Below are 142,712 nucleotides of genomic sequence, written 5' to 3'. Positions count from 1 at the left end.
AGAACACCGCTCCAGACCCGGAATGAGAAACGCCAACCGATGGTCCAAGGCAGCCGGGGCCGCGGCCTCTCAGGCTCCGCGGTGCGGCTATGTGTGGGTCTGCTCTGCTCCGGGGAAACATTTTCATCTTGTGTGTTCCAGCCCCAGCCGCAGGAAACAGGCTTCCGTGGGAAGGAGCATGCTCTCCAAACCTCAGGGAAGCTGGCTGACAGAGACAGAGTCCCAGTCTCTGGTCCCCGGCAGGTCCATCCTTATGCAAATGAGGACTCCAAATCCTTGAAGTCTGATTGGCCCAAAAGGCACTATCCTGATTGGTCTGAATGAAGCTGCTCTGATTGGACAGGGAAAGCCTCAGTCCTATTGATTGAAATACAATCCCCAAAGTTCAGTTCAGTGTGGGACGCAGGCTGCTTAGGGCAGGATTCTGCCTAAAATGGGGTTTGAATGAGAGGCCCCTGTGTAGAAATGGCTGCTAGGCTCCGCTTTTTAAAACTTGAGCCCAATTAGCCACCAGCAGCCATGCTCTATAGCAGGGGTCCTCAAACTTTTTAAACAGGGGGCCAGTTCACTGTCCCTCAGACCGTTGGAGGGCCGGACGATAGTTTAAAAAAAACTATGAACAAATTCCTATGCACACTGCACATATCTTATTTTGAAGTAAAAAAACAAAACGGCAAAAACACCCGCATGTGGCCCGCGGGCCGTAGTTTAAGGACGCCTGCTCTATAGGTATCTTCTCCTCAAGATTCACAGAAACAAGGAACAGAAACATTCTACCCACCAGTCTGAGAAGTGACAAGGACGCCGGTCATCGCTGTGGACTTTGGGGAAGAAAAAAGTAAATACTAGAAATCAGAAGCCCAGGCCAGCATATTAGTGAGTGCAAATTCACACGGCCTGCCTGCACAGGGGCCTCGGGCCACGATGGCAATGTACAAAATAGTTCAGCACTAAAATAAGCGCATGTCGTCCCCACACCCAGGGAGCTCATCCAGTGTGGCTCATCCCATAAATATATGAGCCACATTGAAGAAACAGCAAACTGCGTGAGCAAATGAATGGCCGCGAGGGAAAATTACAGATGCAATAAATGGGGAAAGTTGCACATGAAAATTCCAGAGATAATAGGACAATAAAAAGAAGATACTAAACATGTTCAAAGATATAAAAATATATGTTTATAAACTGTGAGAAGAGAATGAAAATAAAGTGGGGATATTGCCAAAGAACCACATGGGAGTTTGAGAAAGGAAGCGTAAACTTTCTGTAGGAAAAGGCGGTTGATGGATTTGTCGCAGATGAGGAGAGGATTCGTGAGCTGGAAGATTCGAGGCCATTCCCAACACGCCTACAAACAGAGAGACAGGAGCTTGAGAGAGAGGTTCGAAAACATAGACATCTGAATGGAAGCACCAACATGCACCTCAGAGGAAGCCAATGCAGAAATGAAAGACTATGCACACCCTCCATGTTTAAATACCTGGACAATATTCAAGAGGGAACGGCTAAGCAGTCTTCCACAGTGAGGTCAGATTAGAACCCTCAGTCAAAGAAGTGTACAAAATCTGAGAATGATCATTGAAATAAGTGCGTGCCGCCCAGCTGGCGCGGCTCAGTGGTTGTGCGTCAACCTATGAACCAGGAGGTCACCGTTCGATTCCTGGTCAGGGCACACGCCCGCGTCGTGGGCTCCATCCCCTTTTACTCTCATCCTAACTTTGTCCTTGCATTTGACGTGTGCTCACTGCAAGATAGATTCTCTCTTGCCATTAAGGTTTCTATCTCTCTCTCCCTCTCCCTTCCTCTCTGAAATCAATAAAAATATATTTAAAAAACAAAACGTGGCTCATCTCAACAGAGATGTGCTGTGAGTGTGAAATACACACTGGACTTTGAACACTTATAAAGCAAAAGAAGAATATTACATTAATAATTGTTATTGATCACGTTGATAATATTGATATGATGATATTTTAGATTTTTTAGTTAAATCGGATATTATTTCAAATGATTTTACCTGCTTTTCTTACTCTTTAAATAAAGCCACTGGATAATTTTAAATTACATATGAGCATATATTATATTTATGTTGGACAGTGCTGTAACATAGACATAATATCTTAAGACTGGCTTCATAGGAGAGATGGGACATAGTCAAAGGTCTAATATATGTATAATTAGAGTCAAGAAAAAGAGGATAAAGACTTAAGGGCAGAAGCAATATTTAAAGAGATAATGGCCAAGAACTGTCTAATACTGATGAAAGACATCAACTCATTGATCCAAAGTCTCAGTGAACCCAAAGAAGATAAGAAGAAAAATGCACCAAGACACATCTGAATTGAACAACTGAAGATCAAAGACAAAGAGAAAACCTTAGAGGCATCTAGGGGAAAAAATGCACATAACTTTCAATGCAGCAAGAGTCAGACTATTGACTTTTTCGCCAGAAACCGTGAAAGCCACAAAATAGTGCAATGACATATTTAAACTGCTGGAATAAAAAAACTATCCAACAAGATCTCTGTATCTCCCCCAAGGTCCTTCAGATATGAAGGCAAAATGAAAAATTTCAGGGAAAAGCAAACAAACAAGCAAACCTGAGCCAACACATCCTGTGAGAAGCGCCACGTGAAACACGAAAGCACATGTCTTCGAGTAAAGGGAAATGTTCCCAGATGGAAGCACAGAACTTCAGGGAGGAACAAGCTGCCCAGCAAAGAACTGTGTGGACTAGAGACAAGATGGTTTTCTGTGTGAAGCCCAAACAATAATAATGTCTTCTCAGCTTTACCCCATAAATCAAGGTAACATCACACAGCAGCATCCCCACGTGTGGGTGGCATCAACTCAAACTGTTGTAAGGTTGCTGCATCATCATTTAGGAGGTAGAAGTATTGTACCAATCGGAGGTCAAAGGGGAATGTCCGGGATGCATCATGAAATCTTAGGGCAACCACTCACACAAAAGCAAACAATGAGAAGACAGAGTACGAAAACACATGATTAATTCTCAGCTGTGACTATTGACTTATCTCTCCCTTTAATTCTGTTACTTTCTATTGTGAAATGATGTGATTAGGTGTACACAAATTTCAGATTCTTGGGTTTTCTTGTTGAATGAATAACCTGGTCTCATAATGAAACACCTCCTTCACTCTCTAGTAATAGTTTTTGCCTTCGAGTGTCGTCTGAGACTAAGACAGCTGCCCAGATGTATTTTTGCTAGTATTGCAAGGTTTAACGTTTTCGTCCTTTTATTCTCATCCTAACTTTGTCCTTGCATTTGAAGTGTGCTCGCTGCAAACAGTATATACCTGGGTCTCAGTTCTCTGTGTTCAGTCCGTCTACTTCATTCTCTTAATTGGAGTGCTTTGTGTTTATATTTCACGTAATTACCGATAGAGCTGCAGGAAATCCTTCCATGCTGCTATTTATTTTCTATTTGTTCCATCTGTCCTATTCCCTGGTTCCTCGTTTTCTGCCTTTCTGAGGATTAATCATGTATTTTTCTATTCCATGTTCTCACCTATTAGCCTTTTGATAATACTTTTTACATGTGTATATTCTTATATATATTGCATATGTATACATAGGTACACACAGACACATGTACTTGTACCCTTTAGATTTATGCTGTTTGTGTACCCTTAAGTTTTTTGCACACGTTACTAGCAATAAAAAGTGTAACAAATATTTTAGCAAACAGAATTCATCGGCAGGTGAAAATGGTAATGTACACCATGGCCGAATGGGCTCATCCCCAGAATGCACGGCTGGTTCGGCACCAGGAAGTCCTCTTCACGCTAAGAAAAGCCAACGCCGTCACCTCTACGCACGCGCACACAGAATCCGTCAGCATGTCACAATTCCTTCTTGATTTTTCAAAGCCAACAACTTCGTAATAGACAGACACCTTTAAACCATAACCAAGCATTGGTTCTTAAACATACGGAAAAATATGCTGTGTCCCTCATCAGAAATACACAGATTAAAACCCTGCTGGCTTTGAAAAACGTTGTCAGCAGAAGTTTGAAAGCGAACTGTTGGGCGAGCCTCAGAGACACGGGCACCGTCTCCTCCATTGCCGCTGGGAGTGTAGGCTGCCCGCCCCCTGCAGAGGGCAACTGGCGACATCTGCCCCGTTAGGGACGCCTCTGCCCGTTGCCTCAGCAGCCCCACTCCCAGGAGGTCACCTCTGCATAACCATCACCACGTGCGACGGGAGCCATTCACAGCAGCGCTGTTTGAAAGCAAAAGACAGCAAACAGCCCTAGCTGGTTTGGCTCAATGGATAGAGCACTGGCCTGTGGACTGAAGCATCTCGGGTTCGATTCCGGCCAGGGGCACATGCCTGGGTTGCGGGCTCGATCCCCAGTAAGGGGCATGCAGGAGTGCAGGAAGCCGCCCATTGTCTTCACTAGCAGAGAGGTGTGGACAAGGAACCCGGAAGGCTGGTGAACCTTGAGCTCTGGCAAAGGTCGGGGCTGTACACCCACTGTTTAGTCGAGACAATGGTAGCTGAAGCAACTTCCCCACCAGACAGTCATATATATCCTTACTGATAAGATAGTCTGCCTGTTACTAGAATTGCCTGCCTAAGGGCTGTAGGTGTGTCCCAAACTGAATAAAAGGATGGCGAGGCCCGTGCCCAAGCAGAGTCCTTCCTTGGGTTTCCGCCTGGCCCCCAATTTCCAAATTATTATCTCGTCTGTCTCTTTCATTTGCGTGTGGCCTCCTCCAGAGCCTGAACCCAAACCCTGAACCTGAACCCTGAACCACATGGGATGTGGGACACTCGCACAGGAGGCAGCCGATCAGTGATCCTCTCTCATCATTAATGTTTCTATCTCTCTCTCCCTCTCCCTTCCTCTCTAAAATCAATAAAATATTTTTTTAAAAGAAGTTTACTGTTGTAAACAGGTAGAATTAAAAAAAAAAAAAAAAGACAGCAAACAGCTTCGATGCCCCTCCACCGGGGCTGCTGCCTGCGTTCTGTCCAGGGAGCGGCAGTGAAGACTGGTGACGCGTCCGCGTGCCTTGGGGGCCGGCCCTCGCAGGGGCCGCTGGCTGAGAACCACGAGGTCAGAGCGGGTGCGTGTGCCCTCAAGCAAGCAGAACAAGAGTTGGGAGTGGGGGGGGTGGGGGGGAGGCATGTTCAATTTGCCTGTATGTGCCAACACCAAAAGGAAAACTCTCTCCAGAAAGATAAACAACACATGAGTGACTGCGGCCACCTTTGGGGGTGCGGGTAAGAACGGAGCAGACGGGAAAAGACGCTTCCCACCATTTATTGTCAGCGCTTGGGCGGGATGCTGGAGTAACCTACTCAGACTGTTAAACACGTGGCGATGAGCAGGAACGGAGGGCAAGGCCCCCTCTCGCCGTCTCCGGCCCCAGAGCGGCCTGGCCCCCGCTGGGCTGGGCGAGGCGTGAGCGCAGCGGGTTGTCTCGGTTTCGGAGCCGGGGCTGTGCAGGCCGAGTCCCCGCCGCTCAGGGACTTGTTCAGACCTGTCCCAAGGCCAAGGGCCTCCTAGAGCTGGAGCCAGCGGGGGAGAGGCAGTGATGGGTCCTTGACTTCAGGTGGGGCCCGGCCCCCAGGGGAGAAGGCGGCTGCTGGCCGCCGGCCAGTTCCCCTCTGCAAAGGGCGCCGAGCGGCACGGCCCCTGGGCTCCTGAACTGACTTCATCTAATGCCGCTGCCCCTGCTCACCGCGGGCCTGGCGAGAGGCCTCGGGCAGGGCTGCAAGCAAGGCGGGCCAGCGGCCAGGAGAGGGGCCTGGCCTCCCCAGATGCAGCTGCCCAGGCCCTGGCCCAGAGCCCGGGTGGGTGTCAGTAGGATGAGGCGGAGGCTGCACACCTGACTCATGCTGTCATTTCCCGGGGCCACGTGCCGGTGGCAGCCAGCGTGGCTGGGGCTTCCTCCGAGGCTGCGATCACCTGTCCCCGGGGGGGAGGGGGGGAGGGGGGGACCGTCCACCACAGCCGGGCCCAGCGGAGGCGCCGCCCGGGCTGAGGCCCCGGCCCGAGAGGAGACTCAGGCAGCCCCGAAGCTCTGCTGCTCGAGGTCAGGCGCCCCCTCAGCCCTGAAAGTCACTGAGCACCATCCTGGGGGTGCCCCTGGTTCCCCGCGCTCCCCGGTCCCGCCGGCAGGGCCCCTCGCAGTCCAGCACGTGTGAGAGACGGGCTGGCATTGCTCACTAACGGCTTTTGCATGAACTTTGCTCCCCGCGAGACGGAGGCCCTGGAAGCGTGGTGTGTGTCCTGTGTCCTCGTGGGCCCCAGAGCCCCAGCACACGCGTGAGCACAGCGAGGCTTCAGTGAGAGCTGGCTGGGTGCCGCCAGCGTCCCAGCGCCAAGGAGTCACGGGACGGCGAGGTGAGACCCAAGGTGGGTCCTCAGCGGTGCCGCCCAATGCCACCGGGAACGCCAGTCCTCACGGCCACCCTCAAGGCCCTACCAGCCCCGCCGACCCCTGCCCCCACCTCCACCTGCCAGCAGACCTTGACCTCATCCCCATCACCCTGCCTGCCCGCCCCCCTCACCCCCACCTCCGGGGAGGGCCACAGTCCCGTCGCAGGCCCATCCTCCTGGCTGGCGCCCACACCAGGAATGCTCTGCCCCCGGAAACCCAGGGGTCTCACCCCTCCCCTCGCCTCCGTGTGAGCTGGGCTCAGAGGCCCCCTTCTCCTCGCTCCACCCAGAACCACGCCCCGTCCCTGCCTTCGTTCTCTCCAGATCACCCCCCACCTGAAACACTGCGTGTTTCCTATTCGATCGTCTGTCCCCCACGGCAACGGGGCTCCCCCGAGCAGGCCTGCTGTGTTTGGCTCAGGCTGAGTCTCAGTGCCTGGCACACAGTAGGAGCTCAGCAGATCAGTACTGACTGTGTGCTGATTGAGTACCTCAGCCACAGGCTTTTCCCCAAGTTAATTCAGCCGAAAGGCCTGGATGAAGTCCTGTTCACAGCACAGGTCGGAAAACACTCGCATGTTTCTTCACCGTTTCACAGAGGACTTGGTTTCATTTCCGTGGCAGGAAGTGTTCTCACTGCGGCTCTACGGACGCGGAACCTAAGACGCGGGGAAGCCGGGAGACGGCGCTGAGCTCAGAGGCTTCGGGCGCCTTTCCGGACCCTTCAGCGGGTCACGAGGCCTCCGGTGCCCCCTGGCCCGGAGCTCAGGAGGCTCACGCGGCTCAGCCTGGGACTGGGGGCGCCACCCTCCCTCCCTTCAGTTCCAGTGCCTCTGGAAGCTTCTGCCTCTCCTTTAAAAAGGAAACCCTGCGTCTCCCGTCCCCTTCTCTCCCCCAGCAGATAGCCCCGCGCCACGTGGGAGCCCTTGGCAGGGGCCTCCCGGGCAGGGGCCTCCCGGGCAGGGGCCTCCCGGGCATGAGCCTCCCGGGCATGAGCCTCCCGGGCAGGGGCCTCCCGGGCATGAGCCTCCCGGGCAGGGGCCTCCCGGGCATGAGCCTCCCGGGCAGGGGCCTCCCGGGCATGAGCCTCCCGGGCAGGGGCCTCCCGGGCAGGGGCCTCCCGGGCATGAGCCTCCCGGGCAGGGGCCTCCCGGGCATGAGCCTCCCGGGCATGAGCCTCCCGGGCAGGGGCCTCCCGGGCAGGGGCCTCCCGGGCATGAGCCTCCCGGGCAGGGGCCTCCCGGGCATGAGCCTCCCGGGCACGAGCCTCCCGGGCAGGGGCCTCCCGGGCATGAGCCTCCCGGGCACGAGCCTCCCGGGCAGGGGCCTCCCGGGCATGAGCCTCCCGGGCACGAGCCTCCCGGGCAGGGGCCTCCCGGGCAGGCCGCGCTCTCAGCCTTGGCCCACGTTCACTGGGCTCTTTCATACCCGAGGAGCAGAAACGGGCCTGGATCCCCTGAAATCATGGGGATTTATTGCAATTTTTCACGTGGGCTCAGAACGATAAGGATCTGGTAACAGAGCCCAGCTTCGTGGAAGCGCAGCGCCTGCCGGCCGGCACTGGCAGGGACCCAGGCTCCTGGGCCTGGCCAGCTCCTAGCTCCCCTCCTCCCCGCACCCGCGCCCTCCTCCCCTCACCTCTCCTCCCTCACCCGCCCCCTCCTCCCCTCCCCGCCCCGCCCCAACCCTCGCGCCCTCCGGATGCGCCCAGAATGTTGGGGCATCTCTGCACCAGGCACCGCTCCTATGGCCTCGGGTTTGGGTGCTGGCCGGGCCCCTCTGCACCGGGCGACGTAGACAGCTAACCCTGCGTCCTGTGGGACCCCGCGGCCCGGCTAAGAGGGCTCCGGGTTGAGGGGGGCGGATCTAACAGGTGCCCAGGTCATTCATTCTCTGGGCACCTAGAGTCGCCAAGCCCAGGGCAGGAGCTGGGGGGTGGTGGTTTACAACACACCCCAAAGTCAAGTCCCCGGGGGCGGGGAATGTCACCGTAGCTGTCCCCCACTCCCCACCCCACCCCCATAATCATACAGGTGTCCCCAGCTTTCCTTTGATTTGTTTTCTCTCAGGATGGCGGAGAGAACCTGCGTCCGGCAGGTGGCGGGAGCAGGAGGGCGGGGAGCTGGGTTTGGTGGGTTTGGTGGGTTTGATGGCCCGGGTGCGGGATGCAGAGCGGGTGCCGCCAGGGGCCGCCGCAGCCGCTGCCAGAGTGGAATTTTCCACCGGCCGCCCAGCGTCTGGTTGGCGGAGCCAGGGTGCCTGTCCCCCGCGTGGGATGCAGATTAGATTAGCCGGTGGCCCGGAGTGTTCCAGCTAATGAATCAGCGGGCAGGGCGGGGGCTGGGGAGGGGGCCACGTCTGTTTCAAACCCCGCTGGCCCGGCCTTTGTCTGTCCCCTCCCCGCACAGAAGGCGCCCAGTGAGCGGGGAAGCCCAGGGCAGAGTTAGCATTTGCCGCCACAGAGCAAACTTGCCCTGGGAGCCCCTGGAGAACAGATTCCAGCCGCAGTCCTGCTCCCTCCCCATCTGCGCTCCCTGCGGGGAGCCAGCCAGGCCACCCTCTGCCCCTGGCCCGGCAGGGAACCCTGGGAGTCCACAGACTTCCACAGACGCCCGTCCAAGCAGAACTTCAGAACCAAACCTGGCCCCCTCCCTCGGGGTCCATGGAGGGATTCGGACAGTGAAGGAGTTAGAGATGGGAGACTGGACCCCTGTGTCTGTTGGACACACAGGCGGATCCCGCCCCCACGGATCCCGCCCCACACGGATCCCGCCCCCACGGATCCCGCCCCCACGGATCCCGCCCCACACGGATCCCGCCCCACACGGATCCCGCCCCACACAGATCCCGCCCCCACGGATCCCGCCCCACACGGATCCCGCCCCCACGGATCCCGCCCCACACGGATCCCGAAGTGTATGGCGAGGCGTGGGAACCGCTCTGGCTGGACGGACGGGCGCAGTGGAATGCATGTGGGAGGCCGCGCGTGGACTGATGGTCTAACAGGCTCCGTGTTGTTTTCTCCTGCAGTTTCTGGGCTTAGAAAGCTGCTTTCTGAGAGTCTGTTACATCCCCCCCCCCTTCCCCCGGGGCCAGCTCGGCCTCGTGGACACTGGGGGAGGGAGGGACGGGTGGTCCCTGCGGGCAGGCCCTCGGTGACAGCTCAGGCCGGAGCTGACGGAGCGCCCTGTGAGCTCAGGTGGCCCGAGAGGCACCTCTGTCCCGGCTGGTCCGTGGGGCTTGGACACTTTGGGGCTCAGATTCCTTGTGTTTTTTGTGTGCGTTGTTGTGTGTGTGTGTGTGTGTGTGTGTGTGTGTGTGTGTGTGTGTGTTTAATGGGCTAAATGGCTCCTCACAACGTTAGAGACTTAGCACACAGCCAGCCACTTCCCGCCGAGGCACACGCCCGGGAGAGCTGGAAACCGGCACTTGAATGAGATACTCGCACCCGATGCTCAGGCGGCACTATCACCGCAGCCAAAGGGTAAAGCCGCCGAGCGGCCATCCGTGGGCGGTGGACGCACCCCACAGGGCCCCTCCGCACGGTGGAAGGTTCCTCAGCCGCGAAGGGGCGAAGGCTGGCACCTGCTTCGGCATGAACGGACTTGGGAACGTGGTGCCAGTGAGAGGAGCCCCCCCCCGAGGCCGCCGAGGACACGATGCCGTTCCCCTCCGTCCCCGCTGGCGGGTCCGGGAGGCAGAGGCGGGCGGCGGCTGCGGGGCCGGGCAGGGGGGGACACTGCGTGGTGAGACGGGCTTTCTTCGGGGAGTGGGGAGTGTCTGAGAACCAAATGGAAATGGTGGCTGCATGGCACTGTGCGTACCAAAGGCCACCAAAACGTTCCTTCCCAGGTGCTTCGTTTATGTCCCATGAATTTCACCCCCAAAAGCCAAGTGCAGGGCCTGTGGCACCTCAGAGGGAGGCAGGGGCGGGCGGGTGGGAAGAGATCAGCCAAGGGACTTGTGTGCATATAGCTGGTGTGCATGGCCCTGGGCGCAGACAATGGGGTGGTGAGGATGGGGGGGGGGGGAGTGGGCTGGAAGAGGTTAATGGGGGAAGGAGGGCCTGTCATACTTTCAACAATAAGGATTTTTAAAAACTCGAATGGGGCTCATGATAAAAATGCCTGAGTGAGGACTGCGGGTAGAGCTTCTGAGCCAGTGAGGCGCCCTAGTCCTCGCTCCCTGGGCACGGGATGGGGAGAGCGGGGGCCTGCGGACGGGGGCGGAAGCCCCGCCCCAGAGGGTCGGCCGTGGCCTGTCCCACAGGCAGAGGGACCAGAGAGCCGCCAGAACCCGCGTGGAGGATGGAGGAAGTCAGCATCCTGCTAAGGCTCTCGAGGACACAGCGCAGGGCAGTGTGGGGAGCCGGGGGGGGGGGGGGGGGGGCGGGGGCTGCTCCAGGCTCCCACATGTGGGGCTCCGGCGAGGGCTCTGGCCGCGTCACCTTCCTCGCCTGCACGAAGGGGCTGACGGGTGCCCCTCCCGGCACAGGCTGCTGCAGAGGAGAGCTTGCCCAGCACGTGCTGCCGCGGGTGTCACTCAGGACGAGGTGAGTGATAAGGAAGAAACACGGGAGGTTTGTGCTCCGGGGGAGGGGGCTGGAGGGGGCAGAAGACCCTTAGAGCGTGGAAGGCAAAAGGGGGCACGTTGAAGTCGGTTTTGAAGTTGCTTTAAGCCAGTGCAGCACCACAGGCGGGAGGGGCGGGGAGAGATGGGGGGGTCGTGGGTACTAGGAGGGGGGGGAAGGATTCGGGTCTCCTCGGGCACAGAGGGCCTTCCTCGGTTGGGACATTTTGTCCTGCCGCAGGGCACCGGGACATCCGCTCCCAAAGCAGCATCCACCGTGCCAAGTGGGCCCCGAGGAAAACCCACGAGCGCACTCAGCGCGGGAGCGGCCCCTGCGCGGCCTCCTGTCCCCCGAGCTGGCAGGCCCAGCAGGACAGCACCCTCCTGCGTGCCAGCGTGGAGCCAGCAGCCTTTGCAGCAGGGAGGCTCTGGGCGCCGAATCTAATGGGAGTGAGGACCCTGGGCCATTTTCTAGGGGGACCCTGACGCCGCTTCTGTAACAGCAACCATCGTCCCATCATCCCATCATCCCATCATCCCAACCATCGTCCCATCACCCCATTCGTCCCATCACCCCATCCATCATCCCATCATCCTATTCTTCCCATTATCTTATCATCCCATCATCCCATCATCCCACTCGTCCCATCACCCCATTCGTCCTATCATCCCATCCATCGTCCCATCATCCCATCACCTGACTCGTCCCATCATCCCATCGTCCCATCATCCCATCCATCATCCCATCCATCATCCTATCATCCCATCATCCCATCCGTCCCATAATCCCATCCGTCCCATCATCCAATTCGTCCCATCATCCCATTCGTCCCGTCATCCAATTCGTCCCATCATCCCATTCGTCCCATCATCCCATTCGTCCCATCATCCCATTCGTCCCATCATCCCATCGTCCCATCATCCCATTCGTCCCATCATCCCATCCGTCCCATCATCCCATCATCCCATCGTCCCATCGTCCCATCATCCCATCCGTCCCATCATCCCATCACCCGACTCGTCCCATCATCCCATCGTCCCATCATCCCATCCATCATCCCATCCATCATCCTATCATCCCATCATCCCATCCGTCCCATAATCCCATCCGTCCCATCATCCAATTCGTCCCATCATCCCATTCGTCCCGTCATCCAATTCGTCCCATCATCCCATTCGTCCCATCATCCCATTCGTCCCATCATCCCATCATCCCATCGTCCCATCGTCCCATCATCCCATCCGTCCCATCATCCCATCCATCATCCCATTCGGACCGTCATCCCATTCGTCCCATAATCCCATTCATCCCATTCGTCCCATCATCCCATCGTCCCATCATCCCATTCGTCCCATCATCCCATCATCCCATCTGTCCCATCATCCCATTCGTCCTGTCGTCCTGTTCCCACCCTGGAAGTGGAGACCCCGGCCACTCCCAGCAACGCTTCAGTGTGAACACCAGGGGAGCCCCCAATGAATCGCACCCCCTCCCCCCGCCACAGGGCACGGAGCCCAGGGAGCCGGAACTCCAGAGGGAACAGGTCACCAGCCCCAGAGGACGCACTGTCCCCAGGCCCTTCCGCCTCCCTCTCGCCCAGAGACAGATGAAGAGAGATAACAAGTGCACCCCGCCAACGCCCTGTCCCCCTAACACAGTGCGCGCTGGCAGCCCTGCCCAGGAGAGCTGGGGGAAGAAACGGGACACACACGGTTACCTGTTATCAGCACACGGTTACCTGTTGACAGCACACGGTTACCTGTTAACAGCACACGGTTACCTGTTGACAGCACACGGTTACCTGTTAACAGCACACGGTTACCTGTTGACAGCACACGGTTACCTGTTGACAGCACACGGTTACCTGTTAACAGCGTGTAGATACTGAGAGTCTAGAAGGACCGGATGTTACGAGAGGGGAGGTGTCTCCTACTGAAAAACCATTTCTCCTGGAACTAATTTGAAACCACAGTTCTACACGGCGGTTTATGCCTATGGTATGTCCCCCCACACACACACACACACTGTCCCCTCCCTCCGGTCTCCCCAGCTGGGCACGGGCCAACATCTTGGGTGGCAGGAAGCCCCCGTTAAAGGCTCTGAGCGGCTACATTACGTGTATCAGCTGTCGGAGCCCTAACCAATTCCAGGTGCATGTTAGCGCCCTATTACAAGTCACACGTGCTTACTGTGGACGTTTTAAACACAATGCAGCAAGAGCATCTTTTTAAAACCTTCAGGCAGCCCATCTTACACGTTCAGAAATCACTGCTATTCGGTGATTAAGTTCCAGTTTGCATTGCTCCAAGAATGCTCACACGCATGCGCATGTGTACCCAGGGTACCGGGGAGCAGCTGAGACTGATGAACGGGGGCGGGGGCACCCAGGAGCTCCTCTGGGGTGAAGGGAGCTGTGCGGTCGGGTGCGTGGAGGCCTGGGTCAGGCAGGGCTGGAGACACGAGGACGCACGGACGCTGGCCCGGCCTCCGGTCCCCGCCTGGCCCCACCCCGGTCCTCTTCCTCATTCTCTGCAGAAATTAGCACAACCCACCCTGGGCCAGCAGCAGGGTCCGGGCTGGGGTCTGTCCTCTGCAGGTGACAGACACGAAGCCAGACAGACAACCCGAGGGGCCGGGTCCGACAGGTGGGCCTGCAGCACAACCCTCCCCGGGGCAGGAGTCCCTGCTACCCCAGGAGCCACCGCCCCCCCTGCAGAGCGGTCAGCGCCCAGCACTGCCTAGTCCCGGAGCAGCCAGGAGACAGACCCGCTTCTCCGTTCAGCAGCCCCCAGCCCCCAGCCCCCAGCCCTCAGCCCTCAGCCCTCAGCCCCCAGCCCTCAGCCCTCAGCCCCCAGCCCCCAACCCCCAGCCCCCAGCCCCCAGCCCTCAGCCCTCAGCTCTCAGCCCTCAGCCTTGGCTGCACGTTGGAAGCATCCACCTGAGAAGATATATATATATATTTTTAATATATTTTTATTGGTTCCAGAGAGGAAGGGAGAGGGAGAGGAAAATAGAAACATCCATGATGAGAGAGAACCATGGATCGGCTGCCTCCTGCACGCCCCCCACTGGGGATGGAGCCTGCAACCCGGGCCTGTGGCCTGATGGGAATCAAAGCCTGACCTCCTGGTTCACAGGTTGACACTCAAACCCTGAGCCACACCGGCCCGGCCTGAGAAGATACTTAAAATGTTGCCCAGGCCCCGTCCCCGGGGGACTCTATTTCATTGATCTGGCGTAGGGCTAGGCATCTGTATTTTTTAGGTGACTCCCATCTGAATCCATATTTTTAAAGGCGGCCGAAGTGCACCTCGTGCAGTCAGACCCCTCTACCAGCTGGAAATGGAGGGGCGCAGGCAGGAAGCCACCGGCTCTATAGGCAGCGGGTGCTGTCCCGTGATGTCACCACGACATCAGGGCCGGCCGGCAGGACACCTCCGCGGAGACAAAGCGGCCAGGCACCGCCAGGGCCGTCAGGCTTGGGGCGGCATCGATCCTGAGGGGTCACGGCTGCCAAGCCCAGGACAGCGGCCCGGCTCGCTCCCCAGCAAAGAACCAGCCGGGACCGGGCGTGACCTCTCTCCAAGGTCAAGGCGCATGAAGGGATCTGCGTGGTTTCTCCGCTTCCTCCTCGCTCCAGGGCCCTCTGCCCAGCGCATCGGAGCCGCTCGAACCCGCCTCCGTGAGAACCGCCTGGCCCGTCCCGCCCGCCTGCGGGGCCGAGGCCGCGGGAAAGAGCCACCCTCTGCACGGGTGAGAACAGACCCACTGTGCGCCGTGGCGGGAAGCCGGAGCCGGGTCCGCGTTCGGGGAAACGCCTTTTCCTGTCTGCCCCGCACAGCACCCCTCACGGCGCAGCCCGACTCAGACTGGCGAGAGGCAGGCTCCCCGTGAGGATGAGAGCCGCTTCTGTCCCCTCGGCGAAGCCAACGCGTCCCCTTCCACAGCCCGAGGACCCGCTCCTGTGGAGCCACCCGCCCCATCCTTGGGGTGCGCCCCAAGGCCCCGAGTGGCCGCCTGAAGCCACAGACAGCTCGAACCCCACGCATCTGCCGCGTCTCCCTTCCACGGGGCGTCCGCCGCCTTCCCCTTCGCGGGAGCACTCCCCGGCTGCTCCGGGGCATCCGAGTTTCTGCCGCCGCGCTCGCTCCTTCAGCCATTTCAGGAAAACCAGTCACTTGGACACAAACCCTGCGCCAGCCCACGTGGGTCTGATCCCCCCGGCGGCCGCTAAGCCCCAAAACCCCCTCCGGGGGCCAGTCCCACTCACACTAACAGGAACCACCACGGCGCTCAGAGGCAGCGCTGACCTTCGGAGAGCCCCCTGGCTGGAGCCGGCAGCCACGCCAAGGCCTCGCCGGCGATCGGAAGGTTCCCTCCTCTCCGGGGCTGCCTCAACGCCTCGTCATAAGATGAGGAGAACAGAGACAGCGTGTACCAGCCTGTCCATGGCACGCACAGCCAAGGGCAGGCGTTATTCTGAAGGCAAAGACTGCTTTTCACGGCTCCCTTTGCCCTTGGCGTTTAACATGCATCATTATTTTGGGCAAAAGAGGCTGTTGGGCGTAGGAAATAAGGAGGAAGAAGAGAGGCATCAATATCACGAGAGAAAAACTGATCCATCACCACAGACTATTAGTCTGGCTCCGGCCTTCTTGGCACGCCCTCACTCTGGAATCGGTGGGCCAGGACCTGGGGCGGGGCCACATCCCAGCTACTCGCCCGTGTGCCTTCTCTCCTCTAGTGAAATTGCCCCTTTATTCTCCCAGCGGGTCTGGGGGCCCCCACCTACCGCGGATCCTGATGGGGGAGGGGCTGTGGTCCGCCGATGGACATGGTTCACATTATAGCTTGGTGTTGGATGAGCACGAAACCTAATACTTCGGAACCTGATACCATCACCCACCGTCAAGCAAAATATTTTCCATCTAGAAGTCAAGTTGGGAAAACGTCTCTCACAGCTGGTGTGGGCTTCAAAAGCACAGTGATGGCTCCCAGATGGCCTGCTCGCCCAGGTGAGGCGGGAGCTAACGGACACCTCCCTGCAGTCTTGGTGCCTCTTCCAGAGCCCGGGGAGCATGTGGCCGGGGTCAGAGCACCTTCTGGCAGTCAGAACGGCCTCCCGGTGAGAGAGAACCCAGGCGGCCCCGCGGGGAAGTCGGCGCTGGGCTGGCCCCGAGGCTGCTGGGCCGGCACGGGGCCCCTCACCCAGGGTGACAGACCTGGGGTTTGGCAAACCCCGGGGCGCCGGCTGCCAAGGCCGGCTGCCTCCTGGTTCCCCGGCCCGGTGTATTTCAAGGGAAATTAAACCCACATGTTTCTGATTTGCTGACACTCACAGCTCATCTGACGGTGGTTTTGCAAGAGTGGTTTGGACCCAAGGAGCCGCGAGGAACTTTAATGATGATTATTTTTCATTTGGAAACACAGACCGGTCCTCTTACATAAGGAATGCCATGCCCCCGCAGTCCAGCCCAGCTCTGCCTGCCCCGGACCCCGCAGAGCCGGAGAGCTGAGGTCAAGCCGAGAAGGCAAGCAGCGGCCTGAGCATCCCCAGGACGCCGGCTGGGAAACAGCCCGCCAAGCGCCCCTCCGATTGGCAGCACCGAGGACGGAGCTGGGGTGCAGACGTGTGTGCAGGCCCCTCCTGCCCACCCCCCGCGGGGACCGAGCCCGCAACCCGGCCTGCGCCCTGACCGGGAATGGACCGTGACCTCCCGGTTCCTAGGTCAACGCTCAACCACGGAGCCCTGCCGGCCGGGTGGATTGAGCCTATTGGTTATTGATCTCTATTTCCTCAGACCCCTGGCTCAGGGGCGAAGCCCGAATTCAAGCTGGTGCCCAGGGCTGGCCCAGGACCCAGGTCCGAGGTGCGGGACGTGGGCCTCGAGGGAGCGGCCCTCACAGAGGAGCTGCAGCAGGTTCTGGAAGGTCTGCGTGCCCCTGGGAAGCCGGCAGCAGCCCCGCCCGCCCGGGGCCCCGCGGCCGGCGCTCGGCAGGAAGGCCGGGCTTCCCCCGCGTGGCCGCCCCAGGCCGGTCCCCTGGAAACCCCGCCAGAGACCGGGACCAAAGGGCCCTCTTCTCACCAGGGATGCACTTTCCGAGCCTCCCATCCCCCCCTCCCCCCCCCCCCCCCCCGCAGCCTCAGCCGGGGGCTTTCCCTCAGGAGGAAGTGGGGCCCTGTGCTCCGTGGCTCACACCCCCTTTCCCAGCCCTGGGCCCTCAGCTGCTTGATTGGCATTTGCATCCCAAGGGTCGGCCACTGGAACCCGCCTCCCAGCTCGGGCCTGGCCCACAGTCAGTGCGCTTCACCCCCGGGATGAAGGAGGCCCTGAGGCCGAGAAAGGGCTGGAACCCCTCACCCCTCCCCACCCCCATTCTCTGCCTCCTGTGGAGGCCTGTGCACTCCTGGCCCCGCCCAGTGCGCCCCGCCCCGTTACCCAGGTGGCCCTTGCTTATCGGGTCCTCATCCTCCCCACGCCCGGTACAGAGTCACAGGGAACCGTCAGGTGCCAGGCCAGCGCCCTGCCCCCCTTCCCACCACACTGCTGGCCCCTGGACCCCGGGAACCACCTCTGACCCCCCCCCCTTCTCCCTGGAACGGAGGAGGGGTACCTGGTCATGGGCCCCCTCCCAACCCCTCCCCCCCCCCCCTCCGCGCACAATGGCTCCTTCCTGGGAACCTGGGGCCACGGGAACCTGGGCAGTGAGTGTTCAGCCGCTCTGGGGCCAGCACCCTCATGACCTCATTGGCTGTTGCTGCCATACAAACCCCACAGGTGGACAAGGCTTAAAACCATAGAAACGGTTCGCTCACCGTCCGGGGGCGGAGGTCCGAGGTCAGGGTGTCTGTGGGCTGGTTCCTCCTGAGGCTGGGAGGAAGGATCCGGAAGGATCCGGAAGGATCCGGAAGGCTCTGCTCCCGGCTTCTCACTGAGCGAGCCTCGGCCACTTGGCTTGCCGAAGCATCACCCCCGTCTCCGCCTCCATCATCACTGAGCACTGTGGTCCCTGTGTGCACGGCGGTGCCCGAATGCCCTGGTGTTTGAGGACGCCAGTCACCTTGGCTGGGGCCACCGTGCTGACCTCAAATGAACTTCATCATCTGCAAGGACGCTCCTTCCAACACGGTCACGGCCCAGCTCCCGGGGGCTGGGACTGGGCACCTCTGAGGGGACCCGGCTCAGCCGGCACTGCCGCCCTCGCAGTACATTCTTAAAGGCACTTAAAACCAGCACTGAAACACAGCAGCCACTTAATGCACAGTCCGAATGGAGACAGAATGAAGGGAGGCACCGTTACTACCTCTGCAGGGACAGCGGGCATAGACGAGGACCGCCCGGCAGGCCACGGGACGGAGGTGTGCCCCCCCACACACACACCCCCCCCCCAGCAGGCTCACTGCCCCGCCTCCCCACGCAGGGCAGCTGCACCCCCACCCCATCCCTCTTTGCTTGTGTTCCCCGCGGGCCGGGCCGTTTTATACACAGTCCCAGCTGAGCCCGAGGATGAGCTGTATCCCGGCTGCAGGTCATTCACCGTTTCCCGCGCCCAGGTGCAAGCCCGAGCCCGCGATTACCGTGCCAGATTGAGCCGGCCCCTCGCACCTGCTCCGGGCTAATGAGGTGCTGGTCTTCCCCGGAGTTGGAGGCCCCGGCCTGGCCCCTGAGCCTTACCTAAGGCCAGCCCAGCCCCGGCCTGGAATTCGGCCCTGAGAACTATGGTCACCCCCGCGTGGCTGGGGTACGATCCCCCTTGGCGCAGGCTTCCTCCCACCCTCTCCCCAAAGGGCCCGTCCCCAGGGGTGCTGCCTGCTGAGGTCCCGGGGCACAGAGGGCGCGGGGGCTGCACATCTAACGAACCGTCTGTTGTGACGGATCAGGATAACGGGGTGGGGAGCAAAGACGTGCGTTTTGATCCCCCTTCCTGACACTTTGGCCTCTTTCCTTCCTTTTGGAGGGTGACCCACCGTCAATGAGAACAGGCACTTATTGTCGGGGTGCGAATGGAGGGTGACCGACAGCGCCAATGAAGCCTCCGCCCCCTTGGTGTGCGGAGCCATTGGCCAGGCCGTGTCGGTTACCTCATCCCACGGGGCTGCCAGCTCGCTCCAAACCAGCGTGGGCACCGCGACAGCCCGTGTGCACAGAGCCGACGCGGACGGGTGCGGGGCACCCCCACAGGAGGCCTGGCTGCAGCAGGAGGTCTGAGAGCGGGTGAGCCCGTGGTCGGCAGACTGCGGCTCGCGAGCCACAGGCGGCTCTCTGGCCCCTTGAGTGTGGCTCTTCCACAAAATACCACGGCCTGGGAGAGTCTATTTTGAAGAAGTGGCGTTAGAAGAAGTTTAAGTTTAAAAAATGTGGCTCTCCAAAGAAATTCCAATCGTTGTGCTGTTGATATTTGGCTCTGTTGGCTAATGAGTTTGCCGACCACTGGGTAAGCGGTCACACCCGGCCAGGACCGCCCCCAGCCCGGGCCGCCCAAGCACACGGGGTTCCTTAAAGGGCCACGTTGGGTGGGGCCGGCTCACCTCCTACTCCGTCTCCGAGGTCACCATGAGGTCAGCTGTCCCCCGGGGCAGAAAAGGGACAAAGCGACACGAAATGGGTCTGTCCCGGGCCGGGTCGAAGGGCAGCCCGACGCGAGGGGCGAGGGCGGGGCCGGGACAGCAGTTCCCGAACTCGTGGCCCGTGCTGCCTGCCGTCCGTCCTCTCCCGCGTCACGGGGGCCCTGACCCTCTCCCCGCCCACCCACCTCTCCCTGCTCACAACCCCCTCAACTCTGTCTCCGCGGACGCTGGTGTTAACCGACACCGAACCCACGTTCCCCGATTCCCCGACTCCCACTCCCCTGTCCGCTCCTGCCAGCGGGCTCAGCATCCCGCCTCCCTCCTGGGCAGCGCGGCCTCGGAATAGGGATGGACACAGGCCAGCATCGCGTCTGAGAGGAAACCTGTGTGACTCGTTGGTTCTTTATAAATGAAACCAGCACTGGGCACGATCGGCACTCCCTTTTCTTCCCGGGACGCTGTTTCTGAGGTCCGGGCGCATCTTGGGGGGCAGATTTTAAGGACAAAGACCATCTTCTTTCAAGCCTCAGATTTATATTATGGATTTTTATAAGATAAAGTGACAATATCATCGGGCAATTGGCTGCCTTGTGAACGTGAATCCCAGCGTCTGTTGCTCATGCTTCGAGTCTGTAACAAACGATCGTCGGGCTGCGGACTGAAGACACGAGGCTGAGAAGACAGGCCACGCGGAGCTGCGTGACCCCACACGCGGCGGGGGTCCAGCTCGGTCCGGTCCGGAGGCCCACCCACGCGCGTGCCCAGTGGAGCAGCCCCCGCCCCCGCCGCCTGCGTGCGGACACCCTCGGGGATGGGGAGTCGGTCTCAAAGAGAAGGGAATACATTCTGAAAACCTTGGTGTCATTACCGTGTCCCACAAGATGCACAGCACAGACACTGGAATGACAAGCCCCCCAATACCTTGCCCGGCTCAGTTATCAAGGTGAAGGTTAAACACGTTTTATCGTTTCAAACATTGTCAACAGGATCCTTTTGCTCCTACAGACGGGAAACCCGGGAGCTTTTTGGACGCCCTGGGGCCGGCGCCCGTGGCTCTGGGTCACTGGCCTGGCTCAGCCCTCCCTCTGCGGGGACGGCCGCGGCTCCCTCCTCTCTGGCTCGCTCCCATCTCGCAGCGCACGCAGCGGCTCGGCTAGGATTTCAGCGGGTGACATCCCAGCCCGGCTACGGATGGAATTTTCCATCAAGGAGCCGCCGGGAGCCGAGGAAACGGCCGAGCAGAGGCTCCCGCGCTCTCCCCTGCGCGCCCGGGCAGCCAGCATCTGGACGAAAAGTGGAGAGAACCGGACAATGGAGCGATTGTTCTCGCTCCACAGCAGCCCTCCCCTCCCCTCCAGGCCGGGCACAGGCAGACCGGGCTCGGTTCCTCCTCACGTGGACGCGCCCAGAGGCCGAGGGGAAGGGGGCACCCCATCCGTGGCAGCTGCCAGGACCTTTCTCAGAAACAAAGGCGCAGCGTACCTTGTCTCGTGTCCACGGGAACCTGAGCCAGCGCCGCGATCAGCTTTCCCGCTCCCCTCCGGCCGCTCGCCGGTTCCGCTGGAAAAGCAACCCGGGCCTGCCAAGCCCGGCTCTCAGAGCCACGGCGGCCCGGCCCGGCCAGGGTCCCGGCCCGGGGGCTGCTGGTGCCGCTACAAGAAAAGCCTCTGGGTGCGAGGCAGGGGTCCGGGCGAGGCCACACTTCGGAGCCAGAGGGAAGTCTATGTTTGACACCAGCTGTTGAGCTTTCAAATAACAGCGCCCAGGAAGCAAACCTCGGCTGGATGCCGACCCCAACTTCACTCCGTCCTAAGGCTTTTGGGGCCTCCTCCTCTTCTGCCCTCACACACACACACACACACACACACACACACACGCACACACGCACACCCACACGCACGCACACACATACTCAAACACACACACGCACACACACTCAAACACACACGCACACACATGCGCACGCGCGCACACACACGCACGCGTGCGCATGCACACACACGCACACACACAAACACACACGCGCGCACACGCGCGCACGCGCACACACGCACACACACTCAAGCACACACACACATACACACGCGCACACACGTGCGCACACACGCGCGCGCACACACACACGTGCGCGCACACACACACACGCGCGCGCGCGCGCTCTATTTCCTTGGCCGGTGTGAGCTGAAGTTCTGCAGCCGGCTGCGGGGTTAGAGGAGTGACCGTGGAGGGCTGATGGCTTCGTTCAGACGGAGCGCGGCTCAGGCCGGCCCGGCGGTCAGTACAGTCGGTCACTCAGCAGGAGCCGGGCCCCAGTCGGTGGGGAAGTGGCCGGGACGGAGCAGGCGGGCAGGACAGGCGCGCACAGCCGCTCGGGAGTGGGGTGGGTTGTGTGAGCCGAGACCCAGCACCCACCCCCGCGGAAGGCAGAGCTCAGACGGCAGTTCCCCGCGGGCTCCCAAAAACAAGCAGAACCGTACGGCCCGGGACAACTAACCACCCGTTCGCACGCGCAGGAGAACGGCTTCTCCCCGCGGGGCCTGGCCTGGAGGGGACGCCAAGAACGTTCCGGTTTCTTAGAGAGAAACGTTCATTTCTAACGCCAGGAGCGCAGCGCCCTGCAGCGGCTCCGGGTGCCGTTCGGTCAGAAAAGAAAGCCCCGGCGTCCGGCTCCGGGGACGCCCAGCACGAGGGGAGGGGGCTGTGCAGCCCTCACTCCGCTCATTTCAAAGACAAAGAAGACGGTGGCTCCTGTTGTTCATCCGAGGAAAACAAAACTGCAAAACAAGCAGCTTCCGCTGGCCACATGGCTCAGGGGTTGAGCGTGGACCTCTGAACCAGGAGGTCACGGTTCGATTCCTGGTCAGGGCACAGGCCTGGGTTGCAGGCTCGATCCCCAGTAGGGGGCGTGCAGGAGGCAGCCGATCAGTGATTCTCTTTCATCATGGATGTTTCTATCCCTCTCTCTCTCTCACTTCCTCTCTGAAATCAATAAAAAGCTCTTTAAAAAGAAGAAAGAAAGAGAGAGAGGAAGGAAGGGAGGGAGGGAGGGAGGGAGGGAGGGAGGGAGGGAGGGAGGAAGTCGCTTCCCCCGCCATCCTCGCCTCTGTGTTAGGGGTCACCACCTTCTCTGAGTGCCCCAGGGTCGGTGGACAGGCACCCACATCACCCCTCTGGCTCTTCAGGAGCGGCCCCCTCCCGCGCAGCCCCCTCGACCGGCCAGCGCAGCCCCCGCACCAGTGCAGGCGGAGCTGAGTCAGCGCTGCTGAGCGCATGCAGCAGTGAGCGTGAGCCTGAGTCACACCTGCCCGTGACCTTCTCTGGTGGAAGCAGGAGAGAGGAAGCGGAAGAAAACGCACGTCACAGTGTAGGCGGAGGTAAACTTCACCAGGCGTGGACACAGTTATAAATACTAAACTACAAGGACGCTGAGTGAGACGCTGCTGTCGGTGACCGGCTGTGCCCGGGTCTCAGGGCTGAGCTGCCCACATCTGGGAGACCCACCCCCCCGGCCCTGGGCGGACCTGGGACAGCTGCTCACCCTGCAGCCTAGCGACGAGGCGCAGCGACCACATGCAGATGTTGGCTGAGTTAGAAACTGGCAGGTCTGAGAGGGCTCATCTCAGACCACGATGCACCTGTGCCGCCCCGTGAGGCCTCATCCCAGCCCCCCCACCCCCCCACTCGTCACACAGGGCGGCTTTCTTCTGGGTCCCCACTCGCCTCGTTCCCTCTGCTCAGTGTGAGCTCTGTGTGGTCCGGGGGGTCACCGAGCCGGTGCTCACTGTAGGCCCGGAACGTTCCCTGGCAAACAGGACGTCCGAGGCTGCATCCTCCCTCCCTCCCTCCCTCCCTCCCTCCTTCCTTCCTCCCTTCCTTCCTTCCTTCCTAGAACCCGCTCCCAGGTCACACGCCTCGGACGGCAGTGCCGAGCTCCTGGCTCGGAGGCAGGCGCCCACAGCTCAGGTCTCTGGATCTGGGTGTGTCTCGGTCAATGGCGCCTTCCTTTCAGGAGCCATTCGCCAAGTGGCCGTCATGACATCACTGCTGTCGCCTGGGCCCGCCCACCGGTTTGGTGGTAGCTGTCCATGCTGTCCTCACTGCGGGGGGTGGGGGGGTACACACATCCAGGAGTGTAACCTGCAAGCTTATTTTTATACTAGAGGCCTGGCACACGAAATCCACGCGCGGGTACAGCCCCTAGGCCTGGCCTGCGATCAGGGCCATCTTCCCCGGCTGCCCGCAGCCGGCCCGCCCCCCGCCACCACCCACCCCCGGTTCCCTGTTCGCCATTGGGCGATCGGAGCCTGCCGGCCGGGGAAAGGGACAAGAGGGGGTCAGTGCGCCTCCTAGTGACTGGCCCAGCCGTCGTTCTGCCGTTAAGGTCCATTTGCATGTTACCCTTTTATTATACAGGATAGAGGCCGGTGTATGGGTGGGGGCCGGCCGGCCTGCCCTGATGGGGGCCCCAGATTGCCCTCGATCCCCACTGGGGGGCGGGGTGGGCCAGGGAAAGAGGCTGTGGTCATTCTGGTCTCTGGTCATTCTGATCGTTCTGCCATTTCAGTCGCTGGGCTTTTATTATATAGGATTTTTATTGATTTCAGAGAGGAAGGGAGGAGAGAGGTAGAATCATCAATGATGAGAGAATCACTAATTGGCTGCCTCCTGCACGCCCCACACTGGGGATCGAGCCTGCAACCTGGGCCTGTGCCCTGACCGGGAATCAAACGGTGACCTCCTGGTTCATAGGTCAATGCTCAACCCCTGAGCCGCGTCGGCCGTCTCACCTGCAAGCTGAATGGCCATTTAGAAATGTCCTCAGAACAGTTTCCCGTGACTCTGCACGGGAGTCACGCGCTGCAGGGCCCGCAGCAGGACGTGCATGTGGCGTGAGGGGAACATGTCACACAGGCGTGACCACCAGTCCACACTTCCTTGCAGAGGAACAGCCACGGGCCCGAGGAAGCTCAGCAGGAAGATGCCCACGAAGTCAGGCCAGCGGCGGGGCCTCCACCGCGGGGATTCCCGTCTCTCCGACCCCCTCGGGGGAGGAAGGCTGACTTCAAAGGGGTCTGATGTGGCCGCCGTCTAAGGCCCCGCTCACAGCCTGTTGGCAGTGTTTTCCTTCCTTTTGTCCAAAATAACGGCGGCTCTTGCAATCCAGGGCCTGTCAGACTTCCCGTCATGAAACCCGGCATTAGCCTTTCCCAGTCCTTTATTCGGGTCTAAGCAGCAGCTCTCCGGGACCACCACGGATTTTGCTGGTCCACGAGGGTCAGTCAGCGCAGCGTCTCCTCAGTCTATACAGCTTCCCCGGCCCTCTGGTGCCCGCGTTACCGACCGGCCCCTGCTGCCGGCTGCTCCTGGGGCGGGCTCTCTGGTTCCCATGCCAACTTCCGTTTCAGTCTCTGTGGACTTCCCACGGTGCCCCTTACGCGGAGTACCGCGCTGTGCATGCCCAGCTCTGCCCCTCCCCCAGGGTGAGCCCACTGCAGAATCTCATCACTATCCCAGCACGGCACCCACCGAGCCTGTCTGCAGGGCCTGAGAGTCTCAAACACGGGTCCAATGAGGACTCTTGTGGACAGTCAGTGGGTCCCATCTCTAGTGACAACAGCGGATGCTGCCAGAGAAAGGGACCGCGTATTCCGCTGCATCCGCTCTACAGGAGGAAGGCTGGAGATGCTCAGAAACAGAGCGGGCACCTCAGCACGAGACAGAACTTGGTGGTCCAACCACAGAAGCACCGTTAGGAGGGTCGTTAGAAAGAGCCCAGCCCTGACCGGTGTGGCTCAGTGGATAGAGCGTCGGCCTGCGGACTGAAGGGTCCCAGGTTCGATTCCGGTCAAGGGCATGTACCTTGGTTGCGGGCACGTCCCCAGTGGGGGGTGTGCAGGAGGCAGCTGATCGATGTTTCTCTCTCATCGATGTTTCTAACTCTCTCTCCTTCTCCCTCTCTGTAAAAAATCAATAAAATATATTTTAAAAAAATAAAAATAAAGAGCCCAGTTCATCATTATCAACAGTGACCATCCAGTATATTGGGTTAAACAAAATGTGTCCATTTTTCTTAAAGTCTTTGGAGTCTCCCAGTGCATTGTTATATGTTCAAGTTTGTTCTTGCATTCATTCTTTGATTCGCCAGGTAATTGAGTGCCCATTATATGCCAGTCCACTCTACGAGGCTGAAGGATAAACAAAAAAGACGCAATTTCCACGCAGGAGACAGACAGCATAGGACAGGAATGTAACCCGGGGCCCACAGACCTTCTCCCAAGTGGTCCATGAACTTGAGTGAGGAGAAATTACAACACTGTCTTCACTAACCTCTCACCCGGGAAACCGCTGACTTGTCTGTCACTGTACTTTTGTTTTTTTCTGTATAAAGGGGAGCATCCAGTATGTAGAACTTCCAAGATTGGCTTCTCTCAGTCCGCTCAATGCCTTCAAGATTCATCCAACTTGTGTGTGTCAATAGTTCATCCCTTCTTTAAAAAAAATTTTTTTTTATTGATTTCAGCGGGTAAGGGAGAGGGAGAGAAGATAGAAACATCAATGATGAGAGAGAATCATTGATCGGCTGCTTCTTGCATGCCCCACACTGGGGATTGAGCCCACAACCTGGGCATGTGCCCTGACCGGGAATCGAACTGGGAATTCCTGGTTCATACTAGGAGGTCAAAGCTCAACCGCTGAGCCACACCAGCCGGGCAATAGTTTATCCCTTTTTATTGCTGAGTTGAGTAGTATTCCACAGGGACGTACCCACTCACCCACCGCAAGGCACCGATTGTTCTGAGTTACTGAAGATTGTGAATGGAACTGCTGTAAACATTCAGGTACAGGCTTTGGTGTGAACATAAGTTTTCCATGCACTTGGGGAAACAGCTAGGAGTGGGGGTGCTGGGTCAGATGCTGAGTGCGTTTAGCTCTGTAAGGAACTGCCAAGGGGTCTCCAGAGTGGCTGTGATCCTCGGCATCCGCAGCTGGCTGTGCGCGAGCGTTCCCATCGCTTTGCATTGCCATGGGTGCTTGGTGTTGTCAGTAGTTTTTCTTCTCAGCATTCTGGGTATGTGGTTGTATCTCATCAGGACTCCACTTGAATTTCTCTAATAGTCAATGATGTTGAACATCTCTTCGCGAGCTTGTGTCTTGCCGGATATGTGCTGATATTTTATTGAGGATTTTTTGCATCTGTGCTCACGAGGGCTATTGTTCTGTATTTCTATTGTACCATCTTCGGTTTGGGCATCAGGGTAATGCTGGCGGCATACAATGATTTGCGAAGTGTTCTCTCTGATTGTGTTTTCTAGAAGAGACTGTGCAGTATTCACTGTGTTTCTTCTTTAAATATTTGGTGGAAGGAGCCGGTGAAAGCATCTGAGCCTGGAGATTTCTTTCACAAAAGGTTTGGAATTTCAAATTTAATTTCTGAAACAGTCACGGGCTACTCAACCTACCTGTATTTCCTCTGGAGTGAGTTCGGGTAGTTTGTGGGTTTTGTTTGCTTGTTTGTTTGTTTTTTGCAGAAATTGTCCATTGTATCTGAATTGCCGAGTTCATGAGTGGAGTCTGTAGCAATAACCCATCTTCATTCCCGATGCTGGTAATTCGTGTTCTCTCTCTTTCTCTATGAGTCTCCCTAGATAATTATCAATTTTATTGAACTTCTCAAAGAACCAGGGTTTGGTTTCATTGATGTTTCTCTATTGTCTTTGAAATTTTCAATGTCATTGATTTATACTCTTCTATTATTGCACACACACACCCTTTTTTTGCTTGTTTTGGGCTTATTTTGCTCTTCTTTTTCTTAAGGTAGCAGCTCAGACAATTGATTTGATAATCTTTTCTTTTCTAATATGAGCATTTTAACTGCATAAATGTCCCTCTAAGTACTACTCTACCTGCAGCCTACACATTTTATATTTTGATATTCACTCAGTTCAAAATATTTTTTAACTTCCCTGAGACCTCCTCCTTGACTCATGGATTATTTAAAAGTGTGTTATTTAACGTCCACAGGACTGAATTTTTCCAATCATCCTGTTATTGATTCTACTCTACTTTCATTATAGTGAAAGAACCTATTTTACATGATTTAAACTCTTCCAATTTGTTAAAAATTTATATTACGACCCAGGATCTGGTTTATCTTGGTGAAGGTTCCATGTATACTTGAGAATGTGCATTCTGTTGTTTTGGGGTGGGTTGTTCTATAAATGTCTATTAAAGTTGTTTATAGTTTTTCAGTTTCCTATGCTATGCCATTGCTGGTTTTCTGACTGCTAGTTCTATCAATTCTGAGAAAGGAATGTCGAAGTCTCCAACTATTATTGTGGATTTGTCTATTTCTTATTTTACTTCTGTTAGTTTTTACTTGATGTATTTTCAAGCTCTTTTATTTGGTGTATTCCCATTTAGGACTGTATCTCTTCTTGATAAATTGACCCTTTTATCACTCTGAATTATTCATTTTTATTCCTGATAATTTCCTGTGCTCTGAAGTTTGCTTTGTCTGATATTACTCCAGCTACTCCAGCTTTCTTCTGATTAGGGAATCAGATTTTCCATCTTTTACTTTTAGCCTACCTACGTCATTATATTTGGAAAGGAGTTTCTTGAAAACAATATATAATTGAGTCATTAAAAAAAAAATCTGTTCTGACAACCTATCTTTTAAATAGTGTGTTTAGTCCATTTACATTTAATGTAATTACTACTATTTAGGATTTAGGTCTACCATTTTATTATTTGGGAAAGTGTTTTTCTATTTGTCTTTCTACTTTTAGTTTTTGGATTTTCCCTTTTCCTGCTTTCTTTTAAGTTATTTAAACATTTTTTTTAGTTTTCCATTTAGTTTTAACTTATCTGATGCATTTTTATTATATATATCTTTGTGTAATTTTTAAGTGTTCTAGGGATTGAAATATACATACTTAACTTTTCAAAGTCTAAGTAACTTCAATATTTGCCACTTCAAGTGATATATGACCACCATATAAGTTCTGTTATCCTCTCTCCTTTATGCTGTAGTTGTTGTATTTGTTACATCAACACACGTGGAAAATCCCACTAGACAATGTTGTCGTTTTTGTTTTTAACCATCAAGCATGTTTTAAAGAACTCAGGGAGAGGAGAATAGTCTATTTACCCAGAACTTATCATTTCTGTTGCTCTTCATTTTTGATGTTCCAACTTCCCTTCTGCTGTCATTTCCCATCTGTCTGAAGAATTTCCTTCCGCACTAGGGCTGGTGACAATGAAGTCTCTAGTTTTCTTTAACATGGAAATGTCTCTTTCATCTTCATCGTGCAGGATACTCTTACTGGATATAGTATCATGAGTTGGAAGTTCATTGGAAATGTTCCATTTCTTTCTGGAGGCATTTGTGGCTGATCAAATTATGTTCCCCTATAAGTAATGTGTTGCTTTCCTCTGCCTACTTATATATTTTTTTTCTTTAGCTTTCAGATGTTTGATAATGATGTGTCTGGACATGGGTGTCCTTGGGTTTGTCCTGCTTGGGGTTTCCTAGATTCTCCATTAGCTTAGTCCGTTGTGCCCTGCACTAGATCCCAGTGTTCATCTCATGCACTTAAAACACGATTCCAAGATAAGAGCCACCGGCCTCATCCGCCTCCGAAGAGGTCCAGGGCACAGGAAGGACCCATAGCCAAAGGCGGGGGGGTGGGGGGGGCAGACATGTGATTAGACACTTGCCGATGACATCATACACGCCGAGGAGGAGCAGCTCGGATCTCCGGACGCCCTCGGAGGGCACCTGGGCTGGCTCAGGACCAGTGAGCAGGCGAGGAAGAGGGGCTCAGCAGACGGTCACGCTCATGAGCCAGAAGAGAGCCAGCGTGTGGACAGCGTCGGTCACAGCAGGTTCAGAACGGCCGGACATGACCTTCTCTTGGCTCTGGGAACCAGGCACAGGGACACTCGCATTGCTTTCTGAGGCTGCGTTTGGGCCATGACATTCGGGGACACTCCAGGTCCCCGGAAGCTGTCATCTTGTTGACGCGCGTCTCCGACTCCAGCTCCAGATCTCCCCTCCGTTCCGCGCGGGACTTCGCCAGGCAGGCATTTAGCCTTTGAGGGAGGAGCGCCTTCATTCTGCTGTGGACACGCAGACCGCTGGGCAGCGAGCTGAAACTGCTGCTTCAGAAACCAAAATGTCAATGCGGGGACCCAAAGCAAGAGGCAAAAATGATGAATGCAAAAGAATACAATGGCCCCGGGGAAAACTCAATTCCCTCTTTCCATTATTATGAACTAGAAGCGCCACCGCAAATAACTGACAATACCAAGCTAGTGCATTTCTCTGTGCTTTTTGGAAAATTCAAATTTATCAGAGCTTGGGGCAGGGCATGGAAATAAATATGATAAAACAGGGAAGTGTGCTAAGAAATAAAAAGAGGAAGTCGAGTCCCAAGGCAGGTCAATCCTGCACGAAATAACACGGATTCAAATCCCCGGAGACACACACACATAAGCTGTTGTGAGAAACCCAGAGGGTTGGCCCCCGAGCCCACGGGCTGAACCCGGCTCGGGCCTGGAGCGCATTTCCTCCCCGAGCAGGAGGAGGGTGGGGAGCGGGGGAGAAAGAAAGAAAAGGCCATGTATTCACACCGAAACAGAGGGTTTTTTACACAAAACATGGCTGGCTGAGGATAAAACACACACTTAAATAGTTAACACCTCGTTTCTCTTAAGAAAGCTTTTGGCGCCATCCCATGCAGCACAACTCGCTTCCAAGTCCAAATGGAAAAGAGCATGACGTGCGGGCCATTCACTCGGCAGCTCCGAGCGCTCACGGAGCACCTGCTACGGCCACGCCTGCGCTGAGCTCCGGACGTGAGCTAGGGACTGGGCTGTGTCCCCAGGTCAGTGAGGAAGCCCTACCCTGCAGTGCCCCAGAAGGGCCGTCCGTGGAGATGTGGCCTTTGGAGAGGGAGTGACGGCGAGACGAGGTCACTGGGGCGGCCCTAATCCGAGCCCACGGTGTCCTCACAGGAAGAGGAGACTTGGACACGGAGACCCCAGGAATGTGCGCGCACCGAGGGAGGCCCCGTGAGCACAGAGCCCAGGCGGCCCCGTGAGCACAGAGGGAGGCCCCGTGAGCACAGAGCCCAGGCGGCCCCGTGAGCACAGAGGGAGGCCCCGTGAGCACAGAGCCCAGGCGGCCCCGTGAGCACAGAGGGAGGCCCCGTGAGCACAGAGCCCAGGCGGCCCCGTGAGCACAGAGCCCAGGCGGCCCCGTGAGCACAGAGGGAGCCCCGTGAGCACAGAGCCCAGGCGGCCTCGGAAGAAACCAACCCTGCCGACACCCTCATCTTGGACTTGCAGCCTCCGGGGCCGTGGCATCACCGTCCGCGCTGGAAGCCGCCCATCTGGGTGCCCCGTGACGCCCGCGGTGACCAGCAGGTGGGAAGGGGAACGGCTCCCGAGCGCAGGCGGGAGCTCGCCCGGGGGCCACTGGCAGCACTGCCCAGAGCACGGCGGCACGGCCAGCACACAGGACCAACAGAGCCGGAGGCTCACAGAGCGCCTCTCCCAAACTGTCCGCCCGCTGCCTCCTCCAGAAACCGGCTTCGCTCCTGGGTCAGACTGAACAGCCACCTGGGACTGTCACCGCGTCTGAGGCGGCCCCCTTACCAGGGTCCCAGCAAAGGTCTGCGACCCGACTGCTTCCAGGTGTAAACCGTCCCCAAGCCATGAGCATAAAAACGCAGTTGCTAACAGCTCACATCCATCCCTCAGCCCTGAACTTCGCGCATGGTACCAGTAAATAAACGGATCTGAATGATGAATGATCAGAGCACAGAGCAGAAATGCAATGGAATGAAAATCACGAATAAAAATCTAAGAGCTAGGGAGCCCAGACTCAAGAAGAGTGCACACTGGAGAACGTTGCCTATGGAATATTAGAGTTCCAGGAGAAGAGAAAGACTATAAGGAGAAACAAGCTTGAAAAATAAATAGAAGAAAATGCTCCTTAATGAGTAAAGACCAATCTGGAGACCAGAATGTGGACTCTAAGTACCAAGCAAAATTAATAATAATAATTTAAAAGCAAAACAAGAATCACACCTGGACACAATCTAGTGACATTCCCAGCTCTAGCTCTCAGGGACTGAGAGGAAACTATTGAAACAGGGAAGAGAATTCCATGGCACCAGACTCCTCCCCGGGAGCACCTGCAATGCCGAGGCCTGGAGCTGGCCTAGGGCTTTGGGGAGAGAAGGCTCTGAGCCGAGATTTCTCGGCTTGGCCAAAACCATGCCTATGGGAGGCTGGGGAGAGATCCTGTGGGATGTGCAAGGATTTAAATACGTATACTACCCCTGTTCCATTCTGGAGGAAAGACACGGGGGTACTCTGCATTAAGGAAAATCAAATTGAAAACAAGATACACAGATGAACTGCCAATTACCAAAGAATGGGGACAAGATGGATAGAGAGAATTTAAAAAAAAACAACTAAAAACAAACAAAAAAAATAAAAAAAACTTGATCAATAGAGAAAAATAAGGAGAGTAAAAAATAGGAGGCAAAGAGAAACTGTAAAAAATAGTAAAAAACAAAAACAAAAACAAAAAAAAACATAAAATGAAAATATAAGACCAAAGATATGAGACATCTCAATAAATGTGACCAAATTCCTCCAATGAATGATACATGTTCTGAAATAGAATTTGAAAGCACGATTGGTCATGCATTCTTTAATGGAAACAGCCTAACAAAACCACAAAGTAAACTTGAGAAGAGGTGGGAAAACGTCAGGCAAGAGTAAACACCACGGGGGTGGAAGCGCTACTAAGACCAGAACTGAAGAGCAATCACTTTAAATAGAACAGAAAGGAATATTTCATAATGATAATAGGTGCACTCCAACGAGAACACGAGTCATGAGTCATACAGTCCTTAATGGCACTGTTCCCAAATACATAGGGCCAAACTTTCCCAAAACAAAGGAGACGCGTGAGTCCACCGTCACTGAGGGACACTCCAACAGCTCTCCTTGAACCTGACAGATCACGCTGACCACGATCTGGAGAAACTGAGCCACGGAGAGCTGACGTCATACACCTGTGGGCCTTCAGACTGAAGGGACAGTGAGCGCCTTTAACGCGTTCGAGACGGAGCCGGGTTTGATATGCTTTCCGCCCAGTTCAGTGTCGGCCGTCTCGAATGTGTTAATGTAGGGAGAAGAGCTAAACAAATCACTGAAAATTCTGATTCCCTGGGACCCAGTCCTGTCCTGCTGGGAAGGCAGCCTTTGATCAGCGATCGCAACTCTGGAAATGAGGTGTGGGCCGATCTTAGTGAACACACTACACACCAGGAACCTCGAGGGGAGCTCATTAGTCCGGTTGCTCCTCAGAGCTACTTCTAAGGTGGTTTTTAAACTTGCCTTCCTTTCACCTGAAAACAAAGGCAACAAAACCAGCGGCTGGTGGGCCGGGCGGGAAGACAGCACCTCAGCACCTGATGGGCCTGCCTTGGCAGGAGCACCGGAGGCCCAGCAGGAAGAGCCAGGCTTACCAGCGTGGGAGGCTGTTCAAAGGAAAAGTGTTCCCAGGAAGCCGGTCTCCTGGAGCTTGAAATGGGCCAAATGTGAATTCTGTGAATTGACTTACTCTCTGGTCTTGAGCATTGTCAGCTTTAGGATGCAAAATCGAAATCTAGCCAACGAATTCTGGGTTTTACATCTGTTACAGGTGCTCGTCCCCCAGGGCTGGCAGAGCCAGGCGCTGGCCACCAGGACTGCAGGGGAGAAGGACTGGCTGCCTGCTGGCCATCGGAGCAGCCCTTCTAGAGGAGTTCCTGGAATCCTGTTTCAACCAACGGAACTGAGGCTTCCCCCATCCGATCGGAGCTGCAGAGCTAGAGCCTCATCAACATCTTCATCGACCAATCAGAGCAGCTCCATTCTGACCAATCAAGACAGTCCTTTTGGACCAATCAAACGGTGAGGATTTGGAGTCCTCATTTGCATACAGACAGGCCCATCGGGGGCCAGGGGCAGGGACTTCTGTCTATATAAGGGTTAGGGATCGGGTTGGGTTTAGGGTGAGAAAACGGTAAGAAATGTGGATTCAAAGTCAAGAATTTAGAACGTGCCACAAGCTCCGCCTGCTCGAGGGAGGAAGGAACGTCCTCAGCTCCAAGGAGAGAGGTTTCCCTTGGCCTCTCTCCAGCCGAAGAGACCAGTGGCCGTGACCAGGGCTGCGGAAGGTCTGAGCTGGTCTGACCAGCACAGTGAACAGCGTGTCCACTCAGAACCCAACCTCCCTGTTCGGCGGCGGGCACGGCCGCCTGCGAGAACCACCCATCACGGGAGAAAAGGACGTCGGTGGATGCGTGGCGCTGTCCTCCTTCCCGTCCGTGTTCACTCCCCAAGTTAAACCCGCCTCTCTCACACAAACATGAAGTGAGCACGTGTCCAACATGTATGTAACTCATCACTGAGCCAGCCGGTAGGGTAGGGAAGGCGGTTCAGAGAGCGCACGTGGACTTCACTGGCGTTTAAAAAGGTGAGCGCGACTGCTGGACGATTTGTTAGATACAGAAGCGGCCCCGGGCCTGCCTGGGACCGGAAGCCCAGCCTTCGTGGTTCCTTTTCCTCAGGGACAGAAACCCAGGCAGGTGCAGCTCTCCGTGTCTGGGTTTAGCAACCAGCAAATGGTCCACTGCGGGTAGGCATGCTCTCCCGAGGATCAGGGGGACACCGCCTCAGGGGAACCTGGGGGACACGCCCCCCGTCCCTATTTTCACATTTTGGATCATTTTTCTGGACAATCCCTGGAGAGAGGAATTCTAAACTAGTCATCTCACCCCTCCTTGCACCTCAGTGAAGAAAGGAGGCCCGAGTGCCTCACTCCCACTCCATTAGGCGCTGGCGGCCGGGCGGAGCGCAGGCGTCTCAGCGGGACTCGGCGGCAGTGGCCCCGGCAGGCCTCCCGCCAGATGGCCGCCGCTGCCAGGCCGTCCGGCCAAGAACCCAGACACTCAGCTCCAGGAGAGGCCGGTCAGGAGTGAATTAGGTGAGTCTACACCTTCATCAAGACCTCATGGGATAGGAACGTCACGGAACCTTCCGGAAAGTCCCCCTGGACTTCCTAGGACAGATGGCGTGTCCTGTGTTTAGCGCCCCCAGGACTGAGCGAGCCCAGGCCAGCAGGCAAGGATCGCTTCCGGGACTCTTAACCAGTTTAAGGCTGTTTCCCCTCCTTTTCTCTGTGAAAATGGTTCGCCATCCATCAGTGTCTTCCCCTAAAAACCTCTTGGCTTACTTACGGCACTTCGAGGCCACGATTCCTCTTAGACTGAGCAATCCAAAGTGTCGCCGTCTTCATCGTCTCCTTAAATCTATCAGCGGTGCTTCGCTGCGCCTCTGGGGTCTCCTGGGCCAGGACGAGCGTCAGAGCCCCCCTCCCCGCCAGGCCCGGCTCCGAGCTCTCCCACAAACGCAGGCCTGGCTCCCCGCGCAGGGGAGATACGCACCATGACGGCCCTCAGGCTGTTTCTCGTGTTGTTTTGCTCACACCTGGTCATTGTTTTAAGAAACCAGCAGTGATAGTTAACAAAAAAGGAAACCAAGAACGCCCAGCATTACACTTCTCAGACTCCTTTTGAAGGCGAGGAAATAGGATTTGCCGAGGGGCCTGGATGGGGGGTGGAGGTGAAAGTGAGGCGTCCGGGATGGCGTCACGATTTTGGGTGGGATTCCGTCGGGGCACATACCTGGGTGTGGGTTCAATCCCTGGTCGGGTGCGAACAAGAGGCAGCGATGAACGTTTCTCACGTCGATGTTTCTCTTTCCTTCGTCTCTCTGAAAAATCAATAAAAACATATCCTCAGGTGAGGATTCTTTACAAATCTGAAGGAAAACAGCAGAAAATACCATGTCTGCTCGATCCAGGGTAAGCCCCTCAGTTTTGTCCTGGTACCTTCTGTGCTTCCACGTACGCCTGGGTTTTTCCAAAAGCCGAAGGTTCTAGTTGATCAACCGATGAGCAGGTCCGGGCCAGAGGCGGAGCAGGCAGCGCAGGGAGGACGATCGTGGCTACGTGTCCGCTCCACCCGATGGGCTGAGCCACAGCTCCTCCAGCGAGGAGCGGCGGGGAGCGCGCGCCCGGAGGTGTCCTCAGCGTCCTGCCGTCCACGTTAACTGCCTGCCTCCTTCTCGTCGCTCAGAGCTGCGGAGAGGAAGCGGAAGAGGCACACGAAGTGGGTCCTGACTGCTCACCGGGCGGGTCGGCCTTCGACAGTTCCCGGCGGCTCCGCTCCGTGAAGACCCCGTGCTGACTCAGGGCAATGACGACGCACTGACCTGAGAGCGTCAGAAACCCCGCCATACCAAGGAGCCGAGAGCGGGGTGCTGTACACTCACCCAATTATCGGTTCCTCGGCCGTTACCTCGCCCCAGCCCGCGTGCTCCCGAGGCTGGAGCCCAACGGTGAGGCCGATGGTGAGGTCAGCCGTGCGCCATGCCCAGGCTCCTGCTGCCTGCTCCTCCTGGCCCATCAGCAACCCCCCCACGTCCTCCTGGCCCATCAGCAACGCCCCCCCCACCCAGGTCCTCCTGGCCCCATCAGCACCCCCCCCACGTCCTCCTGGCCCCATCAGCACCCCCCCCATGTCCTCCTGGCCCCATCAGCAACCCGCCCCCCCACGTCCTCCTGGCCCCATCAGCACCCCCCCACGTCCTCCTGGCCCCATCAGCACCCCCCCCACGTCCTCCTGGCCCCATAAGCAACCCCCCCCCCACGTCCTCCTGGCCCCATCAGCAACCCCCCCCCACGTCCTCCTGGCCCCATCAGCAACCCCCCCCACGTCCTCCTGGCCCCATCAGCACCCCCCCACGTCCTCCTGGCCCCATCAGCACCCCCCCCACGTCCTCCTGGCCCATCAGCACCCCCCCCACGTCCTCCTGGCCCCATCAGCACCCCCCCCACGTCCTCCTGGCCCCATCAGCACCCCCCCCACGTCCTCCTGGCCCATCAGCAACCCCCCCCCACATCCTCCTGGCCCCATCAGCAACCCCCCCCACGTCCTCCTGGCCCCATCAGCAACCCCCACCACGTCCTCCTGGCCCCATCAGCACCCCCCCCCACGTCCTCCTGGCCCATCAGCACCCCCCCCACGTCCTCCTGGCCCCATCAGCACCCCCCCCACGTCCTCCTGGCCCCATCAGCACCCCCCCCACGTCCTCCTGGCCCATCAGCAACCCCCCCCCACATCCTCCTGGCCCCATCAGCAACCCCCCCCACGTCCTCCTGGCCCCATCAGCAACCCCCACCACGTCCTCCTGGCCCCATCAGCACCCCCCCCCACGTCCTCCTGGCCCCATCAGCACCCCCCCCACGTCCTCCTGGCCCCATCAGCAATCCCCCCACGTCCTCCTGGCCCCATCAGCAACCCTCCCCCACGTCCTCCTGGCCCCATCAGCAACCCCCCCCCCACGTCCTCCTGGCCTCATCAGCAACCCCCCCCCACGTCCTCCTGGCCCCATCAGCAATCCCCCCCCACGTCCTCCTGGCCCCATCAGCAATCCCCCGCCATGTCCTCCTGGCCCCATCAGCAACCCCCCCCCACGTCCTCCTGGCCCCATCAGCACCCCCCCCCCACGTCCTCCTGGCCCCATCAGCAACCCCCCCCACGTCCTCCTGGCCCCATCAGCAATCCCCCCACCCACATTCTGTCTGCCCGCTCCTCTCAGAGGCGGCAGCGCTGGGTGAACGCACGCAGGACCAAACTGTGGTGGCGAGTGTCCCCTCGAGAGCCCTGCCGAGGGCCCGCGCCGCCAGGAAGCTCCTCAGGAAACAGGGAGCCGCCATCTCCCGGATGACCTCCCTCTCCCCCCTCCTTCCGCCCTCAGTGCCAAGACCCTCTCCCCCGCCTGCTCCTCAGAGTGGCAGCGTCCGCCTCTGCAGGAGTGAAGCTGATCCGGGCCCTGAAGAGAGCAAAGCAACAGCTGGTCCAGGCCGCCTGCAGCAGCAGGGGCGGGCACCGGGCTGGCACTGGCCCCCGGTGTCCCCACAGTTAACAGGGGGCGGGCATCCGGGCTGGCACTGGCCCCCGGTGTCCCCACAGTTAACAGGGGGCAGGCGCCCGGGCTGGCACTGGCTCCCCGGTGTCCCCAGGGTTAACAGGGGGCGGGCGCCCAGGCTGGCACTGGCCCCCCGGTGTCCCCAGGGTTAACAGGGGGCGGGCGCCCGGGCTGGCACTGGCTCCTCGGTGTCCCCAGGGTTAACAGGGGGCGGGCACAGGGCTGGCACTGGCTCCCCGGTGTCCCCAGGGTTAACAGGGGGCGGGCGCCCAGGCTGGCACTGGCCCCCCGGTGTCCCCAGGGTTAACAGGGGGCGGGCGCCCGGGCTGGCACTGGCTCCTCGGTGTCCCCAGGGTTAACAGGGGGCGGGCACAGGGCTGGCACTGGCCCCCGGTGTCCCCAGGGTTAACAGGGGGCGGGCGCCCGGGCTGGCACTGGCTCCCCAGTGTCCCCAGGGTTAACAGGGGGCGGGCGCCCAGGCTGGCACTGGCTCCCCGGTGTCCCCAGGGTTAACAGGGGGCGGGCGCCCGGGCTGGCACTGGCTCCTCGGTGTCCCCAGGGTTAACAGGAGGCGGGCGCCCGGGCTGGCACTGGCCCCCCGGTGTCCCCAGGGTTAACAGGGGGCGGGCACAGGGCTGGCACTGGCTCCCTGCTCTTCAGTGTCCCTACAGTTAACAGGAGGCAGAGAAAAAGCCTTGCCCACACCCACACGTGACCCTGTTTATTACTCAGATCAAAAGTTACACAATACCGCATGACTTTACAATCTGAATATTTTATTTTGCATGGTGATACAGTATGAATGATTAGCTCACAATCCAAGATAGTTTTGTTCTTCAAAATGGTGTTAAATGTTGTAGGGCAAAAATATTACATTTAATGTAACAAAATCAAGAACGATGTATTTGACTGGGACAGTGGCTCCAAGCAAGCCATTCCCCCACCTCTCCCAGCAAAGGGGATCAGGAGCTAACAACACCCAGACTCTCACATGGCACCTGACACACTTTCATGTAAAGGTCAGGCTTGTAAATTATCATCCATGATGCTCAGAAGTGAGAGAGGTGAATAGAAGGCGAAAATCTGGAGAATCCTCACTTCCTCTTCTTTGTGGAATACAGTTTTTCTTCAAGTGGGACCGGGACAATCCCTTCACACGCCTTTACTTCCTGGGTCAGAGGGTGTTTTACAATATTCGGTCTGATGACGTCAATATCTCGAGACAAGTGCTCCATCATGCTTTCAACAGTTGTTGTTGGTGCATAAAAATCCACCAAGAAATACCTGCAATAAAACAGAAATTCGTGAATTCCTGCATTCTGAAATATAACACTCCCACTCTTTGGGTCAATGCCTTCATTCTGCCCCTCCCAGGTAAAGACATCGCCTACACACAGATGCATACTGCCAGCTACCAAGGCATCAGCTACACACAAATGCATCCTACAGCCGACCAGCTAAACAAGTGTGCTGGCACGCCCAGCCTCCCCATCCCCATGTCCTTTCCCATTGCCCTGTTGTGAAAACTTGAGTCCAAACAAACTTTAGGGTAGCAAAAAGCCTTGTGACATTACATACAGTGGGAAACACTAGAGAGTACGGTGAAGTTATGGGTGCAAACAGAATATGCTGTTCAACAAGACTGAACTTTTCAACAAACCATTAGTTGGTGTTTAAACATCTATTAGGTAGTCTTCTAATTTTCCAAATGATTTTACAAGTGACTTAATGCACCGAAGAGACATAGTGAGACCATCAGCTACACTTCACAAACAAGGAAAAAGATGAAGACTGGCCTGGGACTGGTATAAGACAAGTGCACTTTCAAAAACTGACCAAGAACAAAAAATTTACCTCCCCGTTGTGGGGAAGGAAACAAACATCCAGGTCCAGGAAGCCCAGAGAGTTCCAAGTAAGAACCCATAGAGACCCACACCAAGACACATTACAATTAAAATGACAAAAGTTAGAGGCAAGGAGAGAATATTAAAAGCAGCAAGGGAAAAACAACTTGTTACATACAAGGGAACGCCCATAAGACTACCTGCAGACTTTTTCAGCAGAAATTTTGCAGCCAGAAGGGAGTGCCACAATATAGGCAAAATGCAGAAAGAAAAGCTTCCAGCCAAGAATACTGCACGGCACCACCGGCCAGTGTGGCTCAGTTGGCTGGGGCGCCATCCCATGCACCGAAAGGTTGCTGGTTTGATTCCCGGTCAGGGGACATGCCCAGGTTGTGGGTGTGATCCCTGGCTAGGGCATGTACAGGAGGCAACCGATGGATGTTTCTCTCACACATCTCTCTCTCTCTCTCTCTCTCTCTCTCTCTCTCTCTCCTCTAACAACAACAAAAATAAAAATTCAGTAAAACATATCCTCAGTTGAGGATTAAAAAAAAAGAAAAAGAATACTTTATGGCAAAGTTACCATTCAGAATTATAGGAGAAATAGTTTTCCAGATAAGCAAAAACTAAAGGAGTTCATCATTACTAAACCTGCCTTATAAGAAAGGGACTTCTTTCGGCTGAAAAGTAAGAGTGATAATAACAAGAAAACACGTGAAATATAATAAATCTCACTGGAAAGGTGGGTATATAATAAAGGTAGTAGATTTATCATTTATAAAGCTAAAGAAGGTTAAAGACAGAAACAGTAAAAATAACTGTGGTTATGATAATTAGCTAAGGGATATACAAGGTAAAAGATATAAAGCGTGACATAAAATGTGGGGGAGTAAAAATGTTGAGCTATAGAATGGGAGCAAACAAGTTGTTACCAACCTAAAATGGACGGTTATGGATATAGTTGTAACATGTAAGCCTCATTATAACCACCAAGCAAAAGCCGACAGTAAATACACAAAGAGAAAGAGGAGGAATGTAAGTAAACCACTAACTAGTCATCAACCACAAAGGAAGAGAGCAAGAGAAGGAACAGGGAAACTACAAACAGCCCGTAAACCATTAACAAAGGGGCCATCAGTACTTACCCATCAACAACTACTTTAAATGTAAATGGACTAAGTTCTCCAGTCAAAGACACAGAGCAGCTGAATGGATAAAAAATAAAACCCACTTATATGCTGCCTACAAGAAACTCCCTTTCGATGTAGGGGCACACGCAGACTGAAGTGGTGGTGGGATGGAAAAAGGTGTTCCATGCAAATGGAAACAAACTACAAAGCTAAGATAGCTATACTTATGACAGAGAAGGGCATTACAGAATAATAAAGGGGTTAATCCGCCAAGAGGATGTAACACTTGTAAACATGTATGCACCCAACATAGGAGCACCTACATATGTAAAGCCAACATTCAAAGACCTAAAGGCAGAAACAGACAGCAATACAATAGTAAGGGATTTTAATGCCCCACTTATCAATGTATTGAACATGCAGACCAAAAACCAGTAAGGAAACATCTGCCTTAAATGACACATGACACCAGATGGACTTAACAGATATACAAAGGACGTACCAGCCAAAAGCAACAAACACACATTCTAGTTAAGTGTACGTGGAATATTTTTTGATTACATCATATGTTAAGCCACAAAACAAGTCTTTTTTTTATTTTTTTTTATTTTTTATTCATTTCAGAGAGGAAGGGAGAGGGAGAGATTGAAACATCAATGATGAGAGAGAATCACTGATCAGCTGCCTCCTGCACGCCCCCTACAGGGGATCAAGCCTGCAACCCAGGCATGTGCCCTTGACTGGAATCGAACCCGGGACCCTTCAGTTCGCAGGCCAATGCTTTCTCCACTGAAGCCAAACTGGCTAGGGCACAAAACAAGTCTTAATAAATTTTAAAAAATTAAAATAATGCCAAGCATCTTTTCTGACTACAATGGTATGAAGCTAGAAATTAATTACACAAGGAAATCTGGACAATTCATAAATATGTGGAGATTAAATAACATGCTACTGAACAACCAATGGGTCAAAGAAGAAATTAAAAGAGAAATAAAATTTAAAAATACCTTGAGATAATGAAAATGAACAAACAGGTTTTCCTCGCTACCCAAAAGGAGACCACGCCTATGAAGTCTTTCGGAAGCCGAAATGGACCAAGTGAGGAAGCAATTATTATTAATTTATATGATTTTTAACGTTCCCAGACCCAAAATTTAATGTACATACAATGTTTCATTTCATCCCCACAGTCAAACTCTTCATTACACCAGTGCAATGCTGAGTGTGACTCCCAGACGGGCGCTCTCAGGCCGTACGGATACACAAAACCAGCAGCAGGTCCAGGTCCAGCACAGATGCCCAGACACAGCTCACAGCTCGGCAGGGCCCCCTGCTTTAGAGTGCGCACGCCTCTGTACCGGCTGCCGCAAGACAATGCTAAATCCTGTCCTATTGATGAGCATTAACAAAATCCCATACCCATTCCCGATAAAAACTCACAAACCACAGAAAGGACCTTCTAAAGAGCCTCCTTGAAAAACGACAACTAACAACAGACTAAATGGTGAACGTCTGAATGCTTTCCTCCTGAGACCAGGAATACACACGCAGCCTGCTCTCCCCACTTCACCATTTTACTGAAGGTCTGCCAGCGCGGTAAGGCAAGAGAAGAGGAAGTAAAAGGCACCCAGATTGGTCAACAGGAAGCAAAACGGTCTTCATCTCAGAGGTCATGACTGGGCATATAAAAATCTGAAGAAATTTACAAAAAGATATTAGAACTAATAACTGACTTAGTAAGCTTACAAGGTACAATGTTAATATACCCAAAATAAAAGCAATGGTATTTCTATATACTAGCAACAAGTAATCAGACCTTGAAATTAAAACAAAACACTTAGGAATTAATCTGACAAAAGATGAGCGAGACCTGTACACTAGAAACTACAAGCGGCTGTGAGAAGAAATGAAAGAAAACCTACATAATGGAGAGGTACGCTGTGTCCATGGGTAGGAAAATTCAAATTTATTTAGATGCCAATTCTCCCAAACTGATCTATAGATTCAAAAGAATACCAATCAAAACCACAGCAGATTCTTTTGTTAGAAACTGACAAACTGATTCTGAAGTTCATATGGAAATTCAAAGAACCTAAAACAGCCAAACTAACTTTTAAAGAATGTAGTGCAAACCTAACACTACCTGATTTCAAGACTTATTCTAAAGCGATGGGAACCGAGGTAGCACGTGTTCGGACACAGGCACACACATCAATAGGACATGGAGTGAAGCGTCCATAGCAGACGCATACATGTACAGGCATGTTTTAGACAGAGGTGGGAGGCAGCACAGTGACAGAGGACCGCCCTTCCCACAAGCGGCGCCGCTACAATTCCCTCTCCACACGCAGAACCGTCAGCCTTCAGCACCGCTCAGGAGGGATCACAAGTACCCAAACGGACAGCATCTACACGTAAAACATAAAGCCAGGAAAGTTAAAGGAACACGAGAAAAACCCTGTGGCCTTGGTGTAGGCAGATTCCTTAGACATGATACCAAATGCACAGCCCATAAAAGAAAACACGTGATCAGTCAGACTTCATCAAAATTAAAAACTGCTCTTGGTCTTTTTTAACTGCTCTTTGAAAGATGCTGTTAAGATAACAAAAAGATAAGCCACAGACTGGGATCTGTAAATCGCATGTTTGATCAAGGACTTGTTTCTAGAATATAAAGACCTTAAAATTTTTAATTAAAAAAATGTTTAATGGGTGTAAGACAGGAAGTAACCTTTCACCCCAGTTATACACCGGAGAAGCAGCACAAGAAAGATGCTTACTACCGTCAGCCACCCTCCAGAGCGGTTAACACGAACAGCACTGACCACACCGGGTGCCGGTGGGACAGGAGCGGCCCGCACTCTCACCTGCAAGCGGGAACGCAAGATGGAACAGCCGCTTGGGGAAACAGTCTGGCGCTTTCTTGAAAAGTCAAGCACAGCCCGCCATGACGATGGAGCCTCCATTCCTAGGTACTCACCCAGGAAAGGTTCAAGTGCGTGTCCACAGAACAACTCGTACGTGAACGTTCAAAGCAGCTTTACTGCTAACAACCCCAACTGGAAGCCACACAGACGTCCATCCACATGGAACCCAATAGGCAACGGGCGTGTCCATCGATGGCCTGCTACTCAGGAATAACGAGACCCCACTGACACGCACCCCTGAGAACCTCATCGTGATTCTACCGAGTAAAAGGAACTAGAGCCGGAGAGCACATTGTGTGACTCCACGTCAGATTCTAGAAAACAGGAACTAAGCCGCCGGACGAAAGCAGCTTGGTGGTTGGTTGCTAGGGACTCGGGAGAAGTGGCGGGAGAGTCACCAGAGGCAGGAGGAAGCTTTAGGGGGACGACCCGTCTACCCTGACTGGGCTGATTTCATGGTACGGCCTGTTTCAAACCCTATTAAACGGTACAGTTATCCTATGTAAGAAGGTAATATGCAAATTGACCTTCACACCCTCATAAGATGGCTGCCGATGACCAGGCCGGCAGGGGGGTTAGTGAGGGATGACCAAACAACTGAACAAGCAGGCTGTGTGGGGCAACCAGGCCAGCAGGGGAGGCAGTTAGGGGCGACCAGGCAGGCAGGCAGGTGAGCGATTAGGAGCCAGCAGTCCAGGATTGTGAGAGGGATGTCCCGGATTGGAGAGGGTGCAGGCTGGGCTGAGGGGATCCCCCACCCATGCACGAATTTCATACACCAGGCCTCTAGTATTTCTATAATAACTAAGAGATGGCACGCAGAAGCTGCATGGGCAGGCGTGGTGGTGATGGGCGGTGACAGGGAGCAATCAAGCTGATGAAGACTCCAGAGTTTCTTGGTGTGACGCCTCTCCTGGCCTGCAGCGTCCTGAAGCAGCGCCTTGCACATGCTCACTGGTGAGACCACCACTGGAGCTTGCTCTGAGATCAGACCCCGGCTCATCCCAATTTCCCCAGGCTTCCTCCACCTGGTTATTTCTACTTCAGTGGCGGGCACCAGGGTTACAAACACCCAACGTTTAATTATTGATCCTGCCCTGAGGAAGGCTCTGAAATAAAAAGTGTGATCAACCTTGAACTATCTTCTCCTTGCCAACCCCAGCCATTGCCCCACTGCCCGTCCCCAAATAATGACGCCGCCTGGTGGCCAGGTCAGGGGCCGTGCTCACTCACAGCCCAGCACCTTTCTCCCTGTCTTACACACATTCCCACACTCAGCCTCAGACCATGTCCTCTCCAACCACCATGGACAGCTGTGGCCTCCCGGCTGCCACGTGGCCGTGCACTTCCTGCCGCAGCAGGCAGCTTCTCCGGACACGCACGCTTCCTCCCTGCGCTCCGGCCTTCCCTGCCTTCTGTCTGTTTCTAGAAGAGTCTCGCTCCTTTGTGTGCAGACCGTGAGGCGGTGCTGGTGAACACCAGACACAGGCAGCCAGGGGGAGTCTTACACGGGCCTGATCCATCCAGGCTGTGCCCAAGGCCACCCTCAGTGCCTCAAGCCCCTCCCTTGGGAAGCCCACGGCCTCCTGCTCCCCGAGCTCAGCCCCCTTCTGAACGGCCAGGCATTCAAGTTGTTCGAATGCCCCGCGGAGGCGGGCAGCCCCCTCCTCCTCCCCCGCCCAGCTCCACCGGAGGCACTGCCGGTGGGCGAGCTCCGGAGGACACAGGTCTCTGAGAAAGTGTGTGCACAGTTGCCAACAACCAGCTCAGCCCACAGATCCGTCCCCAGCCGCCATCCGGAAGCCATCGGAACCGGTTCCCACACACGGCCTCACCACGGCTAAGGGCACACCCAGCGCTTCACACGCGTGAGAAGCAGGCAGAGGCGGCCAAGATGGGAGCCAGAAGCCAAGAAACCCAAACTCTCAGCTAGGACCCGAACGGGAAGGTGGCACGCAGGACTTGCCCGTGTTCACAGTGCCTTTACCTCAACAGCCCGAGGGAGGGGGGCGGGGGAGGAGGCGGAGTGCTGGGCTGGTGGGGTCCAGTGGCCTCTCCCCGGCGATGCTGCGGCTCCAGCAGTTTCCACGTCTCCCCTGTCTCCCCTGCCGCTGCCCTGAGCTTACAATGGTTAGGCACGGTCACTCGGCTGGAAGTGGCCGTGGCCAGGGTGCCGCAGAGCAGGGCCGTGGTCACAGAATCACAGCCAGTGAATGCTGGACAGGACCCTGCAGACACTGCCCTGCGACCCTCCTGCTGCTTAGGGACCGTCTGCCGGCCACAGAGGGCGAGGCAGCCCCACCCCAGTTCCCACTGTCAACCGGCTCGTGCCTGGCAGCCCGCCTTCTGGAGGTTTCTCGGGAATAAAGAGAAGGCCTAGAGAAAGGCCTGGGATCCCAGGCTTGGCTTCGGAAGCTCCTGTTACTACACAGCCCTGCAGCCTTCTCTTTCCTAACCTCCCTGCCCCCCACCAGGCATGGCCTCCGCCAGCAACCAGCCCCAAACAGGGCAAGGGCCGCAAGCCAAGGCGCCTGCGCCCACACCACAGCCGGACAGTCCCTTCACGCTCTCACTGCTCACCTGTGCCCGGGGCTCCCGTGGGCAAAGGAACAGAACTGCCATGGCCTATTACACCACGGAAATTTCCAGAGGACCCGCCACCGACCGCGCGGGAGGAGGGCCAGTCACCCCGCACGGGCGGCCCTCCCTCCTCCTCCCGGAGCCCAGTCCTCTCCCCCCACCAGAGAGAAGCAGGCAGACGTCCAGGACAACCCGCCGGCCCGGGCCAGTCTCCGCCTGCCCCAGGGGCCCACCGGGCTTTCCCACGCAGGGGAGGCCGCACGTCCCTGCGGCTGCCGGTGTGTACGCTGTCCTCACGCGTGTATCTGGGACAAATGGGCCTGGTCACTCACACCTCCTATGGCAAACCCCAGACGGAGCCAAGATGGAGGCACGTGCAGGGGCCGCCCTCCTGGAACCTGAGGTGCTGGGAGAGGGGCCCGGTGCTGGGCTGGCGGAAAGCTAGGCCCCCCCCAGCCTCCCATCCCAGCACACGAGGGACACGGAGGGACGCGGAGGGACTCGGCCAGGACAGCGCTCCCCGCTGCTGCGCTCCCGCTACAGGCGGCCTGAGCGGCACGAGGTTCCAGACACGAGGGCCCAGCGCGGCCTGCATCTCCCTGTCCACGCGGGAGATGAGGCTGGAGAGGACCGGGCGGTGGGCCCAGCAGCTCCCGCTGCTTCCCAGGACAGCACAGACCGTAGGAGTCAGGGTGAAGCAATGACCTTGAAACTCCCTTGACACCGCTCCCTGCAGGCCGCTGAGGGTTGCCATGGAGAAACCGCTCTGCAATGCAGATGAGCTGCTGCGCCAGGGGCCAAAGGGCCTGGGTTTCCAGAGGCTGCGAGCCCTTAGCCACCTTCCTCCCCCGGAAAGGGGGATCCAGGGCCCGCGACCACCTGCCGCACCAAGTGCTTCATCCCGCACCGAGCAGGCAGCACCGCAACACAGAACCCAAGTCACACCCCCCGGACCCGTTCCTGCCGCCCTCCTCACCCGGGGAGCTGGCTTCGGCGGGCTGACCCACAGGGAACAGTCTAGAATTACCGCAACTGCCGCCCCCGAAGCTGGCCTTCCAATGGAAACAAGTAATCAAGCTCTCCCCACAGCCGCTTCCCTCCTCCCCTCGGCCAGCGGCCAGCGTGGCACCTAAGACCTGCTGTCCGCCCCAGCCCTCACGGTCGCAGGCCCATCCAAGCCTCCCGGCCGGCGGGGCACTGAAGGGCGCTGCCCGTGTGTGTTCCGGCCCGGCCGCCGCACCCACGCGGGAAACCTGTGGAGAAGACCGAGCTCCCGGCGGCACCGCCTCGGCCCTGGGGAAGGAAGGAGGCTGTTCAGGGGGAAGGACGGGGCTCCGGACACCAGTGCGTGTCTCACCCCAGATGCCGTGCCCACCGCGGGCAGGACAGGCCCTGTTCCATAGGCGGGGCTGCCCCTGGGGTCACGATGACTGACAACCTACCCACCTCCCTATTTCTCAAGACTCACTCCCGAGTCCCCAGAGCGGAGACTGGCTCCCCAGGACCGATGAGCCCCAAGTGGAGAGGGCCACCGAGAACTCCACCCTGGGCGGCTTCCGGAGCTGGCCGCTGGGTGCTTTCGGCCCCCTCCCCTGGGCCCTCACCCCGGACCCCGATCGGTCACAAGCCCCTGCTCCCCGCCCCATGCTGAGGGAGGGAGGTCGCCCTGCAAAGCTCCCACGTCCAGGCGGTGCTGGCTTTTTCACTTCACTCGTCTCAACGCTGTTTACAGGTTTCCAGAGCAAGCGCCTGCCTGAGTGTGAGTTGGGTTCTTTGTCTGTCAAACAGTCACACACTCACTCACAGCCTCCCTTCCCCCAGCAGGCGAGTGGAAATTTCCACTGAACTCTCCGTGGCTCGCGGTGGGAGGGGGAGGGGAGGGGAGGGAGGGGTTTGGAGCCAAAGCATCTTGGAGCCTTTTGGAGACAGAACACAGACTGTCTGGGTGCCAGGCCTGGACTCTGTGGGTCAGACCCGCCGAAGCCAGCTCCCCGCGGCAGTGAGCCCCCACCTCAGACCCAGGCCTCTGCACGGAAGGCCTCGCCTTCTCCCATCTGCGGCTCCCACAGACAGCCACGGCCCCGCGGCCGGCTCCTGCACACCTGGCCCCGCCACTAAAGCAGCCCCAGGCCGCTGCGGCCTGCCCTGCGAGCCCACGGGGAACCTGCACACAGGACGGGCGGGCTGCAGGCCGGACTACGCTGCCGCAGGCATAGGACATGGGAATGCACAAGACATGGAAATGCCCGGGACATGGGAGTGCGTGAGACATGGGAATGAATGGCAACGTGGGAACGCATGGGACATGGGAACACACAGGAGATGGGAACACATGGGAATGCACGGGAACATGGGGCGCTGGCCGCTGGGAAGACCACAGCAGGGCGTCCGTCTCCGCGGGGCTGGGGCCAGCTCTCCGGGAGCGGGCTGGGCACCCGGGGGGAGGAGTCAGTCAGATCGCACTGGTGCCCAGAGCCAGCTCTTTCGTCACTGCGACCGTGCAGGGCGCTCACCGCGTGCAGCACGTCTTCGCTGCTCACACCCAGTCCCGCTTCAGAGCGGATGAGAAGAGGGACGGACAGGGAGGAAAGCCTCCCGGGCTTGTGTTCCGAAGTCAGCCGCTTCGCTGCCGCCAGCGCAGGCCGGCCTGGGCGGCCACGGCCTCTGCTCCCCCCCAGCAGCAGCCCTCCGGGGTCTCGGGCCAGCCCATCCCGGGGAGGGAGAGCCGGACCAGCACGCTCAGCGGGAGGCACCGGGGTGCTTCTGCAGCCACTGCTGCTAAGGGAATGAATGGCAACATGGGAACACATGGGACATGGGAACATGGGCGCCCGCTCCTGCCGCCCCTCCTGCCCGTGCGCCGGCCCTGTCTCCCTCCGCACCCCCGTGCCTGCCACAGGTTGATGAGGTGCAGGGAGCACGCAAAGGCACACGGAGAGATCTAGGGGCCTCCACGAGGCCGAAGCAAACGCAGAGGGAATGAACCCAGGCCTCCTAAGAACCCGCGCCGAGGCCTGCTCCGTGGTCTCCAGACACGGCCTCCGGCCTCCACCTGGACAGCAGAAGACTCCCCCCCCCCCCCGCCCGCACCCCAGCCTGCCCCCCCTCCCCCCGGCACCCCAGCCTGGCCCACCTCCCCCCTGCGGCCCCCGGCACCCCAGCCTGCCTACCCCCCACACCCCAGCCTGCCCACCCCCCACACCCCAGCCTGGCCCACCTCCCCCCCCCAGCACCCCAGCCTGCCCCCCCCACCCCAGCCTGGCCCACCTCCCCCCGCTTCCGGCACCCCAGACTGCCCGCCCCCCACACCCCAGCCTGGCCCAATAGTCAACTGCTCCCTGTTCCTAAACGCGCCGCACCAGGGGGACAGCTGACATGGGAAGTGACTTCCCTGGAAACAGCCTGTCAGTTTTTAGTCAGATGACGCCCGAGATGCCACCGTCCCTGATGGAGGAGCCTGGCCGGGCTCCCTCGGCGGCCAGCTGGAGCGAGAGCGGCACTGAAAACGTGCCGTCACCTCCGAGACTGAGCCATTAGCCATCAGGTGGTTCCAGTGGGAAAACAGGTTCCCAGGACGAACAACAGACTCACAGACAGATGTTCTGGAATGTTCCTAGCGCAGGGCTGACCAACTGACCCCTGGACTGTAACGACTGTGTTTTTATTTTGGGCATAAGCTGCACGCGTGGGCCTGATGCAGTCAGCAGCAGCAGGTGCCCCGCCAGCGGCCGCCGCGCCCTCCGCGGCTGAGCCCAATGCAGGTCTCTCCCACGGAAGCCCTTCCGCACCCCGGTTTCCCTTCCGGCCGGCGTGGCACGTGTGCGGCAGCGTGTGATGCGGGGAAGGAGGGGGGTGGGGAATGGCAGAGGCAGTCACCCCACATGATGGGACGCTCCTGACAGACGCCTGGCTGTGAGCCGGGCAGGCGAACCTGTGCGGGTCCTGCCCTCACGGCCGGCGGTGCCCAGCAGGTCGGCCACGTGTACGGAAGCCCCCAACGCAACTGCAAACTGGAATCAGCAACCACGACCGTCACAGGAGCCACCTGAGGCCCAGGAGTCCGCGCACACCTCTTCTCCCCGCAGCGCCGCCCAGGGTGACAATGAGACATCTCACACAGAGAGTCTCGGGGGCACCGGGGCTCACGCAGCAGCCACGCAACACCGGCTCCCACACAGCAGCCTCGGGACGGGGTCAGGGCCCCGCCGGAATCCAGGGCACGGCCGCCAGGCAGCTCAGGAAGAGCTGCTGACTGCGCAGGGCTCCGGGCCGGTGAGACGTGCGAGGTCCCGCACCGCCCTGACGCAGACACCGCACCTAGCCGGCCTGGGGAGCCAGCACTTCACAGTCCACTCGCTGGGGAGCATTACCTTCCACAACACCGATGTACCCCGAAAACAGCGTCTACAGAGGCTCCTCGGGGGCGCCCCCCGCTCCGCGTCTGTGTGTACCGCACACCGGAGAACGCTGCTTCTCCTGCGCAGCCTGAACGGAGGGCAGGAGGAAAGCTCAGTGGAGCGAGCTCGGGGCCGCGCAGGACCAGGGACGGCGATGCTGTCTTCTCGGCTCTGGCTCAGGCTCAGGCCCGGGGGCTTTCCAGGACCGGAATCTGTCCGACCCACGAGGGAGGCAGAGCCAGCCCGCCCAGCACGCGTGGACACAGCTGCCCAGGGTGCGGTGCTCGGATGCAGCAGCACCACCCACCCGGGAGAGTGCTGGTCATACCGACCCTCCCCGCGAAACCCTCCCCGCGCCCTCCCCCAAAGGGCAGAGGAGAGCGCCGGCTGCACACCCCGGAAAGCACACGAGGGGACCCCAACTCCCCGGTGAGTGCCTTCCACCAGAGAACCCGGCTCGCCATTCTCCTCTTTAAACGAAAAGGCAGAAGGATCCATACGCAGCCTTGCTGGGAAAACCAAACCCCTTCATGGTTAAGGTTTTTTTAACGTTACACGCAACCTCCATCCGCACCGTTACTATGACGGTGCAAGAGGAACAGCCACTGTGCACGCACGTTGCCTAGCAACGCCTCAGGCACTCTGCAGAGGTGTCTGGAGAAGCAGAGCCAGCACAGACAGGTGCAGCCACCCGGGGAGCGTGCGGGGGCCCGGCTCGGCAGGGTTAACCGCAGTGAGAAAGCCTCAGTGAGCGGCCCGCCGCCTACCCCACGGACCCTCCATCGCATGAACGACTACCTCCACCTTCGCCACCCCTCCTCCAGGGAGCCCAGCGGTTCGAGGGGCCCTCCCTCCAAACCAGAAACCAGGGCTTAGAGAAGCTTCGTACCAACTCAACAAACTGGGCTCAAAGAATTCTCCACAGGACTTTTCTTCTACTACAGACTCAAGTCCTTGGCACGGCTGAGGAAGTGGTTATATATAGGGTGTCCCAAAAAATGTATACACACACTCTGAGTAATTAACAAGGCAGTGTTTGTTAAAATACATCTCATTTCCGAGATGGAGCTCTCGGCTGTCAAGCTGTGCACGCACTTTTTGGGACACCCTGTGCTGTGACAGAGTCCCTCACCGGGAGCTGTGCCCAGAGGCTGAGCAGATGCCGGGGCTGGGCGCTGGGTGCAGCGCAGTCGGGGCACCTGGGGCTTGTTGTCTGCAACCTGCATGTTCACAAGGACACACTGAGCACGTGCACGACACACTGCTCACGGGGTCTTCTCAAGGCCAAGGGGAAGGAAATGCCCGGGGAAAGCGATGCCCAGGGTGACAATGAGCCATCTCCCGCAATCGGAAGCTTGAACACCCGTTGCTCCCAGCCCGACCTGTGTGTGTGCTGACCACAGGGATGGGCCGGCATCACCCCCACCCTCCTGCAGCGCCCTCTGCTCGCCACGCAGCTGCCCACGCCGGGCGGCGGGACCAGTCCTTCCTCAGAGGCGTGCGCAGGCCCTTCCGGAGCTGCCCGCCTCCTCCGCTCAGCGAGGACTCACCCTCCTCTGCTGTGCCGCTGGCTGTGGGCAGAGATCCGATAAGGAAGCGCCCGCTCCCCCAGGTTCTCCAAGTTCCTCACGATCGCCCCCCTGTCCATCAGGGCTTCTATCGTCCGCTTCAACGCAGCAGCAGTCTCGGGCTGTTTCGTTCCGTTTGTTTTTAAAAAGAAGGAAAAAACACATCAGAATCAACGTAAGAACTGGAATGACCGAGTCTGTCAGCTCTAATCAGAAGAGCTCTACTGGGAGAAACCTTGGGGTCAAAGCAACAGAAACTTGGGCTATCTTAAAATTAAAAAAGAGGAGAGGGAGAGAGCAGGAGAGAGAGACAGAGAGCGGGAGAGAGCAGGAGAGAGAGCGGGAGAGAGAGGCTGACATTTGCTGTACAGGAAGCGGGAGCTCACAGGTGCGAAGGGAACTCGGCGGCAGCCGCCTCGCCGTTCAGGGGCCAGAGCAGCTCCGGTCGGTCGGGAGGCAGGAGCTCAGGGGTGGCTCTTCCGAGCGCCGCGGCCGGATGGAGCAGCGCCAGTCACGGTCCGGCCTGGGTCCCACGGCTCCCAACTCCAGCTCCAGGGACGAGCATCCTTTTGGCAGGACACAGCCCATCCCACCAAAACCACAGCCGCGGGCAGGCTTTCCCCCACAGAAACCTGGGCGACTGCGACCCCAGGAGGCTGATGGGGACCCCCCTCTGCCCGCACGGAGCGCACACTCTGAGAGAGGGTGGCACTGACACCCGGGCAGGGCAGCGACACGGGCACTGACATGGGCAGCGCTGGCGGGAGAGCTCGGCGGCGGGGAGGCCGGTTCGCTCCTGACAGGGAGCCGCAGAGGACGAGCGACCAGGCGACCAGGCTCGGCACGCAGGGGAGGCGCGGAGGGCGAGGCGCACGAGGAAGGAGCAGGCGGCCCGGGGCGGAGGTCAGGACAGGAGGGTTGAGAGTAAGAAGCTTCCCGCCATAAATCCCGTCACCCAGGGAGGAGACTCTCCGCACGGGCACACAGCCACGGGGCCGATGCCGTCCCGGTAACCCCGCTAACGTCATGGGACAGGAGGGGCGAGTGGCCGAGGGCACCGGAGGACGGGGCGGAGGGTGTGGTTGGGACACGCCGAGCCTGAGATGCCGCAGCTCCTTGGGGGGGCGGGGGGGAGGGGCAGGGGCTCGGGATGCAGCCTAAGCTCCGAACAACAGGCGGATCAGTTACACCCAGGTCCCCGACGCCCAGGAGCAGGGGTCCCTGCGGAGGGGGCGTGAGGAGGAGAGAAGCGCAGCAGGGAAGCTCGGGAGCACAGGCACGGGGCTGAGGAGAGGCCTCGCAGGCAGGGAGGCGATGGGGAGGCCCAGAGAGCTGAGGACACGGGCCTCGGCGCGGAGAGAGGGCCAGCGGGAGGCGGGGGGCCCCGTGGTACAGGGTTCGCAGCAAGGAAGCGCAGCACCCGCGGGCAGAGGAGTGTGAGCTGCGTCAGGAGAGAGGAGTCCCGGCGAGTCCGCAGTGAGCGGTCAGCTGCGAGGTGGCAGGGCTTGCAACAAGGTCAGTGATGTGGCGGCTGTGTTTGCTGTCACTGCTACACGCCCCACCGGCCCGGGGTTCCACTGTTACATATTTAATACACACACACACACACACACACACACACACACACACACACACACACAGTGTGGAGGCGGGTCTCTGAGCGACGCGGTGCCTGCGTGAGGCGGGCAGCTGGCCTGCAGGAGGGCCTGATGCGGGAGGACCAGTGAGGACGCGACGTCGGGAGGAGGCCCGAGGGCCCGGAAGGAGGGGACACCCCTCCCAGCACCCCGGGGGGTGCCGCACAGACCCTGCCGTGCAGGGGGGACCTCGGGAAACGCACCTCCCGGGCTCAGCCTGCGCCGAGTGAAAACTGCGGCCCGTCCGTGTGCGTCCGGGAAGCCATAAAGCCCGCCTCTCCCGCTCCTCCGACTGCGGAGCGCGGAGCCCTGGTGCGGGGCCAGGCAGAAGCTGTTCCCTTCCCCTGCACGCGGCGGCCCCCCGGGATTTTCAAAATGCCACGGGAACCTGCGCCCGCCTATGAGAACACACACTTCCCGAAAACAACAGAAAAACCTTCACGCTGACACCGACTGGGGGGAGTCTGAGGCGAGGGCTGCTGCAACTGCGCACCCCTCCTGACTGCGCACCCCCCCTGACTGCGCACCCCCCCTGACTGCGCACCCCTCCTGACTGCGCACCCCCCCTGACTGCGCACCCCCCCCTGACTGCGCACCCCCCCTGACTGCGCACCCCTCCTGACTGCGCACCCCCCCTGACTGCGCACCCCCCCTGACTGCGCACCCCTCCTGACTGCGCACCCCCTCCTGACTGCGCACCCCCCCTGACTGCGCACCCCCCCCTGACTGCGCACCCCCCCTGACTGCGCACCCCTCCTGACTGCGCACCCCCCCTGACTGCGCACCCCCCCTGACTGCGCACCCCTCCTGACTGCGCACCCCTCCTGACTGCGCACCCCCCCCTGACTGCGCACCCCCCCTGACTGCGCACCCCCCCTGACTGCGCACCCCTCCTGACTGCGCACCCCTCCTGACTGCGCACCCCTCCTGACTGCGCACCCCTCCTGCGGTGTGACTCTCCCGCATCTCACGCGTGGTCAGCGTCGCAGGCGCCGCACTGCTAACAGCAGTGCAAGGTTCCATTTCATTAAAAACGCTATTTCTTGACCTGGTATCACACCGGTTATCTTGTGATGAGGTGGGTGAACAGTCTCTCCAAATAAATAAGCGTTACAAGAACAAAACAAACTCTGATTGATTACTACTAGTCTCCTGATTAGCTACCCGAATCACACATTTTGGTTTTAGTTTGCGCTATTAAAAAGGAATGTATCTCATTACCTCTGGTCTTTTTAAATTCCAACTCAACTATTTACAGCATAAAACATGGAGACCCTCTTTTGAAGGAAGAGCTTGTGAAATAAAATACTTTCTGTCTAAAAAGGGGGAAAGCTACCCAGTAAGAATGTAACTTAGGAAAATATCAAAACCCATTTTGTTTGACTTTGGTATGTCAAGGTCAAATCGTAAACTACTTGAAGAGACACACTCATTTCACTGTCATTTCAAATTAGCCCAAAGTTTGAAAAGCAAGATGAATGAAGGTGGGGTAAAATACTTCCTGCTCATTGGGGAGCTCAGCTTCTCCCATATGCCGGGCCTCGTCACTAACTGTGGGGCCAGCGAACCAGGGCCGTGGGCCGCGTCTGCCTCCCAGCCCGTCTGTGCAGACAGAGCCTTTTCAGGCAGCTCCCGGCCATGGCGCCCGCAGACACGTCCAGGAGAGCCCCCGGGGCCAGCAGCCGAACCTGGCACTACCTGGCACCTTCCGCTCCGCACTGCCACGGCTGGAGGGAAGCGGGCAAGGCCCCCTCCACGCAGCCCACATACCCGGACAAAACCATGGCCTGGGCCACGGAGTTACAGACAGTGACCTCCCCGTGGGGTGGGCCCCAGGCAGAACACAGGGCACCAACCTAGCAAACTTCAGCTGGCTGTCCCAATCTCCACAGCATTCAGAAGGGGGTCTGCAAACTCACCAGTCCGCCCAGCAAGCTCGTGATCCAACCAATCCAGGCTGCCAACTGCAGCTTTCCTCATTGAAGTAAAATGTTTAGCCCTAGCCAGTGAGGTTCAGTGGATAGAACATCAGCCCGGGGATTGAAGGGTCCCGGGTTCGATTCCCATCAAGGGCGCGTACCTCGGTTGCAGGCTCAATCCTCAACCTCTGTCAGGGCACGTGTGGGAGGCAACCAATCAATGTTTCTCACACTCTCTCACATCCATGTTTTTCTCTGTCTCTTCCCCTCTCTCCAACTCTCTCTAAAAATCAATGTTAAAACAAATATCCTCAGGGGAGGATTAACAAAAAAGAAAATTCACCCTAGACAAAAGTAAAATCAATTTTTGATCTTATTAATTACTAAAACTACTGGTATTCAGTCTACAAAAGAAGCCTGGAGGAATGAAACCCAATAGCTAGCTTCAACTATCTGCAGGGTTACTATGCAAAAAGATATTTTACTGGATCCCAAAGGTTAAAGTGGGATCGAAGGGTAGAATCACAGAGACACGAGCCTTCCTGTACTGAGAACAGCTCTCTGGACCTCACAGCCACGTGGGAGCGCAGCAGCTGCCTCTGAAGCTGACCTACGACCCCACAGCGCACAGACAGGCCACCACCCCTGGTCCCTCTCCTCACGGGGCAGGAGGCAGGCCTGCTGACTCCTATCTAAAGGCCCTGCCCGGAATGAAGTCCAGGACCACCCTGCCACCACTCGTCACCCCCAAGTCGCTCTGAAATGGAACTGGCTTTTGTAAAAACGACCAGCTGCCCGGCAGTGAGGAACGCATGCTGCCAGTCGGTGGGGGAGATGCTGGAGGAGGCGCTGCACCCTGACCCTGCCGATGGGCGTCCGGTGACGGTGGCAGGGGCTCCGGAGCCGAGCCCGTGCTGCAGCATGAGGAGTCCGGCCTGCGACCATCACTGGGAGGAGCCATTTGTTAAGGCCCCCGAATGTCCACCTGGAAACACGCTCTCGGCGTGTCTTCCCGAAGACCAGGCTTTCCCAGCTGCTCCCTGCGGGAGCCCCCTCCACAGGCAGCGTGGGGCCTGAGCCAGTCCCTGCTGGTTAAAAACGTGGAGACAGCCATGAACGCAGACGCAGTGCGTCAGAGGAAAGGGCAGCTGAGCCAGGCGCCGCTGGAGCCCGAGGCCGCCCGGCTCCCGGGACTCAGGGGGGCAGTGCTCCCGACGGGGGTCAGGGACCGCGGACCAGCCCACACCCTAGACCCCGACGGCGGCACCCACCGCTCTGGGAGGCGCAGGGGGTCTGCTGGGGTCGGGCTAACAGCAGGACTGACGCCAGGAAGGAGGCTCGGATGGAATTTGGGGTGGCGTCAGCAGGGGCGCTCGCTGGGCCTCGTACAGGGAGAAGCCACGGGTTTTTTCTGCTCAAGGCAATATTTTGGCGAGAACATTGCAATTTCCGTTTCTTCACTCACCTACGCTGGTAAAAACGTAAACTCCTGGAGGGCAATTTACCAATAAGATTAGTCTAAAATGTGTGCGCCTTCACCCCAGTCACGCCTAGGGACTCACTCTGAATGTGGCCCCGGCACAGGACTTCACTGTGGGAACATTGGCCGCGATGCTATTAGGACAGGGAGCAAGGGGACACACAGGCAGTTGTCCGTTAACAGACCGGTTCAATACTTTACTTCCACTGACTGGACAAGTCCTGTGCAGCCATTAACACACAGGGCGTGGAGCCTCAAATGCTGACATGAAAATACTTCAATAATAAAGAAATCAGCATGTGAGTCAACCTACATTCTCTTCCAAAGAAAGAAGTTAATGATGTGCACACACAAAAAGCAAGTCTGGATGAATATGCAGCAAAACGCTATTAGCTTGCTCTGGGTAATAAGTATTCTTTTATTAAACACTTGGTTATCTGATTTATTTTGCAGAGCAATGAAAAGGCGCTTCGAAACAAACTTGTAGGGCAGCCTGAGTCTTGCTTGAAGGACTGCTCCCCCTCCATCAATGCCAAGTGCTCTTACAACAGATCCTCACGGGCACTGCGTTAGGGCCCGACCCTCCGCCGCAGCACTGCGCGCTCCCTGGCCGGCTCCGCACCCACGGCTGCGGGATGGTGCAACGCCAGGGGGCGGCTCAGTGGTTACGGAGAGCCTCGCGGCCGTGCTCTGGCATCGGGCTGCCACCGCGGCGGCTCGTCTCTCGGGAATTGGGGAAACGAGTCTGTGAGTCAGGGCTGGGCACCCCAGGCCCTGGAGTTAGGCAGCCAACGGAACGAGGTGAGGAGGAAGTGAGAGCAACTTGCTCCTTCAAAGGCCACGTGACCAGGACTGAGTGTCTGGAGACCCAGGAAACCTAACATTAAAATGTGCTCTTTAAGGGCAGTGATGAAAATAAGGAGCCCAGAGCGGAAGGGGAGAAAAGAAAGATCCGAGGAGCAGGGGCCCGTGGCTGTGAGCTCAGCGCGGACCAATGCCAGGGCCGCGGCAGCGCACACGCCAGCCGGCTGAGGGTGCGGGCGCAGGGGCAGCAGATGGCCCGTGCCGCGGCCCCAGCTGCAAGGCAGGCAGAAGCCTCAAGAGCATGAACGGGCTTGCCTACTCTCCAACGCAGGGGCATCGGAGGGACCCTGTTGCCCCACGAGCTCAGACAGGAATGCCTGCACCATACCAACGGCTAGCACATAGATTTCCAGAACGAGCCCACAGAGCAAGAAGGAAGGCCTGGCTGCATGGGCATGAAGCTACGGGCTGTCAGTTACTGGGTCTAGATTAACACAAATCCGTGTAGCTCAGCCACACTGCTTGTTCCTACTTAGTCCACTTGTGTCCGAGGTCTCCAGTTTAGGAATATCGTTTGGGGGTCATTCTCAGTCACATCTGGGGGCCGGTTCCTCTCAGGATTTGGTAAGTCCGAGGACAAAGATGGCATCGCACACACTGGAATCATGGAGGAAGCTCTAAACACTAGATGCCTGCGCCTCACCCTCGGAGATTTCTGCTCAGTTGGCCTGGATTTCAAAAATCTTGGGCAATAGAATTGTTTCCAGCGCCCAGGTGCACACCAAGGTGAGAACCACATTCCGGAAGGAAGGTGCTTGGCTTCGCATCCCCCCCAAGGTAATGATTATGAAGGATTTTCAGCAACCATCTCCTCCAGCTCTAATTTAAGGGTCATAAAGCTCCCCTTTGCTCCCAGAACTAAGAGCCCCCCTTGAATGTGAAAGAGCAATGACAACCCCAACAGGTGACTGCTAGTTGATACCACTTCCCCAGCAGGCAACGGCAGACCCACGGAGCCCGTGATTCCTCATCGGAAGACATTCCAGAACCCACCATCTGTTTCCTGGGAGATTTCCATTTCCGCCCTCCCCCGCCCCTCCAGATGCGCATACAGATGAATACAAGGAGCCGGGAACAGAAAGATTGGCAGGAGGCCTGTTACTATGGCAGCGAGTAAATGAAATGCCAAAGCCCATGAAACGGATAGGGAGAGCAGGGATCAGGTGGACGCCTAGCCACCTGTCTTGCTGACGGCTCTCCTTCAGGCACATTCAGTCCCTGCCTTCGCCTGAGGTTTCAGCCTCCTAGAGAGGGAAGAGGACACTCGGAGTGAGTGACAGGGAGACCAGGGAGGAGAGGCAGCAAAGGGTTTGACTCTCTTATGACCAAAGGGTTCTAAGAAAATTCTGCTTGGACCTGGTGAGTCTTCTAAACATCTGTGTATGGGATTAGCAAAAATACCAGTTAGGTGACTGGTTTAAAAAGGCAGAATCAGAAACGCGGGCTTTGAAGTCGGATTTGCACACGAGCTGAACACACCAAAGGCGTGTCCACCGGCTGGGCCGCTCGGTGGTGCTTCATTCCAGCGGTGGAGGAAGGCAGGTGAGGCGCTGCGCTCCTCTGGAGAGCAGGGAGGAGGGGTACAAGCAGAGGGTCACAGGAACCCACCCCTGCAAGATGCAGCCCCTTCCTACAGCGCCCCTCCTCTGCAACCCCAACGGGTCCCTTCCATTCCCCCCGGCCTGCAGTGTGCCTACTCAGGAGCACCCCTCCTTCCCTCACGAGGCCCCTCCAGGCGGCATCCTACTCCCCTCACCGCAGGCCGAGAGGCACAGGCACAGGGCGCCCCATAAAGGTCTGATGGACACATGAGCCAACGAGGAAAGGGAGAGACAGGGGTGCGAGCTCTACCTGCACTTAATCAACTAGCCAGGAAGCCAGGATGAAGCCAGGTCGTGAGATCCGAGGACAAGTAAGATCTCTGTTGCAGAGGAACACGGCAACATTTTGGGGTGGGGGTGGGAGAGAGGCAGAGATGCATAAGGAAGCTAACACACAGCGTTTTAATCAAAAACAGCTGCAAGTTAAGGAACCAGGAGTAAGCAGGTGAAAGACAGAAAAAAAAGACATGGTGGAGACTCATAAAGGTGCCTCCAAACATCTAAATAAAGATTCTTGGGCCAGAATAAAAACAAAACAAAACAGTGGACGTTCAACTTCTAGAGTGTGCAGGGAATACTACAATACACCCGGACTGTGGGAGCTATGAAAACTTCTGGAACCGGAGTCAGCAAGCTCCATGTAGAGACACGAGGCCTTCACAGAGAATCCGCCACTGGCCATGACAATGAACCCTCAAAGCAGAACTGGGAGGAGAGCCAGGGCGAGGCCGCCCTCCTTTTGCCTGATGTGTTTCTCATCCCACAGTCTCTAAGAGCAACAGCATCACCTGGAGCCTACATTCAACTTGGAGGCCACATGCAAAAGGGGATGGCAATTGCCTCAAAATTATCCCCCCAAAAACCTTAAAAAGTCAGTCTTGCGCCATCATAGTAATAAGGTAAGCAAGAACTACCAATGGATGCTTAAGGTAGGGATTCAGGTTTAATGAGGAATACGTTACTGATCGTCTCCAATGACCTCCCACAAAGGACTTACTACGAAAAGGAAAGAGGAAGTTGACAGCGGAGAAGCCGCGGACCACTGGTGGTCCGTGAGGTCCGAAAGGTTGGCGACGCTGATCTAAACCAAGTATCAAACCTGATGTCAACCACACCGGGACAACGCGTCCCCCGCCCCCAGTGTGAAGCAGTGAGGACGTAGTGGTTATGCTGACTTCCCGCCCAAATTCAGCGATCTAATCGTGAGGAAGCAAACAGACCCAAACTGAGGGGGCGGTCACAGAATGACTGTCCTCCAGATGTCAAACACCTCAGCGCCCTGAGAGACAGAGAGGCTGAGGAACCCACCCAGATTAAAGGAGACACCTGCAAACACTAAATGCAACCGACTGGCCTCTGAACTTAAAAAATTTCAAAAAAAAGCTTTGCTATAAAAGGACATAATTGAAAAGCAACGTTTGAATACCTATTTAAAATGTATCACTATTACTTTCCAGACTTTGGTAACTATAGTATTTGGATGAGTGACTGTCCTTATCTTAGGGAATATGCCCCCATGTACTGAGTGGGTAGAGGGGAATGATGTTTGCAACTGAGCTCACAGTGCAGAAACGTGTGTGATTAGAGAAAATGCCAGAGCTAATGTGGCCAACATTACATCAGCTCCTGGTGAGCCTCGATGACGACTCCTGGCTTCTTCACTCTTCTACAGCTTTCCTACAACTTGAAATCACTTCGAAACCAGAAGCTGAGAACACGATGGATGTTTTTGTTTGCTCTCTGAGCTACATGCACCTCCGCTCTCAGTGCCTGTGAGCCCACGCTCACATGGGTCCGAGGCAGCGGTCCCCGGGGGCGGCGCTCACTGGAGCCCGGCAGGGCCCAGGACAGGAACCGTGTACAGACCCCACTCTGAGCCCTCACACTGCAAATGACACATGTTCACACGGAAAACACTCAGCCACAGAAATGTCCATTATTTATTTTATTCAAAGTTGGTACATAAGTGCTAACATTTCCATAAAATAATTACTATACTTCAGTTACAGGACAAAAATACCACAGAAAGGCATATACTTTGCAAGAAATGTAGTTCATCTTAAGTTTCCAAATACGTTTGAAGGCGAATGCAGCAGCTGGCAGAAATCACACACAGTACACAGAGAACAGTTATTCCACCGTCAGGGGTGAGAAATGACGGCTCTTTAGCAGATCTGCTTCTTTTTTTTTCTTTTTTTAAATAATAACACTTTTAAAAACACATGAAACCAAGATCATACATGTCTACAATTTTGAAAATCAGATTGTATACAGTAGGTTAAAATAGTCAAGCTAGAACTGTCACGTATGGTTAACAATCCTAATCTACAATCTCAATTGTATTCCTTTCAATATGTAAATAACCTGGTTTAATCAAATTCTACTTTCTGCTTGTAACAAAAACATTGTATGAGATGGACCCAACTAGCTCTATACCTTAAAAAAAAAAAAAGCTGCAGACAATGAAGAGTACACTGGAAATCTATTTACAATTCAAAAAACTCACAATAATTCAGCAACTTCATTTATGATTACATTTGGTCTACAATGAATAACTGATGAATTGGTACATGTACACAATACACACGACACCCCCCAGTGCACAGCTGGTCTCTCAACAAAAGCCTGAAGGAAGCAGGAAGGCAGGACACTGGAAGACGTTCTTCAATGTGGACATCTTCTGAAACTGCGTGACTATTCCACAGCCACGGCATCAGTCAGAGCGGCGTGCTCTGCTGACGCTGGCCTGAAGCAATGGATGAAGCATCTCAAAGGACACGACACAGGAGCGGGTTTTCTTCTTGGAGAAGACTACTGACCTTTGCACAGCAACTGTGCTTGAAATCCACCTCATCAAACCAACAAAGAGCACGGAGAAGCCAACGCGGTGCGTGTGATTGCCAACCTGCGTCTGGGCAGCAGGAAGCAGGATGTCCACGCAAACAAGGGCCAGCCCCGCTCTGTGTCTGAACGCTGCTGGCAATCCACACACGGAAGCAGTCCTGGTGGGGCAGCAGGGAAGGACTCCACACCATCATCTAACGGAACGTGTCCTTATTACAAAAAATAAAGCTTTTGTATTGTAACAACCCACAGAGAAATCCATGAGCAAAAGACTTGTTGATCTGTTTGCCACTCAAAAGTTAGAGATCTCACAGTGAAGTCAGGAGTTTCTATGATACATATTTACACGGCGAGGCCTCCTTCACCTAGACTAATTAAAGCAACCTTCATGGAAGTATAAACAAAAGATATTCTGACAAACAATCTTGCACAGCATTAAGTTCTTACACACGTCTGCATTTAAAAGCAACATGTAATGGCGCAGAGCACGTACTGCAAGAGACTACCAGGGTCTAGCTGCCTGGCCTGGCCACCGGCTGCCGGGCCAAGGCGCTCCTCAGACCTGTCCTCTGTCCTGCCTTCCTGGTGCTCCCCTCTCTCAGCCCAAAGCCTGAGGCTTTACCTTCTAGATAAAGCTGGAGGGACGCCCCGCTACTTCCTGGTGTCAGGTGAACCCCTCCAGCACCTGTCCCATTAGCGTACCCAGCTTCCATCCCCATCCCAGGGTATCAGAGTTGACCAAGTCTTTCCCTAAGAAGGCAGAGGTGGAGAGAGAGAAACATCAATGATGAGAGAATGATGGACCGGCTGCCTCCTGCACACCCTATACTGGGGCTCAAGCTCACAACCCAGGCATGTGCCCTGACCAGGAATTGAACTGTGACCTCCTGGTTCATAGGTCAACCCTCAACCACTGAGCCATGCCAGCCGGGCTCCTCATTCACTCTTGATAAACAGGAACTATTCAGGTACAGAAAGTTAGGGTAAGATAACAATGCCAAGCAGAACCAAACACACCATCTTCTTCTTTTGCTCACTCATTCACAGATTTCATCTGATCTGGTCTTGAAGCAGGTAATGGGACAGGCAAAGGGATCCTGCAGATTCTTACAGCCACTGTGAAAAGCAAAGCAGCTCATCCGGGCGAGCTCAGAATTGCTTTAGTGCTGGTAGCAGCTGCCCCTGTTAAAACGTGGAATTTCTCCACATTTCAGGGTGCTATTGATGGGAGATTAAATATCCTGAAGCTTTAAGATTAAAACAAACCATCCATCCTCTAATAGCTCTATCGCACAAGTTTGTCCAACCGTCCCACCCACCAAAAACCAAGTCTGTCCTTCTTTCTTTGCTTCCCGATTGTGGGACAGAGCCCCAGACCCCACTGTAGCTGGTGCTCCGCAAATGAAACTGGAGCATAATTGACATCTGTGTCCTCTCCCTCCACCAAAGAAACACCAGCTTCCTCAGATTATCGCCCTGAACTGCTGATCCTTTGGAGCCAGGTCATTGTCTAGGGCTTGCAATACTGTGGTCCCATCCGAACCCCAAACCCTGGCGGGTTCTGTGCTGGCACTTGTGGGATACTGAGTACCGTTACTCTTGTGCTTTCTACATGTGGAGACACACATGTGGACAGGATTTTGTACTTTCTCTGGGTCTTTGCCCTTTTCCCTATCATGGAATGTGAAATTGCTGTCACATACAGGTTCTCAGACACATCTATCAAACCTACATTGGATAATGATCAAGTTAAGATATACTCAGAAAATTAATATAAGTAACCTTACTTTTTAATTAAGGAAATAAACATGTACAATAAATAACATTTAAGCCGCAACAGCAATTGGAGCTACCTGGTTTCCTTGACCCTAAATGAAGGCTGCACATAAGGTACGTAAATATAAATGTACTTCTTTTACTTCCCTCACTAAAGCTGTAACAAAATTTAAAAAGAGAAACCAACCAGTTCCGATCAGGAAAAGGGGAGGTGTGAACTGGCAGTCAGCACTGGGACCAGAAGGCACTAGTCACAACACGAAGCTCAGAGGCGGATTCAATGACAGACGCACTCTAGACTGGCCTTTGACAATTTGGGATTTCAGTAAAGCAATGAGTTTAATCTGTTGCCAACTATTACAACAAAAAAGTGAGCTGTTAAAGAACGTTCCACTTAAAGAAGTCTAGGCTACACTGATGTGTTGGAAAAGTATCCAGACTAGTTAGTCCAGACCATTAACAAAAAAGAAACATTCCTTTATCCACAGCACGAGGGTAACGAGGTGAATTTACCGATAAGTCTCCAATAAGGCTGTGGTTACCTACTGTCAATTTGTGCTATTGCCAAAGTGACTGAAATATGTATTTCCCTTATTTTATTTATAGAGTTCTCTGACTGCAAATGTCTTGAACTGGGGGTGGGGGGTGTCATGGCAACAGTTACAGCGCTTTTCTGAGGAGAGCAAAGCCATGCATCCCGCTGAGAGGAAGCGGAGACCACTGTGCTTGGTCCTGCAGCTGCGTTATTTATTCTGGCATCTCTGTCTTCAAACAGGCTGTACATCCAGGTAACCACCCCAAACGGAAAGTCATTACCGAGCGAGGCTCATGGGTTAAGTCAACAGCTTCTGAGTATGGGGCTCCCCTGGAAAGTCAGGTTCATGGCATGAGTAATGATACAGATACACCGCATCGTTTACTTCTGAATAAAAGACTGCATGCCCATGGTTAAGGCTGTCCGTTACCACATAAATGGCATGGTCTAACCCGACACAGAAAACTCAATCTATCTTTCAGAAAGGATTTGAGATGGAAACCAAAACAGATGCCACCACATGCCTTTAGACATCAATGAGCCGCTGAAAGCCTTGTTCCCAGCTGTGGAGGGAGCAGCTTACACAAAAACATGTACACGAGTAAGGACATCGAGCGTGGGACCCAGCACTGGCCACGCCTGTTAATTATCGGGCCCTTAGGTAAATGCTGTTCTCGGAGTAAAGGTAGCTGAACACTAGTCTTCCGACAGGGGTCAGACCAACGCATGCCGATGGAGAGACGTGACTTGAATGGAGGAAAAGGGGTTGAGTCAACCAAGTCTAACCAAGTGTAGGAACCGAGATTACTTCTCGTGCAGTCCAATTTCAGACCTAACTAGTACAAAAGGGTTTCTCTAGATGCCAACTGATTACTCCAACTTTTTACCTTTAATTAAAGCAAGAACAAGGCTTTTTGGCATCAAAACGCCGTTCCTCTCTGCACTGTGCACAGTCATTTCAAAATTATTCTCAAAACTTCTTTTTTTAAAATTAGGGAGACAGCAGTAATTAAATTCACAAGACCTTTTGAAATGTCTCGTGAATTTAATTACTGCTGTCTCCCTAATTTTTAAAAAAGAAGTTTTGAGAATAAAATCCTGAATTAGGGCTTTTATTATTCGTGAACACGAACTCTGAGAAATCATTCTTGAGAATTAACAGATTAAGCTAATAGAAATGTGGTATTTTTTAGACACATCTATAGTTATGAATCATTACTTGGATACAAGTTTTCACACTTAAGAGCAGCGCTTTTGCACACCATAGCAATCAGCCTGGAAATGAACTAAGAGGACAAAAGGCCAAGCCGAGGGGAAGAATTAAAGCAGCTGAAGGAGAGAAATCAGGGAGAAGACCAGTCTCTCTGGAGGACCGGTGGGTGGGTGTCTGGAGGACAGGTGGGTGTCTCCCTCTGGAGGACAGGTGGGTGGGTGTCTCTCTGGAGGGTGGGTGGGTGTCTCGCTGGAGGACAGGTGGGGATTCTCACAAACAGAAATACAGCCTTACTAGTCAAGTCTTCAACACTGAAGTGACTAAGCATTTAACACTTGGCTCATGAGAAACCTTATGAATACTGAAGCCTAAAACCATTCAAATACTAGTCATTTTAACCTCAACTATGTTAATAAGCTCATACTTTACAACATCTAACATCAAAGCAGGGTTTAACAGGCTGCATCTTATTTACTGGGGCCCTAACCTGTATGGGGAGGGGTTTAAACTGGCTGAGAGTCAAGATGCTGAGAATTCAAGGACTGTGGTCCTACAACTTTTAAGCTAATGTCTGTCCTTGACCGACTTGCTAACCGTACCTCCCAGGTACTTCCCAGCATCTCACTGAACAGTTCTCCCGATTCCTCAGGAGAGTTTTGTCCTGGCAAGTCTCTGTGGTCACATGATTGAACAGGGATGGTCCTGACCCACCTCTCCACCCAAGCCTGGCACGGCGAGATGTCACTGCCTGTGCCCATGTGGTCCTTTCCAGCCGCAGCATCAGATGGCGGTGCAGAGAGGAGTAACGGACAGGAAAGCAGTAAGCAGATACTCCCGGTGGGAACACCGACGGCCTGATCTTCCAATGGCTGGGAATACAGCCACTCTGCAGGGTGGTAAAAATGAGACTAACCCATCACCTACATTAAATGTTATTCGAGGGGGGGGCAGATCCCCACGCCCAGAAGAGGGAAGGAGCAATGGAGTGCCTGAGACCGCGGAGACGTGGCCCCACAGCCAGGACACACTGCAGCTTCCCCTCCCTCGGCCGCAGGCTGAGCTGTGACCAGCCTTTCCACAAGTGCTGGGTCCCTGCTCACTAGCGGAGGTGCCATCCCAACAGCTATGGCTACTGTGACCCTCTCAGCGCAGACAATGGAACAGGAAGCGGTGGAGGTCGGATCTGCGGGATCTGGCCCCGGACAGCACGCTGCTCTGCGTGGTGCCTCTCTAAGGCAGAGACAGCGGGATAACCTCACGGGAAAGGAGCTGGGAAAGCGGGCTCAGGCGTTTCAAAGCTGCTTACTACCTCAGGGCGGCAGGACAAAATGCTGAGATGACCAGAGGAATGAGAGGTCCCACACAGAGCCACTGACTATTCTGCAAACCAGAGCAATAAGCTCTCTCATCAGACCTTGAGACTAAGACGGCCTAAAGGACAAATCAAGCCCTGGGGCCACCATTAACCCAGGTTAGACTAGATCTCCTCCCCCTCTGAAGACCAGTGTCCTCACCTCATTTTGACTCTCAACTATCTTAGTCTCTACTCCTCGTAGTCAATTCTGAACCTTAGCTTGAGCCAATATAAAAATATATACATGTTTATACAGAGATCAATACCACTTAGGACTCATTTAGTTAGTGTGCAGGATGAACATTTTTGCTAGCTGAAGACAGACCACGTATCATTCCATGAACAATCATTCTAATGAACTTAGACTGAGAAGTGAACCCCTGAAATGAAGCTGCCCTCAGCAATCTACATCCATTCAAGCACGTTATCTACTGCTGGGAACAGCAAGGCAAGCTTCAGGGACTTCAGTCTAAACAAAGTGATGTTTACACTGCAAACAACAAACAACCCTAATGGATATGCTAATAGTCATTCCGTATCTACAGGCTTTAGTACTCTAAACTTGACCTACTGCTATATACACACGAACAGACACAAGATGATGCATTTCACTATTATACTAAGACAACAGCAGAGAAGGCAGGGGGACCCTAATACTCCAAAAATGAGGACTCGACATAAAATAAAAGGGGAGCCTACATAAACACCACCGACTCATTTATGCTTTAAGTACAAAGGGTGAGAAGGCTGCCGAGCCAGTAGGGCGATCCTCACTGCTGAGCTACCAGCAATGTAGTCAAAGAAATGCTAATTCCTCCAACTGAATGGCATTTTGAAAAATCTAAGATCCTGTTATTTCTCAAATGCGGAAGGCTATCTCAGAGGAGGAACATTCTTTGAGAAAAGGATGAACCATGAGTCCAGAGTTGGACACCTGGCTGTCTGTTCTTCCCAGTGGAGGTTGTAATAACCTTGGACGTGTCACAGCCTCAGCCTCCAGACCAGAAAAGGATGGTCCCTACTTATTTGGCCCCCAACTTATAAACCTTAGGAATGAAATTGAGGAAAAGTTCTACAAGGCACTGTAAGCTCTCAACAACCATGCTGTTCACATGTGAAGCACTTTCTCGGCTACAGCCTCAGTCCGTCAGAAAGCCTCCGGTGGCGGGAAGACATTAAGCTGCCCGATCATTTCTAAATCAACTCTGGACTAATCAAGTCCATCATTAATGAAACTGGTTTATAGAGTACAAAATAGTTAATGTCATTAGGACTGAGTTTTGATTCAAAACCTACAAAAGTACCTAAAAAAGTAATAATTTTGCCTAGATATAAGCTTAATAAAATCATGCGATTTAAAAAGTGTCAGAGAGTCCAGAAAGCCAAGGGAAGCAGATACACGGGCAGTGTCCTCCGTCTGTCAGGGAGCTGGAGGGGGGTGCACAGGCACAGAACCACGGAATCCGCGGAGCCCCTCCAACACCTTCTGGGCACCTGGTCCTCGAGAGGGGGCATCAGCCCGTGAAGGCCGATTCCCACCTATGGAGGCTGCAACGGTGAGCCAAGCCATGTCCAGATGAAGGGTCCTATGATCACACAGGTCCTGTAACCCCGCCGGGAGACACTCTACGAAACCAGAAGCTCCTGCTCACAGCACTCACACGTGCTGTCCATTCTGTGAGGTCTCTACTGACGATCTACCCACGGCAAAGCATGCACCGAGTGTCCTGTTCCTCATGGCCAGTTTGCATTCCAACATCTCTCATGCTCTAAGTCACTTAACTTTTTAAGCAAAAATGTACAGGCCGGGAACGGATGGTAAGTCTTTTGAAAAGGTGTATCAAGAAAAACACTTATCAAGAATACAATATGATCTCAGAATTAAATTCTCCCTCTAAAGCCTTAACAACCTCAGTGTATCTGTGATCTGATCAAGCAGGGCAACCCAGCACAAAGGCAGTGTCCATTTTTCTTCCAATTTCTGAACATAACTTCCAACTGGATCTACTTGGGAAGGCATCTGGCTAAGAAAGAACGTCACCCAACGCCAAGAACATACCTAGAGGATTAGTGGAGTACAAGCAATCGTCTGCTTAGCACAAGCTGATCAAACACGGCATAGGGGCTGCAAAATTCCCAACAATATGAACCACCTGAATTTGGCCAATGAACGTGGAGGTCATCAGCAATGTTTACTTCATCTTCCCCCCATAACCACTTAAACATACAATAATGACATACAACTTTATATGAAGACAGACTTGGTGGTCATCTGAGTATGGTTCACTAAAATTCAAAGTGGGGAAAAAGGAACTGAACAAACTTTCCCCCAACACTGCATATCCCGGTGGTACAGGAACAGCTGCAGAAAGATCTTCTTCCTTCCTTTTGGCAATCAGAATCCATAGGCTCATGCTAACCCAATGAACCTGGCAGCTAGCTTGTCCTGAAACAAGCACCTCACTAGCACATAAGTTAGACTTTCAGTACATAATTGATTATACAATGTCTACAAGTGCAAATTTTTAAAACAATGGTAGTAGGGATTACAGAGACAGGGAAAAAACTGGGAAATGAGCAAGTCTTCTACTTCAGGTGAAGACCTACCAGGACCTGGCAGTGTAGACAGTTCACTTTCTCGTGACAGCTTCTATCTGCTCTAGGTGCTCTGTGAGAATAATTGGTCTTACTTTGGTATGAAAAATTTTAAACCATATTTGCACAATTCAGTCTATTAAACAAGCTTTGCTTCATTTAGGTTGAAAATTACTTTCATCCGTCTCTGGGAAAATGAAGTCTTGCAAATAGATGATGTTCTGCTAAGTAAAAATTGGCTAAAACCTACAGCGTAAACAATGCCTGAAAGATGCAACAGTTACGTAAGTTTTTTTCCAAAGACCAGTATTTTCTTAAGTTACCGTCTCACCATATCCTTAGAAGTTCATAAGGAAAAATAAACAAACATGAAAATTCCAAGCGAACACACAGCAAAGAGCCCAATATCCAGTATCAGTTTAACGTGCGGAGGCTCTTCCAACATCTGCAAACAGACGGCCTCCTCCTCCGCCAGGTCTCTGAGACTCCTCTTGCTGAGGCTCTTACTTTTAAAGCCGCAGAACCAATCTATTAACTTGCAGCAGCGACCTCCATCCTCTGCTTCTTTCTTTCTCTCTTTTTCCCCCATGAGCGCTGCCTGCCCATTGGAATAAGCATCCACTGGTGTTTCTGCCTCTGAATGCCCTAAGGAAGCCGCGGGGTGGCCCTCCTCTCTGCAGGGCCCCAGGAGATTCACGTCTTCCGGCTGAAGGCCCTTGATGCTATCTTCCGATTTCCCGTTGGGAATGATGTGGGTGATGGGCTCACTGTTCTCACTGCATCTCAGGATGCTCTTCTCCTGCATTTTGTATGGCTCGTCTTTCGGGGAGCAGCTCTCCTCCACCACCACGCTCTTCTTCGACCAGAAGGTGGTGGTACGGATTTGTTCCTTCGTGGGCGGCGCCGTGAGAAGGCTCACAATCACAGTAATGAGCCCAGTGACCCAAAACAGCGCTGTGGCCACGTACATGTAGTGAATGTCTTTGATGAAGCCGGGCCTGTTGTCGGGCTGGTCACACTCCGGGGCCCGGTAGGTGAAGGCTAGGATTAAGCGCACGGCTCCAAGAACAAAGCCAGCCACTCCACCATAGAAAGCCCCCTGTTCGTTGCAGCGCTTCCAGAAAATTGCCAGAAGGAACAGGGCCGCAACGGGGGGCGTCAGGTAATCTGCCACCTCCTGAATGTAGAGGTACATCTGGCCTCCTTGCATCTCCACGATGATGGGCACCCAGGCGATGCTGATCACCACCATGAAAGCCACAAATACCCTCCCCACGATCATCAGTTCCCGGGAGCCGGCGTTCTTGCGGACGAGTTTGTACACATCCAGGGTGAAGATGGTGCTGGCGCTGTTAAAGATCGAGTCCAAGTCACTCATCAGAGCTGCGATCATCACCGCCATCATCAGGCCCCGGAGGCCCACGGGGACCAGGTTCATCACCAGGCGCGGGTACGCGATATTGGAGCACCCGGCTCTGCTTCCACACACCTGCATGCAGTGCTCCGGGTTGATGCAAGCTATGTCATCCGCAAACAGTATCCTGGAAATCATGCCTGGGACCACAATGATAAACATGGGCAGAAGCTTCAAGAAGCCGGCCATCAGAGTGGAGCCTTTGGCGTGCGCGATGTTTTTAGCTGCCAGGACCCTCTGCACGATGACTTGGTCGGCGCACCAGTACCACACGGAAGCTGGGGTCTGCCCGAGAATGAATCCAGGCCAAGGCACGTCTTCGTCTGTCGGACTCCGCAACATTTTCAGCGCATTCTTCTTCGGGTGGACTTTACAAGAATTTGTGTTGGAAAGGTTGTATGTCAACAGGATGGAAGTGACATTGGGTGAGGCCAACATGTACCTTCTCTTAACTTCCTCAAACCCGCCAACCTCCATCATGCTAATAACCATAAGTGTGAGGGCCCCCACGATCATGAGCAGCGCCTGGAGCGTGTCTGTGTAGATCACCGCCACGAGGCCTCCGGTGACAGTCAGCAAGGCGGTCATGCCAATGAGCAGGATGACAGACACATACAGGTTCCAACCCAAAGACTCCTGGATAAAGAGGGCGCCTGAATACAGATCCACTGAGAGCTTGGTGAAGATATAGAGAATCAGAGACAAGGCTGCAAAATAGACCTGAATCCTATGGCCACCGAACCGCTTGGACAAGTACTCAGGCATGGTGTATACCCCCGACCGGATGTAAATGGGGACGAAAACCCATCCCAGAAGTTGCAACAGCAGTAAGGCATTGAACTCCCAGGCACCGACTGCAAATCCACTTGCAGCTCCAGATCCCGCCAGCCCAATGAAGTGCTCACTCCCAATGTTGCTCACAAACAGAGAGGCACCGATCGCTACCCAGGTCATAGAGCGCCCAGCCAGGAAGTACCCACTCACGGTGCTCCTGTTAGACTTCCACATGGCAAAGAAACCAATGCACAGGACCAGGACAAAGTACAGGGCCACGATGGCAATGTCTGCTGTCTCCAGCACAGCCCTCATTTTGGGAACTCTGTGAGTAAAGGTGTCCGATAACAGAAGTGTCCGACTTTTTATTTACTCATTAGTAAGCCAGCCAAGGCTGTAAACCGTACGTGACCTGGACTACAGAGCACCAGGGCAGGCCAGTCTTTGTCCTTTGGTTTGCTGTCTTGATGGTGGTGTTGTGATAAACGTGGAAGGAGACAGTTTAAATTTTCCTCCGCTTCTTAACTGGGATTGAGAACTTAGCTCGTACTCTTAATCCACTCTCACCAGACCGTCAGCATTTGCTCGGGTGCGGGAGGAGAAATTCTGAGTTGCAGCTAAGTCTAGTGAAGCCTACTGTACCAACCCTGCAAGGCAGCAAAGACAAAAGACAAAGGTTGAATTAGAGGAAGCGCTCACCAAGCGATGAGGAAATGTTCAGTCTAACAAAACGGCGCAACAAGACATTCTTTATAAAAAGAAAAAAAACTCTGAAAATATATTTCATTTCCACAGAAAAGAGCAATCTATACCATCACAGCTGATACTTAAAAGTCAGTGAAAATATTTATCATTTTGAACTAAGAATAAAAGTTAATTGACTCATAATTAAATGGCCTAACTTCTCTAGCAACTAAGAACTGTTGGCCGTGACATTGCCCTTTCGTTCTTACTATGTGTCTCAGACTGGAACAGGCACCAAGATCTTAAAGCACCTTAAAAGGGAAAAAACACTAATTATTCATAAAGAGCATCAAAATGAATCTTCAAATACTATAAACCCCAAGAGAAATACGACAGCCAGGAAGTCCCTGGAGAACAGACAGGCGGTTCTTCCCAGGTGTGTCCTCTCCCCCAAACAGGAAGAAAGCACTGCTTAGTCTGTGCAAATCTAATGTTATAAAATGTTCCCAGATTCCTACTAAAAATGTCCATCTGTGCTAGTGATCATACGGGAACCTAGAAACTGTGAGGCGACTCCTGCCCTAAAGGGAAAAAGGCACGCGACACACACACACAAAGCGGGAACATACAACTCAAAAAATAACCCCAATTTATTCTTCCGAGAGCAGAAGACACTGAATGATTTAAAGTTCAAGGCCATTTCCCTTCCTTCCTCTTCATCAAACAATTATTTCCAAGAAAATCTCTGAGCAGATAAAAGCACCGACAAAGGCTTGATTTTGTTGAGTACTTTTTTTCTTTTAATGCTTTCCTGTTGAAAGATATAGAACGCAGGGATAGGAGGAAGATGAGAAAGATTCCTGGAAGACCGGAAAATAATTCGATTTTTATTATATCTTCCAAATCTCAACAAAACAGACATCTGTCAATCATCTTCAGTCAGTGAGACAGGTATTTTTCAATCTGGATTAAGAAAATCACTCTGCAAAACACATTTAAATGTACTTAAGATCAAATTTACAGATTTGATGGTTTTTCTCCTGGAAAAGAGATAAATTCTGAATCTTCAAAGTTAATTATCATTGTAGCCCACAGATCAACATGAAGAACATTGTTATTCAAATCCTGCCTTCAAAAAAATAAAAATAAACAAACCCTGCCTTCCACGTGATGCAGAACCTCAGAGTGAAATGTTCTATGCTTGGCAAGGCACGTTCTTTGTGAATCTAGGCATTTTTCTTTAAAAGCAAGCAGCAAACTTAAGGCCTGTAAAGGATACTAAAGCTACCTCTTTTCAAAACTGTTCTCCATAGATCCCAGTCCTCAACACTACAGCCCACAGCTTGCACGGCGGGGAAAGGAGCCGGGACACTCACTCAGTGAGACCCCTGCGGATTAGGCTCCTGGGCCTCGTTCATACCGCTGCCCAGAGAGCAAACGGCTCCGTCCCACCCTGACGCCTGTTTTAGCGTAACGCACTGCAGTCGGTACAGAGGGAAGGGCAGAAACCCTTCCTCCCAGAAGCCAGTGTCAGCGAGGGCTGGCCCGGCGCGTCCTTCTGCCCAAACCCCGAAGGCAGGCAGAGTTCCGTGTCACTCTCCCACCGACAAAGAACCTTCTGGTTTTTAGAAAGAACCACCTAACTTTTAATCGAGTCTAACAGATGACCCATACACAGCAGCTATTTCCCAGGGTCAGGTCCTCACGCAGAACGGGAACTGCTGTGGCCGGCGAACCTGCCCCCGACATGCAGGCGCCCCCGGCCTCGTTTCCACACGGAGAAGCCCAGCTCACTGGTCAGAGGGCCTTTCGGGCGTCACTCTGCTCAGTGGCAGCAGCAGACCTGTGTTTCCAGGAAGGGACAAGCACCCCGAGTGGGTTTTGTTGGGGGGAGGGAGGGGAGGGGGGTGCTGTAGCAGCAGCCACAGCAGCTTTTTATTAGAAACAAAACAAGCGCATCCTTCCCCGTCGCCATGCGCACTGCTATCAATGCTGCTTCTCACCACCAGAGGCGAGGGTCCAGGCACAGGCCCGAGCTCAGGCTGCTCCCTGATGAGTGCTCAGACTCCAGCTCCCACGAGGCGAGGTCTCCCCTCTAACTGCTCTGGAACCGTCAGCCAGAGAGCAGACTGCCCACGGGAGAAGAGGGGAGTGGGAGACAGAGCCGGCGGCCGCGTCTACTTCCTGCCTAGGCCTCCTCAAACAGTCCCCCCGGGATGCCACACAGGTCTGTGGGCAGGTTTAAGATTTTTCCAACTTAAACAAAAAACATCCAGAGACAAGGACCTGGTAAAGACTGAAAAGGGAAAAATAAAACAAAACCAAAAATAGGTCAATTTAGTTGAAAAAATAGAGAACCCTTAATATTTCACATTCTGAACTTCAGAACTTTAGGAGATAAATTGTGCAATCCTTAAAAGTGACTCCAAATAAAATATACAATGTCAGTTCTACATGTTTTTTCTCTCCCTTTTAAAGCAGCAAACATTTATTTCTACAACAGCTGCTGCCCCCAGATATGGGGTGGGGGGCTGGTTCCGGCTCCCCACCGATACCCAAATCTGCCAGTACGCAAGTCCCTTCTATAAAATGGGGCAGTGTTTGCCCATAACCCACATCTGCATGTGGCTCCGGCAGGCAGAGCCTCCATGTCACTTCTTTCTCGTGGATTCAATCTAGTGTGGCTGGCCCAAGTTTTGCTTTTGGAACTTTCTGGCATTTTTTTCTCCCCAAAATATTTTTGATCTGCTTTTGGTTCAATCTGCAAATGCAAAACCTGTGGATACGGAGGGCCAACTCTACAATGAACACTACCCAGCATTCCTTTATTTTTAGAAAAGAATGCACATGGGAAAATGTTTTCTTCAGCTAAAAAATGAAGCTTTTATATTTGTTGTTTCTAACTTCTTGGACTCAGCTGATTCTAAGCTGGCTCACAGTTCAAGTAAACCTCAAGTGAGAAATGCGGGACAGTAGGTACAGTACGATGTGAGTTGGTTCACTGGTGGTACATTTTTAAGAAAACAATTATTTCTATAGCGAGAGTAGTATTTGTAGAAAGTATAAAGAAATGGTCCCCCTGCGGCCATGGACAGAACAGACTGAGCCAAATCTTGAGCTCAGGGCTGTTCTGAACCAGCAGTCTCCCCCCACCCCCAAAGCCCTCCTTCCCACAGAGGAACCCAAAGAAACACACATATTTGCTGTCTGAACTAGGAAAACAGGTAAGACATGTAAGTCAGCTATTGAACTCTTTCAATTTAAATTAGAAATAACGACCAAATCCAGCATCTTTCTTCTAATATCTAGGTCAACCATTTAGTTTATCTTCCAAACTAGGGTACTATTCTAGGACAGTCTGTAAAATCCAGGACGTATGTCCACCCTCTACAAAGAAAGCCACTGTCTTAAAACCAAACAGAGCAAAAGCCATCAGGGCTCCGAGTCATAATAAATTCATTGAGGCACATGGGCTGGGCTAAGGCTAGAGTCCAGTGACCCTACAAGTGACAAAACAACACTTTTAGTTTGGAGGTGATTTTAAAAACCACACACCCAAGAGACTGTGAGCGGGTCCAGCCCAGCGCTGTGGAAAACAGGCTTGCCAAGTCCTGTTCATCTTGTGATCCAAGGACAAGTATCCACTACACCAGCGACTCACTGAAGGGCTGTGAGCACCTCTGAAAACTTCCATGAGCAGCCAGCCTGGGTGAGAGAGCAGGTGGGCCCGGAAGGGCTGGGGTCCACGCTCTATCATTTACTGACTTTATGAGCTTCAACGGTCTCCCCTGTAAAATAAAACCAGTACCTCGCTCCTGATGGTTTAATGAGGAATCATTAACATGTCGATAGCGCATAATACTGCCCAGGACAACAGGCAAGTGCTCAATTAACGTCACTTTATCTTCAACTTGTAAAAACTATTAGTGATGATCATCGGCTTCTTTCAAATTGAACTGTCAATGCACGCCAGGCATATGAGGATCCTCATTATAGATAAAAAGAACTAGACAAATAATGTATTAAATATACAGTTCTCTCACAAATATTTAAGAGGCTCCCAACCACTCATCAACTATTAGTTCCCATTTAAATCAACTTATTCAAGTAAAACACCAAAAAAAAATTAAGCTGGTATAGAATTCTACTTACAGACTCTGGTTCACTTTTGTACTCTTGATCTGAGGCCCAGCAAAGCAAATTGGGCTGGTGGAGCCGATGAACGGTGCTTGGGACGAGTACGTACGTACGTACGTGCTCAACGAGACCTTCCTCACCCTCGGCTCACTGACATGGCAGTGGGGCATGAGTGACACTAATGCACTTGATGTCATTGCAGCCCACTTCCCATCACAAGTGCAGCAGAGGACAACATGAAACGGCATGATGTGAGTCCCTAAAACATCTGAAGAGTCTGCCCTAACATCTCTGACAAAACATTTCTATTGTACCTCCCACCTCAGCTCTTCCGGTTTTGAAGAATACCCAAGAAATCTAAGAAACCCTTCAGGAAGTCCAGGAACTGTATCCTGAGGATTCCTAGGCCCCACACACCACATCCCAAGAAAACCATTTCTTCAAATAAAATTTATTCACCTACAAAGTTCATAAACCACCAGATTTATTAGTTCATACACATAGACACATTCTCCAAGATACATCCATTTTAGCCTGCTTCTATTGATGAGAAGTTTGGCTTACAGTGTTTGGCTTGTTGTTGTTTTTTAAAGGAGTCTCAGCGAAAGAAGGCCATATGGCTAAATATGGGGCCAACTTTGAAGCTCCTTTTATGCGGATGATACTGGATCACGAATGTGGAGCAAACTCCAATAACCTATTTTTTTGAGAGATGAAATATCAGAGCAACAGCACACTGATAGCATATCACATGATCCCAACGACTAAACAGCTATGTTAACTCTTAATGGGAAGAATTCAAGAGGACCAGCACTATTCCCTCATAAAAAACCGGTTACCAAAGATGTAATAAATAATGGACAGGAAGAATTAAAACCTGAGACTTCCTGCCCTAAGCTGCCACCGTGCAGGCACTGGGCCTAGTGCTGTGCGCATTACCTTAGTCCTCGTGACATCAGGGGGTAATTGTGACATCAGGGGGTAATTGAGTTACGATGACTACTTTACAGATGAGAAGACTGAACCAATGAAGCCATATAGCCTGAACCAGGGAGCAGGCGTCTGTTCACAACAGCAGTGGCACTTGCATCTGTCTAAACAGCTGCTGCCCTCTGTCACCACACAACCCAACCTTCAATAAAAGGACACAGTTAGCAAAACAGACTACAAACAGCACACAGGGCGAACTGCAACGAGGGCGTTTGTGTATGGTCATGTGTGAACGGGTGTATGATCATGTGTGAACGGATGTATGTATGCAGAAAAGAGACTCCAAATAAAAAGAAGTCCCAAGTCCAGGCTTCCCAGGAAAGGAAATCCGCAGACCGGAGAACCTTGATGAGTCCGCTCGAAGACCGGGCGTCTCCAGGTTCTCACTAGTCAAAAGCCCAAGACTTTGCCCTCCATTCTGTTGGGAAAAAACAAGTCTCAAAGTCTCCTGCCACCTGGCTGCTACCATGAGCTGTGAGTCCACCCCCGCCGGTCCTCCCTCACTGCTCACTCCCACGTCCCTGAGACACTAGGTTACAAGAGCTGGCGGATGTGGTCCACAGATCTGAGGCCTCCTAGCGAAATCTACGGACCGCTGTTCTCACTGAATGAAGTATCTGCGACCACCCATCCTTTCGCTTGGGAGGATAAATAATGTGGCCCCCACCCCTTAACCCGTTCTACTCTGTCCTCCTCTCAGAAAACGGCAACTCCATCCTCACTGCTGCTCAAGCCAAAGTGGTCCTTGAACAGCTTGCTCGCCCACACACAGTCAATCCTTACTCAGCCTGTTGACTTTACCCCCAAATATATCCAGGACCAGACCACTCATCAGCTCAACTGCTAGCACCCTGGTCCAATCACCATCCCACCTCAGCCAGTTCTAACTGCCCAGCCTCTAAACCTGCACCCAAAGGCTTGGCCCTGGCCCACTACGGGCACTCATTGACACGGCGAGCTGTCACCTCCCCGTCACCGTGCACAGTACCGCACACACCTCAGGGCCTTGACCACGCCGTTGGTTTCCTATGCAAAGTCCACGCCGGTTTACCAGACTTGCTCCTCTCGTTTAACCCTCTGCTCAAAAGTAACTTCCCTAGCCATCCCCCTTCCTCATCCTGCTTTATGTTTTTCCATGGCCCTCAGCACCATCTGACATACTATGAAACTCGCTTGTTCGTCTCCTCACACCAGAATGTCACCTCCCCGAGGCCAGGTCCTTGTCTGTGCTGTTCACTGACGTGGTCTGCGTCAGGGACACTCCTGCACACCGCCGGTGCTCAGATGCTTGTTCAGCAAGTGAATCAAATACTAACGACTAAGCACCTGGCGGACAGTGTTCAACTTCCAACACCCTCTACAGCCGTCACAGTGGGCTTCTCAGTAACAGTCAGAGGTGGCAGGCTGCAGGCCCAGGACAGGGCACCTCCTCCCCACCGAGCGTCAGCATCCCCAACAGCCCTGCTAGGGGCGTGAGGAGACTACGAGGCAGTCAACGCCCTTGTTCAGATGAGCATCTCCTGGGCCGAGACGCAGTAAAAGCCTGGCCTGACGCCATCACCCATCCCCACCACCCCGTCCTGCGGGCCCACTGCCCTTCGCTGTACTAACTCCACTTCGGAACGTGCTCAATGTGACCACTGCGAGCGTCACGCCCACCTCAGTGCGGGGACAGCACAGGCTTCCTCGCACAGTGCGTTCTGTCCACGGTCATTTCCACGGTCAGGACAGGTCGCGGCGGGCAAGGCACTTCCTCAGCTCGCTCCAGACAAGTCCAAGCGTTCTGCTGGCGTGGACCTAGGAAGAACTTCTCCCTTCTCACCTCTCCACTCTACCTGAAGCGTTAAATGTTCCCCACGAGACAGAAGGTTACTTTAGTAACTATTATTTACCAACATTAGTGCCAGGCCACAGGATCACTAAGGGAATCCAGAAACATCCTCTGTGAAGTAAAGATGAGGAACATTCCTTTCAACGCTTTCCAGAAAGATATACATTAAAAAGTAGAAATAAACACGTTAGAAAACTGGCCAGTCAATACAGAAGGAAGGAACGATGCCATAGAAAACCACCCTCTGCACCCTAACAAATGCCGGCCCAGGCAATGATTACAACAGGTGCTGAGCCCTCCGTGAGCGGCTGACGGGCCTTCCGAAGGACGGGGGAGGTACCCGCACCACCAAGAACGAATCTTCTCTCTTAACGGCAGACATCCGTGCCCCTAAGGGGAGGCTTCACCAGGAACACATATGAACTCTTGCAAAACAAAGCAACCTGAATCTAATCAAATTTCTCTACCTACTATTATAGAAAATACCCAGAACAATACATCACCAGCAAACGATTAACCAAATTCAGAAAATGAGGGAGGGAGGGGGCATCATTCCAGTCATGCACCGTTCAAGGCAGGCTAGATTCTGAGAAAGGCACTGTGTCTCTGCAGTCACCACAGAGACGCTCCTGGCTGGCACCGCCCACGGCACACCTGGCTGTCTGGTGAACCACTGTCGTGCATACAGTCCGTCATCGACCGAGATGGCGTTACCTGGCCATGACTGTCAGGGTAAAGCACTTAAGCAGCCATTGGTCTGGACCTTGTTTGGATTCAGATTCTACTAACCCATGGAGAAACAATGGAAACACCAGGAAATCTGAACATGGACTAGCCCAGTGGTCGGCAAACTCATTAGTCCACAGAGCCAAATATCAACAGTACGACGATTGAAATTTCTTTTGAGAGCCACATTTTTTAAACTTAAACTTCTTCTAACGCCACTTCTTCAAAACAGACTCATCCAGGCCGTGGTATTTTGTGGAAGAGCCACACTCAAGGGGCCAAAGAGCCGCATGTGGCTCGCGAGCCGCAATTTGCCGACCACAGGACTAGACGGTAAGGGTTGCATAAAGGCACTATGGCTGTCTTTTTTAAAAGGCCTTATCTTTCAGACACATACGAAATATTTACAGATGAAATTTTATATCTGCTTTTGCTTTACAGTAATGCATCAATAACTGCTTCAGAGTCCTCAACAGATGCTAAAACCAGTGGAAGACTGTTGGAGGAAACAAACTTCCGTCTCAAATGTATCACTCCATAACCCCTAATGACAAAAGGAACAAAGTGCATTTACAATGGCACAGTCGGCTGGGTGGACCTAAGTGAAATGACTGCCCAACATCAACAGTGGACAAGCCGATACCCTATGTAACACTCCGGCCAATGTTTCACCGACGAGAGAGCAGCCAGCCCCATGCACTCTCAGGGGCTCTGCAGCCAGGGGGGTGTACTCCTGAGTGCCCCCGTCATGAGTGACAAAGGCCTGGGAACTGTTCTAGACCAAGGAGGCTAAACCAGACGCACGAGCCTTCACTGGAAACTGGCTTTTAAGCTACAGGGCATCACTGAAATAACGATCAACTTGACCGCACAGTGAACATTTAAAAATAACACTGAATCAATGTCCAATTTCTGTGCAATGGTTGTTTGGGCTAAGAAAGCCCTTATTCCTAAGAAAGGCATGTCAAGATGCCTACACTTTCTAAATGGTACAGCTAAAATATGGACAATTCTAACAAATAGTGACCCAGGCAGAGAGCTTACAGGTATTCATTGAACCATTCTTACAAGTCTTCCAAAGGTTTACATTTAAAAAGCAAAGTTAAGGAGGATGACGGGAGAGTGGTGCCGTTGTGACCCAGGGACAGAGCCTGACAGGTGAGCTAACCTCCCTCACCCGCCCCCCCCCCCAAGGCTCCCTCAGTGTGGCTGCCAGCGGGAGGAAGCAGAGGGGCAGCCTCCGCCCGCTGGGTGCCCTCGCAGACCTGGAGGAACTGACTGCTCCAGGCCACCCCAGGGCCTGGCACATGGATCGTTTTCACTGCACCCTTTTTGTGCTAGAAGAGATTGGACACTCAAAATAAATAATAGGTTAAGTTAAAAATATTTAAAATAATCCAGCAAAAAATGGGGCGGGGAGAGTGGAGGTGAAGAAAGATTGGTAAATGCTGATTAACTGTTTACACTGGGTGAAGGGTCTCGGGATCAATTCCCGGTCAAGGGCACTTACCTGGGTCTCAGGGTTGCTCCCCGCCCCAGGTTAGGGTGTGCAGGAGGCAACCAGCGGATGTCTCTCTCCCCACATCCCTCCCACTCTCTGAAAAGCCATGGGGAAAATATCCTCAGGTGAGGCTTACCCAAACAAAACGCCGAGGGGACCCGGCACCGAACCCCCCGCACTGTGGGCTCCTCCAGAAAGACCGGCAGAAGGCACAGAGCCGAGCCTGCTGAACTGCGTGGTGGGCACAGCTCCGATGCCAGGCCCGCACTGGTTCCGCTCAGCCCGTGAACAGCACCCTGCGCCCTGCCCACCACGTCTCTGCCGTGCCCGAGCAGCCCAATGACAATGAAATCTGCCACTTCCTGCCCCTTTCTCTTGCTGTTTCTCTTCATAGCATTTGCTGGTTTTTCTCCCTTCCTAGAATGTAACCTGCCCCCAAGCTGGAACTGTCTGGTTACCCCATGTTCCCTAACACATGCTAGTGCTGGCACCTGGAGGCACTCAGATCCTGTGAAACCTCTCCTTCCAAGGGAGCTGAGCTGCACACGCTGCGACCAGAGGACTGCTTCCGGGTGAGACGGCCGTGAGAATCCTGGCTGAGCGCTCCGGGCTGCGGTGACATCCTGTTGTTCTTTCTTTTATAAAAGGGAGACCACACTCCCTAACCCTGTTTCATCTGGCAGAACACACAGCCCCTGAGAACCAGGTTTAGACCATAAGGTTCCAGAGGGAGAACATCCCACCAGGCCAATTTGTGGTTCACCTTCATGTCATCTGTTCTCATCCTACTGGGTTCCAATTTCACGTTCCTAGAAAAACCATTCCTAAACCAGATACCAATTTTGACTTTTCCATGTGACTGAGGCCAGAAAATGTAAACACAAGAGTTTTCCTGGTGGAGCAACTCTAATTCCCCAAGGAGGCCAAGTCATAATAAAAGATCCTAGAATTGGGATATTTCCTCAGGCAAATACTTTTGGCTGCAATATTTTTAAACTTTGTAATTTTCCCAAGGATCAGAACTGCTTTCATTGGATGTCAAAGGTAGAAGACCTTGAAATTACAGTTTCCAATGATTCCATCCTAATCAGATAAAATCTATACTAATAAAAGGGTAATATGCTAATTAGACTGGATGTCTTCCAGACAAAGCCACAGTGGCGGGGGCTGAGGCAGAGATGGTTAGGGGTGATCAGTCCAGCCATGGAGAGCAGTTAGGGGCAATCAAGCAGGCCGGGGAGAGCAGTTAGGGGCAATCAGGCCGGCAGGGAAGAGCAGTTAGGGGCAATCAGGCTGGCAGGGGAGAGCAGTTACAGGTGATCAGGCCGGCTGGGGAGAGCAGTTAGAAGCAATCAGGCTGGCAAGGGAGAGCAGTTAGGGGCAATCAGGCAGGCAGGCCGAGAGGTTAGGGGTGATCAAGCAGGTAGGCAGAGAGGTTAGGGGCGATCAGGCAGGCAGAGTAGTTAGAGGCGATCAAGCAGGCAGGCAGGTGAGCAGTTAGGAGCCAGTGGTCCTGCAGGGATCGGGCCTAAACCAGCAGTCAGACATCCCCCGAGGGGTCCTGGATTGTAGAGGGTGCAGGCCGGGCTGAAGGACCCCCCCACATGCACAAATTTTGTGCAACGGGCCTCTAGTATTTAATAAAGAAAATAGTATTAAGAGGAATTTCTTTCCTTCATGCAAATCTTCTTAACCTGAATTTACAAAAGCTCCTGGCTGTCAGTTCACAGGTGAGAACACATTCCTGAGACCAACAGCGCCACCAGTGTCTGCAGACTAAAGACTGTCCCAGATGGAAACTTGGTACCAAAGGTTATCAAGACAGCATACTTCACACTGCTTTCACATGTAAATGCTAACGAAACTGAAGGTAAATAGTGCGCGAGCAAAAGAAAAACAAAACAGTCTACTACTGGGTCATATATTTCCTTAATGGGTTCAAGTAATTTTTTAAAAGGGACACTTAAGTACATCTTTCCTGTACCATTTTCCTGGCAAAAACCCTATCCCCAAATTTAGCTTTTCACTCAACAGAAACTCACCTTTAAACATGAACCTAAACCAGTACTGATGTTTTATATTCATAATTTGCACACAGGGCATCTGAACACAAGCTGAAAGCAGGCAGATGTCTGGTTCCGTGCCCGGCCCCCTCTCCCCCCTCACCGGGCTGTTACAGCTGTGCTTGGTATTCCTCACCTGACAAATTTAAAGCGTTTTAATAGCCAGAGGGGTCGAGGAGAGTGCTTTAAAAACTTAACTCCAAACAAAGACGAAATCAGGGATTCATTCTGGGGTAGAAACAGACAAATGCCAGTTTATGAGCTTTGAAGGTTCCAGGTCAAGATTTTGTTGTTGGGCCACGCTTTCTCTTGCAATTTCATTTTTAAGTTCTCATCCACACCAACCTCTACGAAGTTTTCCCAAATTGGGTAGGAACTAGGGACCTGTAACCTCAGAAAAATGGTAGGGGACTAGGTGACTAATTCTCCCTGGACTTGAAGGTGGATGAACAAGTGGACCTGCGTGTTTATCTGTGATCTGCTGTTACACATCTAGAGTGAGTGGGAAAGTGAAAAAGACAAAATGGGAAAGTCAGTCAAGGTGATGCTTTGACTTCCATTCTGTGAAGACGTGAAGCCCAGTCAAAAACAAGAGCATGGGCCCTGGCTCGTGTGGCTCAGTGGATAGAGCATCAGCCTGCCGACTGAAAGGTCCTGGGTTCTATTCCAGTCAGGGCACATGCTGGGGGTTGCAGGCTCCATCCCCAGTAGGGGGCATGCAGGAGGCAGCCGAACAATGATTCTGTCTCATCATTGATGTTTCTCTCTCTCTCTCTCTCTCTCTCCCCCTTCTGAAATCAATAAAATTTTAAAAAAATAAAAGCATTTTGTCATCCCTTTGTTCTATAGCCTGTGCAGAAGAGCACCTAACTGTTTTCCATGGAAATCCTTTCCCAAGACCACGGGTCACATACTCTAACGGGAACTTCACAGATACACCCCAGTAAAATGAATGCCACTTTCTGGACAAACCGTCTTTGCCCAGAATCATCCAGAGACAAAGGGGCAGTCCGACAGCTGACACCAAGTCACCTGCCAGAGGTCAAAGACAACGAAGGGCGTCTTTAAAGAACGAAAACCTGTTATCTAAATCAGAACTTAGCTCTGTCTAAACAAATACATTTCACTTGGTCCATGGTGCTTAAATGTCTTTAATTAGTTGCCAACATCTTAAAAATCAATTTCCTGTAAAATCTGGAGTTCTGGTCGGGAACAGGATAGAAGAGGAGGAGCCGGCAACACCAGGACCACATGCCCATGGAAGTGACAGACCGGAGGGTAAGCACTAGCGCCCACACACCGTTTCCCCCAGCCACTGGCCCACCCGACATTCCCACCTGGAATTCAACACCGCAAACCAGGACAAAGTGATCTAAGGCCCATGACAATCATTCATACTTACCCAGTTTAAAACACAATAGTTAAAAAGAATTAACACAATCTATTCCTCAGGCAGCTTTGTGAACAGCTTTTATTAATTCATGAACACATTCACACTGCACCTTGCCAGCTCCCAAAAAGAATGAAATGGTTTAGAAGTTAAAGCATTACTATTCTTCTTGGCCACACTCTTGTGTCTTCATCTTTTATACACACACACACACACACACACACACACACTGCTCAGCCTGCTTCACACGGTGCCCAGTACCCTCTGCCACCCAATACCCCATTACACAGCTACAGCGTAAAATAATCAGGTGCAAAAAAAGTCACAAATTACATCGGAAATAAAACTGGATTTAAAAGAATGACAGTGATGTATCAAAAATGCATATTCTCTTGGAAAAGGTCTTATTTGAGACTTGTTGGATCACAGGTACTCCTGGCTTATAAGATAATTACTTTAAAAATCAATTAAATACGTTAATGAAATATATACATTCCAGCAACATGTGTTATAATGTAAAATACTGTCTTAATTCCTTTATAAAAATAAAATCTGAATCAATAGGAATGAAACAAATCTCTTAAAATCACCAATTAAAAGGAAAAATGTAGTTTTATAATACTGTATCAAAAATGAAAAGTAAAATATTAACTGAAAATACCACGTAGCAACAGCAATCAGCCAGGTTCTATCACTGCTCCATCTGTTGATGCTACTGAAAAGCGGTCATCCTTACAGTGTTAGTAGGTGGACAACTGGCAATCAAACATTTACCGAAAACTGTTTAAAATACTGGTTTTCTCCCACACCTGCCTCTGATCACCTTAGCACTTAGCCTATCTAACGTGCAGAACTCAGTTCTTTAGGTTGTCTCTATCCTTCACTTTCCCCAACCTGCTCATCTAAAAAACACATTTAAGTCTTATAAGTACTGGTTATATAAAGCAGGACAGGTGCCCTAACTGGTGTGGCTCAGTGGATAGAGCATCAGCCTGTGGACTGAAGGGTCCCCGGTTTGATTCTGGTCAAGGGCAAATGACCAGGTTGTGGGCTCCATCCCCAGTAGGGGGCGTGCAGGAGGCAGCCAATCCATGATTCCCTCTCATCACTGATGTTTCTATCTCTCCCTCTCTGCAATCAATAAAAATATATTTAAAAAAAATAAAGGACAGGAGATGAACAAAAGCCCAGAAGAGGAGGCCCAGCGCACAGTGCCTGACAAAGGCCAGTGGCTGCTGAGTAAACGACTCCTACCTGTCTGACAAAGACGTTGTTCCCTCACACTCTCTATCAAATATGCAAAGCTTGCCCTTGCTTCCTTAGCATGCAAGCTCTTATACAGAATGGCGTACGCCCCTAATTCAAATATGTAGAGGAAGTACTATATTCCGGTTTGACCCAGTCTCAGATTCTGGTAAAATAACTTACATAAAAGAAATTTATCTTCAGGAGCCTCTTCATCAATCAAGTGTGAATGGAAAACTAAGCAATAAAGTTCAAAAACCTGCCTGAGAGCCCAAAGCTAACTTTAACAACATACTGAACACCTACTACCTCCGATGTCAAGTTACCAACAGGTGGCATCCTCGGAGGCAGGTGCCAGGATCCAAAAGCAGGTTGTGATCCTCCTCGGAAGCTCTTTCTAGGATGGCCAGTCCTCTGTTCACTCCCACCATGACACACCCAGCATCTCCCGCGGGACCTCGAGTTCCTCCGTTCATTTAGACAGCGAAGTTCGGAGCACTCACTGGAGCAGCTTTCATATCCAAAACAATCATATCCAAAGTAACAGGAAAAAAGAGATTAAAGCTGAAGTGCAAAATAAAAAAACTGTACATACATACCTTAAGCATTTTACTTAAGTTCAACACATAAATGTACATTCATTTGCCCATCTTACTATGAGCCAAAGCACGTGGCGAATAGGAGCGATGATGACGTTCCTTGCAGAGTAACATTCCTTCTGCTTGTCCACACCACTTCTAGAATGCATACGGCCATTTCCATTTCAGTAAGAAGTCCTTGTGAAGCGGTCTACATACAGAGTCTGGGGCTCTTTTTATTTTTCCTCTCCAACTTTCACTTACTTGCAGCCACATCTCAATTCTACAGCCATTGTTTAGTGACTCCCCTTTATCAAATCTTTCCAAAGAATCCAACTCTGGGGGGAGGGTAATTTGCCCTCATTTTAACAAATGACATATTTAAATTATTACTGTAAAAACAAGGTTACCTGCCAGGAAATCGTGTTAGAAGCCAACAGAATGTCTGGCAAGCAGACAACTCACCCAGTGCAAGCCAAGCACACTGACCTGAAAGCAACTTACTAGCCCAGGAGGTCAGCATGCCCTCCCAGACCCAAGGACCGTCTTACCGAGGCCAGAGGAGGCACCCTGTAAGGCAGCAGGTGAGCGTCCACCTGGTGTGCAGGGCAGAGGACAGAAATGAACAGACTTGACCCTCAAGAATGTGTCACCTAACGAAGGCGGTAAGAAGCACTCACCAATTAAGTGGTACAGAGTAAGAAGCGATCCCGGTGACAAAACGGACAACACATGCAAACCCAAAGGAAAGATCACAGCGTAGACTCAGCAGTGCAGGTCTTTGCTCGACAGCTGCTTACAATGAACTGAGGCAGGTGCTCATGGATGACGGGGTAACGTGGAAAGGGAGGGCATTCCCAGAAAAGCAGTGACACAAGCACCCAAGAAAATGAGAGCGAAGGGTGGTGACAGATCTGCGGCAGCCTGGTTGACTTGGTGTAGAGATGGCAGAACTTTAGAAGGAGTGGGAGTTTAAAAAAAAAAAAAAAGGTTGGAGTCCTATCAGACAGCCTTGCATGCCGGAATTTATCTGAATGTCTCTTTTTTAGAAAGAGAGGTGTGCTGTGACTTAGCATTAGGGACAGTCAATGAGTATGTGAACGCAATGACATCATCAGAAAGGCACCGCCATACAATCCTCTGTATTCTCTTTGTTACAAAGGCATTTCCATTGGATTCTTTTGAAGTAGCTCAACAACATATCTTTTTGCACTCAAGGAGCATATTTACAACGAACCCCTGAGCAGGTTAGAGACCAGCTGAGGAAGACACTGCAGGAATCAAGCAAGAACTAGGAATGGTCATCTAGGGCAGAGAGGAGAGGAGATGGGACTGAGGTGCAGGACACCAAGACTGTTCAGCTCCAGGGAACAGAGACAGAGAACCCAAGAACAGAAATGAGACAAGCTTAGGTAGACAACTCATTAAATCTGAACCACACTGAGTGTGCAGTGCCAACAGGACATGCAGGAGGCTCTGACCAGCACAGTGAAAGTACAAAATGCCAGAATTCTTAGCTTGTTACCAAAAAAGGCAAGCCATCCATATGGAAGTCAAAGGCATAGTACATACAGAGGAGGAAAAGGAAGGAATGAAGGCAGAAATGTCAAAAACAGTACCCAAAAGCTAAGAGACATGCTGAGCCTGGGAAACTGGGTCTTACACTCTGAATCAGGGTCAGCCAATTTCCATAAAGGACCAGAGAGTAAATACAAAAGAACAGGGTGATGTTCCAAGACACCTGTATTCATGAACTCTGACATCTGAACTTCACATCATTTTCATGTCATACAATATTTTTTTATTCCCACCCCCCACCCGCAACTACTTGAAAATGTAAAATCCTTTCTCAGCTCACAGGCTGCACAAATGCAGGTAGCCAGTGAGATGTGGCGTGTGAGCCATAGTTTGCCAACTCCTACTCTAAATTAGAGCAATGAGGATAAGAGAACTGGAGTAATTATCCCTTTCCAAATTCCTGAGGTATTTTTCCTTCAGGTAAGTTAACAACTGACCAGCCATTCATTAAACGTGAGTGATTTCCTTATATTTGACTAATTCCTGCCCTGGCCAGGTGGCTCCACTGGCTGGAGCGTTGTCCCTTACACCAGAAGGCTGCAGGTTCAATTCCGGTCAGGGCTCATGGATGTTTCTCACATCAATGTTCCTTCCCCAGCCCCTCTCTAAAATCTATATAAAACATATCCTGGATGAGGATTAAAACAAAAAAACTTTTTTACTAATTCCTTAATTTTTATTCCCCTAAGAGATAATTATGTGCTGATAATAATCCCTGTGATTAAGAATACGGCCTTCCACCAAAAGTCGGTATTCTTTATCCTGAACAGAACAGTCACCTGTACGATTACAGCGCAGTCACTGGATGGGAAACGCTGCTTTAGAACTTGTCCCTCTGCCCTAGCCGGCGTGGCTCAGTGGATAGAGCGTCGGCCTGCGGACTGAAAGGTCCCAGGTTCAATTCCGGTCAAGGGCACATGCCTGGAACTGGCTCGATCCCCAGTAGGGGGCGAGCAGGAGGCAGCCGATCAATGATTCTCTCTCATCATTAATGTTTCTATCTCTCTCTCCCTTCCTCTCTGAAATCAATAAAAATATATTTTAAAAAAAAGAACTTGTCCCTCACTTCTTTCAAAATCTGAGTTTTCTTGCAAGTGATTCTAGAAAGGTAAAGACTCAATAGCGTCTGCATGTAAATACTAGATTTAACACCCATGAACATCAGTATGATGTGAGGCATGAACAGGAGAAAACAGTGCAGACTGTCCCTCCTGACAGGCATTCTCAGAAATACAAACCACGTCCGGTGAGGAAGCCTCCTCACCCCAAGCCACTCCTCGGACATGAGCCGGAGCTCAGGGGCAGGAACAGGCTCCTTCTTCAATCACCTGCCGGCAGTGAGCTGTAACCCAACACTTTAATCCGCCAAGCCGTCTCTCATTACTGGGTAAGTGTTTTAAGTTGTCCAGTTTCAAGCAGACAGAACACAAAGGGTAATTAGTAAAGATACAAGCTAAGCTATTCGGGAGAGAGGGGGGGTGCGTAAGAGGGGAAAAAAGACCAGCTCAGCCTTCTGACAGATAAAACAAACGTGTTGCCATTTGAATTTCTGCCGGCCACCACCTGGGAGCAGAAATGTCTCCATTTCCCCGTCATCAAATGTTGCCAAGCAGCCAAGCACACTGAGCTGCTCAGTCCCACGTTTGAGTTCATTAGCACCGAGGCCTCCAAAGCGTCTCCAATGCCAACAATTGTAGCCATTACCTTCAGAGGACCCAGCCTGGATACAACTCCAGAACCAACACAAACCTGTGCCAGCTTTCCCAATCAGAAAGGCTGAGGGAAGAGGAGGAGGAGGGCTCTTCCCCAGTCAGAAAGCTCTGCGTGCTACACTTTAGCAACCGAACCTCACTCCTTCAGTGAAACACACAAAACCCAGGGAAAGTTAAACTCAGGTTGTATCACAAAACCCTTTGCCTACAAAGAACCATTTCAGTGAGTTACCTTAAAGTTTAAAACATAACCTGCTTTTCCATAAAATTATAAGTAAATGAGGGGTATTACATATAACTTGTGAAATGTTTTAAAGAAAAAAGAACTTAAAATTTCCAAAGTAGGAGGCTGCTTTTTTTCCTACTAGAAAAACATATTCTGAGGGTATATAAAGCTATTGTACTGTATACACATGCCTTCATTTGGCAATTAAGCTAGATGTTACTTAAAGCATCAGCCGTTAATTCTTCCTGTAAAATTCCTGAGTAGCTCAAGGCCAGGGGGCCGTCTTTCCCCAGGGCGTTCACACCCTAAAAAGGCCAACTGTGGGCCAAGGTCACAGACACGACTAAAGCCCTGACCTGGGCAGCAGAGACCAGCGCTCTGCAGGGGCGGGTCTGCGCCTCACACCCCTTCCTGAGCCCTCCCCACTGAAAACCGTCTAGTTCACAGCTCTTCCTAAGCTCTCCACACAGTAGGGGCTTTATCATTCCTGTGGGGCAATCCAGTCTTCCACACACTGAAATTAAACCCCAACCTTTAAAATCTAATGTCAAAGTGAAGCTAAGGACGTCAGTCCTTTCCTCAGACCTCAGCGGCCCAATCAGTGGGTGACCCTCTGCCTACGGAAGGCGCCCAAGGACGGGGCGGAGAGAACGTGCATCTCACAGCCCCCCCCCCCCCCCCCCCCCCCCCGTGGTTAGGAAGGGCCTGCCGCGCGCTGGGCGGGGCTCCCGGGCACGTAGCCTGTGCGTGTCCTCTCGTGTCCTCCCCAGGTGAAGGCGTCGGCGGTCAATAGGCTCTGGTGGCTCTGGCACAGCTACCGCAACACTTCTAAAGTGTGTGTTTCCTGGAGGCCCCTCCATCAATATGCCCTAAGCAACCCCCTTTCAAACGGATCTCGTCTCCCCCGAAAGGCCTCTCCCAGCACCTATTCCTTTACTGTGTGCACTTTCAGAACTTAACCCCACTTGTACTTGCTCTTCACGCGGAACTGAAAGTTGGGGGAATGGAAAGGACGTTTTTATGTGCGCACGTTACAATAGCAGTTACGCTGAGCGGCACCTGCAAATACAGCTCTCCTTGGAGGACTGGTCTCCACACCCACAGCGCCCGGAGGGGAGGCAGGGCGGCAGCAGAGGCTGAGGGGAGGCTGCCAGCGCTGCAGCCACAAGGACTGTCTGCTCCGCCTGCAGGCGGGGCTCCAGGGCCTGCACACACGGGGCCTTCAGTCCAGAGATGTGGCGAGCGCCTCCCACAGCCACCAGCTTACGTTAAGCCTCTCGGACGTGCTCCATGTTGGGTCCGGTGCAGGTCCAAGGAAATGAAAAACGGGGAGAGGAGTATACACTCCCAGAGACGGGAATGCTCTCGGGGCACCCAGAGCACCCAGGAGAGAACCAGAGACACACTCGTCTCCCCACTTCCAGTTCTGCTGAGCGTCTGACATCGCTGTTTCCTCAATCCCAGACAGAAACGGTCGGGGGAAGGAAGAGTGGTGGGAATACGCCATCGCCTCAAAGGGTGATACTGTTACGATTTCAGAATCTAAAAATATGAAAAATACCAACTTCGAATGGAGGAGCCACCACAGGCCGCCCAGGCGGGACCGCCAAGTGCTGGCGACTAAGACGGAGCTGCCAGCCTCCCGGTGCGCACGCTCACAGCGGCACCCGCACTGAATGCACCAGTGTTAACTTCTGCCATCCTTTTCCTTCCAAGTATTGATCCTATTTTAGAATTCTATTTTCTAAACTGAAAAGCAAAATTGTTCAAAAGCAACAAGTCTTTGTGTTTGTCGAACATTTACCACCTACTTGAAAATAAGTTTGGTGAAGAAAAAATGAGTTTTGTTGTTTAATCTTTATTTAGGCCAAGAGCTCTTGGGCACAAGCTCGCCCTGTTACAGTGTCCTGTGTGTAGTCACCGGCCTCCTCCTCCAGGGGGGAGCTCCCATGTTCCCCATTAAGGCTTCTCACCCTGCCCTCCGGTGAGGGTTTGAAGGAAAGGACGGGATTACTATTTTAAACGAACTGTACTAGGTGGCTTACCTAACTGGGGTAAACAATGCTCCACAGACAGAGCGTACAAACACACCAGCACCCATCTGCCTGGCGAAGGAAACCTGTAATACTCCTGCAGCCCCGCTAACCAGGCGCGGGCTGCGCTGAGGACACAGGCTGAAGTTCCCATTTCAAAGGTTGATGGACATGTATGCCTACACCCTGACTCTCCGGGGACGACCTTTCCTCCCTAAAACAAGATAAACAAAAGGAACTCCAGTAGCTGCGTTTCCCAGGACCTATGGTGTCTCCTAAAAAGCACAGGCAAAATACGAGGGGGCTAAACAATTCCCATCGATCTAAAACTGTCTCCTTTCCAATAACGCGCTTGTTTGTCATCGCCCCTGTTCTCTATGCAGTATCTGGGGGGGGGGGGGGGGGGGGGAGAGGAGAGGCAGAAAGGGGGACTACTCCAGGGGCTCATCGCCACCACCGTATTTTTCCCCATTCTGGGACAGGGAGCTTGGGGGCACAAGGGCACCCTGACTAGGCTGGCCTCACCTGACCAGGAGGCAGGTGTCCTTTCTCCCCCCCTGACGGTGTGCAGCCTCCCGGGCTCTGTGCTAACGCAGGACCAGGATCCAGGCTGAATTTCACCCAAACTTCCTCATAGCTACTCCTCCAAACTGACCCAAAGCAGGACTCGAAGCTAAAGGGTGCCCAGGCCTCTCGCGCTGACAGCTCAGACGTAGTAAGTAGTGTTTTTATTAGACCTGGAAAAAAGCACACGCACACACACACACACGCACACACACACACGCACACGCACACGCGCACACACACACACACACACACACACACACACACACACACGCACCACGTTACCGACTTCGCGGAAGGAGGGGCAGCAGCGCCGGCCGGAGGCGTCCTGCCCCGGCCCCGGCCCCGGGAAGAAGAGCTGCCTCCGGGCCGCGCGCGGGCCGTCTTCGGCCGGCCACGCCGGTGCCCGCGGGACGGGCTGCAGGTGTCCTCCCTGCGCACCGGGGTCCCCACCTCACGCTCAGCCAAAGCGGCCAAGTTCTTCCGGGAGGCGCACAAAGGTCGCGACCGGGAGGCCTGAGCCGGGCTAAAGGCGCAGGGGCCGCCGGGGCTGGAGTCGGAGAGAGAAGTCGGGACGGTGAGCGGGAGCGGGAGCGCGGCGGGCGGGCGGGCGGCCGTGGTCCGGGCGGCACCACACGCTGCAGACGGTTTACGGAGCGCGGACGGTTCCGGCCGGCGGAGGCGGAGCGGAGGCGGCGGGCACGAGGCGGCTTCGCGATCGACGAGGGAGCGGGGCCGGGCGCTCGCGCGTGTCCTCCCGCGGACCTTCCACTGGACCCCGCGGCCCGCCCGCCCCTGCCCCGCGCCTCCCGCCTCCCGCCTCCCGCCTCCCGCCGCCGGCCGTGAGCGAGGCACACCCTCCCGCGCCGCGCGCCCGCGGGCACACCCCCGCCTCCCGCGCGCACGCGGCCTCGCCGAGCCGGCCGGCCCACGAGCCCTCGCTGCGGACGCCCGCCCCCCGCCCGCGCCCCGGCCCCGGCCCCGGCCTCCTCCCGCCCCGCGGGAAGGGCGAGGGGCGGCGGCCCAGCGGCCGTGAGGCGCCCGCACGGGAAGGCGGGTTCTCGGGGGAAGGTCACTCACCCGCTGCATGACTTTCAGGATCAAGGCCAGCTCGTAGCGGGGCATGTCCGACGCACGGCGCGCAGCTCCGACCGCCGGCTCCCGACGCTGTGGAGGGCGGGCCGCGCGCGGGCTCGACGAGGTGCGGGCGGGAGGCGGCGGCGGCGAAGGCACGCTCCGGCCGCGCGAGCCCGGGTTTAAAGGCTCGGCAGCTGCGCACGCCGCGCGCCACTTCCCGGCGCAGGCCACGCCCCCGCGCAGGCCACGCCCCTCCTTAAAGCGGCCGCGGCCCCTCGGAAGCCCCGCTCCCCGCGGCGAGCGGCCCCACGGGGACCGCGGTCCGACGCCGTAGCGCTGGAGCAGCACAGTGGGCTCGGCCGGCGGGGCCCACGGAGGCCCCACGCCCCTCAGGTCTTGTCGCCGCCGCCGCCGCCGCCGCGCCCGCTACCTCCGGCTCGGGCAGCCGCTGGAAATTTCCATGCCCTCCGTCTCATCCTGGGTGGCGGGCCTGCGCCCCGAGTGCGCGTGCGCTGCGGGCTCTCTCCGCGCGCGCGCCCCTCGCCCACGACTCCCGCCCGGAGGAACCGTCTCCGCAGCCGCGCTCCCCTCCTCCGGGCGGGGTGGCGGCGGGATCCGGGCTGTCCCCGCCCCCGGAAGCGCACGGAGGTTCCGGAACGTTCCCGCTGGCACCGCGCGCCCCCCGCTGGGCGCCCGCGGCCGGAGGGGGTGCTCGGGCGGCCTGCCATTCCCGCCCCCGTCCACGGCCCGCCGTCCTCGCGGGGCTGCACGCGGCCTCCCGGGCCCTTCCCTGGCGCAGGGGCGCGGGTGCAGGTCGGGCCCGCCCCCCGCCGGCCGCCTGACCTTGCCGGGGTCCTGCAGCACGGGCACGGGGACGGGGACGGGACGGGGACGGGGAGGGCCCCTCCTCCCCAGGGCAGCGGGGCCTCGGAGCGAGCCGGGGCACGTCCGCCCTGAGAGCCGAGGCACGTCCGCCCTGAGAGCCGGGGCACGTCCGCCCTGAGAGCCGTGCCTGCACCCGCAGGAGCGACACGAGCGTTTGTCGTGGGAGCCGGCAGGGCCCACGTGTTGTCAAGGGCAGGCTGATGCTTTGGCTCAGAGCACTGTTCTCAGCGCCGGCGTCCATTGAGGGGCCGGCGGAGTGCTGTGAGCCTGACCGTCCGGGGCAGCGCGTGCCCGCCGTCCTGCCCGCCCCCTGCCCACCGTCCTGCCCGCCGTCCTGCCCGGCCGTCCTGCCCGCCGTCCTGCCCGCCGTCCTGCCTGCCCCCTGCTCCCCGTCCTGCCCGCCCCCTGCCCACCGTCCTGCCTGCCCCCTGCTCCCCGTCCTGCCCGCCTCCTGCCCACCGTCCTGCCCGCCCGTCCTGCCCGCCCCCTGCCCACCGCCTGCCCGCCATCCTGCAGGCGCTGGGCCTGCAGCTCACTCCGTGCACTTTCCCCAGCGCCACTCCATAGCGGAGGCCCCTGCCGCTGTCGCCCCTGCGGGCGCTCCCCACCCAAAGCGTCTCCAAGCGGAGTGTCTGTCACCTGTAAAGCGCAGTGATGACAATGGGTACAACTTACTCAGGCTCACCGTGTACCGGGCACCGCGCTAAGGCCTTTACGCATCTGTCATAACATTCTCAACAGCAGTATGAAGCAAGTACCTATTATTATTATTATTTTTTAGTCCTTACCCAAGCATATGGTTTTATTGATTTTTAAAGGGAGGAGGCCAGAGAGAGAAACATTGATGCGAGAAACATCCATCAGTTGCCTCCCGTAGGCACCTGGACCAGGGATCGAACCCACAACGTGGGTATGTGCCCTGTGACCCCGTATCCTTTGGGTGTACCTGACGATGCTCCAAGTAACTATTAGTAACCCCACTTTAGGGATTCCGAAATATAGGCACGCAAAGGTTATGTAACTGCCCCGGGTCAAACAAGAATAGAAACAAAATATGGACCCAGACTATCTGACAGCTTAGTCCAGCCTCCACTTCTCCTACCACACAGTTTAAAGGTGTTGATATTATTCTGTGGACTTCCAAGTAAAACAAGAATAGAGTCCCCTTTGTCACCTTATCCAGGACTCACCATTTCTCATCTATTTTCCATCCCCCACAGAAGGCAAGGATGGTAACCTTTTCTGTGATATCTGGCTTCTAATATTTTCCATTCTTGGACTTCTCCATAACCCATTCTTCCAAAGAGAAACAGTATAGCATTGATATGAGTTACCTGTTAGTATGAACTACTTTCACCCTCAGTTAAGAGTAGAATACTGTAAATAAGTAACAGACGGAAGCAAGGCATTCCTGGACCTTGAAAAGTGAGTTACAGGTTTCCCAGGGTGGTCCCCATTTCAACTGCCCCTCGTGTTATCAACCACATCCCAGTTTAGGAATTAGAAAATACGGACCCAGAAATAATATGCCTGCCAAGCCTAACCCCTAATCCCCATCCATGAGTGAGGATCTGACCGCCCTCCTCTCCCTCTAACCTGACGGGTGGCATAAGGAAATTAGCCTGATTGCATAACACCTCGGCACCTCTGACCCTCCCAATCTGGTAGGTACCCACCGGCTCCTTCCATTTCTTCTGAAGGGAGAGAGAGGGCATCTACCCCGATTTGCCCCCTTCGACATTTCTTTTTAAAGCACAGCCCCAGAATGCTGGTGGGGCCGTTAAGAATCAGTAATCAGATCACGAGGAACGCTGCTGCAAATTCAGTATCTTCCTACTGGAACCACAAACTTCGCCAAAAAGATTTTTAAATTCTATACTATGCATACTCAGCACTCAGAAATATAAGACATTACTGCCGTATTTAATGTATTAATTTAAAAAAATAATTCTGATACTTAGAAATAAGTTAACCAAGGCAGTGAAAGATCTGTACACTGAAAACTGTACAACATTGATGAAAGAAATTAAAGCAGACACAAATAAATGGAAAGACATCCCATGCTCATGGATAGGAAGAATTAATATTGTTAAAATGCCCATAGTACTCAAAGCAGTCTACAGATCCAATGCAATTCCTATCAAAATCCCAATGGCATATTTTACACAAATGGGGGAAAAGTCAGGAAATTCACATGGGATCACAAAAGACCCGGAATAGCCAAAGCAATTTTGAACGAGAAGAACAAGGCTGGAGGCATCACACCTCCTGATTTCAAACTATGCTGCAAAGCTACGGTAATCAAAAGAGTATAGCACTGGCATAACAACAGGCCTGCGGACCAACGGGACAGCACAGAGAGCCCAGAAATGAACTCGAGCACAGACAGTCAGCTGCTCTTTGACAAGGTTGCTGAGAATACACAATGAAGAAACGTTAGTCTCTTCAATAAATGGTGTCGGGAAAACGGGATGTCCACATGCAAAAGAATGAAACTTGATCATATACCACAGGCAAAAACCAACTCAAAATGGATTAAAGCCTTACACATAAGAACTGAAACCATTAAACTCCGAGAAGAAAAACAAAACAAAACAGGAAAAGCTTCTTCACATTGGCCTTGATAGCAATTGTCTTGATGTGACACCAGGAGCATCGGCAGAAAAAGCAACAATGAAAAGTGGGATTGCATCAAACTAAAAAGCTTCTGCACGACAATGGATGTGATCAGCACCATGGAAAGGCAGCCTACAGGATGGAAGAAAATATTTGCAAACCACATATCTGAGAAGGGATAATATCCAAAATATACATATAAGCAACTCAGACAATTTGCTAGCTAAATAAATAAATAGCCTGATTTAAAAATGGGCAAAGGAACGGAATTTCTCCCAAGAAGGCAAAGATGCTCAACGCCACTAATCATGTTAAGATCGGCATTATCAAAAAGTCAAGGAATACCGAGCATTGGTGAAGATGTGGAGAAAAGGAACCCTGGTGCGTTGTTGCTGGGAATGTAAATTGGTGCAGCCACCATGCAAAACAGTGTGGAGGCTCCTGAAAAAAATTAAAAGTCCAGCGACCTCATGACCCCGCAATTCCCCTTCCGGCTGTCTATCTAAAAGAAGTGAAACCAAGAGCTCAAAGTGGTACCTGCGCGCCCATGTTCATGAAGCATTATTCACAATAGCCAAGACATGAGGCAATCAATGTTCCTGGACACAGAGAGAAAATCTATTTCCCCTAGCCAGTTTGGCTCAGTGGATAGAGCGTCGGCCTGTGAACTGAAAGGTCCCAGGTTCGATTCCAGTCGGGCACATGTCCAGGTTGTGGGCTCAATCCTCCGTGGGGGACTTGCAGAAGGCAGCCGATCCATGATTCTCTCTCATCATGGATGTTTCTATCTCTCTCTCCCTCTTCCTTCCTCTCTGAAATCAATAAAAATATATTTAAAAAGAAAAAGAAATCTATTTCCAAAATGTGGCACAATGGAATATCATTCAACCTTTACAAAGAAGGAAATCTTGCCATTTGTGACAACATGGATAAACCTGGAGGACATTGTGTAAGTGAAATAAGCCAGACACAGAGGAAGTCTGGATATAACATACATATAATGCTTATACATGACATATATATGTGTGTGTGTGTATATATCCACTTACATGAGGCATCTAGAAGAGTCAGACTCAGAAGCAGAGGGTGGAATGGTGGTTGGCAGGAGCTGGGGAAAGAAGTGGGGAGGTATTGGTCAAAGAGTATGAGGTTTCAGTTACACATGAAGAAAATGACTCTGTAACTTAGGGTCTCCAAAACACTTAACATGGTTATGTTTAAGATTTGAATACTCAGAAATCTAATTTTGATCAATTAAATGTTTTTTGGGGGTGGGGGGCTCGAATTTGGGCTCTACTCATAAGAAGAAAAAAAAAAGGTAAAGCAGACTTTACCTAAACGGGATATTCCGTACCCTCACCCTTGTCTGCCCTCCCTTGCAAAAAAAATTATGGGATGTTTGTAGGAGATGTCCTCCTTACCACTGTATCATTTTAAGGAAAGGAATGCCTGATATATTTTGTAACTTTATGACTTTAAAAGACAAAATACCTCCTGCACCGCCCCGTGTTGGAGGAGTTGGTTTGTTTTTCTTTTCACATTTAATATTATAGTGTCCCCAGCAGCCCATGGTGGACTCCCCAGAGTTCTTAGTGTTCAATGTCCATTACGTGGGAGGCAGTTAACAGCTTTCTGTGTTCTCTCCACAGGGAACAAAGGCCCTGGGCTGGGGGGGGGGGGGGGGGGGGGGGCTCGGGAGGAGGAACCAGCATCTGCAGGGCCTGCCGGGGGCAGGTTTCCCGGGTCCTGAACCAGGCGGTGCGGGCACCCGGCCGAACCCACCAGGAAGGCCTTCCCTCCGGGGAGGCCCACAGGGTGCACCTCCCGCCGGAGCGGATCCCGAGGGGCAGCTGGCGGCAGGGACCAGCACCCAGGGGCATCGCCAAGGCCACGGCAGGGGCGGGGCTCGTGAGGCTGAAGGTCGCGGGTCGGGAGACGGAGTCTGCAGGGTCCGGGACTGGGTGGTGGAGGGAGCTCGCGGGGCAAACGTCAGAGGTGGCTCCTGGGTGTCTTCTCAGAAACAACAGTCCTTCTGTTCTGGTCCCCCCCTCGCTGGCACTTCCTCCGCTGCTAGTTCACCAAGCTGCGTGACGATCCAACGCATTCCTTGTCTTTTCTCCCCATGTCTTTTCTGCATGTCTTTTCTTAGCGAGATTATAATCTCCTGAGGAAGGTTGCTCTAAATAACCTCTCTATTCAGCACTTTAACCAAAAAGAGGAAGGGGAAGTCCTGAGGTCTGTGTGGCATCCCCCGGCCAGGTGCCCTGCCACCTCAGGAAGGAATGCCACGGGGCAGGTGTCAGCACTTCCCGGGAAGGTCCACATACAAGCATCACGTCAAAGCCCGGCCTCGTGCGATCCTCCCACCCACATGGCCCGGCCGTCGATCCCCCCAGGGACATGGCCTCCGTACACCAGGCAGGGTGGATAGACGTTTGGTGACAGGAGCGAAGCCCATCGGCGTGGGTTACGCCCAATAGGGACGCAGCTGCCACCAGCTCTGGGCAAGTCCGCCCCGAGCAGAGGAGCTGCGGCCTGGGTGGGTGTGAACTCGGCGGGGCTGTCCCTCCCCGGAGGAGGAAGCTGGCAGGAGGTCAGCGTGCAGGAGGCCGAGGGGACTCCCGCCGACGACAGTCAGGAAGCACGTGGCCTGTGGCAGTGAGGGCGGGTTCAATCAGGATGTCATATTAGATCATCGGACATCTGTTTTTTCAAACGGCCCATCGTTTTTTTAAATAAACATAATGGCAACAATAGCAGCACCTATCTATGCTGCAAAAAATAAAAAAAGATTCCTGCCCTAGCTGGGTTAGCTCAGTGGATAGAGTGTCAGCCAGCGGACTGAAGGGTCCCTGGTTCGACTCCCGGTCAGGGCACAGGCCCAGGTTGCGGGCTCCATCCCCAGTGGGGGGCGTGCAGGAGGCAACTGATCAATGATTCTCTCTCATCATTGATATTTCTACCTCTCTCTCCCTCTCCCTTCCCCTCTGAAATCAATAAAAATATATTTTTTTAAAAAAAGAAAAGAATAAAAGATTCCTTAACATGCAATTACAATTATTGGGACTATTAGGCGATGCCTCCCACAATGAACCTTGCACTTTTTCGGCCTGGGTTTCCTGAGACCTGAGGTGACTGCGGAAATATCTTGGGAGGTTAGCTCCCGACCTTGATATTAAACCGGAGGAACCGTTACTGACCAGCGGCCCGAGGCGCCTCTGGAGAGCGTGGCGGCTGGGACAGCGAGTCACCGCGCACGGTGCTGCTGTGACCTGCTGCCCACAGAGGGCTGGCATTGGCCGGGATGGGTCACTTACGAAGCTTTTCGTTGTTTTCTTTTCCCCTCCGCTCCAAATGGGTCAGAGTCTCCGGGAGACGGCCTTCAGGCCCAAGCAGGACGCCCGCTCCTCGGTCACCAGTAACGTGCCGGGTGATGTTAGAGAGCAACCCGACGGGAGAATTCCTCCTGTTACTGATGGCTCCGCGGTGGGAAAGGACGCCCGGTGCAGCCTCAGCCGGTTTGTCTGTGGCTGAGAAGACCAGCTCCGGGCTTGGAGAGCAGAGCTGTGGGTCTGGACGGCAGCGGGGCCATGGTTAGAGCCAGAGGTGGGTAGAGCCTCAGAGGGAACACGCCAGGACCCATGCAAATGCCAATGCAAATCCCTCTCTCCACAGCCCCAGTACTTCCCAGCTCCCCGACCCCTCAGGGTCAAGTCCAGACTCCGCCCAGGAGTTTGGGAGCCAGGCCCTTGCTCTGTAGGGGCCGCTGTCTGCCTCCGAGGCCACTCCTCAGCACACACACCGTCCTGTCGGCAGGTCCTGAGCTCTGCAAGCATTTCCCTCCTGCCCTTTGCCCTTTGCCCTCTGCCCGATGCACACTCCACTTCGTTTTCCTAGCCTACTCCTGGTCACCAACTGCCCCCACACCGCCCCGTATTTTTTTAAATACTTTTTTATTGACTAACAGGATTTAAGTCTCAATTCTAAAAAATAGAAAATGTGTAAAATGACAGTGATTAAATGCCTAATAAAGAGTTCAGAAAACAGTTCCCGCCCTGACCGGTTTGGCTCAGTGGATAGAGCGTCGGCCTGCGGACTGAAGGGTCCCAGGTTCGATTCCGGTCAAGGGCACATGCCTTGGTTGTGGGCACATCCCCAGTAGGGGGTGTGCAGGAGGCAGCTGATTGATGTTTCTCTCTCATCGATGTTTCTAACTCTCTATTCCTCTCCCTTCCTCTCTGTAAAAAATCAATAAAATATATTTTTTTAAAAAAAAGAAAAAGAAAACAGTTCCCACAGAGAACTTCCTTGGGGCAGGATGGTTGGGGTGTTTCGAGGGGAAGGTGGGGTTTGAGCTGGAGTGTAAAGATTGGATAACATTTAGGTAAAGGGAAGGAGGCCCGAGAATCGAGAATAAACACAACTTGTTGGGTGGGGTTGAGAATGGCGACCTTAGGAACTAAGTTTGACGGGAAGAAAAATTTCTGTAAAAGAATCACAGGGATTAACGCGACAAAAGTGGGGCCGGAGCTGGAGGGTGGTGAGTGCCAGGCGGAGAGTTTAAACTCCCAGCCTGCATTTCCTCTTAACTTGAAGAAGGCAGGGAGACTTGACCTAGCCAGTTTGGCTCAGTAGATAGAGCGTCAGCCTGCGGACTGAAGGGTCCAGGGTTCGATTCCAGTCCAGGAAATGTATGTAGGTTGCAGGCTCAATCCCTGGCCCTGATCGGGGCTTGTGCAGGAGGCAACCAATCAATGGGTCGCTCTCATATCGCTGTTTCTCTCTCTGTGTTTCCCCCCTTCCCTTTCACTCTCTCTCTAAAAAAAAAGCAGGCAGCAAGGCCTCTACCTCTGGGATCGATCGATCACTCAGCAAGGAGCGTGGGAGAAGCTGAGGATGTGGCGGGTAACGTCCCTGACAGGGCACAGCCCTCTGAACCCCGGGCCACGGGCCACGGCTGCGCGGCTCTGAGAGCATCGGTAGCGGCAGCGCTGGATGTCCGTCTGATGGAACACCGGCTCCTCCCGGGGTCTGGAGGGAAACAGTGTCCGGGCGGCTGAAGCCATCGGCCCCTGGGAGGTAGAAGTGCCCACAGACGGGGGCACCTGGCCGAGGGGAGGAAAGGGCTGGCGTGGCGGGGAGCTGTCTCAGAGACAGGAAGAGCCCGTGGGAGAGGGCAGAGACGCCTCATGGGCCCCAGGGCTGAGCTGAGCCGAGGTGTCGGCAGGAAACCGACCGAAGCACTGGGATCCAGAGTGGAGTCAGGGTCCTTGGCTCCAAGCAACAGAAACGGGCTCTGGTGCTGCAGACGCAAGTGAACTGTATCAGAATGGCATTTGGGGGATCACAGAATTGGCCGGAGACAGAGGCACCTTAGACACAGCAGATCGTCCCCTGCCGGGTGGGGCTGGGTGAGGGGGCTGGTGAGGGGGCTGGGTGAGCAGGGCTGGGTGGGGGGGCTGAGTGAGCAGGGCTGGGTAAGGGGGCTGGGTGAGGGGGCTGGGTAAGGGGGCTGGGTGAGGAGGCTGGGTCAGGAGGGTTGGGTGAGGGGCTGGGTGGGGGTGCTGGGTGAGCAGGGCTGGGTGAGGGGGCTGAGTGAGGGGGCTGGGTGAGGGGGCTGAGTGAGCAGGGCTGGGTGAGCAGGGCTGGGTGGGGGGGGGCTGAGTGAGCAGGACTGGGTGAGCAGGGCTGGGTGAGGGGGCTGGGTAAGGGTACTGGGTGAGGAGGCTGGGTGAGCAGGGCTGGGTGGGGGTCTGAGTGAGCAGGGCTGGGTGAGGGGGCTGGGTGAGCAGGGCTGGGTCAGGGGGCTGGGTGAGCAGGGCTGGGTCAGGGGGCTGGGTGAGCAGGGCTGGGTCTCATGGCCTGGGGCTCCTGCCCTGCTATAATGCCCAATGCCCGATGCCTGGATGACCGAAGGGCTCACTGTCCGTGGGCAGGAGAAGGTAGGGCTCTTGTCTGGAGGGTGGGGTGTGATGTGTGCCTGTCGGTCCCCACGTGAAGCCTCAAGCTTGGGCCTTGGGTTCCAGTTGGGACACAGGTCTCAGCTATTCTGTCCCCACGTGCCTTCCCCCAGGGTCCCTCAGGGGCCTGGAAAAGAAACATTCCAGGGGGAGTTGGAGGGTAAACGCTGGCCTCTCCCTCCTGGCCCGGCGGAAGGAGGTGGCATGCTCCGTGCCGGTGCCACAGCCACGCAGCTCGGTGACGTGGCCTCGTCGCTGGTGTATTGTCCCCAATGCTTCATCCTGCAGAGCGCCCCCTACCCACGCTGGCTGTCGTCCCATAGCTGAGCCCCCTGCACTGTGTGCCAGCACCCTCCCCAGGCTCCCCCTGCTCCTGTGGGCGGCCTCCTGGGCATGGGAGACAGGCCCTGCATCCCGGCCAGCCATCTGCCAGCGGCCGCTGCTGTTTCCCGAGGGGACACCCCACGACACCCCTGCCCCGTCTTTAAGGACGTTGTTTCCCCGTGGCCTGGAAGTCCACTCCTGGCGTCGTGCCCAGCCCAGTGGCCCCCGTGAGCCTCTCCCAGGCGGGGCCGGTGTCCGCGGCCTCAGGAGCCTCTGTGTGCTGAGCTGTAACCTGTGTTTCACGGTGTTCGTACATTTTAAAGGCCAACAACCCAGAACGGCACCTGCCTGCCCCACCCAGGGAGGGCTCCCAGTGGAGGCCCCACCTGGAGGCTCGGGCCTGGGAACCTCCCTGATCAAGAGAAACACCCCAGCCTGGCCCCGGCCACGGCCACGGAGGGGGAGGCGGGCGGAGCGACACAGCCGCTGTAGGTCCCTGAGGACACAGGGGCTGTCAGATGAGGGTTCAGAGTTTTCACATGTCACCGTGTGCATTTTCCACTGTGAAACGTCAACACAAAAAACGAGGGAAACAGAAAAAATGCCCATAATCCCACAGTCCAAACAGAGCCCCGGCGACACCTGGGCCTCGCTCTAGATGCCTCGTGTGTGAGCTCAGGGTTGTGAGCACTGAGCACGTCATTCTGCGTGCTACCTGCTCCCTTACAATCCATCGGCAGCACGGCCATGAGCTAACAAACCTCTGACCGCCACTAACCCTGGCTCATCCCCCCAAGGAAGGGCTGCTGCGCCTCGTTCCGGGCGGTTCAGTCCACACGTCCCCCTTCTTCCCCAGAACCCAGAGGGCGTCGGCCCAGGGCCTTGCCCCGCACTTTGGGCCGCGCCCTCCGCTCGCCCCGACGGAATGGTTTCTGGCTCCGAGGTCTCCGCAGTTTTCCCGGGGGGGGGGGGGGGGGGGCACCCTTCGTGCCGAGCAGGCCCCGGATTGGCATCAGAACCGGGAAACGGAGACCCCGGCATCAGGGACCCTGTGTCCTCAGGACCCGAGAAACTGACCGAACCCCCCGGGCAGGGCGAGCGGTCCGAGGCTCCAGGAGGAAGAACGGGAGCGATGGGAGGCGAGTCTGTGGGAGCCGGAGCCAAACACAGCGTGTACTGTGTCTAGACAGGTAGCCGCCCACGGCCAGGAGGCGGTGCCCGCCCCCCCAGCCACCCACCCACCCCGCACAGCTGACGGCTCAGCGCCCCTTAGGCAGGGCGGGCAGGGCGAGTGACAGCAGAAATGCAGGTGCAGCGCGCACCCGGCCCTCACAGTTCGCGGCAGGTGGCGGGAAGTGACTGAAAGACAGAAACCGCCCCTCCCGCTGGCTCCCGGAAGCCCCCTCCTGCGTCTCGCCCAGGCAAGGGCAGCCCCTGAGAAGGGCGCCCCAGTACCCAGCCTGCCTGGCTCCAGCCGCTGCCTGAGCACGGGCCCCTCCTTCCGTCCTGGATTTTCCCTGCCCCTCTCAGTCCTGCGGGCAGGCTTGCACACTGCCATACGCTCAATGGCAAGGTCCTCTCGCAGGTGGTACGGGTTCCTTGAACCGGGCCGCTAGTGATGTTATAAACGTCCCAATGGCCCCGAGCCATTGGGATGTTTATAACATCACTAGAGGCCCGGTGGGATCGGGCCTAAACGGGCAGTCGGACATCCCTCTCACAATCTAGGGCTGCTGGCTCCCAATTGCTTGCCTGCCTGCCTGTCTGATTGCCCCTAACCGCTTCTGCCTGCCTGCCTGTCTGATTGCCCCTAACCGCTTCTGCCTGCCAGCCTGATCACCCCCTAACCACTCCTCTGCCAGCCTGATCGACACCTAACTGTTCCCCTGCTGGTCTGATTGCCCCTAACTGTCCTCCCCTGCCAGCCTGGTCGCCCCTAACTGTCCTCCCCTGCAGGGCTGCTCCCCCCTAACTGCCTTCCCCTGCAGACCTAGTCCCCCCCAACTGCCCTCCCCTGTCGGCCATCTTGTGGCAGCCATCTTGTGTTCACATGGGGGTGGCCATCTTTGACCACACGGGGGCAGCCATCTTGTATGTTGGAGTGATGGTCAATTTGCATATTACCTCTTTATTATATAGGATTTGCAGGCCATGCAAAATTATCAACTTAAAAATGAGCCTGACATATTTGGTCCAACATTTAGCTCATCTCTAATGCCTTGGCAGGGCCAAACCGAGTGATTTCTCGGGCCTTCTACCATTAATTCTGGCCCCACCACCATCGCCAGCAGCGTGCGGTCACCTCTGCTTCTTTCTCTCTCTGGCCTCCAGGTCCAGCCTGAAGGCTCCCTCCCTGAGCTCCCGGTTTCTGCTCGTGGCTCCACGCACCCCCAGGCCCTGCTGCACCCGTATTTGCAGCCCAGGCCTCTCTACCAGGCTCCAGGCCCACATCTCAGCCAGCGGTTAGACAGCTCTCCCAGGTGTTCCCAGCGCAGCGCAGGTCCAGGCACGCAGCTGGCCCAGTCTCTCCCCGTGCGTCACGTCTCGCCCAGCCCCGGCCTGTGAGTGACGCAGCGGACGCCCAGGCTGCACGCCAGAAATTGGCAGCCCCCCTAGGCTCCACCCACTTCTCACTCCCATGCAGTCAGCCACCAGGCAGATCTCAAATCCACCCCCTCCTCCGACCCGCCTCACTGCACGGCTCCTCAAGGCACTCTCACAACCTCCCCTCCCCGACGGGGGCTCCCAGCGTGGGCCTCCTCCTACGCCAACCCCACCAGCTCCTTCCCTACCTAAAACTCCCACTGGCTCCCGGAGCAAGGACTGTCACAGGGTGACACCCATCCATCCATCCGCTCACTCGCTCACTCGCTCACTCGCTCACCTACTCACTCACTCACTCACTCACTTACTCACTCACTCACTTACTCACTCAGCCAACGCTTCTGGAGGCCCTGCCGCTCGCTCACTCACTCGCTCGCTCGCTCACTTCGCTCACTCACTCACTCGCTCACTCACTCACTCACTCACTCGCTCGCTCACTCGCTTGCTCAGCCAACGCTTCTGGAGGCCCTGCCGCTCGCTCACTCACTCGCTCGCTCGCTCACTCGCTCACTCACTCACTCGCTCACTCACTCACTCACTCACTCGCTCGCTCACTCGCTTGCTCAGCCAACGCTTATGGAGGCCCTGCCGTCAGCTGGCCCTGTGCAGGAGTACACATTGGGGACTAGAGCAGACGCGGTGACGTGATACTCCGTGAAAGTCAAGGTCATCCGAGATTGGCTCTTTCCCAGACAGATCCTGCTTAATCTCTCAGTGCACCCCTGCTCGCACCCTGCAGCCATACCCACAGCCCTGAAGTTCCCCTTTCCTTTGTAGCTACGTTCTTCCTAACTCAGCTACGCTCTCAGTTCCTCTTGAAAGCTTTCCCCAGCCCTCCACCCCCTCACCCCTCAGATTACCTGCTCCAGGCCACCAGCACCCGTGTCACCTCCACCACGCTGTTTATTACACAGTTGGTGACACTACGTACTTGCCTGTATTCTCTTACACACACACACACACACACACACACACACACACACAAATAAGCTCCTAAAGATAAGAGTAATTTTTATCACTCGTGCCCAGCAGTGCATGGTACATAGTCAGCATGTGATAAACTATATAAAGATAACGTACATCGTTCTTGGTGTTAATGTCCTATTTAATATATTTATTTACATAATTCCTTATAAATGCAAGTAACTACGTTGGCCACTTTGGGTGCGACATTAAACTTGCGAGAGAGCAGCATTAAGTTCGTCTGTTCGGTGCCTGCTGCACACATTTTGTTGAGTGCCTCCTGCGTGCAGGCATGGGTTGGGCTCCGGGGATGTGACCGCGAACAGTTCGAGCCCCTCTGCTCCCGGAGCTTGTGTGCTGGTGGGGAGGTGACCATAAACACAAAGGCAAATCGGTAAACACAGACACCTGGGAGGAAGCGGTGGGGAGGCGGCAAAGGGAAGGGACCCCACGTTAGCCAGGGGCGTGGGGAGGCCGGTCGGGTCTCGCCTTCCTCACCGGCGAGCTGGGAGTCCTGGGAGCAGCTCCAGGGTCGGGGCGCTGGGAGGATCATGTGAGGAGACGTGGCTGGAGCGGGGACGTTTCATCACAATTGTCCTGTGCGGGGTTTGAAGCCAGGGCCGGGGACCGCATTCCTGCGGGTGGGGTGGATGGAACGATGCGCTGGCTTCCTGTCCTTCGTCCCGTGTCCCTGTGATTCACCGACACCCGCGGGGAAGGCACGCTTCGTGGGCAGGAAGCACGGTGAGCCCACGGGCTGCCTGAGGACAAGCCTGAGCTTCGCGCCCAGCGCTCCCGTGATGTCACACCCGGGCAGTCGCTCACATCCGGTTCTTCACGTGACTGTGCCCTCCCTTCCTGTGGTCCCTCGGCTGTCTTCCGGGCTTCCTCTCCATCGCTGCATCTGTTTCCCTCCTCAAGGCTTCATCAGCATTTCCACGCAGCTTCCCAGAGTTCCTAGCAGCTGCTCGGCCACTGCCATGCTTTTAAGTCTTAAAGATTTGATGAACCAAATAAATAAGAACAATACAATTCTTAGATCAGGTAACTAAACACTCAGAAATGGACACAGTTCTTTAAAAAAAAAAAAAAACAACTCACCCGAGGATACTTTCCATTGATTTTTAGAGAGAGTGGAAGAGAGAAGGAAAGAGAAAGAAATAACGATGTGAGAGAAACACATCGATTGGTTGCCACCTGCACAAGCCTGCAACCAGGTATGTGCCCTTGACTGGAATCGGACCCGGGACCCTTCAGTCCCCAGGCTGACGCTCTATCCACTGAGTCAAACCGACTAGGGATGGACACATTCTTATGAACACCATCTACCTGTTATTGGTGAAGTTTTTGAATGTTGTTAGGGTGGGATTTCCATACTGTATTCAAATGCTGGCCCAGTCAATGGTCAATGTCTTCACAAACTCTGTGTCACTACGCATACATCCACTTCCTTCTTAAAAACTGGAATGCAGACTGGTGGGAATGCAGACTGGTGCAGCCACTGTGGAGAACAGTATGGAGTTTCCTCAAAAAACTGAAAATGGAACTCCCATTTGACCCAGTAATCCCACTCCTGGGAATATATCCGAAGAAACTAGAAACACCAATCAGAAAGGATATATGCACCCCTATGTTCATAGCAGCACAATTCACCATAGCTAAGATTTGGAAACAGCCTAGGTGCCCGTCAGCAGATGACTGGATCAGAAAACTGTGGTACATCTACACAATGGAATACTATGCTGCCATAAAAAAGAAGGAATTCTCATCATTTGTAGCAACCTGGATGGAATTGGAGAATATTATACTAAGTGAAATAAGCCAGTCAATGAAAGAAAAATACCACATGATCTCACTCATTTATGGATAATAAAGAACATTATAAACTGATGAACAAAAAGATAGTTACAGAGACATTAAAGCACCAAACAGACTTTCAAATTACAGGGGGAAAGTTAGGGAGAGGGGGGGGGAGATAAGAAATCAAACGAAGGACTTGTATGCATGCATATAAGCATAAACAATGGACGCAAAACTCTGGGGGGTGAGGGCAAGTGTGGGTGTGGGGTGGGGGGGGTAATGGTAAGATATGTACACATATAATACCTCAATAAAAAAAATATATAAAAAAAGAAAAGAAAAAGAAAGGTTGATGGAACTTGGGGACTCAACAAGGGCTGAGTCACATATGTTATCGCCTGTTGGGAATGGCTAAAGGCATTTCCCCAAACCTGAGAAGGATGATTGCTTGCTGCCAGACAGCTCAGGGCATCTTAATCTACATGTTATTGCCTCCTGTTGGCCAAACACCTGAACAGCTGAAGGCAATTCCCCAATCTGATAATGGACTCTGTAGGAAACCCTACCCTTTGATGTGTATATCTCTACCTCGCCTTAGGACAAATTGTGTTAATAAAAAGCAAGGGGTCCTGAGATAAGGAGAACTTGGTTTCTTCAGCCAAGCTCCTCTGCTCCCCCCCCCCCCCCCCACCATATGCCTTTCAAAATTATGTTTCGTCTCTGGACTCTTATTTAATTTACGCACAGCCCTTTCTCCAGATTTCCTGAACCCTTCTAGATGCTGGATCAAGAACCGCAGCAATATGGTTACTACATCAATTATAATATATCCCTTTAATGAACTATTTTGCAGCCATTGAAAATAACACTTGTAACTAATGTTTAATAGTATGGAAATAGGATTATATTTATAATTTAAATAAAAAAGCATGATTAAAATGTAAAAAAACAAAACAAAACAAAAAAAAAACTGCTCCTCGGCACCTCACATGCCATAGTTAAATGTATTGCAGTGCATCTAATCATCCCCTTTTTTCTTTTTGTAACTGTGTGTGTGTGTGTGTGTGAGAGAGAGAGAGAGAGAGAGAGAGAGAGAGAGAGGAGAGAGACCAACTACAGACAGGGAAAAAACAGAAATGTACAGCTCAATGGTTGATGCCAAAGTGCACACCCATATACCCAGTTCAAGACATGGAATATTACCAGTGCCCAGAGGCCTCCTGATCTCTCAGTCACCATCCCTCTTTGATAAAGCAGCCACTTCCTGATTTTTATGCAAGTCACTTCCCTGATTTCTTTTTTTTTTTCTTTTTTTTTTTTTTTTTTAGTTTTACCACTAAAGCTCGTATCCCCAGACACTACCGTTTGCTTTTCCTTGCTTTCTGAATTCCATGGAATCTTGATGGAATCTTGCCATCTGCATTCTCCTGCATTTGGTTCGTTCCTTCAACATTACGTTTGCGACATTAACCCATCTTGTTCCACGCAGCTGAAGTTCATTCATTTTCCTTGTTACCTTATTTTATGTCATGAACATGCCACACTTTCTTTATCCACACTGGTGCTGGCTGGCATCTGGGCTGTTTAAGGTTTGAGATTGTGGGGAATTTTCCTTCGACATTTTTGCACATGCATTTCAAGTGGGCATAGAGATGGGAGTGGGATTGCAGGGTCACAATGCATGCGTGTCTCCAACGTTCATAAGATCCTATCTAATAAAGAGGAAATATGCAAATTGACCGTCACATCGTAACAAGATGGCTGCGCCCACAGTGGAGGCTGAGTTCCCGTAACAAGCCTTAACGAGCTATCAGCAGGGACCCGAGGCTGCGTGGCGCTAGGCCGGGGCAGGGGACCTGAGACTGTGTCCCCCCGCCTGGTGGAGCTTGACGGTGGACCTGAGGCCGCACCGTCCATCCTGGCGCCAGTCCGGAGGACCTGAGGCCGTGCCCCCCGCCATGCAGGGCTTGACGGGGGACCTCGGGCCATGCCCCCTGCCCCGGCGCCGGGCCAGGGGACCTGAGGTTATGCCTCCCACTCGGCATGGCTTGACGGGGGTGGGGCCAGCCAGGTCTGGATCTAGCCCAATGGGGGTGGAGCCGGCCAGGTCTGGGTCTTGCGCGATTTCAAGGTGCACGTGGGTGGGCGGGGACTTGACTCTGGGTCCCATGGTGCACCCCAGACTCTGACAGGAGGAAGATTTTCATATGCATTTTACTAATTTTCTTTCATCTCTGATACTTCTATTATAGAGAAAGGGCAAATAGCAATATTAAAATATCTCCTCTAATCTCCTTTTAATGTGCACGAATTTTGTGCACCAGGTCACTAGTATACAATATGAGGAGAGACCTAAGAGAGTCAGACACTTAAATGAGTCCCACCCAGGAGACAATGATTCACTTGGGCGAGAACCCATAATCCAATCCAATAAATAATAACAGAAAATGTTCCTTTGCTAAAGAAAGACTTGAATCTTTACATCTAAATGACCCTCCAAGTATTGGGCAGGAATACTTATAAAGAAGACAGGCAACTAAACCTGCCCTGGTGAATTCCTTCTCTTTTCCCCAGCTTTAATGAGGTATAATTAACCAATAAAAAGTGTATATATCTGAGGTATATAACATGATGGTGTGACAGCTGTATATATTGTGAAATGACACCACAACCTACTGATTGACACATCCATCACCTCCCCCTCTCTTACTTGTTTGTTTTTGGTGAGAACACTCAATCCACTCTCCTAGCAAATTTCAGCATGCACTACAGTGTTATTAACTACACCAGATGCGCAGAATTCATTCATCTTATACCTGCGAGTTTGTTGCCTGTGGCCAGCACCCCACCTTCCCCCCACCTGCCAGCCCCTGTCAACCACCGTCCTACTCACTGTTTCTGCGAATTCAACTTTTTAAAAACTCCACATATAAGTGACATCACACTGTGGTTGTCTTTCTGTATCTGGCTTATTTCACTTAGCGTAATGTACTCCAGGTCCCTCCATGTCGTCACAAAGATGAAGAAAAAACCCTACACACTTCCAAACAAAAACAAAAGACTGTGCATTGAGGACTAACATAAAGGCTTTCCTCTACAGTTTCCAAATGCTCGAATTGACCGGATTCTGAGGGACTCTAGAACTCTGTTTTCAGCCAAAGGATGAATCATGGGTGATCGTAAGAGGAAGACAGGTTTGGATATGTAAAGATGCAAATTACATACCACCCCATATTCTTTCTGAAGAAGTCACTTGAAGTTCTGTAATCCAATCAAAATGGGTCAGAACAAGGATAACAAGGAAGGGAAAGGTTTTGTATATACTAACTATCACAGGCACCATCCATCGAGCTCTTACTAGGGGTCAAACAGGATCACGGAAGGAGGAGGCTCCTGTTCAAGGCTATTGAATTCTTGATGTTGATAGGTGAGTGTGGGCTAAAATAGGTTTGTTAAAATGTTAAGAATAGATGGCGAGCGTGTGGAGAAAAGGAAAGCCTCGTGCCCTGCTGGTGGGAATGCAGACCGGTGCAGCCACTGCGGGAGGCAGTAGGGAGTCAACTCAAAAAATTAAAAATGGAACTGCCTTATGACCCAGCGATCCCACTTCTGAGAATTTATCGGAAGGAATCTGAAAGAACACATGCACTCCGGTGTTCACTGCAGCACCATTTACCGTAGTCAAGACCTGGAGGCAGCCCAAGTGCCCATCAGCAGAGGAGAGGATACACAGCTGTGGTGCATTTACACACTGGCATACTACGCGGCCGTAAAAAGGAAGAAAATCTTACCTTTTGCAACAGCATGGATGGACCTGGAGAGCATTAAATAAAATAAGCCCGTCAGAGAAAGACAAGTGCCATATGATTTCATTCATATGTGGAATCTAATGAACAAAATAAACTAACAAAATAGAGACAGACTCATAGAGAGCAGGCTGACAGCTGTGTGTGTGTGTGTGTGTGTGTTGGAGGGGGGGCGGGTTGGGAGCTGGGTTGTAGGGGGAATTGAGCAAAAATAGAGAAAATTTTAAGAACATAGAATAAAATGTATTTCCCATGTTTTTAAAATTTATTTTTTTTAATTGAGATATAATTCACATACCATTAAATTCATCTTTTAAAAGTGTACAGTTTAGTCCTAGCCGGTGTGGCTCAGTGGATAGAGCATCGCCTGTAGACCAATTTCGATCAAGGGCACGCACCTCGGGTGCAGGCTCCTCCCTGGCCCAGGCCCTGGTCGGGGCGCCTGCCGGAAGCAACCAATCTATCTGTTTCTCTCACATCGTGATTCTCTCTATCTTTCCCTCTCTCTTCTACTCTAAAAAAACAATGAAAAAATATCCTCGGGTGAGGATTAAAAAAAACATAGTGTACAGGGTAGAATGTTTTAGCATAGTCACAAAGTTGTGCAACCATTACCACTATCTATCTTATTTAATCACCACACAAAGGAATCCCACACCCATTAACAACCACGCCCCACTTTTTCCTCCTCCGCAGGCCCTCGAAGCCACTAATCTGCTTTTTGTCTCTATGGATTTGTCTATTCCAATTTTTCATAGTATTGGGATCATACGATCTGTGGTCTTCGATGCCTGACTTCTTTCTCTTAGCTTGTTTTTAAGGTTCATCCATATTGTAGCGTGAATAAGTACTTCTTTCCTTTTAACAGCGGAATAATAGTCTACTGTATGGACATGCCACATTTTGTCTGTCCCTTTAGCAGTAGATGGGCCTGCGGGATGTTTTCAGTTTCTGGATACTATCAACACTGCTGCTATGGGTGTTTCCATACAAGTCCTCTGTGACCATTTCTCTTGAGTATGTACCTGGGAGTGGGGTTTCTGGGTCATGTGGAAACTCCATATTTACTCTTTGAGGAACTGTTCAACTTTTTCAAAGCAACTACACACTTTTATATTTCTACTGGTAACGTATGCGGGACTCAGTTTCTCCACGTCCCTGTCAGCACATGTTGGCTGTCTGTGATTCTAGCCATCCTGGTGGGTGTGAAGTAGTATCTCATTGTGGTTTTGATTTGCCTTTCCCTAATGACTAATAATATTAAGCATTTTTCCATGTGCTCATTAGCTAATTGTATATCTTCACTGAAAAAAAAAAGTCTATTCAATTCTTAGTCCATTTTTAAGTTGGGTTGTCTTTTATTGTTGAATTATAATAGTTCTTTATGTATTCTGGATACTAGACTTTTATCAGATATCTGATTTCCAAATATTTTCTCCCATTCTGTGGTTTGTCTTCCTACTTTTTTGATAATGTACTTGGAAGCACAAATTCTTAAAATTTTAATGAAATCCAATTTATCTATTTCTTTTCTTTAGTTGCTTGTGGTTTTGTTGTCATGTTTAAGAAACTGTTGCCTGGTCCAAGGTTATAAAGATTTACACCTATGTTTTCTTCTAAGAGACTTATAAATTTAGCACTTACATTTAGGTCTTTGATCCGTTGTGAGTTACATTTTGACTATGGTGTGAGGTAGGGATCCAACTTCATTCTTTTACATGTGGATATCCGGTTGTCCCAGCACCATCTGTGGAAAATACTTTTCCCATTGAATTTTTTTTACAGTCTTACTGAAAATCAGTCGGCCACAAATGTATGGGTTTATTTCTGGATTCTCGATTCTATTCCATTGTCCACAGTCTACCCTAGGTCTGTGTCACCCAATCTTGAGTACTGCAGCTCGAGTTTTGAAATTGGGAAATGGGAGTCCTCCAACTTCTTTCTTCTTTTCCAGATTGTTTTAGCTGTTATGGCTCTTGCATTTCCATTTGAATTTTAGGGTCAGTTTGCCAGTTTCTGGGAAAGAGCAGCAGCTGGGATTTTGATAAGGACTGTGTACGACCTGAAAATCAATTTGGGAAGCATGGCCACCTTCCAAACCACGAACACCGGATGTCTTTCCACTTCAGTCGGTCTTCTTTGGTTTCTTTCTCCAACGTCTCATAGTTTTCAATGTGCAAGTCTTGTACTTTCTTAGTAAACCTATTCCTCAGTATTTTACGGATGTTATTACAAATGGAATTGTATTCTTAATTTCACTGTTGGATTGCTCGTTGCTGATTTTCATAGATTGATCTTGCATATTTGTGGATTCCTCGGGATTTTCTATATGCAAGGCTCTCTTCCCCCTTTGGTCCTTGAGCCATGGTTTTCTTGTCGCTGTTTTTGCAACAGATTTAACATAACTCCTTAACTTTGTCTGGTGGATTCAGCGGCTGCTTCCTCAGAGACGGCTTCTGTGGACAGCTCTTCCCCTCGGTGGGACACGTTTTCTTGTTCCTTTGCATGTCTCACAATTGTCTGCTGAAGACCAGGCATTTAAAATAAAATCATGCAGCAACGCTGGAAACGGATCCCAGCCCAGGCTCGTTGTCGTTGCTGTTGCTGTGTGCTTGTTGGTCTGTGTATTGACTTTTCTGCAAAGCGTATATTCTTTGCTGCACGAGGCCACGGAAGTCTCTGACCCGTTAGCGTGGCGGTCAGTTAGTTACGTGACAAAGACTTCCTCAGATCATTGGAACCCATATGGCTCCCAGCCTTGGCCGAGAATTTCTCTGTTGTTTTATATATATATATATATTTATTGATTTCAGAGAGGAAGAGAGAGAGATAGAAACATCAATGATGAGAGAGAATCACTGATTGGCCGCCTCCTGCATGCCCCCTACTGGAGATCGAGCCTGCAACCCAGGCATGTGCCCTGACTGGAATCGAACCTGAGACCCTTCTGTCCGCAGACCGACGCTCTATCCACTGAGCCAAACCAGCCAGGGCGAGAATGTCTGTTTTGACAGACACCCTCATACCCAGCCACGCACGTGACAACTTCATCTCATCCGGTCGTGAGAGCTAGAGCCAGAGCCTGCTCAGGTCTTCCCTAAACACACACACAGCCCTGTCTGTGCGCACGGCCTTCCAGACGCCCAGGAATGTTCAGAGAGGTGCAAAGCCTCGATGGACAGGTGGACATCTAGTCCCGGCTTTTCCTTTTAAAGGCCCATCAGCCTATTGTTTGTCCCAGCAGGTCCCCACCACTCGGGCAGCCGGGATGTTCTGTAATTGCATTGCTTCCGATGATTTCCACGCGCCCCTGGGAAACGCTCCGCGCCCGAGGTGGGCTCTGAGCCGCTCACCAGGCAGATGGAGTGAGGGCAGGGCCCCGGGAACAGGCGCTGGAGCTCCCGCCCGCTCTGCCCACCGAGCGGAGCCAGAGCGGAGCCAGAGCGGCTGCTGAATTTCAAGGCCACTGACTGTGCTGCTGGAGGAGGGATGGGGACCTGAAGTGAACATGACACAAAGCTCATTGTTCTAACCAACGCTCAGCTGCTTTTCTTGGAGAAATGCTCCCCAGATTGCCAGCCTTTGGGTCATCTCCAGTTCCAAAAATGTTGATTCTGACATTTTTTTGCCAGGGTTCTCATGGCCTGTATGGAAGAGGAAATTTTTGGAGGCTTGGAAGCTTGGAGGGCTGGCGTCCGAGAAAATAGTTCTGATGGAGACTCTCAAACCTCTGGGAGTGCCCTGTCAGTACCGTGTCCACTCGCCACGTGTGGCTGTCACGTCCTTGAAACGAGGCTCCTGCAAATTCAGATGTGGATGTAAAATGCACGCTGGAGTTCAAAGAATACAACAAAAAGGGAGTCGAAATATTGTGACAGCTTTTACTTGCAATATATGTTGTAATGATAATATTTTGGCCATATTGGATTCAATAACAGTATCAAAATTAATTTCACCTTTTTGAACTTCTTTTTTTTCCATGTGTGTGGTAATCAGAATCTAAGATGATCCCCAGTGACTATGCTGTTGTGACTGCTATAAGATCTTATTGATTTTTTTTTTTTTTTTTTTTTTTTTTTTAGGGAGAGAGAAAGGGAGAGGGAAAGAGAAATAGAAACATCAATATTGAGAGAAAATCATTGATCAGCTGCCTCCTGCACGCCCCCTGCTGGGGATGGAGCCCATAACCCCGGCCTGGGCCCTGACTGGGACTTGCTCTGGTGACCTCTTGGTTCATGGGTTGACGCTCAACCACTGGGCCACACCTGCCGGACAAACCTCCTCTCTCTTAAGGCCCCGCGTCTGCTGATTTCATCTCAGATCCACACGCCAACCACGCAGCAGACACTGATCCTGGTCCTTGTGGGTGGAGTCTCTGTTCCAACCCCGTCTCCCCATCCCTGACCAGACACCGCTGGGTCCCCTCTCCCCGAGGAGAACCACCGAGGCTCCTGACAGGGACGGCAGGCACCTTCCTCCACCCATGCGGGCGGGGATTGCCTTAGCGGCCCCGTAAATGGGGGCGATGACGGTTTCACCATCGGTGTAAGAGCAGGTGTCGACCGGCAAGAACGGACACTGGCCCTTGGCGAGGTTCGGGAGCAGCCAGACAACGGTGATTTGGCAACCAGCGTGAAAGTGGTCCGGTGTTTACCAGACAGACGAACCTGCCAGCCACGGGCCCTGACCACAGGGGCGAGCGCCGGTGCCCGCGGGCCGAAGGGACGGACGGCCCCACGTCCACGTGGCCGATGGTCCTTCGAATGCGAGGACACGTCGGGTGGGTGTGAAGACACATAACAACTTAAAAACTGCGGTACCCCGACACCACGGACACCACGCTGCCGTGACAAAGAAAGAACTCCCACCGTTCACAGCAGCACGGAGGGGCCTGCAGAGCGTGATGCTAAGCAGAACGGGCCGGTCAGAGAAGGGTAAGAGCACATGATCTCACTCACGTGTGGAATCTAAGGAACAACATACACTGACGAACAGAAATAGATCCAGAGACGTGGAAGCACCCAACAGACCATCCAACCTCAGAGGGAAGGCGGGGGCAGAGGGGGAGGAGGCGGTAAGAGATCAACCAAAGGCCTTGGATGCAGGCATATGAGCATGACCCACGGACACAGACAGTGGGGGGATGAGGGCCTGTGCTGAGGGGTGGGAGCGGCCGGGGAGAGGTCAATGGGGGAAAAAGGAGACATAGGTAATACTTTCAACAGTAAAGAATTACACACAAAAAAAGACCCATCACAAAGCCATTATGACCCGCCCACTTCCTGCCCAGGATCCGACCTGAGTCACAGCAGGTGAGGGCAGCGCTTGCTTGGCATCGCGGAGGTGTGCACAGCACAGGGCGAGCCGCCTCCCCGCCCCCCCCCCCCCCATGGAAAGCCCGTGTGGCTGCCGTCTCCAGATCACAGGAGTGGGAGGCAGGAAAGTGGGGGCGGGGGGGGGGGGAGGGGGATTACACTTGAAAATGCCACTGGCCGCGGTAAATGGACCATTGTCTTCAGGAATTGTAGGTATTCCCAGGCAGGAGACACATGAGAGCAGTCTGATCCCCGCGATGTTGACTTTAATTTTAACTCGTGTTCCTTGGGCAGAAATCTAACACCACCGTGGACGAGGGGATGTTCTAGAACACCCCACCGCGGGCCGAGCCCTGCAGGTCTGGGACCTGGACGCACCCGACCTCTGCCAGGATGTCTTTTTCCAGGTCAAATCAGGTGACAAGTGTCTCCAGGGTCCCCCTGGGCCCGGCCTCTGCTCCGTCCCCTCAGGGTTCATCCTCCCCCCGGGGTACCCCCCCCCCCTCTCGGGTGCTCATCTCCCCACTGGCTGTCATTTCCTGCCAAAGACAAGCGCTCGCTCAGTCTGCCAGACGGAGCGTCACCTCCCCACCAAGAACAACCGTCACCCGTCTATGGCCCGGGGAGGCCGCCGTGGGCTCACCTCGCCCCGGGAGGAAGCGAGAGCCGCCTCCGTCCACAGACCAGGGAGGGAGGCTCGGCGGGAGTCAAGGGCTCCATTCACGGCCTCGGCCTCTGACTGTGGTCCCGTTTTCTTGTTGTTTTGTTTTAATTTAGAAAGCACTTTCATATCTGATGGAAAAGTACTTAATTTTGACACCGATTTTTCAAATTATTTTCTTAAATGGTCCCATGGGTCTAGAAAACCAAAAGCATTTAGAACCCCATTGTCAAGTTGCAAAGAAGAGACCATTGATTTTTTTAGAGAGAGTGGAAGAGCAAGAGAGGAGGTGGGGAAGAGAAACATCGATGTGAGAGAGACACCTTGATTGGTTGCCTCCTGCATGCCCCCCGCTGGTGCCCGGGGATCGAACCTGCAACCCAGGTGTGTGCCCTTAGCCGGGAATCAAACCTAAGACCCTTTGGTCCAAGGGCCAACGCTCTAACCACTGAGCTAAACCGGCCAGGGCAGAAGGGGCCACTTTTAATGTTTTATTACAAAGGGAATTTGTAGTCCTAATAGCAAGTCAAAAATGCAAAAGACGCAAAGGCCATGATAATTCTCTCTCCCTTCTCCCTATTTCATGCCCTGACACAAGTACTGTTTAAGGTTTAGTGTGAATCTGAACACATTCTTTTTTTTTTTAATTTCTTTATTGACTTATTTGAGAGAGAGAGAGAGGGAGAGAGAGAGAGAGAGAGAGAGAGAGAAGAAACATCGATGTGTTTATTTCACCTATGTATGCACCGATTGCTTCTGGTATGTGTCCTGACCAGGATCTAACCCACAACCTTGGTGTCTGAGGACACGGCTGTAACTAACCGACCTACCAGGCCAGGGTCACATGTACCATTCTTGAAGCTTGTATGAACATGTACATGCAAGTACATGCAATTACTCATGACGTTTTTTCTCGTCATTGTAAAGGAATGGATATTGCGGCATACTGTTCACATTGCTCTGAAATTTGCTTTTTTACTTGAGAGGAAATCATAGACGTGTCCCGATCCATAAACGCAGATCCCACCGGTGAACGTGTTCAATCCCGCTTGCCTTCCTGCCGCTCTCGCACGCCGACGCTCAGGAAGCACCCCGCTCTGCAGGCCTGTCAGGGAGCTGCGCCCGCTCCTCCGAGGCAGCCACCCCTTCAGCTCCAAACAGCGTGTCTGTCTGGTCGCCCGTTCAGTTTCCAGTTGTGAGATGTCACCTGTTTCCTTCCCAGAACGGAAGACAAGGACCCCCCTCCGCACCCCCATCCTTGTCCTGCTCACTCCCCACACCCTCCCCCATAGGATGGCACCCTCGTTGTGGCCGACCCCAGCCTGCGCTCGCCCGTGGCTGCACCTGCGCGGGGCTCCCCCCTCCCCCCGGAGAGAGGGGATGGGCAGTGTCCTCGCTGCTCCCCCATCCAGAGCCCGGGCTTGGCAGGAGATGGGGAAAGGGGGGCACCTGGAGGGAGCCGCCCCTCTCTCTCCCCCTGACCTTCCAGGGGTGCGGAGAAGACAAGGAGGTGGTGGAGGTCACGCCCGCACTGTCACGGTGGAACAACAAATGGCTGGCGCTGTGAGTTCAGTACAGAAGACACTCTGGAGCCGGTGTGGCTCAGCGGGCAGAGCTCGGCCTGCGGACGGCAGGGACCCAAGTTCGATTCCGGTCGGGGCACGGGCCCGGGTTGCAGGCTCGATCCCCAGTGGGGGGCGTGCAGGAGGCAGCCGGTCCATGGTCCTCTCTCATCACTGATGTTTCTATCTCTCTCTCCCTCTCCCTTCCTCTCTGAAGTCGATAAAAATATATTTTTTAAAGAAGATGCCTGGGGGAGTCCCACCTCCACCTGGGCAGCACTGTCCCCCCACGGGGAGTCCCCTGAGCGGCTCCACCTCTCACTCAGCGCGCCGCTGGGGGCCTGTCCGAGTGCCCCAGGCCACGCACCGCGCCCCCAGGTGCCTGCACCCCGTGTGACCTCGCGCCCCTCACATCCCGCTCGGGGCAGAGCTGTGACCGCTGCTCGGCGGGGGAGCACTTGTCCCACCACGTGCAGAGGGGCTCCCGGGCCAACCTCCGCCGGGCCTGGCAGGGCGCCCCCTTCAGGCGCTGCCGAGGGGCATGCTGAGCTCCGGGGCTGGACCCAGCCCGGGCCGGCCTCGTGGACATCGCTGCGCAGACTCTCCTCGGCCCCCAGGTCACACGAGGCAGCCGGCTCTGGTTCCCATCATCCTCAGACCAGCAGACACAGAACACACCAGGGTCATACGTGTGCAGACTCAGCCGTCCCAGCGGTGCTCCCAGGGAGGGCGAGTGCTTGGGTGTTGCATGCTGGGCGAGGTGTGCCTTCAGAGATCGTTGGCAGGGAAAGAGGTGGGAGCAGTGTGTTAGCAAGCGGATGACCCATTTCTCAACCCCCACGGCCTGAACAAGTGTGAGAATCGGGGGACAAACCAGCTGATCCCAGATCCCAGATCCCAGATCCGCTTTCCAGTGTCAAAACTTCGCTCCCCAGCCCGGCCAGCGTGGCTCAGGGGCTGAGTGTCAACCTATGAACCAGGAGGTCACGGTTTGATTCCCAGTCAGGGGCACAGGCCCAGGTTGCGGGCTCGATTCCCAGTGTGGGGCGAGCAGGAGGCAGCCGATCCATGATTCTCCTCACTGATGTTTCTATCTCTCTCTCCCTTCCTCTCTGAAATCAATTTAAAAAAATGTTAAAAAAAAAAAAAAAACTTTGCTCCCCAAGATCATGTCTGGAAAACAACCACCTCTTTGTCCTTGACCTTAAGCTCAGAGGCTCTGGTGGATGTGGACGTGGCCCTGGCAGCAAATTTCTTTTAGGTGAAAAAAACCAAAGCAAAAACAACCACACAGTCCTCCCCCCCACACACACGCACCCCCCCACACACACACACCCCCCAATCCCTTTTCTCGGGGTTTATCGACGGCTGCAGGCGGGGGGGGGGGGGGGGCATCAGGGCTACCGGTGCTTTCCTAATTAGAGGAGCAGGAAGATTCCATTAAGTGAGGAACATGGTCGACTGCCCCCACCGGAAAGGCATTCAGGCGCTGCCTCCTCGCCCGCGGCCTCCCTCCCAGGACCCCGAGGTCTGCCCCCGGGTTGTCCGGCCGGCCCCTGGGGCTGTGACTCACACCCACAGGGAGGAAGAGTGGGTGCTGATGGGGAACACAGCGCCGGACGGACGGGGGAGGAGGAGGAGGGGGCAATTAGGCAGGTAAATCACTTCTTTTCCAAGAACAGAAAAGAGAGGAAAAACATCCAGGCATAAATCTGTCCCTGAACTCACGCTGAGGACTCTGGAAGTAATCAGGGTCCGGAACCATCCAGAAAGAATCCAGGAAAGACTCCCACCCACCCCTTAGCCTTTGGGGTGAGTGACCAGGCTCCTTGCTTGCTTGTTTGTCTTTAAGAGGACAGATGTGTGAAATGGAACAACTGCAAGTAAAGGAAGCGTCTTACAAAGTTAACCACACGCCCACGCTAGGCCCAACAACTCCATTCGCAGGAACACTTACTCCGGAGAAATGAAAACACGTGTTCACGCGAGGACTGGAAGAATGCTCCTGGCAGTTTTTCCCCCAACATGATTTCAGAGAGGAAGGGAGGGAGATAGACACATCAATGATGAGAGAGAATCATGGATCGGCTGCCTCCTGCACACTCCCCACTGGGGATTGAGCCCGCAACCCGGGCCTGTGCCCTGAGCGGGGATCGAACCGGGACCTCCTGGTTCAGAGGCTGATGCTCAACCACTGAGCCAGCCAGCCGGGCCCTTGCAGCTTTATTCAGAAAAACCCAAACAGCAAACAACCGAAAAGCATGGCGAGGTAAACGGATACACACTCCGCGGTCTGCCCACACAGTGGACGGTATTCGTTCCCGGCTGCCACTGGCACAGTTACCACCAACTCAGAGGCCTGAAGCTACAGGAATTGCTCCTCTCACCGTTCTGAGGTCAGAAGCGGGATCTGGGCGTCACTGGGAGGCCAAGGGGCGCGGGGCTGGCTCCTCCTGAGGCTCCGGAGAGAGCGGCGCCTCGGCTCCGCCAGCGTCCTGGGCCTCCACGCCTTTCCGGCTTCCACCTGGGGTCACGCTGCCTCCTCCTCTTCTGTGGGCCTATCCCACCCTCACCTGTGCCTGCCTCTAGGCCCCACTGGAGCGCCCCGGCTCCTCCGCCCCCTCACCTCGAGGGGTGAGCTCAGTCACACCTGCAAAGCCCTTTGGGCAACAGGCGCTTCCGAGGGCCCAGGGATTAGAACCCCGATATTCTGGAGGCCGTGACTCAGTCTCCCACAGGCACATTCTACCCGGGGATGGAAGAGAGGGAGCTGCCGACACACACACCATACACACACACACACACACACACCACACACACACACACACCACACACACATACACACACATACACACCACACACACACCACACACACATACACACACACCACACACACACCACACACACACACACACACCACACACACACATACACACACACACACATACACACCACACACACCACACACACACCACACACACACACATACACACCATACACACACACACCATACACCCACACACACACCACACACACACATACACACCACACACACACACAACACACACACATACACACCACACACACATACACACACATACACACCACACACCCACCACACACACACCACACACACACATACACACCACACACACCACACACACACACCACACACACACACATACACACCATACACACACACACATACACACACATACACACACACCATACACACACCACACACACACACACACCACACACACACACACGGGTGAATCTTAAAAACAGTGAGTGAGCGACAGAGGCCGGACTAGAACCCGGAGCACCTGTGCGATCATTTCCGAGGAGGAATGCTCTAACCCAGCGGTCGGCAAACTCCTTAGTCAACAGAGCCAAATATCCACAGGACAATGACTGAAATTTCTTGTGAGAGCCAAAGTTTTTAGACTTAAACTTCTTCTAACGCCACGTCTTCAAAATAGACTCGCCCAGGCCGTGGTATTTTGTGGAAGAGCCACACTTAAGGGGCCAAAGAGCCGCATGTGGCTCGCGAGCCGCAGTTTGCCAACCACTGATCTAACCTATGAGGGTCAAGTCAGGGCGGTGGCCCCTGGCGGCAAGGGCGGCCCAAGGGAGACACTGAGGCCTTCTGGTCGGGCTGTGTCTCAGCTGGGGAGTTATTGGGGGGGGGGGGGATGGCGGGGGTGCACATTGATCAGAACTCAGGAGCTGTGCACCGGCCATCCAGCATTTAACGGTGTCTAAGTTGTGCCTCGATGAAAGAGCATCCAGGGAGAGGAACAGCAACAAGAAAAGGAAAGGGGGAGGGCAGGGAGAGAAACAAAGGCAGTCTATTGGGGACACATTTTCCTCCTCGGTGGTCGCCAGCACCAGCTCCCGCACCCCCGCACCCCCGGGGTGTGGAAAGAGCTGGACACAGTGGAGGGCGGGTCTGGCTCAGCCCCTGCCCCCCTGGAGGCACCCAGACCCTCGAGGATTAGGCCAACCTGCAAGGCTGCGCCCAGGAGACCCTGCCTGCGCCCCGGCTGCGGCTCCGTCGGTGGGGCGCTGTCCTGGGCGCCGGAATGTTGCCGGTTCCATTCCGGCCAGGGCACAGGCCCGGCTGCGGGTCCAGTCCTGGTAGGGGGCGCGCAGGAGGCAGCCAATCAATGTGTCACTCCCACATCAACGTTTCCCTCTCTCTCTTTCTCTCTAAAAGTCAATAAATATATATATATTTTAAAACCCTAAATGACATTGAACATGTCTCCTCTCTCACAGGAAGCGAGAACGGAGCCATGTTTTATGTGTCGGTTGGTCTCACTTTCCCCTCGAGCATTGCTCATGGGCTGGTTCGCTTTCGAGATGACTGTTGCCATAGCCGAGGGACCGTTCGTCTCCCGCCGCTCTCGGTGACGGTCACAGGGAACAGGGTCCCGCTGTGAGGAGGCGTCGTGCACATCCCTCTGGACCCGTGGTCAGCAAACTGCGGCTCGCGAGCCACATGCGGCTCTTTGGCCCCTTGAGTGTGGCTCTTCCACAAAATACCACGGTCTGGGCGAGTCTATGTTGAAGAAGTGGCGTTAGAAGAAGTTTAAATTTAAAAAATTTGGCTCTCAAAAGAAATTTCAATCGTTGTACTGTTGATATTTGGCTCTGTGGACTAATGGGTTTGCCGACCACTGCTCTGGACCACTGGGTACGATTTCCCTGCGGGCATTGTCCATCCTCATCCCCTCAGCCCTGCTCCTCTCATTGAACATTGGGCTGTCTCATCCTGTTTCCTGTGGAAAGGAGTGGCCACTGGCTGGCTTTGATCGGTGCTGAATTATTTAAGACGTGGGTATTGAAATGAGAAATCAAGAGGAGGAGCAGGAAGAGCCGAGAAACCCCTCGCACAGCACCGGAGCTCCGGGGCCTCCAGGATTATCAGGTCAACGTTCAAACCCGCGTCTTGCAGACGAGGAGGCGAGGCCAGCGCACATATGACGTGAAACACCCAACATCACACCGCAGCTGAGTCCCAGGGTTGAGACTCGAACCCGGGGCATCCGGCCCCGAGCGGCTGCGTGTCCCTCACTCGGGGGGGGGGGGGGGCCAGGTGTGCCCTCTGCCCACCCGCACCAGCAGGGGCAGCTGTCACCTGCCTGGCCTTGTCATCAGACTGAGTCTCCCGGTCCCCTGGCAGAGGACTCAGACAGGAGAGGTGGTGGCCGGAGCCTCTGACGCGGGCACAGTGTGAGAATTGGGCTCCCCTGTCGCTCATCTGGAAGGAGCAGCACCCAGAAACGGGAGGAGATGTTCCTGGTGCTGGTGCGTCTGGGACCGTGGTCGGCAAACTGCGGCTCGCGAGCCACATGTGGCTCTTTGGCCCCTTGAGTGTGGCTCTTCCACAAAATACCACGGTCTGGGCGAGTCTATTTTGAAGAAGTGGCGTTAGAAGAAGTTTAACTTTAAGAAATTTGGCTCTCCAAAGAAATGTCAATCGTTGTCCTGTTGGTATTTGGCTCTGTGGACTAATGAGTTTGCCGACCACTGGTCTGGGAGATGCTCTGAGCACGTGGCTGTTAAAGCGGAAGTCGTTGGCCCTCAGTTATCTGTCCTATCAGCAGGAAACCCTGACATAGAGCAGGCAAAATAGAAACGAATGGCCCTGGCCAGTGGCTCAATGGTTAGAGCGCCAGCCGGGCACTGGAGGGTCTCGGGTTAGATTCCCAGTCAAGGGCACGTACCTGGGTTGCAGGTTCTACCCCGGCCCAGGACAGGGTGCATGCGGGAGGCACCAATCCATGTGTCTCTCTTACATCAATGCTTCTCTCTCTCACCCTCCTTCCCTCCTACTCTCTCTAAAAATCAATGGATAAAAATATCCTCAGGTGAGGATCAACCAAAAAAAAAAAAAGAAAGAAACTAAAAAGAATTTGCAAGTGCTTTCCAGGATTTTCCGGCAGCAGATTCACCCTTTAATTATGTTTACCATAAAACTTGAGTTTCTAGAATATTCATCAATCAGGAAATAGGAAGGGGCTTGATCGATAAGGTAGTAGGAGGAGGAGGAAGAGAGCAGCCGTTTACATGTGCCCATTTGTGCCAGGAATAAACTTACACATCCTCCCGTGGACTCTGGACTCTCACCCGGACGGGCAGGACCAGGGCGCAGCTGCATCAGCTCTCCCGAGCTCACCCAGTGATCGCGTCAAAGTCCGCACTCCACGCGCCCGCCTGGAGCTGGACCACGTGTGGTCAACTCCACGGGAAAATCAGATCACATTGTATTCAACAAATCTTTTTTTTTTTTAATCCTCACTCAAGGATGTTTTTTCCCATTGATTTCTAGAGAGAATGGAGGGAGTGAGGAGAGAAAGATGAAAGGGAGGGGGGGAGAGAGAAAGAGAAAGAGAGAGAGAGAGAGATCAACCTGAGAGACACATCAATTGGTTGCTACCAGGGTTGCGGAACCTGCAAGCAAGGAATGTGCCCTTGACTGGGAATTGAACCCACGACCCTTCAGTCTGAGGGTTTATGCTCTAACCATTGAGCAAACCTGCCAGGGCTCAAAAAAATCTCTATTTATGTGCCATCTATGTATCAAATCCTGTTTGCCAGGGAACAAGGGTATAAAATAAACGAGAGAAATGTCATTCCTGGGTAGTGCACCACCCAGCAGGTGAAGGTCGAAGCCAATCACACACAGTGGGTCCTACGCAAACGTCCGTGGGTGAGGGAGGGGCCTCGCGGTCCGTGAAGCCTCGATCTGTGTGGTCGGTCAGGCCGGCTTGTGTGGTCGGTCAGGCCGGCTGTTGGAGATGCCCGTCGGCGTAACCGCATTCCTGATCGCGTCTTAGGGAATGTGAACTTCTTGCCAACGTTGTCCTGTCTTAACTCGGAGACAAAGTGTTCTGAGCCCCCCTTTCCAGCGCGGCTGCCAACGCGTCCCAGCGAGGCGGATGCTCTGGCCCTCCGTGTGTTCCGCCTCTTCGCCTAAAACGAAATAGAACAATCTAACAGTGACCATTGGTTTTTCACCAGTGGTCGGCAAACTCATTAGTCAGCAGAGCCAAATATCAACAGTACAGCAATTGAAATTTCTTTTGAGAGCCAAACTTTTTAAACTTAAACTTCTAACGCCACTTCTTCAAAATAGACTCGCCCAGGCCATGGTATTTTGTGGAAGAGCCACACTCAAGGGGCCAAAGAGCCGCATGTGGCTCGCGAGCCGCAGTTTGCTGACCCCTGGTTTACACGATGTGATTAAATTCATGGTTTCTGAATGGGGATGTTTTGGGGTGAAAGTCACACACAAAAAAAACCAATTGGCCGTTTCAAAAGCATTGGGTCATAAGGAAGGTCTATTGTCTCTCACTAAAGAAAGAAATCCGGAGGGAGCACGTCGGGGCTGACCGTCGGCTGCTTCATGGTGCGTCAGGGGCCCGGGGCGGCACCTGCCCGGTCCCCGCCCCCGGCGGGCTAGTGTCCTCGTGGGGGCCCCTGGTGCACGGCCCCAGCCGCACCCGCGGAGGCAGACGCTCTGTGCCCACCAGGCCGTTCTTCTGCCTGGGCACACGGAGCCCCACGTCCCAGCCTCCCTTGCTGTTCATGGAGGGCACGTGACTGGGTTCTGGCCACTGGGGTGGGGCCGGAGGGGTGAGCCCAGCCCACGCTCTCCACACCTCCCACCGGAGTCGCTCAGGTGGAAGGGGCCGGGCCCTGCGCCTGCCCGTGGGAGAGCCACTGACAGGGTGTGCGGCTGGGCCGCTGGGGCAGCAGGTGGCACTGAGCACGCTAATCCCCGCTCAGACTTGGTGGCATCCAGCAGGCGGAGAGCGGGGCGCCAGCAAGGAAAAGGGGGTGCAGGGGAGGCAGTCACTGCCTGACCCCCACCCACGAGTGTCCCGCCCCCGGGGCCAGAGCGCTCACTGCTGGGCAAAAACCTCCAACCCGAGGGAGGGGCTGGCCCCTGGGAGGGTCACGGGGTCACGGGGTCACAGGGTCACAGGGTGGAGAGGTGCAGCGAAGCCCCCGCGGGTCAGGGAGGGGACTGAGCGGTGGGTGGGCCTCCTGGTGGCTCTCCGCTGGCCGCACACGCACTGACACCCTCTTTGGCTCTTTGTCACTCGGCCCCACGCTCACACCCACGCGGGGAGCTTGCACGCCGGCCAATGCCACCCACAGCCCAGCGGCATGGGCGACGAGGGGAGGCGTTCACATACCGTCCCCCTGTTTTCCTGGGCTTCTCTCCGCACGGCGGCTCGAACCAGGCCAGCGGCCAAAGGCGGTGCGGCCGTCCCGCCACCCCCTTCTCGCGGGTGGGGAGGCCGCAGTGGACAGTCCGCGGGAAGAGCAGCCACGGAGGGAAGCCGGCCTTCGCGGGAGCTGCTTGGTCATCGCGGGCTGCGAGGGTGGACACGGTCTTTCTGGGAAAACGGTTTTCGCAGGAGCAGGAACGTCTCTGCGTGTAAACATGTGGGGGGGAGGCCCAGCCCCGCATTCTGGACTCGGGGGACCAGGGCGTGTCCTCCCCCCACCACGTCCCTGTTTTCCAAAGCTTTCCTGGAAGCCCCGCCCACACCCACCTTCTTAAACCTCATTGGCTGACACTGCCATGGGGCCCTTCTCATTGGCTGATACTGCCATGGGGCCCTTCTCATTGGCTGACACTGCCATGGGGCCCCCCTCATTGGCTGACACTGCCATGGGGCCCTTCTCATTGGCTGACACTGCCCATGGGGCCCCCTCATTGGCTGACACTGCCATGGGGGCCCCCTCATTGGCTGACACTGCCCATGGGGCCCCCTCATTGGCTGACACTGCCATGGGGCCCTTCTCATTGGCTGACACTGCCATGGGGCCCTTCTCATTGGCTGACAATGCCATGGGGCCCTTCTCATTGGCTGACAATGCCATGGGGCCCCCCTCATTGGCTGACACTGCCATGGGGCCCTCTCATTGGCTGACACTGCCATGGGGCCCTCTCATTGGCTGATATTGCCATGGGGCCCTTCTCATTGGCTGACACTGCCATGGGGCCCTTCTCATTGGCTGACACTGCCATGGGGCCCCCCTCATTGGCTGACACTGCCATGGGGCCCTTCTCATTGGCTGACACTGCCATGGGGCCCCCCTCATTGGCTGACACTGCCATGGGGCCCTTCTCATTGGCTGACACTGCCATGGGGGCCCCCTCATTGGCTGACACTGCCCATGGGGCCCCCTCATTGGCTGACACTGCCATGGGGCCCCCTCATTGGCTGACACTGCCATGGGGCCCCCTCATTGGCTGACACTGCCATGGGGCCCCCTCATTGGCTGACACTGCCATGGGGCCCTCTCATTGGCTGACACTGCCATGGGGCCCTCTCATTGGCTGACACTGCCATGGGGCCCTCTCATTGGCTGACACTGCCATGGGGCCCCCTCATTGGCTGACACTGCCCTGGAGCCCCCTCTAGCTAAAAGGAGAGAATTTCAGCTGGGTCCATTGCCACCGAAGAAACAGGATGTTTGGCCTCAGAACCTCCCCTGGCCCCTGCACGCTAACAACCACTGATCTTACTGTCTCCATAGGTTTGCCTTTTCCCGGAGGCCACACAGTCAGAGTCACACCGTTTGCGGCCTTCTCTGTCGCGTAGAAACAGGCACTGAAGGCTCCTCCATGGCTGGTTAGGGCCTGATACTCATTTCTTTTTTTCTTTTTTTAATATATTTTATTGATTTTTACAGAGAGGAAGGGAGAGGGATAGAGAGCTAGAAACATCAATAGGAGAGAAACATCGATCAGCTGCCTCCTGCACACCCCCTACTGGGGATGTGCCCGCAACCAAGGTACATGCTCTTGACTGGAATCGAACCTGGGACCCTTGTGTCCGCAGGCCGACGCTCTATCCACTGAGCCAAACTGGCTACTCGTTTCTTTTTCCCTCGGAGTAGTCTGCCCTGCTCTGGGCGGACCGTCGCCTGCGGCCGGACAGCGTGCTGCCCTGTGTGGGCGATGAGGACAGCGCTGTGGACCGTGGGCAGGTTTCTGCGTGGACATGTTTCCGGCGCCTTTGGGTAGCCCCCACGGAGTGCGGCAGCCCGACCGACCGACCGGCCGGGGGCTGGGAGACTGCTCCCTGCGCTAAGGTGCGGCCCGTGGCCTCCACGAGGCTGCTCCGTTTCGCATTCCCCCAGCAGTGACCCAGGCGCCTGTGGCTCCGCATCCGTGCCAGCACTTGGTGCTGTCCGGGTCCTGGATTTACCTTCCTCCTTCAGCAGGCTTTTAATTCCTTCCCCGTGCATGGCTGACTGCTCCGAGCTAACGTCGCACACCAGAGAGGCGGGCTCTTAAGAGCGTGGAGTTCGTGGAGTTCGCAATACCTGCAGGTTCCGGCGGGAAGCTTTGGGCCGCCCTGCATCCCTTAGAGCAGTGGGTCCGGGACTTTACGGCCTCTGACTCACCAGGAGACGGCTGCAGCAGCGGGGAGGCAGGCAGGTGCCTCGCCTGGGGTGTCTGATTCAGGAGGTCTGGGACAGGGCCCAGGGATTTGCATTTCTAACAAGTTTCCTGCCTCAGCGGCTCTGGAGCCACGCCTGAGAATCCCTGTCCAGATGCTCTCGGAAAAGGAAAAATACCAAACGGGGCTGCCACACCCTCCCGGGTCCAGGAAACGTCACCCCAACCTCCATAGAAGGCTCCATCTTGAGGCCCCTGGGCACCCGAACCCAAGGGAGAGCTCCCGGCGTCTCCCAGCTCCTGAGGAGGCTGTGTGGCTGAAGGTCCGTTTGTTTTCAGGGGGCTGGGGAGGGGGGGTATCATTGCTGTACGTCGGAATAGACTTTGCGTAAGTGAGCCAGATCGTTTAAAATGTAAAAGTTTAAAAAACTCACTTGGTCCTAAAATACACCATCTAGACCCACCAACGTCTCTGAAGTGGACCCGTGTTCCACTGCACTCCGTGCGGCATTGGCCTCATGCCAGTGTGGGTCCCGGGACAGCGCACACGCCAGAGCGGTTCTCAGAGGACCACGCACCTCGGATCGGCGACGGCGGGCACCTGGGTCAGTGCACGGACACGCAAGTCCACGCGCGTTCTGCCGCGTCAGAACCTGACCAGGAAGCCCCGCCCGGTCGCTTTTTTATCACTCAGAAGCTGCTTGCTTCAGAGAAATGAGAAATTCAACAAGATAGTTTTGTGGTTTTTCTTTAGCTTTATCAGCATGCTGCAATCGCATAGACCGAAGGTCAAATTCTTCCCAGAAGACACGCAGCAACGACTCCGTGTTATTCTTGGGCCCATGAGGGGCCAGAAGTGCAAAAGGACGAGACACACAGACCCATGAGCAGCGTCGGAACCTGGAAGGAGGCTCCGCCATCGGTGGCCAGACTTCCCCTGAAATACACTCAATGGCCCGATTATTATGATCTGTGAACACATAATAATCTGGCCACTCAGTGTGTGTATATATATCTTACCTAATAAAAGAGAAACATGCAAAATTAACCATCACTCCTCTATACCCACAGCCAGAGTGAGTATGCAAATTGACCCAACAAAGATGGAGGTTAATTTGCATATGCAGGTGTGGAGCGGCTGGGAGGGGCGTGACACCTGCTATGAGGGGAAGGGGGGCGGCAGAGGGAGCTACAGGAGCGGTGCTCCGGACAGAAGCGAGGACTTGACGGCTCCCAGGCGGCTGGGAGTGAAGCCAGGGGAAGGAAGGCCTATTCTTGCACAAATATTGTGCAACAGACCTCTAGTCTATATATATTAGAGGCCCGGTGCATGAATTCGTGCATGGGTGGGGTCCGGCCAGCCGGGCCAGGGGGAGGGGACGTGGGCGGTTGGCCGGCCTGCCTGCTGGTCGAACTCCTGGTCGAGGGGACAATTTGCATATTAGCCTTTTATTATATAGGATACACACTGAGTGGCCAGATGATTACGCGTTCAGAGATCATCATCATCTGGCCACTCAGTGTAGACTCGCCATTAAACAATGTCACGCGGAAGTCACCAGCAAGGAGCGACTCCCTTCTCGCTCCGCAGGTGCTGTGAGGCCTGGAAGCATGGGGGGGGGGGAGAGGGGGAGGGCTCTCACGGCACGTGCTCACCCCCTCGGGGCGGGTCAGGGTTGCCCGGAAGGCTGGTGCCATGCAGACTCCTGGCTCTGGCTCCCACATTTGTGGGAGGTGATTAGGAGCCCAAACATTTGCAATTAAAACAGGTGCCCTGGCCTGGCCAATGTGGCTAGTGGCTGAGCATCAACCTTTGAACCAGTAGGTCACGGTTTGATTCCCGGTCAGGGCACATGCCCAGGTTGCGGGCTCGATCCCTAGTGGGGGGTGCGCAGGATTCTCTCTTATCATTGATGCTTTGATCTCTCTCTCTCCCTCTCCCTTCCTCTCTGCAATCAATCTACACTAATAAAAGAGTAAGATGCAAATCGACCGTACCTTTGTGACGCCCACCAGCCAATCAGGAGTGAGTATGCAAATTAACCCAACAAAGCTGGAAGGTTAATTTGCATATGCAGCCGCTTTGGGCCTCTGGGCAGCATGGGAAGGCAGAAAGGCGGCTCTGGCTGGAGCGAAGGCGGTGCCGGCAGCCAGGGGAAGGAAGGCCCATTCTTGCATGAATCTTCGTGCATTGGGCCTCTGGTAAAAATATATTTTTAAAAAAAGAAATAAAAGAAAAGAAACAGGTGCCCCGATTCCGATGCAGGTGGGGTGTCCTCCAGACCATGTTGCAGGAGACACTCCTCAACAGACAGAGCCCCAGCCCTTGAACGCAGTGGATTTTTACCGTAAAGACAACTTCATTTTTTTACTTTACGGGTGCACCCCGGTTGGGTGAGCTGATGAGGGCAGGAAGCACGGGGCTGGGACAGAGCATGCCTCGCGTGGCCCATGAGGAGGCTCCCTGGCTTGTGTCAGACTCCTGCGGGCCCGACACACCCCGAGCACTCTCATCCCACGTGCTCTTTTCCGAGGAAGGAAGGGAAGGTCCTTGGAAGAGAAATCGCTGGCCTTCCGGACCCAGAATCCCCAGGGGAGGCGAGCGGGTGTTTGTCAGCGCGTGGCCCTCTGCCCAGACGGAGGCGCCCCCCTCGCTGGGGCCAGACGCGGTAGACCGTGGGGCCCGGTGGGGAGTGGGTGTCTGAAGGCCAGCATTGGGGCACCTGTGATCGCGACCTGCCAAACCCCACATCAGGAATGTCCAGCCCCTCCCCGGGCGAGCGGAGTGTTTACTGAAAAAACACTCTGACAGCCGAGACGCTCGGGTGTCCGTCTACACTCATTAAAACGGAACCAACCCCGGGAGGCAGGCACCGCCTGTCCCCGACGCTTCACCTGTCCCCCGTGTTTACGTAACACAGAGCCGCCGCAGCTCCTCTCCGGGACCGACCCGGCGGCGCCTCTGCCACTGTCCCGTCTCCTCGTCCGGCCGGCCGGGCCGCGGGAGGAGCGGGTAAACCAAACCTCCCCGGCAGGGCTCCTGGGCCGCCCCGCGATGGCCCAGCGACTGGCATTCGTTCGCGGAGTGAGGTCTCCTCGGGGCACTTTCCGACTGACTCTTGCCGCGGGCGTCCCGGGAAGAAGGCCTTGTTGCTTGTTCGCCCTTCTCCTGCCACCGGCCCCCCTGCTCGCGGGCCTGGGCCCAGATCCGCTGCTTCTGCTGGGCCCGGCCCACCCGAGTCCCATTCACTCCCCGTCCACGGAGCCCAGCCCCCGGGAGAGCCGCGCTCGAGGGTGGACCAAGGTCAGCCCACCTTCTGTGGGTGGAACGGCTGTGTCCCCGGCTCCCGTGGGCGGGAACCACCGCTCACCCCAACAGCAGGACGCCCAGAGCCGGGGTTGAGTCTGTGCTTTGGGGTTGGTCTCGGGGTTGCTTTGCCGGCAACAGCGGGCAGTTTCCTCCGGAAGGAAGCAGGAGAGAGGGCTCCCCGAGAACCACGGGAAGCGCCTGCAGCCGGCCTGGGTGCCCCGCGCTGGCAAACCCCCCGTTTCCTTCTCATGAAGCAGAAGGAAGGCGGCGGGCGGGCCGGCGTCTGCCCTCCTGAGACCTGGGCGGGGTGCTCGCTCCCCTTCTCCCTCCCCTGGCCTCGGGCAGCCCCACGTGGGAGACGGACCCAGTTCCCCCGCTCCCCATGCCGTTGGCCGGTGTCCGAGCTGCTCTGAGCCTCCTCTGCTCCCCAATGGATAAAAGCCGTTGACACCCCGAGGGCTCGGGGGGACTCAGTGAGATGAGGAATATAACGGGCCGTCCTGCTGTCTGTTTGTCTCTCCTCCGTGAGAGGAGGGAGATGGGCGGGGGGAGGGGTTGCCCACGGGGTCCTCCAGCATCGCGGGCAGGTGCCCGGGCAGGGCGTCCTCCTCCCAGCCCACAGCTGGGGTGGCGGGCAGGTGTCTGTCACCGGGATCCGCTCGTCTCATCCGAGACGACGATGAGCCCTTTCCTCCATCGGGCGTTTCCCTAACGTCGTCTCTTTCAGGGGACGGGCTTCGCACGCGTTTTGAATGCAGATGGAACGCAGCCTTGAAACCATCGCTCTGGGGGCTCCGAGCCTGGGACGTCAGGGGCTGCCACGCTCCTGGGATTACAGGGACGATTGTGTGAGCTGCGCACAGAGCACACTCCGAAGGCAGCCTCCGCGGCCCCTCCACGAAAACGCCGTGCGAGCCACGTGCGTAGCTTAGAGCTCGCCAGGAGCCACGCTTACAAAGCAATCCAACTGCTGCTGATCACGTATTCTGTTTAACCCAAACTTTCCCCAAATACTGTCATTTGAACATAGCGTTAGAGAACATTACCATCTACTCAATGTAAACTGTCAGTGGGGCGTCTCACATGCTTGCTTTTCTTTCACTAAATTGACATCCTAGTGTCCGTCTCCGTTCAGACTCAGCCTGTTTCGGGCGCCCGTGGCCCGTGGCCCGTGGCCTCCATGTGGGACTTGGCGTGTCTACAGCCTTGTTGCATTGTCACAGCCCATGGATAGCTAGGGCCACAGTGAGCAGAGGAGATTTTCATCGAAAGCTCCAAACCAACGTCCCCATGTCCCCACAGCACCTCACAGGCCTCCTGCACTCACAGGCTTTCAGATAAACAATTTCATCAGATCCTCGTGTCAACCATGATGTAGGCAGGGCTGATGTCATCTCCTCATATTACAGCTCAGACAACCAGGGCTTAAAAATATTAGCCCGGCCCGGCGTGGCTCAGTGGTTGAGCATCGACCTATGAACCAGGAGGTCAGTGTTCGATTCCTGGTCAGGGCACAGGCCCGGGTTTCGGGCCCCATCCCCAGTGTGGGGCGTGCAGGAGGCAGCGGATCCATGGTTCTCTCTCATTGTTGATGTTTCTGTCTCTCTCTCCCTCTCTCTCTGAAATCAATAAAAATATTTTTAAAATATTAATTGGCCCAAAGTCAATGGCTAGAGGTTGGGGGTTGGGAACTTGAACTGGATCTGGGACTCTAACTCCTCGCGTCCAGCTAAGAACGAGACAGTGCCCCCCCCCACCCCACCCCACCCCCCATCATCACGCTGCCATGACAGGGACCTTAGCCTCCTGTCCCAGCACCGAACACAGAGCCCGGCACGGAGCGGGCACACGGTTCCGACGAGATGACATTAAGTTCAGCTCCATCCAAAGGGTGACCCACTCCAGACGCCTCCTCGCCATCGCCCGGATCACTCCGTCTCCGGGGCCTTCTGGGAAAGCCAAAACCACAAAGCCTCCCACACACCGAAGCGGCCTGTGCTGACCGACCCTGGACACCCCCTCACTTCCCAGCACGCCGAGACATCTCCGAGGGCTTTTCTAGACAAACCCTCTGTCATGGCCCCGGGAGAATGCTCACCTCGCACTTTTCACTGCGAATTCCATCTCCGGGGCTAAGCGCACCTGGAAAGGTGATTTGGTCCGACTTGTGGTTTGCACGCCAACCTCCACCACCCAGGCCACCCAGACCACCCAGGCCACCCAGACCACCCAGACCACCCAGGCCACCCAGACCACCCAGGCCACCCAGACCACCCAGGCCACCCAGGCCACCCAGACCACCCAGACCACCCAGGCCACCCAGGCCACCCAGACCACCCAGGCCACCCAGGCCACCCAGGCCACCCAGACCACCCAGGCCACCCAGGCCACCCAGACCACCCAGGCCACCCAGACCACCCAGACCACCCAGACCACCCAGGAGGCTGCTGGTGCTCCAGCACAAGGAAGCACCTCTTGCCTCCAGCGGGCCAGCCACGTCGGGTTGAGCCACGCAGGCCGGTGAGCGGCAAAGTCCCTGACGAGTGAGGTCAGAGGGCGCCGGGGACCTGGTGGAGAGGCAGCCCTGTTCCCAGCCGCCCCAGGCGCCCCTCCAGCCGGGCCGGCTCCGGTCACCCCTCTGCCCCGTCAGCACCGCATGCTCCCCCGGAGGTCTCTTGCCTCCTGTGCGGCAGCCGGGCCTCGGCACCCAGGGCACTGGGCACGGCGCCAGGGCTGCGTGGAGAGCCGGGCCAGGTGCTGAGAGTGCGATCTCCCTGAGGCGTTGGCATGTCGGAACAGGACAAGGGCCCAGGCCCCCGCTCTCCGGCCCGTGCCCTCATCGGCTGCTTCTTGCCAGCTTCCCGCTGGGCACCAGAGGGATTCAGGGCAGGATACAGCAGAAGCTTGTGCTGAACTTCCATGAGCTCCGCCATCTGCTTGGTGACTGTGGCATCGCTCAGGGCCCACGCACCCCACACGCAAGCCGGACCCGCCGCTCCCCGCATCCCCACCTCACACGCCTTGTCTGTGAGACGTCCTCGTGAACTTGTTTTTCTGGAGAGCACCAGGGTCATGCCCACATTTTGGTGGGAAGGACCATTTTTAAAGCTCTGTGACCTCACACGGAGCCCAGTGCTGCGGGGGCCCGGGATCCCTCAGGCAATCCTCCTGCCGCAGCGCGCGCCGCCACGTCTGGGCACGAGGCTCAGCCACGAAACCAGAGGATCTCTGGAGGGTTTACAGTCCATGGAGGTGGGGGCAGGGGAAGGGACGGGACAGGAGACAAATGAATAAATAACATCACTCCAATGGTCATACATGCTATTAAAACAGGGGAATGGGGCACAGCCTCCTGTGGGGACAGGGCCGACCACTCAGAAGAGTGATCTGCCCACTGGCGTGGCTCAGCGGCTGAGCGTCGACCAGGAGGTCACGGTTTGATTCCCGGGCAGGGCACATGCCCCGGTTGCAGGCTCCATCCCCAGTGGGGGGCGTGCAGGAGGCCGCCGATCAGTGATTCTCTCTCATCACTGATGTTTCTCACTCTCTCCCTCTCCCTTCCTCTCTGAGATCAATAAAAATACATTTAAAAAATAAAAATACTTCTAGCCTGACCAGTTTGCTCAGTGGTTGGAACATTGGCCTGCACACTGAACGGTCAAGGGTTTGATTCCCGATCAAGGGCACATACCCGGGTTGCAGGTTCCATGCCAGGCCCTGGCCCGGGTGCATGTGGGAGGCAACCAATAGATGTGTCTCTCTTACATGGATGTTTCTCTCTCTCTCTCTCTCTCTCTCTCTCTCCCCCCCCCCTCCGTCCCTCCCACTCTCTCTAAAAATCAATGGAAAACAGCCTCTGTGGAGCCGGAGCTGGAATGCCCCCCCAGGGCCCAGCACTCCACAGGGCCACACCGGGTCACACAGGGTCACGCAGGAGTCGGTTCCCAGGGTGCCAAGCACGGATCCACACATGGAGGGAGAGGACCCTGCCCCTGCCCCTCATCTCTCCTCTCCCCCTGCCCCTCATCTCTCCTCCTCTCCCCCTGCCCCTCATCTCTCCTCTCCCCCTGCCCCTCATCTCTCCTCTCCCCCTGCCCCTCATCTCTCCTCTCCCCCTGCCCCTCATCTCTCCTCTCCCCCTGCCCCTCATCTCTCCTCTCCCCCTGCCCCTCATCTCTCCTCCTCTCCCCCTGCCCCTCATCCCTCCTCCTCTCCCCCTGCCCCTCATCTCTCCTCTCCCCCTGCCCCTCATCTCTCCTCCTCTCCCCCTGCCCCTCATCTCTCCTCCTCTCCCCCTGCCCCTCATCCCTCCTCCTCTCCCCCTGCCCCTCATCTCTCCTCTCCCCCTGCCCCTCATCTCTCCTCTCCCCCTGCCCCTCATCTCTCCTCCTCTCCCCCTGCCCCTCATCCCTCCTCCTCTCCCCCTGCCCCTCATCTCTCCTCTCCCCCTGCCCCTCATCTCTCCTCCTCTCCCCCTGCCCCTCATCTCTCCTCCTCTCCCCCTGCCCCTCATCTCTCCTCCTCTCCCCCTGCCCCTCATCTCTCCTCCTCTCCCCCTGCCCCTCATCCCTCCTCCTCTCCCCCTGCCCCTCATCTCTCCTCTCCCCCTGCCCCTCATCTCTCCTCCTCTCCCCCTGCCCCTCTTCTCTCCTCCTCTCCCCCTGCCCCTCATCCCTCCTCCTCTCCCCCTGCCCCTCATCTCTCCTCTCCCCCTGCCCCTCATCTCTCCTCCTCTCCCCCTGCCCCTCATCTCTCCTCCTCTCCCCCTGCCCCTCATCCCTCCTCCTCTCCCCCTGCCCCTCATCTCTCCTCTCCCCCTGCCCCTCATCTCTCCTCTCCCCCTGCCCCTCATCTCTCCTCCTCTCCCCCTGCCCCTCATCCCTCCTCCTCTCCCCCTGCCCCTCATCTCTCCTCTCCCCCTGCCCCTCATCTCTCCTCCTCTCCCCCTGCCCCTCATCTCTCCTCTCCCCCTGCCCCTCATCTCTCCTCCTCTCCCCCTGCCCCTCATCTCTCCTCCTCTCCCCCTGCCCCTCATCTCTCCTCCTCTCCCCCTGCCCCTCATCTCTCCTCTCCCCCTGCCCCTCATCTCTCTCTCCCCCTGCCCCTCATCTCTCCTCCTCTCCCCCTGCCCCTCATCTCTCCTCCTCTCCCCCTGCCCCTCATCCCTCCTCCTCTCCCCCTGCCCCTCATCTCTCCTCCTCTCCCCCTGCCCCTCATCTCTCCTCCTCTCCCCCTGCCCCTCATCTCTCCTCCTCTCCCCCTGCCCCTCATCTCTCCTCCTCTCCCCCTGCCCCTCATCTCTCCTCTCCCCCTGCCCCTCATCTCTCCTCTCCCCCTGCCCCTCATCTCTCCTCCTCTCCCCCTGCCCCTCATCTCTCCTCCTCTCCCCCTGCCCCTCATCTCTCCTCCTCTCCCCCTGCCCCTCATCTCTCCTCCTCTCCCCCTGCCCCTCATCTCTCCTCTCCCCCTGCCCCTCATCTCTCCTCCTCTCCCCCCTGCCCCTCATCTCTCCTCTCCCCCTGCCCCTCATCTCTCCTCCTCTCCCCCTGCCCCTCATCTCTCCTCCTCTCCCCCTGCCCCTCATCTCTCCTCTCCCCCTGCCCCTCATCTCTCCTCTCCCCCTGCCCCTCATCTCTCCTCTCCCCCTGCCCCTCATCTCTCCTCCTCTCCCCCTGCCCCTCATCTCTCCTCTCCCCCTGCCCCTCATCTCTCCTCCTCTCCCCCTGCCCCTCATCTCTCCTCCTCTCCCCCTGCCCCTCATCTCTCCTCCTCTCCCCCTGCCCCTCATCTCTCCTCTCCCCCTGCCCCTCATCTCTCTCTCCCCCTGCCCCTCATCTCTCCTCCTCTCCCCCTGCCCCTCATCTCTCCTCCTCTCCCCCTGCCCCTCATCCCTCCTCCTCTCCCCCTGCCCCTCATCTCTCCTCCTCTCCCCCTGCCCCTCATCTCTCCTCCTCTCCCCCTGCCCCTCATCTCTCCTCCTCTCCCCCTGCCCCTCATCTCTCCTCCTCTCCCCCTGCCCCTCATCTCTCCTCTCCCCCTGCCCCTCATCTCTCCTCTCCCCCTGCCCCTCATCTCTCCTCCTCTCCCCCTGCCCCTCATCTCTCCTCCTCTCCCCCTGCCCCTCATCTCTCCTCCTCTCCCCCTGCCCCTCATCTCTCCTCCTCTCCCCCTGCCCCTCATCTCTCCTCTCCCCCCTGCCCCTCATCTCTCCTCCTCTCCCCCTGCCCCTCATCTCTCCTCCTCTCCCCCTGCCCCTCATCTCTCCTCCTCTCCCCCTGCCCCTCATCTCTCCTCTCCCCCTGCCCCTCATCTCTCCTCCTCTCCCCCTGCCCCTCATCTCTCCTCCTCTCCCCCTGCCCCTCATCTCTCCTCCTCTCCCCCTGCCCCTCATCTCTCCTCTCCCCCTGCCCCTCATCTCTCCTCTCCCCCTGCCCCTCATCTCTCCTCCTCTCCCCCTGCCCCTCATCTCTCCTCTCCCCCTGCCCCTCATCTCTCTCTCCCCCTGCCCCTCATCTCTCCTCCTCTCCCCCTGCCCCTCATCTCTCCTCCTCTCCCCCTGCCCCTCATCCCTCCTCCTCTCCCCCTGCCCCTCATCTCTCCTCCTCTCCCCCTGCCCCTCATCTCTCCTCCTCTCCCCCTGCCCCTCATCTCTCCTCCTCTCCCCCTGCCCCTCATCTCTCCTCCTCTCCCCCTGCCCCTCATCTCTCCTCCTCTCCCCCTGCCCCTCATCTCTCCTCTCCCCCTGCCCCTCATCTCTCCTCCTCTCCCCCTGCCCCTCATCTCTCCTCTCCCCCTGCCCCTCATCTCTCTCTCCCCCTGCCCCTCATCTCTCCTCCTCTCCCCCTGCCCCTCATCTCTCCTCCTCTCCCCCTGCCCCTCATCCCTCCTCCTCTCCCCCTGCCCCTCATCTCTCCTCCTCTCCCCCTGCCCCTCATCTCTCCTCCTCTCCCCCTGCCCCTCATCTCTCCTCTCCCCCTGCCCCTCATCTCTCCTCCTCTCCCCCTGCCCCTCATCTCTCCTCTCCCCCTGCCCCTCATCTCTCCTCTCCCCCTGCCCCTCATCTCTCCTCCTCTCCCCCTGCCCCTCATCTCTCCTCTCCCCCTGCCCCTCATCTCTCCTCTCCCCCTGCCCCTCATCTCTCTCTCCCCCTGCCCCTCATCTCTCCTCTCCCCCTGCCCCTCTTCTCTCTCTCCCCCTGCCCCTGGGACTCCGTGCCGAGCAGCGGCCTTAGAACTGAGGGAGCCGACATGGCTCAGCGGGCAGCGCAGCCGGGCCCCGCGGCAGGAAGAGACGCCTGTGTTCCTCGTTGGCTTCGAAATGCACTTGGCAAGACCAGACCACACAGTAAACACCGTAAGAGGGGAAGCCCGGGAGTGTCGGGCCCTCCACCACGCGTGCCCCCCAGATCGACACCCCACATATGGACACCCCGGAACCCACCAGGCCGACAGCGCCGGATGGGAACAGATTTCCCTGGAAAGGGGCGCACGCACCGGGCATCGGAGGGGCGCTGGCTGCGTGCCCTTCGGCTTTGGAATCGGACCCCGCACGGAGCCCACGGGGAGCCGAGGCCCAGCCCCCGCCCGGCGGCTCCCGGACGGACCGGCTCCCAGCGGACCCGCGAGGGCAGAGGCCGCGAAAGTTATGCAGCCGCACGGCCCGCGCTCCCGCGCCCCATGTGTTGGGCCCTCCCCGGCCGGGGGGGGGGGGGGGGGGACGTGGCGGGCACTGACCGGGGCCGCGGGCAGGGGCACCTGTTTGGAAAACATCGCTTCCTGTAACAGCCCGTGAGGAACTAACAGCGAAGACGGAATGTGACCGGCGCCGGCCCTCTGCCCGCTCCTCCGTCCGTGACCCCGGCCCCCTCCCGCGGGGGCGCCCCCGCAGAGCGGTCAGCCACACGAAGGGCAGTGGGCGGCGTGTCACCGAGGCGACCGTGGAGGGAAGTGCAGCCAGGGAGGCGGCAGCAGGCATGTGCCCCCATGGACCTTCAGTGACCCCCACGTAAGCGGAGCGGACACGGCGCCGAGGGCCCAAGGTCACACCCGAAGGTCACACCGCTGGCCGAGGACCTC

The 142,712-nt window shown here is 54.8% G+C and overlaps 2 protein-coding genes across 4 annotated transcripts; both read right to left on the bottom strand.

The window, feature by feature from the left end:
• Window positions 1-38,373: 38,373 nt before the first annotated feature.
• On the bottom strand, window positions 38,374-94,537 carry MRPS6 (mitochondrial ribosomal protein S6). Its single transcript, XM_079767389.1, has 3 exons — window positions 94,403-94,537; window positions 52,041-52,180; window positions 38,374-38,896 (listed from the first exon to the last, which is right to left on the bottom strand). Exons 1-3 carry the CDS (start codon window positions 94,445-94,447, stop codon window positions 38,707-38,709), a joined length of 375 nt encoding a protein of 124 aa, XP_079623515.1. The 5' UTR covers window positions 94,448-94,537; the 3' UTR covers window positions 38,374-38,706.
• On the bottom strand, window positions 54,648-94,541 carry SLC5A3 (solute carrier family 5 member 3). 3 transcript variants are annotated; one of them, XM_079767386.1, is made up of 2 exons: window positions 93,608-94,286; window positions 54,648-72,711 (listed from the first exon to the last, which is right to left on the bottom strand). In XM_079767386.1, exon 2 carries the CDS (start codon window positions 72,377-72,379, stop codon window positions 70,223-70,225), a length of 2,157 nt encoding a protein of 718 aa, XP_079623512.1. In that variant the 5' UTR covers window positions 72,380-72,711; window positions 93,608-94,286; the 3' UTR covers window positions 54,648-70,222. The 3 variants fall into 3 exon arrangements, with proteins under 3 accessions (XP_079623512.1, XP_079623511.1, XP_079623510.1); XM_079767385.1 differs by lacking the exon at window positions 93,608-94,286 and adding an exon at window positions 86,941-88,988; XM_079767384.1 differs by lacking the exon at window positions 93,608-94,286 and adding an exon at window positions 94,403-94,541 and having other exon boundaries at window positions 65,802-72,711.
• Window positions 94,542-142,712: the final 48,171 nt, after the last annotated feature.

Source organism: Cnephaeus nilssonii (assembly GCF_951640355.1).
Source record: "Cnephaeus nilssonii genome assembly, chromosome: 3".
Lineage (NCBI taxonomy): Eukaryota > Metazoa > Chordata > Mammalia > Chiroptera > Vespertilionidae > Cnephaeus > Cnephaeus nilssonii.
Note: the sequence above shows the minus strand (reverse complement) of the source record. Positions and strands in the feature narration are given on the sequence as shown.

What these genes read in the sequence shown, in the direction of transcription:
- MRPS6 (XM_079767389.1), bottom strand. Translation starts at nt 94,447, where the DNA reads ATGCCCCGCTACGAGCTGGCCTTGATCCTGAAAGTCATGCAGCGG. An exon ending in TCCTGAAAGTCATGCAGCGG is followed by an intron (nt 52,181 to 94,402) that starts GTGAGTGACCTT and finishes GGAACGAAACAG; the next exon opens with CCCGAGACTGCTGCTGCGTT. An exon ending in CAGCGGCACAGCAGAGGAGG is followed by an intron (nt 38,897 to 52,040) that starts GTGAGTCCTCGC and finishes GTTTTATTGCAG; the next exon opens with GTATTTCTTGGTGGATTTTT.
- SLC5A3 (XM_079767384.1), bottom strand. Translation starts at nt 72,379, where the DNA reads ATGAGGGCTGTGCTGGAGACAGCAGACATTGCCATCGTGGCCCTGTAC.